Source organism: Lathyrus oleraceus, chromosome 6, assembly GCF_024323335.1.
Source record: "Lathyrus oleraceus cultivar Zhongwan6 chromosome 6, CAAS_Psat_ZW6_1.0, whole genome shotgun sequence".
In the NCBI taxonomy this organism is placed as follows: domain Eukaryota; kingdom Viridiplantae; phylum Streptophyta; class Magnoliopsida; order Fabales; family Fabaceae; genus Lathyrus; species Lathyrus oleraceus.
Window position 1 is genome coordinate 499,997,540 of NC_066584.1, and position 144,179 is coordinate 500,141,718.

General features: G+C 39.0%; 3 protein-coding genes across 10 annotated transcripts; all 3 read left to right on the plus strand.

Moving 5' to 3' along the window:
• Positions 1 to 45,027: 45,027 nt before the first annotated feature.
• On the plus strand, positions 45,028 to 87,532 carry LOC127091085 (uncharacterized). Of its 8 annotated transcripts, none has more exons than XM_051029622.1 (4): positions 45,028 to 45,183; positions 45,474 to 45,648; positions 45,826 to 45,890; positions 46,293 to 46,439. In XM_051029622.1, exons 2-4 carry the CDS (start codon positions 45,487 to 45,489, stop codon positions 46,318 to 46,320), a joined length of 255 nt encoding a protein of 84 aa, XP_050885579.1. In that variant the 5' UTR covers positions 45,028 to 45,183; positions 45,474 to 45,486; the 3' UTR covers positions 46,321 to 46,439. The 8 variants fall into 8 exon arrangements, 7 of the variants coding, with proteins under 7 accessions (XP_050885579.1, XP_050885577.1, XP_050885578.1 ...); XM_051029620.1 differs by lacking the exon at positions 45,826 to 45,890 and adding an exon at positions 46,703 to 46,943 and having other exon boundaries at positions 45,052 to 45,183; positions 46,293 to 46,447; XM_051029621.1 differs by lacking the exon at positions 45,826 to 45,890 and adding an exon at positions 82,020 to 82,088 and having other exon boundaries at positions 45,053 to 45,183; positions 46,293 to 46,447.
• On the plus strand, positions 80,604 to 82,353 carry LOC127091083 (40S ribosomal protein S10-1). The gene is made up of 3 exons (XM_051029614.1): positions 80,604 to 81,142; positions 81,229 to 81,370; positions 82,020 to 82,353. The coding sequence occupies exons 1-3, from the start codon at positions 80,958 to 80,960 to the stop codon at positions 82,092 to 82,094; spliced, it is 402 nt and encodes a 133-aa protein (XP_050885571.1). The 5' UTR covers positions 80,604 to 80,957; the 3' UTR covers positions 82,095 to 82,353.
• LOC127091086 (uncharacterized) lies at positions 83,113 to 84,316 on the plus strand. The gene is made up of 2 exons (XM_051029623.1): positions 83,113 to 83,295; positions 84,019 to 84,316. Exons 1-2 carry the CDS (start codon positions 83,134 to 83,136, stop codon positions 84,160 to 84,162), a joined length of 306 nt encoding a protein of 101 aa, XP_050885580.1. The 5' UTR covers positions 83,113 to 83,133; the 3' UTR covers positions 84,163 to 84,316.
• Positions 87,533 to 144,179: the final 56,647 nt, after the last annotated feature.

A 144,179-nucleotide genomic window follows, 5' to 3' on the forward strand; every position in this document is an offset into this window, starting at 1 on the left:
CAGAGATGAAAAATACCAAACAATTTGAAAATGCAATGTAAAATTCCACAAAAATTCATATAGCATCTCAACATGTTAATCAACCATCATGCAAAATTTCACATTATTCTACCAAGCCTAGGTCACACAATTAAATCCAGCAAATTGACATAATGAGGTGTGACACAAATTGTCACACCTAAGTTCCAAAATTCATAACTCAATGATCAGGTATCAAAAACTCATGAAATTTACATATAAATGAACATCAGCCAGTCAACAATCATCACAAAAATTGTCAAGAATTTATTTTACATTATGAGCATTTCATGAACTAAATGGTAAAATGTATCAAATGTGAACACATGTGAAACAAACCTAAATCAATCCAAAAATATACCATGCACAACTTTGACCAATAGGTCAAACAAATTCTACACTCAACAACAAAGTCAACACAAAAATTTCCACATTTTTCTGAATTTTCTATGATTTTTTATGAATTTTTTAACACTTGTATGATTTTTAATGAATTATTTGAATTAAATTAATATCCAATGGCACAATTGTAAATAAATCGCGCGGGGGAGGGAAACACGGTATTTGAATTTTCAAATGGAAAACTGGATCTAACACCTAAAATTTCCAGAATTCGTTCTCTTCTTCCCCAGTATTGCTCAAGAACACATAAACACGAAACCTCACCAAAACGGACAGATGGACCACCATTCGAACCGTCTTCTAACCTAGAATCCAAATGTGAACCTAATTTCTCCTAATTATTCCTCTATTTTCCAAATCGTGTGAGTTAGGGTTTGGACACGAAAATTCAATTCCAGATTTCTTCTCCTATAATTAACCATTTGCTAAACCACAAGCATCATTGTAATCTACAATCAATGGACTACAAAACTCCTATAAGTATTCAGAGAATCGTGACGATCGAAACTCGAAGTACCTGTTATGGCAGCGAGGAAATTGGACGAATTGGCGCGTGTTAGCTCCAAACAGATGCAGCCTGACCTTGAGGAAGTTGATTAATGCGCCCAGGTTCAATTGTAGTGGTCCCTAATGCTTGCAATTCGAATTCACCATTGAAGATGCAATGTTGGACAGTCACGAATCCAAGCCTTTTCCACTCCAAATTCCACAAACAGTTTGAGAAGATGGTGAGAGGAGTTGAATGCAAAAAGAAATTCGAAGTTTGATCCAAGATTGAGGAAGATTGATGAGTTTGAAGGTTTTTGTGTTCTTGAGATTTTGAGAGAATTTGATGAGTTTTCAGATCTGGTTTTGGTGAATGTGAAATTCTCTTAGGATTAGAATGAGATTAAGATTATATACCAATGCTTAATCATCCCTTAATCATGCAATTAGCCAAATTGGACATGTTAATGAAATGCTAAATTTTCCAAGTGAGGGCAAAATGGGAATTTCACTTGCCAGCTCAATGCCACCTATTTGACAGCTCACACAACTTCCAAATGCCATGTGTGAGCTGTTGAAACTTGTCTCACTCTCATTGGTTGTGTAATTTGCAAAATCACATGTGAATGCCACTTTGTCCATTTTTGCCATTTCATTTTTCAAGCCAAATCTCAAATTACAAGCCTTTGCCATGAAATGATGATTCCAACACATTTCAAATACCATTCATGAGGTGTTGCAAAAATCCCCACTCAAAAATTCCAATTATTTTGAAAGTTGGACAATTTTGCCCTTGGTCCATTTTAACTGTCCAGTTGAAAATTGACTTTTTGCATTGACCACTTTTGGAAAAATCTAATTATGCACCATTAAAGTACATGTCAAATGGAGTTTGTGCATATAAAGAACTTGCAGTTTGGACAAACCATGTGGAAGTTATGGCCTCCTGATTATGGGTCATTTTTGAAATTCACTGAGCCATAATTTCCCAACCATACATGGGATTTTCAAGTTCTTGGACTTTTTGGAAAGGTGAGAACAAGATCTATAACTTTCACGTTGAACAATTTTTCATTTGAAGCTTCCTTGGACACGTGGCTCTGAGGTCCAAAACTTTCCATTTTTGGAAACTTCAATTACAAATCACTTTCTATTTTTGGCAGTTTTTGTCCTGACTTGATTTTCTTCATTCTTAAGCCTTGAGATGTCAAATAACACTTGTTCCAACATGAATGAAGTGTATCCAACTCATTTCCACCTCCAAATCCACCATATCATGTACAGTTGACCACAGTTGACTTTTTCATCTGATAGATGAATTTGGCCATGCATAGATCAAATTAAGCCCCAATCTTCAACTGAAATGGCTCAAGGGTGAAACCCTAGCCCCAATTAGCTCAATATAATCATAGAATGAACCCCATAACCATCATAGACCCCATCTCCTGATTATGCCCTGACTGGCCCAATACAACTGATTAGGGTTGACTAGTGGTCAAAACCCTAATCTCAAGGAATCTGCCTCAATCTTCTGATGACATCCAACCATGATGATGATGATATATCACTTCAATCAAGATGGAGACCAACATCCATTGAGAATCATAAAACCCTAATTCACAGCCCAATCCTCAGATGGCCATGATCAGTCAATAAAACCCTAGGCTTGCACTTTCACTTCCTCATCCTCTGATCAAGACTTGGGGAGGATGACTTGCACAATGTAACCACATGATATGCAATATGCAATGCCTAATGACCTAAAAATGTATGCAATATGTTATGCTAGTCCCAAGAGAGGAGGGCAAATTTTGAGGTGTTACACTATCATGTCATCAACATAGCATTCGATCTCATGATGAATCATATCATGAAACAAAGTCACCATAGCTCTTTGATATGTGGCACCGGCGTTCTTGAGACCGAATGGCATCACCTTATAAAAAAAAGTGCCCCATGGTGTGATGAACGTTGTTTTCTCCATATCATCTGGCGACATTTTAATTTGATTATAGCCAGAAAAGCCATCCATGAAGGAAAACACCGAGAATTGAGCTGTATTATCTACCAACACATCGATGTTAGGTAATGGGAAATCATCTTTCGGGCTAGTTCTGTTCAAATCCCAGTAGTCCACACACATTCTCACCTTTCCATCCTTCTTCGGTACCGACACAATGTTCGCGACCCAAGGCGGATAATTAGTAACAGCTAGAAAACCAGCATCCAACTGTTTCTGCACCTCTTCTTTGATTTTCATGGCCATCTCAGGTCGATTTCTGCGCAACTTCTGCTTTACTGGAGGACAATCTTCTCTCAATGGCAGTCTGTGTACAACAATATTGGTATCCAACCCTGGCATATCTTGATAAGACCAGGCGAAGATATCAACATATTCTTTCAACAGTGCTACCATTCTACTCTTGACATTCACCTCCAAAGCAGCCCCAATTTTCACTTCCTTTCGGACCTTCTCGGTACCCAGATTAACAACCTCAACTTGCTCCTCATGTGGTTGAATCACCTTCTCCTCTTGTTTCAACAACCTGGATAATTCTTCTGGAAGTTCACAATCTTCTTCGCCTTCTCCTTCGGCATGATATATAGGATTTTCGAATTCATATGAGGGTGTAACAGGATTGTTATCAATGAGATCCGGAGAATGATCGCATCTGCATGAATGTTGATTCATGCATTGCTTTAGAGTCGAGACGGGACAAGTTAAAAGAAAAATGAAAATAAACATTGCCATTTTATTTTTTTTATTTTTTAAACTGCAAAAATAAATGAAAAACAGAGAACACCGCTTTTAATGTGAAAACTTCCGTTTATTAGTGATGCAAATATTGTAAAATGAAACACATTAGGTGGCCCTTACAATGAACCATTACGTTTCGGGCAAAACGTATGACGTTCATGCAAACAGAATTGAAAAACAGAAATATTACTCTTCACGCAGAGTGACAGTGATGATCTTTTCGGCATTCCAGTTCTGGATCTCCATCCCTGGTACGCACGGTTTTATCCACGAGTCGAGCTCGCAGTCACTGTCAGCTTCTTCACCCACCGCACAAACGCGATCTGGATCTAGCATTCCCGCACTGGTGAACGTGAACGATTGACGACGTCCTCTATTCTGTCCAGACGAGCCTTGGCCCAATTGATAGCCAATCCCAAACATGTCTTCCTTTGCCGCAATATCTATCATTCTTCCCCAACCCGAGGCCTCTCCATTTCTCACCACTCCTACAGCCTGTTTGTATGAAGCAATAGACGGATTTTTCTCTCTCTCTCAGGAAAAATGGCATTCTCCATCTTAACGGTTTCAAACGCATGACTTGGTGTTTCAAATATTTCACCGTCCATTTCTACATATTTAAACGATGACAATTGGCTGACGAAAATGTCCTCCTCACCACAAACCGTTACGACCTGCCCGTCCCAGATATACTTTAACTTCTGGTGCAAAGTCGAAGTTACTGCCCCTGCAGCATGTATCCATGGTCGACCCAACAAGCAACTGTATGTCGGCTGAATATCCATGACATAGAATACTGACTTAAACACCTCGGGACCAATCTTCACAGGGAGCTCAACTTCCCCAAACACAGCCCTCTTAGAGCCGTCAAACGCTCTCACCACCAAATCAGTCGGCCTCAAAACCAATCCTTCGCAATCCAGCTTAGCCAAGGCCTTCTTAGGGAACACATTGAGTGACGAGCCTGTATCAACCAAAACGTGCGAAATCACTGCTCCTTTACACTCCATCGAAATGTGTAATGCCTTATTGTGATTACGTCCATCCACAGTAAGATCGAGATCAGTGAAACCTAACCTATGGCTGGCATTGACATTTGACACCATTGTCTCCAACTGATTGACCGTTATCTCCTGCGGGACATAGGCCCTGTTCAAAATTTTCAACAAAGCGTTTATGTGGCCTTCTGAGCTCAACAGCAAAGATAAGATTGAAATTTTGGACGGAGTCTGCTGCAAATGATCAACAAGTTTGTACTCCGACTTCTTAATAATTCTTAAGAACTCCTCGGCTTCGTCGTCAAGCTCATTCTCCGACCCAACAGGCGCCGGTGCCGCTCCAGGAATACCCTCATTCACCACCTGTTTACCTTTTTCCCTGGCTAAAGCCTCGGCCTTATCTCTCTTTTCTTTTTCTTCATCCCCACTTCTCAATGTTCCAGGCGCAAACAACCTCCCGCTACGAGTGAAACCGCTAAGTCCGGCATTATCCACCTTTGAAACGGTGGTCTCACTTGCAGCCTGATCTTCCTGCTTCTCTCCATTGCAATATACCTCCCCACCATAGTGCCACGACACATCATCATCATTTTCATACGGAATCGGCCCAGGTACCGTGATGGTAATTGGAGCCGCATCTGCCGGCACTGACAAGTGGACAGGATCAAAGTAAATAGTTATTGTTGAAACATCCTCCTTTTCCAAGGCAGCTTTTTCAAAACGGAGACTCCCCTCATCCATCATCTTCTGAACCGTCTCCCTCAACCTTACGCACCCATCTGCAGTCTCATTGCAAGCAGCACAACAGTTATCACAACCAGGGAAAACTCCACTTTTCATCAGATGTCTCTTGATCATAGACATTTGAGTCCTCAGCTGGTCCACATTCATCACCCCTATTTTCCTCTTATCCTCGGAAATTGCATTCACCCCCATCTGACCATGCATCAGCATGGGATTGGCATTCACATTCGGCGATGGCGCAAAATTAATGGCCTTGGAATCCACCAGATCTTGGACAACATGCTTAAAAGCTTTGCATCCTTCAACATTATGCCCAGGAGCACCAGAATGGAATTCACATTTGGCATTCTCATCATAATTGGCAGGCCTCTGATCTGGTCTGATCGGAGCCAACGTCCTTAACTGAACTAACCCAAGTTCTTTCAATTTTTTAAACAGAAGGGCATACGTTATGGGTGGCCTGTCGAACTGACGATCAGTCATTCTTCCTCTCACTTGATACCCGGCCCTCCGGGTCCTCTGCTGAAATGGCTGTCGTTGCTGTTGTTGTTGTACGGGTTGATCAACAGGAATTGTTACTGCAGCAGTATGCTGGTAGTAACGATCCCTATCATGTCCTCTCTGGGCATACACAACACTTGAATCACCCTCTTTCTTACGCTGACCATTCCCAAAGGGCTTCTTCAATCCAGACGACGAAGCATTTCCCTGTATCTTCCCTATTTTCAGCCAACTTTCAATTCTTTCACCAGCCACGACTATATCTGCAAAGCTGGTAACCGGACACCCCACCATCCTTTCAGCAAAGGTCCCCTGGAGAGTACCCATGAACAAGTCAGACATCTCCCGATCTACCAACGGTGGTTGAACCCTGGCAGCTAGCTCTCTCCACCTTTGTGCATATTCTTTAAACCCTTCATTCGGCTTCTGAGACATACCCTGCAATTGAGTACGGCTAGGTGCCATGTCAGCATTGAATTGGTACTGTTTAAAGAAAGCATCCCCCAGATCCTGCCAGCTCTTAATATCTGAAGATCTCAACTTGGTGTACCACTCAAGAGACCCACCAGACAAGCTATCCTGGAAGAAGTACATCCAGAGCTTCTGATCCATAGTATAGGCAGATATCTTCCGGACAAAGGCCTGAAGATGAGTCTTCAGGCAAGAACTCCCGTTATATTTATCAAACGAGGGCACCTTGAACTTTTGTGGGATCACAATCCCCTCAACCAGCCCCATGTTTGTCATGTTGATAGTCCCCGGAGAGGCATGGCTTTCTAGAGCCCTGATCTTTTCAGTTAGCAACTGAATCTCTTTGTTAGGCGGTTGAACCCCATATTGACCAAATTGCTCATTCAGTACAGAGAACTGGTCCTCTTCTTTATCTTCCAAGGCCCCAAAGAAAGGAGGAAACTGATTTTCCTTCAGAGTGTGGTTAACATGCCCCGGACCACCGCTTGCAGCTAACCCGAAACCACCACCGTTGTTGATGACTACACCACCAGTAGTTGTCTTCTTCCTGAGATCAACACCACCCCTAGAATCACCAGGACCATGGATGGAGTTACCCTCATGACTATTGCCATTATTGGCAATCGAAGCCCGCTCGAGCTTCTCCACTTTATCGGTAATTGCTTTCTGCTCCAGGGCGAACCCCTGCATGGCATTGATCAGCTCACTCATTTTTTTCTTCAGCTCGAGGATGTCAGCGTTGGATGGATCCATCAGTCTGGATTTGTTGCATATGGTAGGGTATCTGTGCGGACGAGCTACGTGCAGAGGAATGATTCTGCGTGCGCGAGCAATGATTCCTGAAACAATCAAATACGTTAGAAACCGATACCTGCAAAATAGAAGACAAGTTATTATGATTCATGCATGAATGCAATGTCTATCCATATGAGGAACATTCTGTCTTTCGATCCTGGTTTCATCGAGACGGATAATAATCTGACAGCAATATTTTGACATCAATCATCTGATTTCGTCGTACAGAACAGAGAGTTATGCTTTAGCAAAGATATCACCCGACCATGTGTGTGTTGTGTTAGTGTAGCACGGAAAAGCAAATAAAGCTTCGAGATCAATCAATGAATGATACTAACCACTGCAAAGCAAAAATGCGCACCACATGCAAGAGTCGTACATCATATCTGATACAAATCAACTTTACAATTCTCCAGAATCATAAAGAAATACAAGTAAATGAATTCCGTCAACAGGCCTGACGGTAACCCAACACATGATAACAACTGCAACAAAATTCTAATCTGAAGAAGGTCCCCCGGAAGGCTTTGCATCATCAACCATCCTGGTAAACTTCATGGCGAACCTGAGCTCAGTATTCTCCTTCTGAAGTCTTACCACTTCTTTTTGATGAATCTTCATCTGGCGGAAATAATGGTCCCTCTCAGCAAGATAATGATCTCTCTCTGCCACAATCTTTGCTTTCTCTTCTTCCTTAACCCTCAGCTTCGCTTCCCACTATGTGGTAAGGGCTTTAGCTCTAGCTTTCCTCTGAGTCTTCACAAGGACCTGTCTCTTCTTCTCATCTTCAATGATCCTCAAAGCTCTAGCCAACTGCTCCTTGGTGATGTCGTGCTCCTTCGTAGATGACTCTAAAGCTTGGTTGATCTTACAGTAATAAGCGGTGTCTTTCTCGAAGCGCTTCACCTCCCGAGTCTGTATCCTAGCCTGGTCTTCTGCTTGCCTCTTGACTTCCTGATTAGCCAGTAGAATTCCAGCAACACTCATCTCTATCTCAGTCTTCTCTACTTGCAGTTGATCTCTTGCCTTCCGCATCTCAAGAAATTCTTCCATACTGACAGAAGAACGTGGCTCCTCAATCAACGGATACCAAAGATCACCTACCAGAAATGGAAAACGAGTGAGCTCAACCCTCCTTCTAAGCCAATCATCAAATGGAGGAAAAGACCTGTTATTAGCTTTGCCAAAAGGAATCTTGCCTTTCCTTTGAATGTTGCGCCATGCATCAGACACTTGCCTCAACAATGACTGATTACCCTCAACCGAGAAGTAAAAAGACTCCTAAATCTCACACTCAAGAGGAGGAACCTCCATAGAAAATCCCATTTGTCTCTTAAGAAGCGTCAAGTTATAATTAATATACCCTCGAACTCTTATAAGAGGCACATTGGGAAGACTTCCGCAACTGTAAATAAAATCTCGCCCAGCCTCATCAATGTGAGTCCAAGCTATGTCCTTGGCTCGCAAACTCATCAACTTGGTAGCCCAACTTACAGTATGGTCAAGAAAGACAAAGGCACCCTTGGAAGGCAAATATCCCATGACCACTTATATAACAATTGAGCACAACATCTAACCAATCCTACACGCCGCTTCTCATTCCGATTATGGACTGAATAATAAACATCCCCAATCAAGGTAGGAATAGGATTCTTCTGAACAAACACCCGGATGGCATTAATGTCCACAAAATTCTCTTGATTAGGGAACAAAATAATTCCATAAATGCTTACGACAAGAAAAGCACAAACAGTCTTCCAATTACCCAAAACAACATGTTCCTTGGCTGTGGCCTCCAAGAAACTCAAATGAAAACCGGGCAACTTTCCTTTCTCCTTCAAACCTCTCTTAATCACGTCCGGGCTCAAATAAAGAGCACGAGAAATCTCAACAACATCAGGTTCTTCCTTAGTAGCATAAAAAGGAATCTGGTTCCTGATCTAAATACCCAGAATACCGGCGTAATTCTCCATCAGAGGCCCTAACAAATAGTCTGGGAAGACAAAGCATCTCAAACTCGGATCATAAAACTGGAGAAGAGTAAGGACGACACTCCTATCCTCATCTGTGAGCCTGAAAACCATCTTCAGAATACCGCCATAAGCCTCACGGAACAACCCCACATGGTCAGGCGTAATCAATGCTATCATACTCTTCAGCACACTAATCTCTGGATTAAAGAAACTGTAGACAACATCATCTTTTAGGCCGGTCCTCATAGCTGGAACAAGGATGTCTCTCAACCAGAATCTCAATCAAGAATGTACCCTGCATATGGATAAATATGAGTTAGATGCAGATGAATGCAAAATGGGAATGATGTAGATGCATGCAATTTATAGTGCCATCCTCCAAACCATCTGAACATCAACTGTACTGGATTCCGGTCTCAAAACTGATCATACCCATCCAAGGAACCACAAATTCCACTCGGGATTTCCGAAATAACCGGAACTAGAGGATATATCACCATCATCACGAGAAATTCACTGAACGGATAGCAATAAAATCATCTGTACACCCAAATCCAACCCAGGGAATCCGAAATAAACGGACCCCCACTGATAAATACCACAGACAGAATTCCGGCGTGTCAGAAATAAATATCCATAGATCCAACTGTACCAAAGTCACCAACACAGAGTCACCAACATAATATGTACCTGTAGTAATCAAACCCTCCCATCACAGGTGAATTCTAACAAGGTCATCCTAAGACGGATAATCGGTCTCGACAATCGGATGAGATACTCAGCGGGTTTGCCCTTTCGGGTGTGCCGTGTGTAGCACCTCAAATTTGCACCTATCATTGTACATACATTCTCATATTAGGTCATAACATAACATGGTTCACTGCATAGCATTGCATTGTCCCTTTGCCTCAAGTGCAAGCCAGTCAGAAGAATTAGGTCAAACTGATCAGGAGATCAGTCAATCAAGCAAGCAAGTGAGTTTTTCATTGAGCCAAGGCCCTAGGGTTGGTCCAACATGTTCACATGACTTGGGGATCCATTTGAAGTGTTTAGGTCAAGGATTGGATGCTCAGAAGCCATCAGTCAATGCACAATCAGTCAGAAACCCTAAAAAGTCAAACTTGGTCAACTGTGATTGATTTTATGGTTCTGATGGATGGATTTGGTTTGAGAGAGCTTATTCATGTCCAAATAGGCCTCATATATCATGGCAAACATCAACATTGAAGAATTTGAAGCCAAATCAGAAATTTCCAAAAATAGAAACTGGACCTGTAATTTTAACTGCCAAAAATGGAAACTTCTTGATCCCAAACTTACATCATGATACAAGCTTCAAATGAATTTTTGCCCAACATGAAAGTTGAAGATATTGTTCTCCCATTTCCAAAAAGTCCAAGAACTCTCAATTCCCATGTATGGTTGGCAAGATATGATCAATTCATTTTCAAAAATTCTTGAACTTCAAAAGGCCATATCTCTCAAACCATTTGGCCAAATTTGGTGAGGTTTTTTCCAACAAGTCATATTTAACCTCCTCTTCCAAAAATGTGACCTTCATGTACCAAAACCTTATGGATCAAAATGGCATTTTTTGACTTACTTGAATTATTTTTAAGTGAGGCATAAAAGTGAACTTTTGATTTATGCATTTCCAATCATTTTGGCTATTCAAAATAGTTCTGAAATCATGTTTTGGTCATGTTTGCAAGCCCAATTCGTGCACTAGCTATCACACCTCACCATAAGAACCAAATTGGCCAATTAGCAATTTGATTCATTAAACAAAATGGTGCTTAGCTCTCACTAATCCAAACTTAAACAGCAAATATATATCATTTTTCTGACATTTTGAGAACCCTAGCTGCCTCCTAACATCACAGAAAAAACTCTTTGCTCTCAAAAAACCATTTTCTTCATCTTTCAAAATTCTTCAAAAATCACAAAAGAGCTTGCACACTTCTTGTTGGTATCATCACATACTTATCATTTGAAGTTGATTTCAAGCCTAAAGCACCAACTGGAAGGCCATTTCGTGGACTGTTTTTGCTAAGCTCCATCAATGGCAAAGTGTGACTGAAGCCATTTCAAGCTATCTCGAGCCAAGCCAACTTCATCATTCAACTTGGGGGAGCTGTTAGAGTATCTGTTTCGAGCCAAAACCACAAAATAACAACTGCATCATCACTGCACTCCAAACTTGGTGAGTTTTCGATTTTCATTATTCTCTAAACCATGCCATGCTTTAGGTAGGCCTTGTTTTGCTGATTCTATTGAGCCTTGAATCCATGAAAATGATTTAGTGATGTGTGAGAAATCGGGTTTTTAAGTTTCACATTCAAACTTGTTTTTGCTTATTTCTCATTGGATAGCTTAATTTATAGAAAATGGCTTTTGGAATGTTGATGTTTGTTGTTTGCTGATCACGATGATGTTTCCAATTCGAATTTCTGGAAAAATAATTTTTTCGAATTTGATTGATGAAGATGAAGCTTATTGTTGCCTGAAAACCCTAGAAACACGTTTCGCCTTTACATTGCATGTTCCTCCAAACTTCTGGGCCATGTCACCAATCAGCGTGTGACACGCAGGCTATCCGATGCACACCGTTTCATTTAAATTCCCCAATAATTACCACAATGCCATTTCCGGTTTTAAATTCAATTAAATCATTTATTTTCTCAATTTTTATTTCATTTGATATGCTCAACTTGCAAAATTCATAGATCATTCATTTGTGATCCAAATTTCATGGGAATTTTTGCTAAATGCTCAGCATGGTCTCTAGTATTTTATCATGATTTTTCCTGAATTTTTGGATGGTTGGATTTTAATTGGTGCTAGGGTTTTGTTCATGTGTCCATATTTTGTACCTTTTGCCAAAACAATTGTGAAATGATGATGCTTTATCCAATGGCTCCCAAATTTTTTGTGCTTAAACTAGACACATTCATGGTGATTTTGGTATAAAGATCATGAATTTATCTTATCTGGATTTTGAGTTGTGATTTTTTGAAGTAGGGTGTGACAATTTATGTCACACCATTGATGTGCAACTTGTTGATTTCTATAGCCATGCCTATTGACCTCCAAATGGATTGATTTTTTGTATGATTGAGCTTGAATATGTCTAATTTGCATATGATTTTTTGTGGATTTGTTTATGGCATTTTCCATTTGTTTGAGATTTTCTCCCCTGTTTGACTAAAATGTTGACCTTATGTGATGCATGTGCCCATTTGTTTTGTGAAATGCTCATACTTTATTAGATGGACATGAAATTTTACATGAGATAACTAGACATCCTAAGCTTTGCCATGGTTTTAGTCCCATTCATTTATCATATTCCATCCCTGATTTATTAATTTTTCAAGTTGATGCATGATTGGTTGACTTCTTTGAGCATGTTCAAAATTGCTTTGACTTTCTGATTTTCATTGACTGCCTTCCACTTGTCCAAATTAGATGAAATTTGACATGCTTACCATGCTATGTGTTATAATTGATCATGATTTATTTGGTGATTTTTGGAAATGTTTGAGATTGTTTTTAATTCAAGTCGTGCTGTTGACTCCTATGAGCTTCTGTTTGCTATACTTTGACCTAAATTGTTCATGAAATGATGATGATGATTGATATGAATGTGAACCCAATTGGTTTTGTTTCTTGATTGTTTGAACATGATATTGGATGCTTGCCTTTTCCTGTTTTGATCTTTTTCATACCTTTTTGACCCTAGGCTAGCCCTAGTGGTCCTGTTACTCACCTTTGAGCTCGTGTTTTCAGGTTGATCACCAAATGACCAATGAGACCAATTCTTTTTGATTGAGCTTGCTTGAATATCATTGATTAACTTGTTTTTTTTGTAGGTGGCTTGGCTCACATGCCTTGAGCCTTGTGCCTTGCATTCACTTGCTTATGATTAACTGTTGATGTATGTTTCCTTTTGCTTTGTTTTGAAGTTGTATACTAATGTCTGCTTGACTATTTCAGGTGCTTTTAGTTGCTCAGTTCCTTTGTGAACTTTTGCTTTGCTTTGCTTATTAAGCAATTTGCATTGAGGTATATTTCTGATCTTCATGTAGTCTGGAAGACCTGGCCTGTTACTTGGCCAGGCAACTGTCTGAAGTCCTCCTTAAGAGGCAATGTTTGTGTATGTTTACAATTTTGTCCCTGTACATATGCAAAGTCCTCCTAAGTGAAGAGGCAATTGGCATAACCCAAGGGATAAGTAATCTATCCCCTGCTATTCTGTGTGTCATCTGCTTTGCTCACACCACTGTGTTGATGCATTGCAGATACAAACCCAAGATCTTGTACAATTGTACAGTTGAGTTAGTTTCAAATGTGTAGAAGGGTTCCCACTTTCTGAACCCACACATTCTTGTCAAATGCTCTCCCTGACCAGGGATAAGAGCAATGAGGCACACCCCTCATCTCCTTTCATCTGCTTCACCTTAGCCCCTCAATGGCAAGGTTAAGAGCACCATTCACCCCGTTCCAGAGGTTTGTTTGTTGAGGTTGATATGACCCCTCAACTAAAACCTAGCCTTGATGTTTGAGCCCCTTGTTGGTGTGTTTATTTCATGTTGTATGTGCTTGTGTGGTGTGATTGTATCCCCTAGGTTTGCTAGACTCCGCGTAGTCTCGTTTGCATGTCAATTAAGGTAGCACGGTTCCTTCGTATAGGACTTCCTTTCTTGCTTGAGCTTTCCTAAAACACAAACAAACATTATCCCCTCTTAAGGATACGTTAACTCCTTCTACTACAGGTGAGTAAGTCTCCAAAGGTCGAGCATCAGGTAGATTGTGCAGTGACGTTGTCCACTTAAAAGACACAAACCAACAGAAATAGTTTAGCCGAACTACGGCAACTCTGATTCTCATGTCCAGATGAGATACGTAGGCACGAGATGCGATGTCTTGTCGAGTTTGACTAACAACTAACACTAATTCTTTTCTCTCGCCCTCGTTGCGATTGAGACCTCCCCCTTCTCTTGCCCTAGTTGCAATCGAGACCCTTGCTTCCTGTGCAAGTTAGGTTTGGTGTGGCTTGCTTCCTGTGCAAGTCATGATTAGGATAGGCTTGCTTCCTGTGCAAGTTAGCTAGAAACCTTAACTTAGGGACGACTTTGCATGACAACATCTAGGCTCGAGTCGTAGTCTCCCTAGTGTTGTGTCTCCCTCTGTTATCTGGTTAGGCTAGGTCCTTTTTCCCTGCGTAGGGGAACTACATCGCCCTGATCTTCATACCAGATGAAGTATGTAGGCAGGTGATTGAGCTGATCTCTCCGGGCGCCCTTTTGTTTTGTTTGTGTGAGTTTGTTTCTCCTTTTCTGGTTGGAGCCCGACGTAAGTCCAGCGATTGGCAGTTGGTTTCCTGTGTGTGTTTTTTGGTTCGGATGCTGATGTAAGCCCAGTGATTGGCATTCAGGCTCCACGTTTGCCTTTGCCTGTGTTTGTTTGTGTGCGTGTCAGCCGAGCTACGAATGCTCTGATTCTCCTTCGTCCAAGGAGATACGTATGCATAGGATGCGATATCCTAGCGAGCATGTGTCGTTTCCCCATTCCGAACTACTTCGACTCTGATGTCTATGTCTGATAGACTAAGTAGGCCCAGGATGCGGTATCCTGCCGAGTCAGTTTCAGTCTGTTTCTTGTGTCTCTTTCAGCCAGTGTGTGTGTGTGTATGAGCAGCGTTTTAGCAACCATTTTTCCTTCCTATTGTGCGTGGATCCCGTCGAGTACGACGGATGCGTAGGGGTGCTAATACCTTCCCTTCGCATAACCGACTCCCGATCCCATTCTCTTTGGTCGCGAGACCATGTTCTTTCCTAGGTTTACTCTGAGCGTTTCCTTTCCCTCTTTTGGGATAAATAACGCACGGTGGCGGCTCTGTTGTTCTTCTTTTCCCGCCGGTTTTTCGCGTAATGCAACAGCTGGCGACTCTGCTGGGGATGTAGAGAAGTTGACCTATGCTGGTCCATCTTCCCTGAGCGAGTCTCTCCTAGCGCTCTCTAGGTTAGGGCTTTGGTTGCTTTGTGTTGTTATTTATTGCATTCATTGTATATATGTGCATTTATTATTTGCATTTATTGTTTGCATCAATGTTTGCATTCATTCATTATCATCTGCTGTGCTGTCTGTGTTTCTCTGTTTGGGGGTGGGAGTCACTTGAGGTAAAAGGTCCAATACCCAGACCATGAGTGAAATCTAGGATGCTTAGGAATAGAGTGATTCGTGGGAAGCGGGTGGTATTGCGCCACTCAGCGGAACATTGATATCACGAACAGTTCAGACCCTGGTGGGATATTGTCGTTGCATACTTCAGGTGTGTATATGATGATATTCTGCGAAAGGTTATTTATGCTGTATTTCTCTCGACCTTACCCTGGCCTAGACTACACCTGTGAGTGGGGAAGGGTTGATCATTCTAACAGGTACAGTTGGTGACTCCTGGTACTGATGGTGACTACGAGTTATATTTCTGGACGCCGGAGGTTTGACCCTGGTATTGATCAGAGGGTTCCGTTTATTTCGGATCCCTGGGCTGAACTTGAGGGTACTCGCTCAGATGGTGACTCAGTTCTCCAGATTTGGGTTCAAATGCCAGCTCTTCAGATGACTTTGGGGTTTCAGATGGTTCCTCAGATGCCAGTTCCTGCCAGTCTTGGCTCCATCATTTGCATCATAGCATGTTTATTTTCCAAAAAAATAGTAATGCATGAAAATGAAAAAAAAAGTTAACTCGCATACGCATATCCTTTTCAGGATTATTCATGATGAAATAGCATTCACATCATATGCATATCATACACATATCATCCTTGCATTACAGACATGTTTGGGGACGTGACTTCTCACTTTGGGTTTTGACTGAGACAGGATTGTTGATCACTGTCCGCACCGCAACCAGACTAAATCAACAGAAGAGTATGGACCAGGTTCAAGCTGAGCTAGCTGAGATGAGGGCGAACATGGCCCAGTTCATGAACATGATGCAAGGGGTCGTTCAGGGGCAAGAGGAGCTGCGTGCCTTAACCCAGAGACAGGAAGTTGTGATCCCAACTGCCAACCGTGCTTCACCAGTGGGTGTTCCTGTGGATGATAATGTTGCTGTTGCCGCTCCTGCCAGTAACTTTGATGGGGTTGATGAGTTGGGGGGCATCAGAATCAATGGACAACCTCTTGCTACAGAGGTTAATGCCAGAGCTACCCGGGCTCCGTTTCGTCATCCTGCTCCAATTATTGACAGACAAGAGGACATGTTTACTCTCCTCAGTGAGGATGATGACATTGTGAGAACCGAAGAGAGGGATAAAAAAGTGGATGCTCTTGCTGAGAAAATCCGAGCCATGGAATGTCAGAACTCCCTTGGGTTTGATGTGACCGACATGGGTCTGGTGGAAGGGTTGAAGATCCCCTACAAGTTCAAGGCACCCTCATTCGAAAAGTACAACGGTACCTCCTGTCCTCGCACCCACGTGCAGGCTTACTTCAGGAAGATCTCTGCTTACACTGACGATGAGAAGATGTGGATGTACTTTTTCCAAGATAGTCTATCTGGGGCATCTTTGGACTGGTACATGGAATTGAAGCGAGAATCAGTCAGAAGCTGGAAAGATTTGGGTGAGGCCTTTCTGAGGCAATACAAACACAACATGGACATGGCGCCGAGCCGAACCCAATTGCAGAGTTTGTGTCAAAAATCCAAGGAAAGCTTCAAAGAGTATGCCCAGAGGTGGCGTGAGCTAGCCGCTAGAGTGCAACCTCCGATGCTGGAGAGAGAGCTGACTGACATGTTCATTGGGACCTTGCAAGGAGTGTTCATGGATCGCATGGGAAGCTGCCCGTTCAGTAGTTTTTCAGATGTTGTTGTCTGTGGGGAGAGAACTGAAAGCCTTATTAAAGCAGGAAGGATACAAGATCCTGGCTCTGCAAATTCTTCAAGTTCTAAGAAACCATCCTCTGGGGCACCCAGAAGAGGAGAGAATGAAACAAATGATATGCACCGCCGAAGGAGTGCAAACAGAGGATCATATCATCAGGTCGCTGCTGTGACTATCCCAGCAACTCAAACTCCACAGCAACAGAGAAGACCAGCTCAGCAGCATCAGCATCAACAACATCGTCCTCAGCAGCAGGCTTACCAGCCTCCCATTGATAATCAAGCTGGTACAAGTAATGAGAGGAAGAAGATCATTTTTGATCCAATCCCCATGTCCTACGCCGAACTGTATCCCTCTCTGTTAGAGCGGAACTTGATTACTCCCAGAAACCCGCCGCCCATACCCGTCAACCCTCGGTGGTGGTATAGGCCTGAACAGCATTGTGTGTATCATTCGGGTGCTCCTGGTCATGATGTGGACAGTTGTTTCCAGCTGAAGATGAAGGTTCAAGACCTTGTGAGGTCAGGTATTCTGATCTTGGAGGATTTAGGTCCCCGTGTTAATCAAGCTTGAAGATAACAGGTCCTGGGCTGGCGCCGACTTTTTCTTCAGAAGGGTTGTTCAGAAAACAGAAGTTGCTGATGCAAGAGATACTGACAGTTGTCATCCCCGGTGGGATCTATCACAATTGGGTCACTGTGGGCTTTCCTACAGTTGTTCATAAGTCAGAGCAATAATCACTTTGTTTAAAAACCCTTCTCCCGTGCCAAAAGGAGAAGTGATGACATTGTTGGCAACATTTTATGCAATGATATTTTCATTCAAATAAATTCATGTTTGAACATTTGTTTTTCCATTTGTTTTCCCTTTTCGCTTGTTGCATGAAATTGGTGATCACAAAAAACCCTAAAAAAAAGAATAAAAGCAATCTTTTCATCTGCATAACGATTGTCTTGTTTGATTTTCAAAGTGCTTTTCATATCAAAATCTTTATGCAGGTTGTTTCTTAAACCCATTAAACATAATGATCGGACGTCATCTCCCAATTTTGAATTCCCTGTATTCGAAGCGGACGAAGATGATGTTGAAGGGATTCCTGACGAGATTTCCCGACTACTTGAGCAAGAAAAGAAGATCACTCAGCTGCATCTCGAGAATCAGCAGAACAGCCAACTGGGGCAAAAAAAAAAAAAAAACAATAAAAAAAAAAGGAAAAAAAGAAAGAGGAGGGTGCAAAATCAAAAGAAATCCAAATCAAAAGAAATCTAAATCAAAATAAAGAAAAAGAAAGAAAGAAACAAAAGAAAAATAGCACCCTCAAAGTCCCAAGTTGACTGATGCTGAATGGATCCAGAGTCACTACGACCAAGTGAATCCGATCGAAAGGAAGAGATCAACTGCCATGTGTCATGGTCAATCATATCAGCAGAGAGTGAAAAAGCATTCGACAAGAAAGTCAAGCCTCGTGTGTTCCGAGAAGGTGACCTCATGCTCAAGAAAGTCTTGTCTTTCGTGCCCAATTCCAGGGGCAAGTGAACCCCCAAGCTATGAATGGCCATATGTCGTCAAAAGAGCCTCTTCAGGCAGTGTTCTGACACTTACTACAATGGTTGAAGAAGTTCACTCGTCCTGTGAATTCCGATGCAGTCAAGAAATACTTCGCCTAAAAGCAAAAAAAAAGGGCAAAACAGCTCGCTAAGTCGAACACCCCAAAGGGCGACTTAGGCAAAAAGGAGCGTCTCGATGGATTGAAAACCCGAAAGGGCGATCCAGGCAAAAGTTAGAGACATTGAAAAAAGAATTTGCATCCCGCTAGATTGAACACCTCACACTGGGGCAATCTAGGCAAAAATTAGGGATTTGGCAAGTAACTGCATCTTGACAAGACTGTGCTCTATATCTGTCATCCGTCAGGGATTCTCGATCCGTCGTCGACTGAAGCTCCGAATACATTGAAAATTCGGAATGGTAGAGGAAAGGTCATTATGTTCAATGTAACCCTCTCCAATATATATCACCGATTTCAAACTTGTACAGATCTATGGAGTCTCGCCCTTTGCAGACTATCATTCCATCACATCAATTTGAGCTTTTATCCAATTATTTGCACTCTTATTTGTTTCAACTCAACAAATGTTTTGCATGTTTTAATTGATAAAGTATCATTGTTTTTCAAAATAAACAAATTTTTCAAAAAATTGTTCTTAAACAAAGTGAACGTTCACAATGATGGAAGGATACTTAGGAGATCCGCAGTGCTCTCCCGAGGGTGGTATGATTACCAACAGGTAAGACATTTGTTCGTATCTCGAGCATAACTTTATCTTTCTCCTGTCGAACCTCTTTTGATTTCTCCTCAGCAAGATTGCTCAGTGCAGTGTTGGTTGAAGTTGTTTATCTTCTCGTTCCCGGCAGTACCCTCCAGGTCCCTGTGAGCCCTATTGTGGGGCATCTCCAGTAGGTTTGTTTGAGCCCTATTGTGGGGCATCCCAAGCAAGTTTGCAAATTTGTGGGGCAGCTCCCCTAGCAGAGCGTTTACTGAAGACTTTAACTTTCCTCTCTCCAGCAGAGCAGTCTTCCTCTCTCCCCCAGCATGGTTGTTTTTCTTTGAAGGGTTCAGTATTTGGTGGATCGACGTCCCCATAATCCGGCATTCCCTCAGATAGATCCCTCAGTGGAGTTGTTAGCATAAGGAGCTTCATCAATGCTTACACATCCTCATCAGAGATCTGGTTGCTTCTTGGTATCTCTGATTTTCAGCACAAGTTGTTGTGGTGCGTCCACCTGTATGTTGAATTATGTTCTTCGGTTGTGACCGATGATCCCTCTGAAAGCCTCTTGTGGCTCTTCCTCCCCTGCAGGATGATGACTTTGGTTTTCCCTCTGAAGAGTGGTGCCGGATGGTTGATTCCCGGATCTGTGTATTGAGCATGTCTGTTTGTCAGCATTCATCATACATTTTTTAGGTAGAATGTATACATGCATAATCATAGCATTCGGATACTCACGCTGCAGTTGTTGCCGTGTATCTGTTGATGGTTGTCTCCTGCTAATTTGTTGATACAGATCTCTCCAGTAGTTTTTCCTAGCAGAGTTGGGTGTGTCTGATCTCTCCATGTAGAGCCAACCCCTTAAGCAGAAAAGTGTTTGTCATTTCCTTCTCCATTTCCCCACTGAGATACATCCTCGTGGATGATGGTTGTTTCCGTTCCCTCCCTACACGGGATGGGTTTTCCCTATTGAGTTCTTTCCTCATTAGGATGAGTCTTATTTCAGTCTGCCTTTTTGGATCGATCTTAAACTGGCTTCCTGTTGGCTGTCTCCTGTACTTCCCTGGGGCATAAATGAATAGTCGCTCACTAACCGGCACTCATTCATCTTATCCTCAGCGGAATTTGTGGCCTCTACCTACAAACCGGTAGTTGTAAGTCCTATCTTTGTGGTTTTCTACCTACTAGCTGGTAGTTGTAAAATCCCACTTTCACACCCTAGCAGAGGTAACCTTTGTGGTTCATTCTGTTTGTTGGCTTCTACCTACAAACCGGTAGTTGTAAGTCCTATCTTGGTGGTTTTCTACCTACTAGCTGGTAGTTGTAAAATCCCACTTTCATCCCCTTGTTGGAGTTAACCCTTTGTGCTCATCCTATCGATGACTGGTTACTTTTCCATGGTTTTCTGCCTACTAACCGGTAGATGTAATCCCCTCTTTGCAGTTATTAGTATCCGGTTTGTGATATTGATATTCTTTCCCCTCTGGATACTTGCCTTGATCAAGCAGTATTGTCCCCATTGGGTCTTCCCTTTCTTTTTGGATACTTGCTCCGAGTAAGCAACTTTATCCTCTTTTGATTGGTCATCTTTTGCATACCTAGTCTGGTACCCCGATGCCTTTCTTTCCGGTCGCTTATCCATTTAACAACCTGCAACCCGGTTATGGATAATCTTCCATGCGAGGTTATTATCTACGTTCTGACGGCTATAGATAATATGTCTCATGCGCTCTTGGGTCGAAGTCGTCCTCTCCAGCAGAGTAAGATTCGTATTCCTTGTGGAATCGAATGTTCATCCTTTAACAAGTTTGCTTTCGCTCTCTTCAGGATGTTTTCGGTCGTTTATCCATTTAACAACCTGCAACCCGGTTATGGATAATCTTCCATGCGAGGTTATTATCTACGTTCTGACGGCTATAGATAATATGTCTCATGCGCTCTTGGGTCGAAGTCGTCCTCCCCAGTCGAGTAAGATTCGTATTCCTGGTGGAATCGAATTTCCATCCTTTAACAAGTTTGCTTTTCTAGCCCTCTTCAGGATGTTGAGTGTTTTGGAACACAAACCAATTCACGCTTTGGTACTCAGGCCAATTTTTCCGGTATTCAGACCGAAGAAGTTTCCGACGATCAGGTCGATGTACTTATGTTTTTCCGGTATTCAGACCGAAGAAGTTTCCGACGGTCAGGTCGATGTACTTATGTTTTTCCGGTATTCAGACCGAAGAAGTTTCCGACGATCAGGTCGATGTACTTATGTTTTTTCCGGTATTCAGACCGAAGAAGTTTCCGACGATCAGGTCGATGTACTTATGTTTTTTCCGGTATTCAGACCGAAGAAGTTTCCGACGATCAGGTCGATGTACTTATGGCACTCAGGCCAATTTTCCGGTATTCAGACCGAGGTGGCGTTCAGGCCAATTTCCGATGTTTCAGATCGACATCAAATCTCTCATACACCGATGCTCAGTATTCAGACTGACGAACGGCGCTCAGGCCATGGTTATCCCAGTGTTACCATTTATTTTGGTATCTAGGTCAACTTTTCTGTTTCGGTATTTAGGCCGATTTCTTTTTTCCGTTCCAGACGGATTTTTCTTTCAAGACTGTTTCTTTGCCGATCCTGACAGGCGTTGTTATTTATTTCCCCAGCAGGGTGCAAATTTCTACGGTTCTTTGGTATTCAATCCCTGTTTACCCTGAAAGTCTGACAGCCGTTGCTATCATCCGTTCGGGTTCCCAGATGATTGAATAGGGGCAGCTGTAGCACCTCAAATTTGCACCTATCATTGTACATACATTCTCATATTAGGTCATAACATAACATGGTTCACTGCTGTCATACGGTGAACTGGACTTTTTGTGGTTTTAATCGCAATGTCGCGGTTAGCAAGAGTCGCCACCGACTTTTCTTTTATCCAATAAGGAAAGGTGGAAAAGAACAGGAAAGACCTTAATTTAGATTTTGGGTTCTGGAGGTACATTATACAAAGGGAAGGTGTTAGCACCCTTTGTATCCATGGTTATCCATGGGCTCTTAATTGCTCGATCACTTATATTATTTTTGTCTAAAAAAAGTGTTTGTGAATTGTTTGGAAAATTGTTTTGAAAAGAGAATTTAACTTTGTAATGATTCTTGTATGAATGTATACAAAGTGGTTATCTCGTTTAGTTTTGAAAATTGTTTAGAAAAATATAACTCGGTAATGATTCTAGTATGAATGTATACCAAGTGGTGATTTTCTAAAGGTATTTTGAAAGGTGTGAGGTGCGAAAAAGTGTTTTAAGTTGTGAGCCAGCAATTAAGAGTTATACCGACCCAAGGTCTTTACGGGCATTTCCTATCCTTATGAGGGTAAAACTGTCCTTATTATTGAGAAATAAGTAGTTTTATCCTTCGGATGTAAAAGGGTCATCGTAGGGTCATCGATTGGTCATTGAAGGCAACAGTTATGAGGATACCTTAGCATTCGAAGGGACTATCATCATTTAATCGTAGGCAACATCGGAGGGTCATCGAGGGACAAAGTTGTATATTCGAAGGCAACATCCGAGGGACTATAATTTATTTTATGATGATTTAACCGAAGGGTCTTTGCTAAGGGTATCCCCACATTCGCGGGACATGACCGTAATATCGTAATCGTAAGGCAACAAAGAGAGGTCCAAGATCACTTATTCAAAGGCAAAGTTTTACAATTAATTATATAATTAGGATGAAACTCCACATTAAAATTATTAAAAATAATATATTAAAAATTAATACATTAGAAATTAATACATTAAAAATTAATTTAGGGTGAAACTCCACAAGGGTATCCCACAAATAAAGTGGAATACCTAGCCAATAACCTTTTCCTGGGATATGTGAACCTTTACGAAACTCAAAAAAAGAGACATGTCAGAACACCAAATCAGGGTGCAATCGAAGATTACACCGGAGAAATATCACAACAATAAATAGGATAGGATGAATAATGCATGGCTATGATAAAACATAAAAAAAAACAGAATAGAAAAGAATCAGGTACTGTCTCGTTCGCCTCTGCCTCGCCTAGCGAAGGCCACGGATTTTGAATTTGAAAACAGCCCCATGTTAGGAACCTTGAATTTTTATGGCATTTAATCACAGGAACAGCATGGTCAAACATTCAGGGTATTCAGGCATATTTAAATTCACATACGAAAGCAAATTATATATCAACATTTAATCATGATGCATTATATATGCAAATATGGCCAATTGAAAGTATAAACAATAGAGATACGCAAACCTGTTTGCCAATTCAAGGTTGAAGGGGTTGATCACTTGTGGTATCGGAATGAGTTAGGCGGCGGGAATTGGGCGGCGGTGGCTTCGGTGCGGATGGGCTGCTTTCCGGATTTCTTTACTCTGAATTCTCCGGGTTGGCAGGGTTCCTATGCCAAAGTTTCTATCCGTCCTTCTCTGTTCTCTCTCTTTCTTTTTCCTCAAGGTTTTGTTCCAAGGAAACCTCAGAGTGTTTTGCTTCTCTTCCTTCTTTCTCCAGTGAATCTCCCAGTGTAAACTCCAAGTCTAACTCCCCCGTCCTTTCCTCTACTGAAACTTCAGTATTTATAGACTAATTTCGTGGGTAATGGGCTTGAAATGAGGGAGACCCAAGTCCAAAATAATTTGTTATATTTTATTTATATATTTATTTTTAATTATTTAATTAATTAATTAATTAATTAATTAATTAATTAATTGATTAATTATTTGTTTTTTCGTTTTTTTTTTTTTTTTTCTTCAGGAAAAATGATGGGTAAATTTTGGGGTATGACAACTGCATAGCATTGCATTGTCCCTTTGCCTCAAGTGCAAGCCAGTTAGAAGAATTAGGTCAAACTGATCAGGAGATCAGTCAATCAAGCAAGCAAGTGAGTTTTTCATTGAGCCAAGGCCCTAGGGTTGGTCCAACATGTTCACATGACTTGGGGATCCATTTGAAGTGTTTAGGTCAAGGATTGGATACTCAAAAGCCATCAGTCAATGCACAATCAGTCAGAAACCCTAAAAAGTCAAACTTGGTCAACTGTGATTGATTTTATGGTTCTGATGGATCGATTTGGTTTGAGAGAGCTTATTCATGTCCAAATAGGCCTCATATATCATGGCAAACATCAACATTGAAGAATTTGAAGCCAAATCAGAAATTTCCAAAAATAGAAACTGGACCTGTAATTTTAACTGCCAAAAATGGAAACTTCTTGATCCCAAACTTACATCATGATACAAGCTTCAAATGAATTTTTGCCCAACATGAAAGTTGAAGATATTGTTCTCCCATTTCCAAAAAGTCCAAGAACTCTCAATTCCCATGTATGGTTGGCAAGATATGATCAATTCATTTTCAAAAATTCTTGAACTTCAAAAGGCCATATCTCTCAAACCATTTGGCCAAATTTGGTGAGGTTTTTTCCAACAAGTCATATTTAACCTCCTCTTTCCAAAAATGTGACCTTCATGTACCAAAACCTTATGGATCAAAATGGCATTTTTTGACTTACTTGAATTATTTTTAAGTGAGGCATAAAAGTGAACTTTTGATTTATGCATTTCCAATCATTTTGGCTATTCAAAATAGTTCTGAAATCATGTTTTGGTCATGTTTGCAAGCCCAATTCGTGCACTAGCTATCACACCTCACCATAAGAACCAAATTGGCCAATTAGCAATTTGATTCATTAAACAAAATGGTGCTTAGCTCTCACTAATCCAAACTTAAACAGCAAATATATATCATTTTTCTGACATTTTGAGAACCCTAGCTGCCTCCTAACATCACAGAAAAAACTCTTTGCTCTCAAAAAACCATTTTCTTCATCTTTCAAAATTCTTCAAAAATCACAAAAGAGCTTGCACACTTCTTGTTGGTATCATCACATACTTATCATTTGAAGTTGATTTCAAGCCTAAAGCACCAACTGGAAGGCCATTTCGTGGACTGTTTTTGCTAAGCTCCATCAATGGCAAAGTGTGACTGAAGCCATTTCAAGCTATCTCGAGCCAAGCCAACTTCATCATTCAACTTGGGGGAGCTGTTAGAGTATCTGTTTCGAGCCAAAACCACAAAATAACAACTGCATCATCACTGCACTCCAAACTTGGTGAGTTTTCGATTTTCATTATTCTCTAAACCATGCCATGCTTTAGGTAGGCCTTGTTTTGCTGATTCTATTGAGCCTTGAATCCATGAAAATGATTGAGTGATGTGTGAGAAATCGGGTTTTTAAGTTTCACATTCAAACTTGTTTTTGCTTATTTCTCATTGGATAGCTTAATTTATAGAAAATGGCTTTTGGAATGTTGATGTTTGTTGTTTGCTGATCACGATGATGTTTCCAATTCGAATTTCTGGAAAAATAATTTTTTCGAATTTGATTGATGAAGATGAAGCTTATTGTTGCCTGAAAACCCTAGAAACACGTTTCGCCTTTACATTGCATGTTCCTCCAAACTTCTGGGCCATGTCACCAATCAGCGTGTGACACGCAGGCTATCCGATGCACACCGTTTCATTTAAATTCCCCAATAATTACCACAATGCCATTTCCGGTTTTAAATTCAATTAAATCATTTATTTTCTCAATTTTTATTACATTTGATATGCTCAACTTGCAAAATTCATAGATCATTCATTTGTGATCCAAATTTCATGGGAACTTTTGCTAAATGCTCAGCATGGTCTCTAGTATTTTATCATGATTTTTCCTGAATTTTTGGATGGTTGGATTTTAATTGGTGCTAGGGTTTTGTTCATGTGTCCATATTTTGTACCTTTTGCCAAAACAATTGTGAAATGATGATGCTTTATCCAATGGCTCCCAAATTTTTTGTGCTTAAACTAGACACATTCATGGTGATTTTGGTATAAAGATCATGAATTTATCTTATCTGGATTTTGAGTTGTGATTTTTTGAAGTAGGGTGTGACAATTTGTGTCACACCATTGATGTGCAACTTGTTGATTTTTATAGCCATGCCTATTGACCTCCAAATGGATTGATTTTTTGTATGATTGAGCTTGAATATGTCTAATTTGCATATGATTTTTTGTGGATTTGTTTATGGCATTTTCCATTTGTTTGAGATTTTCTCCCCTGTTTGACTAAAATGTTGACCTTATGTGATGCATGTGCCCATTTGTTTTGTGAAATGCTCATACTTTATTAGATGGACATGAAATTTTACATGAGATAACTAGACATCCTAAGCTTTGCCATGGTTTTAGTCCCATTCATTTATCATATGCCATCCCTGATTTATGAATTTTTCAAGTTGATGCATGATTGGTTGACTTCTTTGAGCATGTTCAAAATTGCTTTGACTTTCTGATTTTCATTGACTGCCTTCCACTTGTCCAAATTAGATGAAATTTGACATGCTTACCATGCTATGTGTTATAATTGATCATGATTTATTTGGTGATTTTTGGAAATGTTTGAGATTGTTTTTAATTCAAGTCTTGCTGTTGACTCCTATGAGCTTCTGTTTGCTATACTTTGACCTAAATTGTTCATGAAATGATGATGATGATTGATATGAATGTGAACCCAATTGGTTTTGTTTCTTGATTGTTTGAACATGATTTTGGATGCTTGCCTTTTGCTGTTTTGATCTTTTTCATACCTTTTTGACCCTAGGCTAGCCCTAGTGGTCCTGTTACTCACCTTTGAGCTCGTGTTTTCAGGTTGATCAACAAATGACCAATGAGACCAATTCTTTTTGATTGAGCTTGCTCGAATATCATTGATTAACTTGTTTGTTTTGTAGGTGGCTTGGCTCACATGCCTTGAGCCTTGTGCCTTGCATTCACTTGCTTATGATTAACTGTTGATGTCTGTTTCCTTTTGCTTTGTTTTGAAGTTGTATACTAATGTCTGCTTGACTATTTCAGGTGCTTTTAGTTGCTCAGTTCCTTTGTGAACTTTTGCTTTGCTTTGCTTATTAAGCAATTTGCATTGAGGTATATTTCTGATCTTCATGTAGTCTGGAAGACCTGGCCTGTTACTTGGCCAGGCAACTGTCTGAAGTCCTCCTTAAGAGGCAATGTTTGTGTATGTTTACAATTTTGTCCCTGTACATATGCAAAGTCCTCCTAAGTGAAGAGGCAATTGGCAGAACCCAAGGGATAAGTAATCTATCCCCTGCTATTCTGTGTGTCATCTGTTTTGCTCACACCACTGTGTTGATGCATTGCAGATACAAACCCAAGATCTTGTACAATTGTACAGTTGAGTCAGTTTCAAATGTGTAGAAGGGTTCCCACTTTCTGAACCCACACATTCTTGTCAAATGCTCTCCCTGACCAGGGATAAGAGCAATGAGGCACACCCCTCATCTCCTTTCATCTGCTTCACCTTAGCCCCTCAATGGCAAGGTTAAGAGCACCATTCACCCCGTTCCAGAGGTTTGTTTGTTGAGGTTGATATGACCCCTCAACTAAATCCTAGCCTTGATGTTTGAGCCCCTTGTTGGTGTGTTTATTTCATGTTGTATGTGCTTGTGTGGTGTGATTGTATCCCCTAGGTTTGCTAGACTCCGCGTAGTCTCGTTTGCATATCAATTAAGGTAGCACGGTTCCTTCGTATAGGACTTCCTTTCTTGCTTGAGCTTTCCTAAAACACAAACAAACATTATCCCCTCTTAAGGATACGTTAACTCCTTCTACTACAGGTGAGTAAGTCTCTAAAGGTCGAGCATCAGGTAGATTGTGCAGTGACGTTGTCCACTTAAAAGACACAAACCAACAGAAATAGTTTAGCCGAACTACGACAACTCTGATTCTCATGTCCAGATGAGATACGTAGGCACGAGATGCGATGTCTTGTCGAGTTTGACTAACAACTAACACTAATTCTTTTCTCTCGCCCTCGTTGCGATTGAGACCTCCCCCTTCTCTTGCCCTAGTTGCAATCGAGACCCTTGCTTCCTGTGCAAGTTAGGTTTGGTGTGGCTTGCTTCCTGTGCAAGTCATGATTAGGATAGGCTTGCTTCCTGTGCAAGTTAGCTAGAAACCTTAACTTAGGGACGACTTTGCATGACAACATCTAGGCTCGAGTCGTAGTCTCCCTAGTGTTGTGTCTCCCTCTGTTATCTGGTTAGGCTAGGTCCTTTTTCCCTGCGTAGGGGAACTACATCGCCCTGATCTTCATACCAGATGAAGTATGTAGGCAGGTGATTGAGCTGATCTCTCCGGGCGCCCTTTTGTTTTGTTTGTGTGAGTTTGTTTCTCCTTTTCTGGTTGGAGCCCGACGTAAGTCCAGCGATTGGCAGTTGGTTTCCTGTGTGTGTTTGTTGGTTCGGATGCTGATGTAAGCCCAGTGATTGGCATTCAGGCTCCACGTTTGCCTTTGCCTGTGTTTGTTTGTGTGCGTGTCAGCCGAGCTACGAATGCTCTGATTCTCCTTCGTCCAAGGAGATACGTATGCATAGGATGCGATATCCTAGCGAGCATGTGTCGTTTCCCCAGTCCGAACTACTTCGACTCTGATGTTTATGTCTGATAGACTAAGTAGGCCCAGGATGCGGTATCCTGCCGAGTCAGTTTCAGTTTGTTTCTTGTGTCTCTTTCAGCCAGTGTGTGTGTGTGTATGAGCAGCGTTTTAGCAACCATTTTTCCTTCTTATTGTGCGTGGATCCCGTCGAGTACGACGGATGCGTAGGGGTGCTAATACCTTCCCTTCGTATAACCGACTCCCGATCCCATTCTCTTTGGTTGCGAGACCATGTTCTTTCCTAGGTTTACTCTGAGCGTTTCCTTTCCCTCTTTTGGGATAAATAACGCACGGTGGCGGCTCTGTTGTTCTTCTTTTCCCGCCGGTTTTTCGCGTAATGCGACACCGTGCAACTCTCATAAGATTATCTAAACCAAAGATTCGGGAAAGAACGGTCACCGAAGTCAACAGCTCAAAAGAGATAACCCAACCATTGTGGAAACTCCACAAGGAAGAGCTCTCTAGAAGAACCTCGTCCGGCTGTGGTATGTCATGTCTCAACATCATGTTGATCCAACATAAGCAGAGACATGATACCACGCTAATCCTAGGTGTATACTCGGGCCTGGGTTTTAGCCCCACTCAAAACACCCACCCCAAATTAGAGGAATCACACCTGTCCAGAATCCAGCACAGTGATAACATGATGCATGCAAACATATATGCAAATAATCACGGTATAATAATAATCATAAATGCAATAAATAAAGCAATAAAAGCAACCCGAACTACCCTAAAAACTATGCTAGAGAGCGCTAGGATTGACTCGCTTAGGGAAGATGGACCAGCAAGAGGTCAACTTATGTCCCCAATGAAGTCGCCAGCTGTCGCAACGCGAAAAACAACCGGCGGAAAAAAAAGAAAAGAAACAGAGCCGCCACCGACGCTATTCATCCTAGGACGGAAAGGAAGCGCTGGACTAACCTAAGAAAGGGAAAGGAACGGTCATACGACCAGAGATTACAAGGTACGGGAGTCGGTTACGCAAGGGGAAGGTATTAGCACCCCTCACGTCCGTCGTACTCGACGAGATCCACGCTCAAAAGATAGCTCAAAGAATAGGAAAAGGTTGCTAATAAACTGCTCAACAAAACTGCACAAACTAGAGTAATAAAACAGGTGAAAGAGATAAAGGATATGAAGGAAGCGGAGGAAGTGGACTCGGCAGGATGTTGCATCCTGGTCCTACGTAGTTTGTCAGAAACAAACATCAGAGTCAACGTAGTTCGGGAAAGGGACACATGCTCTCTAAGACATCGCGTCTTATGCCTACGTATCTTCTCTATCCAGAGAAGAATCAGAGCACTCGTAGCTCGGCTAACGCACGCCGAAACAAGACAACAAAAAGAGACGCTGAGACGTCTGTAACACCTCAAAATTTGCCCTCCTCTCTTGGGACTAGCTTTGCATATTGCATTTCATTTTGTAGGTCATTATTCATTGCATCTTTTCATATCATGTGGCAACTCAGGCAAGCCATCCTCTTAGGTCTTGATCAGAAGATGAAGAGGTTGAAAGATTCAAGTTAAGGGTCTCATTGAATTGATCACTAGCCATCTGAGGGTTTGTGATTCAAATTAGGGTCTCATGGTTCCTTAAGGAGATTGATCATCATCTTGGTTGAAATGGTACATCATCATCATCATGGTTTTGTCATCACCAAGAGATTTATTATGCTTGATCAGATGCCTTAGGATTAGGGTTTTGACCTCTGGTCAACCCTAATCAGTTGCATTGTGCCAATCAAGGTTTTGCAAGGAGATGAGGGTTTCAATGGATATGGGGATCATCAAATGGTTATATTGAGCTTATGGAAGCTAGGGTTTCATCATTGAGCCATTTCATCAGGAGTTTGAAGCTCAAGTTCATCAATGCATGGCCAATTCATCTATCAGTCAGAAAAAGTCAACTGAGGTCAACTGGTGGATTTGGAGGTGGGAGAGGGTTAGAGACACTTCATTCATGTCTAAACAAGTTTCATTTGACATTTCAAACATCAAGGATGAAGAAAATAAAGTCAGATGAAAACTTTCCAAAAATAGAAAGTGACTTGTAATTCAAAATTGCCAAAAATGGAAAGGTTTTCTCCTTGAAATTACATGTCCAAAACTGCTTCAAATGAAATTTTGTCCAACATGAAAGTTTAATATCTTGCTCTCACCTTTCCAAAAAGTCCAAGAACATGAATTTCTCATTTGTGGTTGGCAAGTTATGGATTGATCTTTGTCAAGAAATGTTGAATTTCAAAGGTGCATAACTTTTGTATCACAAGGCCAAATGGAGTGAGACTTTTTGGAGCAAATTTCTTTTGATGTCATCTATCATATTCAAGAATTACATTTCATGAATTTTGCTCACACAAAAAGTTCATTTTTCAAGTGAACCAATTTTAAAAAGTGGAGGGAAAAAGGTCATTTTGCAAAATATTCATTGTTTTCACATATTTCCACTTGCATTAGCTCACAAACATCATTTGAAACTTGCTCAAAACCAGAAATTCTACTGTTACATTGTTTTTGCACAAGTGAGGGTGGATTGGTCAATTTGCCATTTAGCATGAAAACTTGATTTGGCTTAATCCATTGCATTAACACTAATTAGGATTAACAACATGTTTAACATCACATATATAAACATAATCCTAACTGTTTTCTGATTAACCATAACAGAATTGAAATCTAGATCTAGAAATCCAAAAACTCTTCATCTTTTTCTCTCACTTTTTCTTCAAAAATCTGCAAAAACCTTGCCAAGATCTTCATCAATCCTTCATCCATGTGCATTATGGAAGCTTATTGAAGCAGGATCTCATCATTTCCAAGCCAATTCAAGGACTATTAAAGTGAGCTTCAACAATGGCAATTTGGATTTTCATCAAGATCGTGCTCAATTAGCATCCAAACTTTGCTCCATTCAATCATTCAAGCATCAAGGAGCATCTGTTTTGCATTGCCATAGCCTAAAACACGCGGATTCATAACTACAATTCCAACAAGGTTAGGCTTCGACTTTAATGATTCATGAAATTGATGTATGCTTTAGATAGATCTTTAAGAGTAGGTCATGCTGCAAGTTGAATCATCGAATTTGGTTGAGAAACAAGGAAGTTATCATAATTAGAAGTTTCACATGTGATTATGTTTTGCTTCGATTCTCTTAAATTAGGAGGAATTAGGCTTAAAGGATGTTAGATTGTTGATGTGCATTGAGAGACCTTTCCATTGATATAAGATTTGTCAAATTTGGTGAACATTTGTTCTTGAGTGATGAACTTGTGATGAACACGGTTGAAGGTTTGAAAATATTTCCAGAAATCTTCGTTTGATCTTCGCCTGGTCGTGTTTTGCATGGATTCCGTGTTTGCGTACCATGAAACCAATAGGAGCGTGCCATCTGTATTAGTGGAACGCAGCGCTTCACTGTAGCGCGCGTTCATTTGAATTTGGAGCGAGTTCGATACTCCGCTCAGGCACATTCACACATTTGCTTTGGCATTTAATCCATATGCTTCATGTTTCACACGCCATTCCACCTGCATTTTTTAATTTTTCTCCACATTCAAAATTCCATAACTCCTAAACCACAAATCCAAATCACATGAGGTTTTTTCCACCATGATCCTTGCCCTGTCTGGTATTTTTTGGTGATTTTTATTAAAATTGTGTACGTGTGAGTTTTTGAATAGGGTTTGTTTAGATGTGTTCTTTCATGCATCTTGCTTGATGTTTTGATCATGAAATGATGATGCTTAACTGGATGGAGCTGAAATTTTGCATGTGTAATCTAGACACCTTAAGGAGCATTTTGGTATATAGTTTGTGATTTTTGTATTCCTGGATTATGAGATATGCTATGATCATTGAAGGTGTGACAATTTGTGTCACACCATTTCTTGTCTAACTTCCTGATTTTATTTGCCATGCCATATGAACTTGAATTGAGCTGAATTTTTGTATGATGATACTTAGGGATGTTAAGTTCACTTGAGAATTTTTCTGGAATTTTTGAATGCATTTCCTATTTGTTTGAGAATTTCTCCCCTGTTTGACCAATTGTGAACCTTTTGTGAGTCATGATATTATATGTTTTGTGAAATTCTGGATATGTATTGGATGGACTTGAAATTTGGCATTTGTATTATAGACATCTTGAAGTTTTCCATGGTTTTGGTTTCACTCATTTATCATGTTTGGTCTCTGTTTTATGATTGCTTGAAGTTGATGCATGATTTAATGCCTTGTATAAGCTTGTTTGAGTATGCTTTGGCTTGATGAATTTAATTGACTTGCTTCCCTTTGTCCAAATGGCCTGAAATTTGGTGTGATGATCCTTTAATGAGTGTTGTTTAGCCATGAATTTTTTGGGAATTTATTGAATTGTTTGTGAGCTGATTGGAATTGGATCTTTCTGTTTGGTCCTATGAGGTTCTAAATTGCATGCTTTGTACTCTTTGCCTCATGAAATGATAATGGTTGATGATATGAATGTGAGACCACTTGGATTTGATTCTTATTTGATTGATCTTGATTTTTGATAAGTTTCATGTTCTGTTTTGGTTTATTGCTCTCATTTTGACCCTAGTCTTGTACTAGTGGTTTGTGTTCTCACATTTGAGCTTTGTTTCAGGTCAAAGAGCACAATTGCTTATGCTTGATGATGTGCACTTAATTGGGATTGGTTTATTGCTTGTTTATGACTAACCTTGAGTTTGTTTTGTAGGCATTGAGATTTATGCTTAGGCCTTGTGGCTTGCACCTATGTGCATTGATGCTTGTTATCTGTTTGTGCTGTGGACTTGTAATTTTCTGTTTGACTTTTGTTTGTCTGGTATACTGATTATGTTGGATTGATTTCAGGTACCTTAGTTGCTATAGTTCATTGTGAACTTGCTTGTGCTGTTGCTTGGTTGTATAAACCAATTGAGGTATAGCATCACTTTCTCCATGTAGTCTGGAAGACCTGGCCTGTTACTTGGCCAGGCACCTGTCTGAAGTCCTCCTTAAGAGGCAATGCTTGTGCTTGTTTATTTTTGTCCCCAAGTAGGAAAAGACCTTGATTAAGGCAATTGGCAGATACAAGAGATGTGCAATCCATCTCCTGCTATTCTCGTTGAGTCATCCCTTTGCTCACACAACTGGTGTTGATGCATCGTGGATCCTAACCCAAGATCCTTGTACAGTTGTACAGTTGAGTTAGTGTCATAAGTGTAGAAGGGTTTCCACTTTCTGAACCCACACTTCTTTGTCTGAAGCTCTCCCTGGCCAGGGATAAGAGCTGTGAGGCACACTCCTCACTCCCATTTCATCTGGCTTCACCCTAACTCTCAATGTTAGGGTTAAGAGCTAACATCACCTGATACAGTTGGTTTGCTTTTGCAGCCTAACCCTTTGTTTGAGCCCACTTTGTCTGGATATAGTGTGTGCTAATTGTGAATGTTTGCTTTGTTTGGATTATGCTTGCATGCTTTGCTTTGCCTGTTTAGGATTAGCTTGCTGCCTGAGCAAGATAGATAGCCAACCTTAACTTAGGGATGATATGCATGATAACATTTAGGCTTGAGTCATAGTCTCCCTAGTTGTGTCTCCCTCTGTATCTGGTTAGGCTAGTCTTTCTCCCCTGTTAAGGGCAACTACGTTGCCCTGATCCTCATACCAGATGAGGTACGTAGGCAGGAGATCGTACGAGATCTCTCCGAGCACCCTTTTTTCTTTTTGTGTATGTTTGCTTGATAGTTGCTAGGCTCGAGTTCCCGACTCCTTAGTAACTTGTTGCTTGTTTCTTCTTGAGTGTGTTAGGAGATGGACATAAGCCCAGCGATTGGTAGTCCGTATCCTATTGTTGTGTGCTTGGAGTCCGGTATAAGTCCATCAAGTGGCATCTGGTTTCCAGTGTGGGTTTGTTTGGTTCGGAAGCTGATGTAAGTCCAGCGATTGGCGTTCGGGTTCCATGTTTGCCTGTTTGTGTGTTTGTTTTGACGTCTCAGCGTCTGTGCGTGTGTTTTGTTTGGTGTGCGTGAGCCGAACTACGGCAACTCTGATTCTCATTCCAGATGAGATACGTAGGCATAGGATGCGATATCCTAGCAAGCCCTCTCCCCTCTTCCTCCACATGTGTTGTCTTCAGTGTGTGTGTATGATGTTTGTTTTAGCAACCTTTTCTTTCTTTTAGAGCGTGGATCCCGTCGAGTACGACGGATGCGTAGGGGTGCTAATACCTTCCCTTCGCATAACCGACTCCCGATCCCATTCTCTTTGGTCGCGAGACCATGTCTTTTCCAGGTTTACTTCGAGCGTTTCCTTTCCCTCTTTTGGGATAAATAACGCACGGTGGCGGCTCTGTGTTGTTTTGTTTTAGCTCGCCGGTTGTTTTTCACGGATGCGACAACGTCCAAAGAAAACACCCAGAATGAAACAGAATGCCAATACATGGACTTACACCCGACTCCTAACAATAACACACGCTAACCAGCGTACACCAAAGGAAACAGAATGCCAATACATGGACTTACACCCGACTCCTAACAATAACACACGCTAAATGGCGTACACCAAAGGAAACAGAATGTCAATACATGGACTTACACCCGACTCCTAACAATAACACACGCTAAACAGCGAAAATGAACCCCAAAGATGAACCCCAAAGATGATAACAATCATCACAAATGAACCCCAAAGATGAACCCCAAAGATGATAACAATCATCACGAATGAACCCCAAAGATGAACCCCAAAGAGAATAACCATTCTCACAAATGAACCCCAAAGATGATAACAATCATCACAAATGAACCCCAAAGATGAACCCCAAGGTGAATATACAACACCCACACACGCTGAGCAAACGGGTATTTACACCAAAGAAGATACATGCCAGAAGCACAAACACACAATGGTAAACACCAGTTGAGAATAAAGGTGAACACACGCAAAACAAAGAAAAAGGGTGGACAAACAGAGACCCCACACACACAAAAAACAAAAAGGTTGAACAAACACACACAAAAAAGAAAAAGGGTGCCCGGAGAGATTTCGCTCAATCTCCTGCCTACGTATCTCATCTGGTATGAGAATCAGGGCGACGTAGTTCCCCTTAACAGGGGTAAAACACTCTCCTAACCAGAGACCAGGGAAGCAACAAACTAATAGGGAGACTAAGACTCGAGTCTAATAGTTGTCATGCCATCAATATCCCTAAGTTGAAGTCTCTAACCTAACTCATCCGAGAAGGGAGATAAACACATCAACACAAGTACACAAACATCACACACTATATCCATACAAGAGGCTCAAACAATGTGTGGGCTTTAGTCAAGAGGGGTCATATCAACCTCGACAAACAAGCCAAACTGTAATGGGTAATCTGTAGCTCTTAACCACTAACATTGAACGTTAGGGTGAAGCTGATCAAAGTCTGAATGAGGATGAGACCTCATGCTCTTAACCCTGGACTGGGTGAGCTCATGACATAGAAAGCGTGGGGATCCAGAAAGTGGGATCCTATTCCACTTGATAGACACTGGACAAATGATCTTAGGTACATGTTCAAAAGCATCAGCACGTAGTGCGAGCATAATGAACGACACACTGAATAACGGGGGATTGACTACTAATCCCTTTTATCCGTCAATTGCCTCTTCTCTTAGGAGGTCTTATCAAGTAACACATGCCTCATTTGGAGGTCTTTGGCACTATTGTAAACAAACACAAACAGAGCCTCTGAAGAAGGACTTGCCAGCAAAATGCCTGCCAAAAAGGTGACAGGACTTCCAGACTACATGAAGTAAGAGGATAACTACCTAAGTGGTGTGTCAACCATAATCCAAAGCTCAAGCAAGAGCTAAAAGCAAGCAAGCAACTAAGGTACTTGAAATGGAGGTTGCTGTACACGAGTCCTCACAAGCTCTAGAGCTTCAGATCTTCTCTTACGATCTTCTTATGAAGCTTTAAGCAAAAAGAAATGGATGAAACTCCTTGAATCTCCTTCAATTTTCAACTTCCATTAACATGAGATTGCACATGAACTGCTCGAATTCTTGCTCAATTGTTCAAAACAATAGGTGATTCTTGCTCAATGAAGCATGATGATCCAGAATATGCAAAGATATTTGATGTTTATATGGAGGAAAAGTGAAATTCTAAGAGAGAGAAATTTGAGAGGGTTCTTGAATTTTGATCTAGAAAAATTTGTTATGGCAGTTACAATTAGGGTTTGACTATTTATACTTCATGTTAATGATGCTGAAAACCAATTTAACCATTTACTAATCATGCTTAGTGAGTTTTTAATCCATTTGCAAAAAATGATAAGTGAACCATTATGGCCATGTTCCACGTGGGAATTCCCATGCAAGGCCTCCAAATCACTTATGAATAACCAAAGGCTAGGCTTGAAGTGTTATTTTACTTGTACCATAAGCCAAAAATGGATGATGGAAATTTGCTTCAAAATGAACATGGGTGAAATAATGGGCATAAACACTTTTCCCATGCATGGCAAGGCTCATTTTGGGATGTCTTGAACAAGAGAAACATTTTGCAAAAAGAATGAGCCAAATTGGAGCTTTGTATCAAAAGTTATGCCATTTTGAATTTCCATGCACACCTTGTAATCATTTGGCCATAACTCCTCAACCATTCATCATATGGACATGAAATAGGACTTTTTGGAAAGGGGAGACAAGTATCTACAACTTTCATATTCACCAAAAATCCATTTGAAGCTTATTTGATGTTGCAAAGTCAAGTTGAATGTGGACCAAAAACTTGCCATTTTTGGAAACTTTGAATTACAAGTCACTTTCCATTTTTAGTAACTTTTGCCTTGACCTCTAAATCTTCAAGAGGGATGTTTATAATGACAAATAGACCTCTTTTGAACATGATTGAGGTGTCTCAACTCATTTCCCCACCTCAAAGCCCTCAGTTGACTGCACAGTTGACTTTTTGGTCCTCAGATGACCTTGAAATGCCTTGATCAATTTGAGCCTCTACCACTTGGTGAAATTGCTCCAAAATGAAACCCTAGCTCATGTAAGCTCCTTAGAATAATCAAATGATCCTCCTCCCAAGAAATAACCTCATCTCTTTGAGAAACCCTGATTGGAAGAAAGCATTGATTAGGGTTGACTAGAGGTCACAACCCTAATCCACAGAAACTTGAGAATGAACAATGAAACCCTTAATGATGATAAAATCATGATGATGGTGATATATCCTTGTAGACAAGATGATGCTTAAGACCTTTGAAGAATCAAGAATCCCTTGTGAGATGCAAAACCCTCAGATGGTTGATGATCAATTCATAGAGACCCTTAAGCTTGAATCATGTAACTTCTCCATCTTTTGCAAAGATTTTGGAGGATGACTTTCTTATTTTCATATGGGATGCACAATGCAATGCCTAATGCTCTAAAATATGAAATGCAATGTGTCAAACTAGTCTCAAGAAGAAAAGGGCAAATTTTGAGGTGTTACAATCACAACAAGATATATAACAAGAATATATAACAGGAATGGATAAATAAAAAAATGATAACAGAAATAAACATCCAAGGAAAAGGATACAAGAAAGATAGGCTTAACTCGCTTTAGGAAACCCCAATATCTCCACCAGTGTCACCGGCTGTCACGCCGCGAAAAATACAGAGTCGCCACTGGATTTTATTTATTCCAAAGGAAAGGAAAAATAGCAATAAAACCCAAAATGAAAGAATGGTCTCGCAACCAAGAGAGGATTTGGAAGTCGGTTATGCAGGGGGGTATTAGCACCCCTCACATCCATGGTACTCCATGGGAACCACTTGCTTGTATCAAATGCGTATGGATGTTGTTTATCTGTATGTTGCTTACTATCAAGAATGAGATTAAAGAATAAAATGGGAAGAGAAAATAAGTTTTAAATTAGTGTGCTCGCCAAGGATTTGGGACCTTGTGCTTACGTATCCTCATACGTGCAATAAGGAAGTCAGAGCTCCGTAGTTCGGCTCACAAATGGAACATTTGTTTGGTTGTTTTTACTGAACAATATTGACATTCGCGTGCTACTATTCACTTGCTTGTATACTCTGTCATGGGAGCAGTAAGTATTTGCTTGTTTGCGATAAAGTGGATACGCTTGGATCATACTCTAGCAGTTAAATATTACTTGCTCGCACATGGAGGCCTAACGTCGTTCACGGTAGAACGGAAGTAACACGTCCTTTTTGAAAGGTTTGAAGAGAATGCACTGAGGCAAAATATGATTTGATTTATTGGGGTTGATTTTATGTAAGGATACAAGCATCAGACCCCTGGCTAGATACAGTCGACAGTCCAAGAACTCGGGAGTTAATAGGACAACATTATCCTAACCATTCTTTTTCATCCAAAAAGAAATTTGAATTGTGAATAGAGTTTGGCAAGTATAATCATTGGAACTTAGAGGGAGACAAGTATCTAACCCTTGACTAAGTACGACCAACAATCAGAATACTTGGGAGTCGAGAGGACAATGGAGTTCTAACTACCCTTTTTCTCCCTCATAGCACCTAGATCTAACTTGTTTGAATCGTTATATGTTTTAAGGGGGAAGTCAGTTGTAGGGTCCTCAAGCTAGGTACGACCGACAACCCAAGTACTTGAATGTTGTGTACAAGCATATACACCCCATTTTTTCATTCTAGTTTGTTATGAAAAGGTTTTGAAAAAGACACTTGACGTTGGATCAAGTGTTTGATTTTAGTATGAAAAATGCGTGTGAAGAATGGAGGTGAGAGATAGAATGAGGTTGAGAAGAGAATGGAGAAGAGATGTGGATCATGGATCATGGAATGGATGTGAAATACTTCATGTTGAATCAAGTATTCGCATTGCAATGGTGGTAGTTTTATTTGGAAAAAACAACTTGACGTTGGATCAAGTACCTTTTGTTTCTTTTGAAATGCTTTATTTACCGCTTTGTTTTTATCTTCTTTGTTTGCATGCATGATGAGTTGACTAAAACAATAAACCTAAGTTATTACATGTTCATGGGGTGGAGGGACATTTGATCCACAATGGTGGGATGGATCCACATAATACAACACAAGGCAAACAAATGGAAATGAACCATATAAATTACAAACCATGTGCCATGCCTAAAACATACAAGTGGCATGTCACTTCAAACAATACAAGCTAATTGAATGGGTTAGAGGCATGGCTAGTTAGTATTGGTGTAAGCCCTAGAGGCTAATGCTTTTGGTACTTGTATTAAATTATTTATTAATATTAAAAGGCGTTTTCTTTATTATGTTTGTTTAATAAAGTCTCTAGAATAGTTAGTCCGTTTAATGTATCAAGTGTGACTTAATCATGAGATCCCATAAAACATAAGAACAATATTCTTAAAGTATTTGTAGTCGAGCTTTGTTGTGAAATGGCATAACATTAAAGCATTAAGACTATTATGTATATAGACTGATAATCACATCTCATGGATCATGGATAAGGAGTTATCAAGTCTTAAACATAAGTATGAATATTATGAGTAATATTTATACTGGATTACCCGCTATGAGAATACTACATAGAATGTTATGCAAAGTTTCATAAGTTATTCTCATTGTGATAGTGGTGTATACCAACCTTCGACCTGAAACCATTATGGACCCTAGATATAGAGTCGAGTTCTTTATTGTTGATCAAACATTATCCGTAACTGGATGGCCATAAAGACAGTTGATGGGTACTCCACGAAGCATGTTGAGGGACATGAGTGACCTAGACGGAATTTGCCCATCCTGTATAACAGGATAAATGTTTAAGGGTCCAATATTGAGCTGGACAAGGATGACACGGTCTATGCCTTATGTTCAATGTAGACATAAAGCCAAAAAGGGTAATTGTACAAATAAGTATTATCACAAAAAGGATTTGTCAGATCACATGACATTTTCGTCTCTTGGATAACAGTGATGCGTTACTAGAAACTGTTCACTGTTTATTATGTTAAATACATGATTTAATATAATTGTCGTTGTCGCGAAAACCTACAGGGTCACACACAAAAGGACGGATTGATGAGAGATAAAGTAAATAAGGAACACCGTAAGGTACAACACACTTAAATGAATTATAGAACATCGTAAGGTACGGTGCACTTAAGTAGAATACGAAATATGGTAAGGTACCATACGCTTAAGTGATTTTCGGTATACCATAAGATATGGGCCACATACACTTAAGTAGACTTTTTAGCTTACAGCCCACACGAGTGGTTCTATAAATAGAATCCTTGTGCAAAAGCATTTCATTAGATTAAATTTTTCTTCTCTCTATCTCTCACTCAAAGCCTTCATTCGTAGTAGCTAGCACTAAGACTGAAGGAATCCATTCGTGTGAACTGAGTAAAGGTGTTGTCACCATTCAACGCTCGTGATCACTCCTTAGATCTGCATCAAAAGTTTCAATCGCCACAAGAGGTAATTGTTTCTATCCCTGATCATGCCCATTCGTAAGGATCACTAAAGGAAAAAGTTTAATTCTCGATGTGTTTTGGATCGCAATTTTCCTTTAGTTAGGAGTGAGCTTGAATCTCAAAGTCACATGTGTAAACACAAAGCAACAAACCGGATTAGCATGAGATTAAGTCAAATGGATGAAAATGATGCAATAGATGTAAACATGTTCAAAGATTTAAATCAATTCAAATGGTAATAGATTAATCAATGAAAAGTAATCAAAGATCTATCATGTGATCATGGCAAATGAAATCAAGGCATATAAGACATTCATCATCTAAATTGAAATGGGATTTTCAATTTATCAATATGATCACAAACCAAGTGAATCAATTAAAATTCAAATAAAAATGAATATTAATTCTAAATATCTAAATCTACCCAAGCATGAATTAGGATCACAATCAAAATGGGAGATTCATAATTCAAATTACAACTTGAATTCTAAACTACATGATCATAACAATCATAATGTGATATACAAATCGAATAGAAAAATTAACCTAAAATATAATCATGGTAGAAATCTACAATTAAACATACTAATCAAAATATGAATAAAATCAACAAAGTGGATTAACCAAAATCTAATGACAAGTTATGTTAAATCATGGCAAGATTAACAATGGAATTAATTCTAAAAAATTAGGATCAAAATCAACATGATTAACCTAATTTTCTAATCAAACTAAATCACATTAATCCCTAACTAAACCTAATTAATAAAATAATGCTATGTTAATTCCTAATTAATAAAAAAATCAAGAAATCCCTATTTCATACCAAGATCTAAAATTATGTAAATTCTAACAATATTAAAAAAACAGAAAATAAAGTTAATCAACAAAAATTAACTAAGATTAATGAATAAATTAAGATAAGTTAAAGTAATTAATGATGAACATGAGCATTGGGCCAGGGTAAAACATTGAGGAGGGAGTATAAGATAATGGCCTTGCTTGGGCTAGGCATGGAGAAATGATCATATGAAATGTTAGGGATGAAAGGAATTAAGTGGATGTCATGCCATCAAAATGGGCTTGAATCAATGATTATAGACAAGCTAAAGATGAATTGTAAGACCATGGAGTGAATGTTAATCAAACCAAGAAAACCTCCATAGTAGGCCATGAACAAGTGGGTCTTGAAGGGATCCTTACCAAACAAGTGAAACATACACACCATAGAATGATGATGGGACAATGAAATGGGGTTAGGAGCACACCTAATAGGTGGTAGCCATGAATTAGGGCTTGGGGACACCATGATTAAATGAGGATCCAAATATTAGGGTTTTGCTTCACCATTTAGCCAAAGTTGAGTCACCAATGATAAGAACATATACAAGCCTCAAAAGCTACCTCCAATTAGGATTTGATTGATTGAGCCACCTTTAATTGCAGAGAAACCCTAGCTCCCACTAAGTGCAAGCACAAAGATTTGAATTCATGATACCTGTCCTCTTGTATTGGAACATGGTTATGCAGGTGAAATGAATGATCACAGTGATATGCAGATGATTAAGGTTAGTGACCTAGATGAACTTTGTGAAGGGTAGGGTGAATTTTGGGGTATGACAAGTGTTTAAACCAGAAAAGTGGTATTTAAACCAAAGAGACCGTGTTTAAGCCAAATTCAAGCTTAGAGACTTCCATACGAACTCATTGAAGCATTTGATCACGAGATTCAAACTCTTGCTCGTTTTTAAATCGGTTCCCAACATCTATTGCATTTGCAATAACACCTTAGACATTCGAAGAAACAATTTGTTTTGGGAAAATATCGGGGTGCACCATATCTAATGAAAACAATTATCACAAAATAGTAAATAAGCACTACTGCTGAAAACAGAACTGAAAAAATGAACATATACTAGTTCTGGAAATGCATCTCCGAAAAAGTTTATACTCGTTCCGGAGATACATTTCCGGACACAACGCTAGTTTTTTCCAGACAATATGCATGATTAATATGAGCAATAAAGTGTAAAATAAATGATCTTTACTTGAAATTCTATCTTACTTTTCTCCCTTCGATGTGATGAACCATAATTTTTTAATGCTCCATATATATTATTTAGGCACCACATGAAAATATTAAAATGTTTATAAATTTTGAAAATGCATCTCCGAACATATCTCATACACACAATTCATTCGGTTTTGAGTCACGTCCTAATTTTATGACTTAAATTATTCCGGAAATGTATTTCATGTCTTTGGAAATATAATTCTAGAACTCAAAAACATTTCCAAACATTACTTGTATAATCCATAAGTAACTTCAAGTATTTTTTTTTATAAAATTCCTCGTCTCTGTTCTTTAAGGATTCAAGTTATACTTTTGATTGATGTATTTTTCATCACATTTAACTACATGCATCTAACCTACGATATTTTCAACAAAACATTGTCCAAACAACCTTTTTTATTGACAATTATTTCATTCACAACCGATACTATATTTTAGTTTGCCTTTTCTTGTGAGTTTAGGAAATGTATTTTCAGAGACATTCTCAGAATGCTATTCCGGATAAAGTAAGTTATAAAATTGGGGAGTGGTTCAAAAACGAATGAGTTGTGTGTGCATGTGATACGTTCGGAGATGCATTCTTAAAATTTGAGGCGCATTTTTGGTTTTTTATAGGATGTTTTTCTACCCCATAGGATAGGATAAGAAATTCCTGGAAAAAAATAGTTAAAATGTATTTTTTATCACTTTACTTCAAAGTCAATTTTAAATTAAAATATATTTTCTATAACCATTTAAATGTGACTTTAACCACTATGGTTATAACAGTTTTGATTTTTAGTTTCGATAAGTTTTGTTGTTTTAATCTCTACAAAATAAAATTTAAAAAATATATATTATTTTTATTTTTTGATATCAAAATTATTAGATCACGTATGATATCTCTGAAATTACAAAAATTATTTTTGAATTAGTATACATTGAATTTAAACATTTTTTTGTTGTAAATTATTAATCATTATAGTAATAATTTTGAGTGTGTTTTAAAATAACAAGAAAATATTCAAGTGAAGATTAACTTTTGAATTCAGAAATAGACAATACTTATGAAGTGTTGCAGTATGTTTAAATTCAGATATAAATAACATTTTTGAAGTGTTGCAGCAGATTTGAAATTTATAATTTCTTATCTCATATTATATGTGCATGCTAATATGAAAAAAAAATTATTTCTTGATCATTTTGATATTAAAAGTAATTTATATTTCTTTTTACTATCCAAAGTTGACAAATATTTATGAAAAAAGTTATAGAAAATATTAATGATTTTGGTTCATAATTTATTTTCTAATGTGATTCTTATATGGATATAAAATAGAACATTATTAAACATGAAGTTAAGAAATATAATTCATTATACAAATGTTAGTTATGCAACAAAATATTTATTTTAAGAGAATATAAATAAATGGGTATTAGTTAATATGGAATGATTTTTATGTTTTAAACCTCTTTATAAAATAAAAGTTATGATCATGAATGTCTATTGCTATAAATATTTAATACATTGAATATATTTTGGATATATTAAAGTATAAGTTTACTATTTTCAAAAATTATGATACATTTTACTATTTTCCTGTGAGGAGAAATCCTCAAATACCAATACCAAGCCCAATCCATTTCCTTTCCAACAGGCCCATCCAGTCAGTTCCATCAAACAATCCATTTCCTTTCCAACAGGCCCATCCAGTTCCAACAGGCCCATCCAGTCAGTTCCATCAAACAAGAAAAAATGAATCCAGCCGCAGCCGCTTAGGTGTATCAGAAACAAGTTGGAGTCGCCGAACTGAATCGACTCATCGGAAATGCAGCCAAAAACCGCCACAAACAGTGACAAATCCTTTCAGGTTTTTATTGTTTGTTCGCTTTTTCGTTTTTTCTTCACGCCGCATCGAGATTTCGCATTAAACAGGCACAAATTGACAAAATAGTTCCGTATGTAAAACCTTCACAATCTAAATTTTTGTACCGTTACGATTATTTGATTTTTAGGAGAATAGTAGTTAAACCTGGTAACAATTATTTGTGATTAATATATTTTCTCTTGGAAATTCACTTGTGATAGTGTGAGATTTAATTTGCTACTAGTTTGTTTTACTTATACGAATGAATCTGAATTAGAGTTTGTTGGGATTAGGAGATAAGAGAAAATGAAGCAAGTAGTAGGAATGGTGGTTTCGAATAAAATGCAGAAGTCGGTTGTGGTGGCAGTGGATAGATTATTTCACCACACGGTGTTCAACAGATATGTTAAGCGCACTTCAAAGTTCATGGCTCACGACGAGAATAATCTTTGTAATATCGGTGACAGGGTTAGTATTTGTAAAGTTATGTCTATTGATTTGATTGTATAGTGTTGTTGAATAGCCGCTATTACGGAATATAGACAAACCGCTTTTTTTTGTGATCCAGGATTGATAATATTTTCTTGTACTACAAAGTGTCAAGAAGTATATGTTTCAAAAGGATGTCATGGTTTTAAATTGCAGTTTCGGGTGTTGCGATTGCGGCTGTTGCATTGTGAATTTTTATTGAAAGATGTTCGAAATACATGGTGAAAAAGCACTTAAGTTAAGACTTTTTATTTCATCATAAGTAAATTGAGTCATAGGGTTTTGAAATTTTGATTTTTGAACTTTTGATGAAAATACTTGAAGAAATATTGGGGAAATTGTCTGATGTGGTTTCTTATATGATTGGACATTTGATTTTAGATCACATTGCAATTGCGGTCCTATGCGGTTGCAGAAGCTACCGCATCAACAATATTGCAACCACATGCGGTTGCGGAAGTTACCGCATCAGCAATATTGCAGCCCCAATTGTGGTTGCGGACTACAATTTAAAACCACGGGTGTTATAATTTGAGACAGATGGAGTTCAATTTTGGATTGGCTGTGTTCTTGGTTTTGCAAGAAAACTAAACAAGTGTATGTTTTGATGGTTCTTATTTCAGGTTCGATTGGATTCTTCTAGGCCTTTGAGCAAGCGTAAACATTGGGTGGTTGCTGAAATTCTCAAGAAAGCACGCATATATGTTCCTCCTTCTGCACCGGTGTCTGAGAATGTGAGCTCCGGAGGACCTACATCTACATCATGAATTGGTTAAAGGTATTAATAAGTTTATCTCGGCTGCTAGATTTATGCAGTTTCTAAATGTTGGTGTGTGGAAGTGGAGTGTGTAATGAAGTTTAGGTGAGTGAAACCACTTTAGTCTAGTACATATAATTGACAATATGATATATGATACTGTGTTTTCAGTAGTAACTTATAACTATAAGTTTGCATGCTTTTGCTACTTGAATTTTCCCATGCTATTGTGCTGGCAAAATAACTCAATAATGGAAATGCTAATTTTTATGGCAGGAGGAATTTTAATGTGACATGTTCCAAGGTTGATTAGCTTGTTTGTTGATGGGTTAGAACTTAGAATCAGTCTTCTACAATTTCACGTGATTTTTGAATTCTTATTAGACGTCGAGATGCTATGTGTGATCTTTATTGCCATATGTGCAAATGAATTATAGTGTAGGATGATTACAAAAGGGTTTGTATGTCTGCAGATTTCAAATTTTCATTATAATTGATAAGATGTTTACATGCGTTATCGTATTGCATTTTCTTTTAATTTCTCAACAAGGATGAAAAGGCCTTAACTTTTGAATTTTGCTATGCTTTAGCGCCTCTATTTGATAACACTAATAGGCATAGTTCAGATAACGGACAATTGTAGTTTTCCTAAATTCCACCATAGCTGCTATTTGTTATTTGACAATACTTATCACAACTAAAGAAATCACAAATTGGAAGAAGCAAATTGAGATGAATAACGAATTCTGTATAGTGATGAATGCTAACCTTAGTCAACTAATGTTACAGATGTAGATAGAATCGGACTGTTCATGGTTCAGTTATGTAAGAATAAGAAAACTGAACCGAATCATAAGAGTTCAGAAGAACCAAACCAAACTGTTATAGTTTTTTTTCCTGAATCAAACCAAACCGAGTTAATATTTCGGTGAACCAATTCTTAGTTTTGAACCAAACTGAACTGCTATTAAACCCTTTTTCCTGAATTGTATTGTTTTAATGGTAAACCAAATTGTTATATCTTTTTTCTAAATTCTTTTAATAACTACCGAGTTCATGTTGTTTGAACTACTTGTTGCTAGTGAATGAATTTGTGGAGAGTATTTTTCACTTTCATTGTTTCAATTGTTTCAATTTTTATTGCCTACATGATAATGAAACCAATCTTTGATTTCAAAAATAAAGGTAATGATTAAAGTGAAACTGATTGGGAAAATAGTCAAGAAGAATTACATTGAAGAATTCAGCAAAACTCTTTACTCTCACATTACCCTTTTATTTGTATACACGGCTCTCTAAAGTTCATTTGTCGCTTTAAAAACTGAGTCTGAGAGGTTATTTGCAGTTCAGTTCTTACAGTTTGGTTGAGTTATTTCCAGTTTGGTTTTGGTCAGTAAAGTATGAGAAATAATAGTTTGGTTGGCAAATTATCTAAATTGGTTCGATTAATTTCAAGACAGGTTGGTTAAGTTTGGCAGTTTAGTTAGCTTAGTTTTGTTCTTCTTTGAGGTTATTTTGACCCAGCCTAGATGTAGATATCTAGGGCTTGTTTGAAAGACTTTTAATTTTTAGTTCTAAAAATGTGTTTTGTATATCTGTTTTATTATTTTAAAAATGAGAATGAGAAAAAAAGTTGCTTGATAATCAATTCTTTGAAATCTGTTTTTAGGAGTGAGAAAATATATTTGATTATTTAATTTTTTTAAACTGTTTTAAAAATAATAAGATGATAAAATTCTTTGATAATTTAATTTTTAAATTTGATTATATTAAATAACAAAAAATAAGAAATAATTTTATGATCATTTAGTTCCTAATGAATTATTTTTTGTTTATAAAGTAGAGTTAAAGAAAAATTTATATCTAATCAAACATGTTTATTATATAATTAAATATTTTTAATAATGTAGACTGATTGATAATATAAAAAATATATACATTAAACTTATTTATAAATTTAATCAATTATAAAATATTTAATATAATGAGTTAACTTGTAATATATTATACAATAAAAAGAAGTTAAAAAATATACAATCTTATAAATCAATAAATAATTAAGTTAATCTATAATATATATATATATATATATATATATATATATATATATATATATATATATATATAATATATATATATATATATATATATAAACTTATGATTGATAGTAAAGAGAATGTAGAACAGAACTTATACAAAAGTTTTATATAATTATTGTGCCATTAATAAAAAATGACGTGTTTTTTTATCATTTTTGAAAACAAAATTGAAAAATGAAAAGAAAAACATATTGTTTTGGTTTTTTAGTTTTGAAAACTGAAAAATTAAAAATAATTTTGCAAAAGTATTTTTTAAAACAAATCATTCAAACAAATTTTTTGTTTTTAAGTTTTTAAAAACTAATTCAAACAAGTCCCTAGTAGTTCTACGTAGGGGTGTGAAAAAAATGAATTTTTAATGCTCCATATATATTATTTAGGCACCACATGAAAATATTAAAATGTTTATAAATTTCGAAAATGCATCTCCGAACATATCTCATACACACAATTCATTCGGTTTTGAGTCACGTCCTAATTTTATGACTTAAATTATTCCGGAAATGTATTTCATGTCTTTGGAAATATAATTCTAGAACTCAAAAACATTTCCAAACATTACTTGTATAATCCATAAGTAACTTCAAGTATTTTTTTTTTAAAATTCCTCGTCTCTGTTCTTTAAGGATTCAAGTTATACTTTTGATTGATGTATTTTTCATCACATTTAGCTACATGCATCTAACCTGCGATATTTTCAACAAAACATTGTCCAGACAACCTTTTTTATTGACAATTATTTCATTCACAACCGATACTATATTTCAGTTTGCCTTTTCTTGTGAGTTTAGGAAATGTATTTTCGGAGATGCATTCTTGAAATTTGAGGGGCATTTTTGGTTTTTTATAAGGTATTTTTCCACCCCATAGGATAGGATAAGAAATTCCTGAAAAAAAATAGTTAAAATGTATTTTTTATCACTTTACTTCAAAGTCAATTTAAATTAAAATGTATTTTTTATAACCATTTAAATGTGACTTTAATCACTATGGTTATAATATTTTTGATTTTTAGTTTCGATAAATTTGGTTGTTTTAATCTCTACAAAATAAAATTAAAAAAATATATATTATTTTTATTTTTTGATATCAAAATTATTAGATCACGTATGATATCTCTGAAATTACAAAAGTTATTTTTGAATTAGTATACATTGAATTTAAACATTTTTTTGTTGTAAATTATTAATTATTATAGTAATAATTTTGAGTGTGTTTTAAAATAACAAGAAAATATTTAAGTGAAGATTAATTTTAAATAGACAATACTTATGAAGTGTTGCAGTATGTTTAAATTCAGATATAAACAACATTTCTGAAGTGTTGCAACAGATTTGAAATTTATAATTTCTTATCTCATATTATATGTGCATGCTAATATGAAAAAAAATTATTTCTGGATCATTTTGATATTAAAAGTAATTTATATTTCTTTTTACTATTCAAAGTTGACAAATATTTATGAAAAAAGTTATAGAAAATATTAATGATTTTGGTTCATAATTTATTTTCTAATGTGATTCTTATATGGATATAAAATAGAACATTATTAAATATGAAGTTAAGAAATATAATTCATTATGCACATGTTAGTTATGCAACAAAATATTTATTTTAAGAGAATATAAATAAATGGGTATTAGTTAATATGGAATGATTTTTATATTTTAAACCTCTTTATAAAATAAAAGTTATGATCATGATTGTCTATTGCTATAAATATTTAATACATTGAATATATTTTGGATATATTAAAGTATAAGTTTACTATTTTCAAAAATTATGATACATTTTATTTTTTTCCTTTTTAAAATAATGTTCGCGATCCTTGTAAATATATTAATTTTTTTTAATTAAAAAAAAAATCTTTTTAGTGAATGGTGTTATAATATTTTTTATCCACAAATCTTTTGTAAGCAATTTGTATTTAGTATGATTCAAACATGAGATCTTGAAAAAAATATATTCTCAAGATTCAAAACTTCATCACGAGGCCGCACTCACGCACACTTTTCATTCATAATTTTTATCCTTTATTAAAAATGTGATTAAAATGAGAGAATTAAAAATATCCAAATTCTTTAAATGAGGCCCACTCAAATTTTTATATTATATTACACTTCATACTTTTTTTAACAATTCAATTACATTTTCTAAAGATCAATATAATCTATCCCAAATACCTTGCAATTTATCCCATTGCTTCTAATTGGTACTATTGGTAGTGAAAATAGTTAAAGAACATTCTCAAATGTGAGAACTTGGTCATATGTAAACACGCCTTGCTTTCTCAAAAATCTAAATACACTGCCATGATGCCTTTAATTACTGTGTAGACACACTAATCTGGCCAACTATATTCATGCTCTATGAAAGAGAGATACATGAAAGAGAAAAGTTAAAAAAAAAGGCATGGACTCCGATAAACTTTTAACGGGTGAGGGTCCTGTGGAGCACATCACCATTCATTTATCTTTGAATTAATTTTTTAATATGTATTTGAGAAAAATTATTGAGATTTCACTAATTTATTTTGAACCGAGACAATCTATTCCCATTTTGAAAATGAACGGCGATATGTTCTAGAGCATCCTCTCCCAGACTGATATAAAATTATTTCTCTCTTATCTAGTGAAGAAAACATCTAATTTTTCTCAAGTATATATTAAAAAATTAATTAAAAGATAAATAAATGGTGATGTGCTCCACTGGACCCTCTCTTATCTAGTGAAGAAAACATCTAAAAGCTGAATACTAATTTTGTTTCCTTTAATACCTCTTACTATCTAATATATTTATGTGATGACCATACTTTTTCTTTTATCTTATACTAGCGTCCAGACGGGCACTCTGTTCGCTTTTTAAATAAATATACGTGAAAATATATACGATATTGTTTTATTCAATGTTAATTTTAATTGGAAGTAATATAAGAAGTTAATAGTATGAAGTTATGTGAAAGAAGATAATAGTGGTTTCAATAGAAGTTATTTAGTAAGTTATCTAAGGATAAAATTGGTAGAAAAACAGGCTACACCAAAACTAAGTTTTCCCTTTATATATTGTTATAGATAACAAACCTCCTTACCTTTGTTTAATTTTCTTTTTTTAATTAAAATTAGAAATTAATTAAATGTAATAATCTTAATTAACTTAAAATAAACTAAATTCCATTAAATTACTAGAATAGAAATTTGAGTTTAGTTATTTAATACATGATTTTTATTAAGAATTTTTAATTAAGGGTATTTTGGAACTTTTAAAAATAATCAACATTTCAATCTTCTCTATTTCACATATATATTTTTCTTATACCATTCGATACATCAAATCAACTATATTTCTCTCTTCTCTCACACCCTCTCACATATTTCCCTCTTTTCAGTTTCTTCTCATTATCAATCAAATCTTAAGCGTGTCTTACGAAAATTGATGTGACTTGACAACAAACTAATTTTTGGCACTTTGTCAGTTTTAGGATGCGTTTGATTCAATAAAAAATGAGGGGCTAGACATAACAACTGTTTTTGTACCATGTTTGATGCACAAACTAATTATAAGATTGCACAAAACAAATGACAAGAGACTAAACAAAAACTTAAATTCTTGCATTTCACTAAACCATGAGACAATTTTTTGTCCCAAACAGAAATTACCAAAAAATATCAAAATATCATTTTTTAAATCTCTCTCTCTCTCTCTCTCTCACACACACACACACACGCACTCACCCACATCCCTTAAAGCCATCCTGAGGCGTGATTGCCAAAGGGACCAAAAGGCAGGCTGAAAGCTAGCCTCTTAACTCACCAAGGACCAAAGTCCAGAAACATGAGGGGGATGAGTTGTTTTTCCTACCTCAAAGGAGGTGGATGTCAAGAATTCTCCTAGCAGCGAGGTTCCTCCTTCCTAATTTTCTTTGTGGGGTGACTCATTATGATGCAATCAAGATTACCAGCTTCACCTAGGGCAAAGTATTTGTCCCAAGAAATTGCCTCCACCATCTTTCAACAGAACACTGAGGGCAAACACCCCAAAAACAAAGAACTTCATCAGAATCTCCGTGTTTGGCTGAAGATCATCCTGGGCACTATCCATCACCACCCTACATCAAACTCTTCTGACCATATCAACACGGATCAGAAGTGCATCCTTTATTGCATCCACAAAGGGCTGAAATTGAATCTGCCAGCGTTTCTCTTCAAGTATCTTAGAGATTCTGTCAAAGATACCAGAAATAACTTGAAGACCAGAAACTACATTCCTTTGGGAAGACTTATCTCGAATGTTCTGATTGAGAGTGGATTGATGGATCATCTGATCCGTCACAATCTGATGGAAGATGTCACGTTTGACACTGGAAGACCTCTGAATGCTCCAAATATGATGAGTATGAGGATGATTGAGCAGGTCAGACTTAAACCAACTCTAGACACTTCCTGGGAAGCACTGAAGGACCAAAAGAAGATCCCCAACGATCTTTATTTGTTCTCCAAGATTGACCCTCCAGAAGTGGTAGCTCACTATCTACAAGATCTTGTAAACCAAGGGATGGACATTTTTGAGTTCTAAGTGGACTGGCTACCTGAGCATCCACTAAACTTTATGAAGAGGATGCGAGAGCCCTCTGATAAGCCCAAGAAGGCAAAAAAGGCAAAGTTGGGAGAAACCTTTGGGTCAAGACCTCTAGTCCCTCTAGCTAATTCTCCAAGTAAGTCCATGCCTCCTTATCGCTTTGTTAAATTAAAGCCTATTGCTTCTTCTCTCCCCTAAAACACTCCCATTTACACCCCATCAAAAACACCTCCCTCAACCACCAGAACTTCTAACCCACCATCCCTCAAAGTAAATCTTGCAACCACTACCTGTAACACCTCAAAATTTTCCCTCCTCTTCTTGGGACTAGCTTAGCATATTGCATTTCATGTTTTAGGGCATTAGTCATTGCATATTGCATATCATGAGAAATGAGCAAGTCATCCTCCTAGGTCTTTCTCAGAAGATGGAAAGGTTAAGAGATGCAAGCCTGAGGGTCTCATAAATTGATCACTAATCATCTGAGGTTTGTGCTTCAATTAGGGTTTCTTGGTTCCTCAAGGAGGTTGAGTATTATCTTGGTTTAAATGGTACACCATCATCATCATGGTTCATTATTCCTGATCAGATTCCTTGGGATTAGGGTTTTGACCTCTGGTCAACCCTAATCAGTTGCATTCTACCAGTCAGGGTTTCTGCAAGGATATGAGGTCTTTAATGAGATGAAGATCATCATTTGATTTTATGGAGCTTGTATAATCTAGGGTTTCATGGTGGAGCCATTTCATCAAGTAGTTGAGGCTCAGAATCATCAGTGCATGACCAAGTCAACAGAAGTCAGCTGCAAAGTCAACTGTGGATTTGGAGGTGGGAAGTGATTAGAAATACTTCATTCATGTTCAAACAAGTCTCATTTTACATTTCAAACATCAACATTGAAGAATTTAAAGTCAGGTCAAAACTTTCCAAAAATAGAAAGTGACCTATAATTTGAATTTGCCAAAAATGGAAAGGTTTTAACCTAGCTTCAACTTCAAATTACATCATCAATAAAGCTTCAAATGAAATTTTATTGAACATGAAAGTTGTATATCTTTCTCTCCCATTTCCAAAAAGTCCAAGATCATGTATTTCTCATATGTGGTTAAGGAGATATGATCAAATCATTGCCAAGTTCGCATGGGATTTCAAATGGCCATATCTTTTAATTCAAAGCTCCAAAATGAGTGTTTCTTTTTGCAATATTCTCCTCTTGACCTCTAATTTCCAAATCATGCATCACATTGCATAAAATCTCATCATATGATCATGTGATTTTTCAAGTCAATTTTGGAGGGAAATTGCAAAATTCAAAAAAATAGTGCATACACCATGCATTTTCAAAATTTGCAAAACACCTTATTTCACTTAGCCAAGTTAATTATGGATTAGCAAGGTGATTAAGGAAGCATATAAATACTCTAATCTAACATAATTTGAAGGAGGTTAATCATTTTTCACCATTTTTAGATCTAAAGCTTTTTCCCTCCAAATTTTTCTCTCAATCAAAACTTGAAAAATCTCCACATATCATAGCATTTTTCTTCCATATTCTGGTTTATTGAGTGTAGTGGATGAAGAATCAAGCATTGGATCATCAAATTCGAGCAAAATTTGTGTACATTTCAAGCAAACTCATGAAGATGGAAGTGGAAAATTAATCAAGATCTAGTTCGTTTCAAGCTTCAATTCACACATAAAGCTTCAAGTTATCATCTCAGGAGTTGATTTGGATCATTTAAAGCCTTGGATCGTGCACTTTTAGGGACTGCTCTTCAAGAGGTTCAGTTTTCGAATCTCTCAATTCTTAATTCCATTAACATGTTTAGATAGAGTTTTTCATGCTGATTAATCTGATATAAAATTCGTGTGAAATGGATAAAAAATGAATGAGTTATGCTTGTTTAAAGTTTGACATGTCAAAATGTTTTTGCTCCGATCTCTTAATCCATGGATGGTTAGGCTTAGATATTGATTGATCTGTAATCTCCATTGGAAGAGCTTTCTGTTGATATCATTTTTTGCGAAATTCTGGAAAATTTTATGAACACATGCACTGTAGCTCCGCCGTCTTCGCGAAGAAGATGGTGGAAACCACCACGCACCATACGCGTATCACTGTGCACCATACGCGTATCACTGTGCACCATACGCGTATCACTTGCTGCATATTTTCAAACTTAAATCCATTTAATCTTTCCCTCCAATTTCCATATGCATTGTCCATTTTATTTCAACATTGTTTTCCAAACTTCAAAAATTCATATTAAATTGAAAATTGATCCAAAAAATACCCAATTTTTTGCCACTTGTTCCTCTGTTTGTCTATTATTTTTTCATCATAATTTCCAAAATTATGCGCGGCTGGATTTTATTTGGTGCTAGGTTATGTGACCATATGTCTACTTGTGACCTTGCCTTGGTTATCATGTTGTGGAATGCTGGTCTTTGATCCAATTAACGTGAAAATTTGCATGCTATAACTAGACATATTGCTTGACATTTTGGTGTTGATTTGGTATTTTATCAATTGTCATTTCTGTTTTATGATTTTTCTAAGTTGGTGTGACAATTTGTGTCACACCTTGTGATGTTCAACTTGAATGATGTGTTTGCCATGCCAAATGATCACCAATTGCCCTGATTTTTTATGTGATGCATGATATGGATGTTGTGATTGATCATGAATTTTGTTGGAATTTTTTGAATCATTTCCGATTTAATTGAGATTTTTCATTCTGGTTGGTCACATTTGAGCTTTAAAATTGCCTTGAACTTCAATTGATCATGAAATGCTTTTGGTTAATGATATGGATATGGGACCTTTTGGATTGTGTTCTTGATTGAATGAAGTTGATTCATGTTAAATTTCATGTTCTGTTTTGAATGTTTGACCTGCTTTTGACCCTAGGCTTTGACCTAGTGGTTTGGACTCACTGTTTGGATTGTGGATTTCAGGTTAAGAAGCACATTTCCATGATTGGAGTTGCTCACTCATTTGAGTTAATTAGTTGACTGATGTTGGCTAATATTGAGTTGTTTTGTAGGCTTTGAGACCAAGTGGCTTATAGCTTGTGCCTTGCACAATGATGCTTGATTGCTTTGTCTGATTGTGTACTATTGCATGATGACTGTTGTCTGTCTGATTGTTTGGATTGTAAGCTGATTGGTTTAGATTTTTTCAGGTACCTAAGTTGCTTTGAGTTCTTTTGAACTTGCATTGCTAGCTTGTGGGTTGCTTAACCTAGGTATAACTCTCTGACTTCATGTAGTCTGGAAGACCTGTCTTGTTATGTGGGCAGGCACCTGTCTGAAGTCCTCCTTAAGAGGCAATGCTTGTGAATGTTTACTTTTGTGCCAAGCAGGAAAAGACCTCTTAAGAGGCAATTGGCAGATACAAGAGGTGTGCAATCCACCCCCTGCTATTCAGTTGTGTCATTCATCTTGCTCACACCATGTGTTGATGCACTTTGAATAAAAACCCAAAATCTTGTTGTGTCAAGTCATGTGGAATAGAGTCCCACATTCTGGACTCCCACACCTTCATTGATTCAAGCTCTCCCAGGCCAGGGATAAGAGCTATGAGGCATAACCCTCATCTCCATTTCATATGCTCACCCTAACTCTCAATGTTAGAGGTTAAGAGCCTAAACACCCCTTGTACATTTGGCTAATGCCTAACCTTGCTTGAGCCCCCTTGGTTGGATATAGTGTGTGCTAATTGCTTTTGATGTTTATCTGTTTAGCTTCTCATCTCCTTTCTGTAGGAGTCGTATGATCAACTTTTGAGGAAGTTGACGTACGTAGAGATAGACTTGAGTTGACTCACTGCCTGTGTGAGTCAAACTCTTGTTAGAAACCTCAACCTAGGACTATTGGATTACATGATAACTATTAGGCTCGAGTCAGTCTCCCTTCTAGTTTGTCATTTCCCAGTCTCTGGTTAGGATAGAAATTTCTCCCCTGTTCAGGGGAACTACGTCGCCCTGATCCTCATACCAGATGAGGTACGTAGGCAGGAGATCATGAGAGAGATCTCCGGGCGCCCTTTTTCTTTTTCGCGTGTGTTTTGCTTGACAGTTATTAGACTCGAGTGCCAGACTCTCTATTAACTTGTCTGTTTGATAACCTTTTTGTGTGTGTTAGGAGATGAATGTAAGACCAGCGATTGGCAATCCATATCCTATTTGCGTTTGTGTGTTTGGAGGCTGATGTAAGTCCAGCTATTGGCCTTCGGCTTCCTTGTGTTTCTTTTGTTTGGAGTCGGACGTAAGCCCAACCATTGGCAGTCAGTTTCCAGTTGTGTGTTTGCTCTGATGTTTCAGCGTCTTGGTGTGTGTTCGTTTCGGCGTGTGTTAGCCGAACTACGGTAGCTCTGACTCTCATTCCTGATGAGATACGTAGGCATAGGATGCGATATCCTAGCGAGCCCGTTCCCCGTTTCCCCGAACTACGTCGACTTTGATGTTTGTTTCTGACAAACTACGTAGGCCCAGGATGCGACATCCTGCCGAGTCCGCTTCTGTCTCCTTCCACCTGTGTTTTATTCCAGTGTGCGTGCATTCTTTTGAGCAGTGTTTAGCAACCTTTCTTCTATCCTTTTGAGCGTGGATCCCGTCGAGTACGACGGATGCGTAGGGGTGCTAATACCTTCCCTTCGCATAACCGACTCCCGATCCCATCTCTCTCTGGTCACGAGACCATGTCTTTTCCAGGTTTACTTCGAGCGTTTCCTTTCCCTCGTTTGAGATAAATAACGCACGGTGGCGGCTCTATTTGTTTTGCTTTTTCCCGCCGGTTGTTTTTCGCGGATGCGTCAGCTGGTGACTCTGCTGGGGACTACATAGAAGTTGACCTCTTGCTGGTCCATCTTTCCTGAGCGAGTCTCTCCTAGCGTTCTCTAGGATAGTTTAGGTTGCTTGTGCTGCTCTGTTTATTGCATTTATGATAATTATGGTATGTATATATTTGCATAAATGTTTGCATGCATCATACTATCATTGTGCTGTCTTCTGTACAGGTGGTTCCTCTGATTTTGGGATGGGTGTTCTGAGTGGGGCTAAAACCCAGGCCCGAGTATACACCTAGGACTAGTGTGGTCTCATGTTGCCTCTCATGTTAGGTCAACATGTTTTTGGCGACGTGACATACCACAAGCTGGACGAGGTTCTTTTGAGGGAGCTCTTCCTTTGTGGAGTATCCACTTTGGTTGAGTCACTTCATCTGAGCTATTGACTTCGGTGACCGTTTATTCCCGGATCTTTGGTTTAGACGATCTTAAGAGAGCTGCAGCGGCAGACCCGAAAGGGCAAACACGTTGAGTATCTTTGCCCGATTGTCGAGACTATTATCCGCCTTAGGATGACCTGATTAGAATTTACCTGTGAGGGGAGGATCGATTATTACAGCACAGATTCTGATGGTGATGTTCTGTTGGTGACTATTGGTTCAGTTATTGATCAGAGTCCTATTTATAGGTCGGATTTATGGATTTATTTCTGAGACGCCGGAGTTCTGTCCGTAGTATTTATCAGTGGGGATCCGTTTATTTTAGGATTCCCTGGGATGATTCAGATGTTTTTGTGGTTATCAGATCAGTGGTTCTCCAGTGATGATGGTGATATATCTGTTCCGCTTATTTCGGAACCTCCCGAGTTGGATTTAGGGTTACTCGTTCCCTCAGATGGTTGTGATCAGTTCAGAGACCGGAACTCAGTGCAGTTGATTTTCAGAGGACTTGGAGGATGGCACAGTGCATTGCATCCATACATCAGCATCATTCCCATTTTGCATTCATCTGCATCTAACCCATGTCTATCCATACTCAGGGTACATTCTCAATTGAGATTCTGGTTGAGAGACATCCTGATGTCAGAATGTTATGGTCGAAATTTTTATCCGTCTCGATGAAGCTAGGATCGAAAGACAGAATGTTCCTCATATGGATAGACATTGCATGCGTGAGTCATATTAACCTGTTTTCTGTTTTGTAGGTGTCAGTATCTAATCAAGTGTACATAGCTCTTCCGCTCAGATATCCTACTAGACTCAACAAGTCCAAGCTGGTGGATCCACCCAACGCCGACATTCCCGAATTGAAAGAGATGATGAGGGAGTTGTTCAATGTCGTGCAAGGGCTCGCCTTGGGGCAGAAAGCAATCGCTGAGAGGGTGGAAAGGATTGAAAAATGGCTGATAACGGAGAAAACTCAGAGAAAGGCTTCGTCGTCTGGATCGAAGAAACCATCTGGTAATGGTCAGCACAAGAAGGAGGTTGAATCAAGTGATGTGCATGCCAAGAGGGGTAGGGATCGTTATCACCCGTATGCTGCTGCGGTAACCATTCCTACTGGTAATCAATCTGTACTACAACAACAACAGCCACCTCAACAGAGAGTACAGAAAACCGGGTGCCAAGTGAGAAAAGGGAAGATAGATCGGCATTTTGATAAGCCACCCATGACGTATGCTCTTCTGTTGAAGAGGTTGAAGGATCTTGGATTGGTGCGGCCAAGGATGTTGGATCCGTTGAGACCTGACCAGAGGCCTGCTAACTATGATGAGAACGCCAAGTGCGAATTCCATTCTGGTGCCCCTGGACACAATATGGAGAATTGTAAAGCTTTTAAGCATGTTGTCCAGGACCTGGTGGATTCCAAGGCCATCAATTTTGCACAATCTCCAAACGTTAATACTAATCCCATGCCCGCACATGGTCAGATGGGGGTGAATGCAATTTCTGAGGACAGGAGGACGATTGGGCTGATGAATGGGGATCAGTTAAAAACTCCAATGTCTGTGGTCCAGAGACATCTGATGAAGAGTGGAGCTTTCCCTGGTTGTGATAATTGTTGTGCGGCTGTAGCCACAAACGAGTGTGTAATGATGAGGGAAACGACTCAGAGAATGATGGAGGTGGAAATGGATGGTGAAAAATTTGAAACACCATGTCAGGCAGTTGAAACCGTCAAGGTGGAGAATGCCATTATCGCTGAGAAAGAGAAAAAGCCGTCCATTTCTTCTTACAAACAAGCCATGGAGGTGGTGAAGAATGGAGGAATCCCAGGTTGGGGAAGAATGATGGACATTGTGGTAAAAGCTGATAGGTTTGGGGTTGGCTATCAGGAAGGCCAAGACTCGTCTGGGCAAAATAGAGGACATCGTCAACCGTTCATGTTCATCAGTGCTGGGATGCTGGATCCAGGTCACGCTGGTGCGGTGGGTGAAGAGATTGATAGTGACTGCGAACTTGACTCGTGGATAAAATCGTGCGTACCAGGGAGCTGGAAGGCCTCAAAGATCATCACTGTCACTCATCGTGAATAGTAATATTTCTGTTTTCAATTCTGTTTGCATGAAAGCCATACGTTTTGCCCGAAACATAATGGCTCATTGTAAGGGCCACCTCATGTTTCATTTTTGCAATATTTGCATCATAAATAAAAGGATGTTTTTTCAATTAAAAGCGGTGTTCCCTGTTTTTCACTTATTTTTACAGTTTAATAAAAACAAATAAAAATGACAATGTTTTCATTTTCCTTTTTCAATTTATTTCACTCCGGTTCTAAAGCAATGCATGAATCAACATTCATGCAGATGCGATATTTCTCCGGATCTCCTTGATAACAATCCTGTTACACCCTCATATGACTTCGACAATCCGATCTATCATGCCGAAGAAGAAGGCGAAGAAGATTGTGAACTACCGGAGGAATTAGCCAGTTTGTTGAAACAAGAGGAGAAGGTGATTCAACCACACGAGGAGCAAGTCGAGGTTGTGAATCTGGGTACCGACGAGGTCAGAAAGGAAGTGAAAATTGGGGCTGCTTTGGAGGGAAGTGTTAAGAGCAGAATGGTAGCTTTGTTGAAAGAGTATGTTGATATCTTCGTCTGGTCTTATCAAGATATGCCAGGGTTGGATACCGATATCGTTGTGCATAAGCTACCGTTGAGAGCAGATTGTCCTCCAGTGAAGCAGAAGTTGCGCAGAACTCGACCTGAGATGGCCATGAAAATTAAAGAAGAGGTACAAAAGCAGTTGGATGCTGGTTTCCTAGCTGTCACTAATTATCCGCCTTGGGTCGCGAATATTGTGCCAGTGCCGAAGAAGGATGGGAAGGTGAAAATGTGTGAGGACTACCGGGATCTGAATAGAACTAGCCTGAAGGATGATTTCCCACTACCTCACATTGATGTGTTGGTAGATAATACAGCTCAGTTATCGATGTTTTCCTTCATGGATGGCTTTTCTGGCTATAATCAAATTAAAATGTCGCTAGATGATATGGAGAAAACAACGTTCATCACACCGTGGGGCACTTTTTGTTATAAGGTGATGCCATTTGGTCTCAAGAACGCCGATGCTACTTATCAGGGGGCTATGGTGACTTTGTTTCATGATATGATTCATCATGAAATCGAATGCTATGTTGATGACATGATAGCAAAGTACCAAATAGAAGAGGGGCATTTGGTAGATCTGGCCAAGTTGTTTGACCGGCTGAGACAGTTCAGACTGAGGTTGAATCCGAATAAGTGCACTTTCGGAGTACGGTCCGGTAAATTGTTGGGGTTTATTATAAGCGAAAGAGGAATCGAGGTTGATCCTGCTAAAGTAAAAGCAATACAGGAAATGCCTGAACCGAGAACAGAGAAGGAGGTTCGTGGTTTCTTAGGTAGATTGAACTACATTTCACGGTTCATATCTCACCTAACAGCCATGTGTGAACCTATATTCAAGTTATTGAGAAAAGATCAAACGGTCAGGTGGAATAATGATTGCCAAACGACATTTGAAAAGATAAAAGAGTATTTGCAGGAGCCTCCGATTCTGATGCCTCCTGTGGAGGGACGACCGTTGATTCTGTACTTGACGGTCATCGAGGGGTCTATGGGGTGTGTATTGGGGCAGCATGACGAGTCTGGTCGAAAAGAGCATGCTATATATTACCTTAGCAAAAAGTTTACCGACTGTGAAACAAGATATTCACTGCTCAAGAAAACTTGTTGTGCTTTGGTCTGGGCTGCTCGCCGACTGAGGCAGTATATGTTGGTTCATACCACTTTGTTGATTTCCAAGATGGATCCAATCAAGTACACTTTTAAGAAGCCAGCATTGACCGGACGGGTTGCGAGGTGGCAAATGATTTTGACTGAATATGATATACAGTATACCTCTCAGAAAGCAATCAAGGGGAGTGTATTGTCTGATTACCTCGCTCAGCAACCCATTGAGGATTATCAACCAATGAAGTTTGAATTCCCTGATGAGGACATCATGTTTCTCAAATCGAAAGATTGTGAGGAACCAATCCCGGAGGAGGGGCCTGACCCTGAATCCGAATGGATTTTGATGTTTGATGGGGCCGTTAACGTGAATGGTAGTGGTGTTGGTGCTGTTTTGGTTACGCCGAAAGGATCCCACATTCCTTTTGCTGCCCGACTAACATTTGAGTGCACCAACAACGTGGCTGAATACGAAGCTTGTATCTTGGGGATTGAAGAGGCGATTGATTTAAGGATCAAGAACCTTGTCATATATGGAGATTCAGCTTTGGTTGTGAACCAGGTTAACGGGAAATGGTATACGCATCAGTCTCATTTAGTTCCATACCGGGATTATACGAGGAGATTGTTAACGTTTTTCACCAAGGTGGAATTGCATCATGTGCCTAGAGAAGAGAATCCATTGGCAGATACTTTGGCTACTCTGGCTGCCTTGATTAAGGTGCAGTGGTGGAATCAGTTCCCCAGTGTTGAGGTGGGACGTCTGGATAGACCGGCTTATGTGTTTGCTTTTGACATAGTGCCTGACGATGAGAAGCCGTGGTATTAAGATATCAAGCGCTATCTGGAGACCCAAGAATATCCTGAGGGAGCATCCAAGAAGGACCGAAAGACTCTAAGGAGGTTGTCCATGGTGTTCTATCTGAACAAGGATGGGGTGTTGTACAAGAGAAATTTCGATTGGGTTTTGCTCAGATGTGTTGATGACAAAGAAGCAAGCCAATTGATGAAAGAGGTTCACGAGGGGTCGTTCGATACCCATGCCAGTGGGAATGCAATGGTGAAGAAGTTGCTGAGGGCAGGTTATTATTGGATGACAATGGAGGCTCGGTGTTTTAATTTCGTGCGGAAGTGTCATAAATGCCAGATTTATGCTGACAAGGTGCACGTGCCTCCAAATCCGTTGAGCCTAATGTCCTCTCCGTGGCCGTTTGCTATGTGGGGCATTGATATGATTGGGAAGATTGAGCCTACGGCTTCAAATGGGCATCGGTTCATATTGGTGGCTATTGATTACTTCACCAAGTGGGTGGAAGCAGCCTCTTATACAAACGTGACGAAGCAGGTTGTCGCCAGATTCCTGAAGAGAGACATCATTTACAGATATGGGGTTCCCGAAAGAATCATTACTGATAATGGTTCTAATTTGAACAACAAGATGATGGCAGAACTGTGCCGGGAATTCAAGACCGAGCATCACAATTCTTCTCCTTATCGTCCAAAGATGAATGGGGCGGTTGAGGCAGCTAATAAGAATATGAAGAAGATTGTGCAGAAAATGGTCGTGACTTATAAAGATTGGCATGAGATGTTGCCGTTTGCATTGCATGGGTACCGAACTTCGGTGCGTACATCTACTGGGGCAACGCCTTTCTCGCTTGTGTATGGGATGGAAGCGGTGCTACCGTTGAGGTTCAAATTCCCTCTTTGAGAGTCCCGATGGATGTGAAGTTGCAAGAGGCTGAATGGGTAAAGACCCGGTATGAAGAGTTGAGCCTGATTGAGGAAAAGAGGCTGGCGGCCATTTGTCATGGGCAGTTATACCAGCAGCGGATGAAGCGTGCTTTTGACCGAAAGGTGCGACCTCGTGTGTATCACGTAGGAGATCTGGTGCTGAAGAGGATCCTTCCTCCTCAAAACGATCGTAGGGGCAAATGGACACCCAATTATGAAGGTCCATTCGTGGTCAAGAAGGTTTTCTCTGGCGGAGCCTTGTTGTTAACGACCATGGATGGCGAGGATTTTCCATCCCCTGTGAATGCGGACGCAGTTAAAAAATACTTCGTATAAAGAGACCCGCTGGACGAAAAGAATAAAATAGTCCAGGCAAAAATGGGCATCCCGGCGAACCAAAAAAAAAAAGAAAAAAGGTTCGGGCAAAAATTAGGGATAAAAAGAAAAAAACTGTACACCCTGCAAGTCGAAAACCCCACAAGGGCGGCTTGGGCAAAAAAGGGTATCTCGGTGGACTGAAAACCCGAAAGGGCAGTCCAGGAAAAAGAGGGATTGAAACGAACAACTGCGTCTAGCATGATCGTTTGTGCTTTGGATATGACATGGATAATCCCCGATGGGGATCGATCGGAACCGTCTTGTTCAGAAGGCAGAAAGTACGGAGAGTCTGAGGACATATGAGGTGTAACCGAGTTGGAACTCGATGAGATCACGGGTTCACATTGCCATTAGGATAGATTTTCCTTATGTGCGCAATTACCTCTTTTCAGGAATTGCTTCCTTTGTATTGCTCATTCATGAGCCACACCTTTTCAATCAATAAAATGCATATTCAGTCAAATAATTTTGTTTTTGTTTTCATTACCGCTTTGATTGCAAAAACATCTAATTGTTTGTGGTAAAGAATCTTTGCATTTTAAGACATACGGGTCCCTTCCAATGCATGTTTATAAAATTGAAAACTTGAAATCTTATTTGGAAGGCTGAGTGACTCAGGTGTTGAAATCTTGGCGCCTGGGGTACGTTTTTGTCTAACGATCTCTTTTGCAGGTGCTGTCAGATATTTTCACTCACTTGCAGGTTGTGATAAGAAGTTTTGGGCAAAAGGATCCCCACGGAGTCCAATCGGGGACCGAGGAATGATGGAGAGATGGCGAGGGACAACGATGATCCTGGATATTAATCAAGAAGACTCTTCAAAGTCGGAGGATTGGAAAGTTTGTATAAATCTAAGGAGTTCGATCGTCGTCGAGTACGGAGGAGTCGGGAATACAAGGTGATGAATCAGAAAAGTCCAGACGAGTCTGGGAGCTCTCAAAAGTGGAAAGCTGACATTGGATTTGGATGTTGAATACCAGGGTTCGACGAGTCGACGGGTGTTATGTGCCAGAATTTCCTGGTTTCCCCAAGTAGAGGCGGAATTGTTATCTGCCCCAACAGATTCAAGGTCTGAGTCCTCCCTAGCAGGGTCGGGATGGTTATCTCCACAGCAGGTTTTAGATCGTTGTTTCCTCAGCAGCCAGGCCTGAAGGTCGCTATTTCCCAGCGGAGGTGTCTATTGGTGGTTGTTTCTCCAAGCAGAGTCGGGATTGTTATATCCCCATCAAATCAGAGACTCTTATTTTCCCCGCAAGGTGCAGTGGTGGTTTCTTCCCCAGCAAAATCCCCAGGCGGGTCGGATGCAGATGAGGTTATCCCTAGTGAGGGTGGCCTATTTCCCAGCAGCAATGCTATTCCCCAGCAGGGTGGAGGTTGGAGTGTTAGTGGGTTCCTCAGCAGAGTGCCTCGAGCTCCCCAAAAGAGTCCCTTGAGGGGGACACTTTTTATGCATTCATCATTTAGATAAGCATAGCATATTGCATAGCTAATTGCGTAGCATTTCCATGATTATGGAGCATTACGCTAAAAAATCATCATGCATAAGCATTGCAAGCATAAGCTAGTCTCAAACCACGGTTATTGTTTGAGAGGTGGTTTCGCCAGAAGGTGAAGATGTTACTCCGAGGAGTTTGGCATTGTGATTTTGAATCAACAGTATTCCCCAGTAGTGCGATATTGGAGGAAGGGTTTCTGTCGTGCGGAGATGGAAATGCTAATCAAAGGAGTTTCGGGGTCCAAGAAAAGAACAAAAAAAAAGAGTAAGAGAAGAATAATCCCCAGCTGAGCGCAAATTGATCGTTTACAGTGGATTAAGTAAGGATAGCATGCTCATGGTTTGTTATCTCCAGCATGGGTCGGTGGCACACGTGCAGTTTCATTTATCACTGTTCCTCATTTCTGCTGATGTTGACGGGCATGACGAATTTCCTGGTGGTCAGACCGAAGTGGCATTCAGGCTAGTTCCCGGTATTCAGACCGATGTGGCGGTCATGCCAATTTCTCGGTGGTCAGACCGAAGTGGCATTCAGGCTAGTTTCCGGTATTCAGACCGAAGTGGCATTCAGGCCAGTTTCCGATTTTCAGATCGAAGAAGTTTCCGACGATCAGGTCGAAGCACTTGTGGCACTCAGGCCAGTTTCCGATTTTCAGATCGAAGAAGTTTCCGACGATCAGGTCGAAGCACTTGTGGCACTCAGGCCAGTTTCCGATTTTCAGATCGAAGAAGTTTCCGAAGATCAGGTCGAAGCACTTGTGGCACTCAGACCAGTTTCCGATTTTCAGATCAAAGAAACTTCCGAAGTTCAGATCAATGTAGCTTGCGGCATTCAGGCCAATTCCCCAATATTCAGACCGATATCACTACTCTCATATTCTGATGCTCAGTATTTAGACTGATGAGCAGCGTTCAGGCCATGGGTATCCCTGTGTTACCATTTATTTTGGTATCCAGGTCAACGTTTCTTTTCGGTATTCAGGCTGACTTTCTCCGTACCAGACGAATTCTTCTTTTAAGATCACTTCTTTGCCGATTCTGACAGGCATTGTTAATTATTTCCCATCAGAGTGCAAATTGTTCGTCTGTTCTTGGTATTCAATCACTATTCATCCTGATTATCTGAAAGCCAAGGCTATTCATATCGACAGGTTCACAGTGGATTGAATAGGGGCAGCTGTAACACCTCAAAATTTGCCCTCCTCTTCTTGGGACTAGCTTAGCATATTGCATTTCATGTTTTAGGGCATTAGTCATTGCATATTGCATATCATGAGAAATGAGCAAGTCATCCTCCTAGGTTTTTCTCAGAAGATGGAAAGGTTAAGAGATGCAAGCCTGAGGGTCTCATAAACTGATCACTAATCATCTGAGGTTTGTGCTTCAATTAGGGTTTCTTGGTTCCTCAAGGAGGTTGAGTATTATCTTTGTTGAAATGGTACACCATCATCATCATGGTTCATTATTCCTGATCAGATTCCTTGGGATTAGGGTTTTGACCTCTGGTCAACCCTAATCAGTTGCATTCTACCAGTCAGGGTTTCTGCAAGGATATGAGGTCTTTAATGAGATGGAGATCATCATTTGATTTTATGGAGCTTGTATAAGCTAGGGTTTCATGGTGGAGCCATTTCATTAAGTAGTTAAGGCTCAAAATCATCAGTGCATGACCAAGTCAACAGAAGTCAACTGCAAAGTCAACTATGGATTTGGAGGTGGGAAGTGATTAGAAATACTTCATTCATGTTCAAACAAGTCTCATTTTACATTTCAAACATCAACATTGAAGAATTTAAAGTCAAGTCAAAACTTTCCAAAAATAGAAAGTGACCTATAATTTGAATTTGCCAAAAATGGAAAGGTTTTAACCTAGCTTCAACTTCAAATTACATCATCAATAAAGCTTCAAATGAAATTTTGTTGAACATGAAAGTTGTAGATCTTTCTCTCCCATTTCTAAAAAGTCCAAGATCATGGATTTCTCATGTGTGGTTAAGGAGATATGATCAAATCATTGCCAAGTTCCCATGGGATTTCAAATGGCCATATCTTTTAATTCAAAACACCAAAATGAGTGTTTCTTTTTGCAATATTCTCCTCTTGACCTCTAATTTCCAAATCATGCATCACATTGCATAAAATCTCATCATATGATCATGTGATTTTTCAAGTCAATTTTGGAGGGAAATTGCAAAATTCAAAAAAATAGTGCATACACCATGCATTTTCAAAATTTGTAAAACACCTTATTTCACTTAGCCAAGTTAATTATGGATTATCAAGGTGATTAAGGAAGCATATAAATACTCTAATCTAACAGAATTTGAAGGAGGTTAATCATTTTTCACCATTTTTAGATCTAAAGCTTTTTCCCTCCAAATTTTTCTCTCAATCAAAACTTGAAAAATCTCCACATATCATAGCATTTTTCTTCCATATTCTGGTTTATTGAGTGTAGTGGATGAAGAATCAAGCATTGGATCATCAAATTCGAGCAAAATTTGTGTACATTTCAAGCAAACTCATGAAGATGGAAGTGGAAAATTAATCAAGATCTAGTTCGTTTCAAGCTTCAATTCACACATAAAGATTCAAGTTATCATCTCAGGAGTTGATTTGGATCATTTAAAGCCTTGGATCGTGCAGTTTTAGGGACTGCTCTTCAAGAGGTTCATTTTTCGAATCTCTCAATTCTTAATTCCATTAACATGTTTAGATAGAGTTTTTCATGCTGATTAATCTGATATAAAATTCGTGTGAAATGGATAAAAAATGAATGAGTTATGCTTGTTTAAAGTTTGACATGTCAAAATGTTTTTGCTCGGATCTCTTAATCCATGGATTGTTAGGCTTAGATATTGATTGATCTGTAATCTCCATTGGAAGAGCTTTCTGTTGATATCATTTTTTGCGAAATTCTGGAAAATTTTATGAACACATGCACTGTAGCTCCGCCGTCTTCGCGAAGAAGATGGTGGAAACCACCACGCACCATACGCGTATCACTGTGCACCATACGCGTATCACTGTGCACCATACGCGTATCACTTGCTGCATATTTTCAAACTTAAATCCATTTAATCTTTCCCTCCAATTCCATATGCATTGTCCATTTTATTTCAACATTGTTTTCCAAACTTCAAAAATTCATATTAAATTGAAAATTGATCCAAAAAATACCCAATTTTTTGCCACTTGTTCCTCTGTTTGTCTATTATTTTTTCATTATAATTTCCAAAATTATACGTAGCTGGATTTTATTTGGTGCTAGGTTATGTGACCATTTGTCTACTTGTGACCTTGCCTTGGTTATCATGTTGTGGAATGCTGGTCTTTGATCTAATTAACGTGAAATTTTTCATGCTATAACTAGACATATTGCTTGACATTTTGGTGTTGATTTGGTATTTTTATCAATTGTCATTTCTGTTTTATGATTTTTCTAAGTTGGTGTGACAATTTGTGTCACACCTTGTGATGTTCAACTTGAATGATGTGTTTGCCATGCCTAATGATCACCAATTGCCCTGATTTTTTATGTGATGCATGATATGGATGTTGTGATTGATCATGAATTTTGTTGGAGTTGTTTGAATCATTTCCTATTTAATTGAGATTTTTCATTCTGGTTGGTCACATTTGAGCTTTAAAATTGCCTTGAACTTCAATTGATCATGAAATGCTTTTGGTTAATGATATGGATATGGGACCTTTTGGATTGTGTTCTTGATTGAATGAAGTTGATTCATGTTAAATTTCATGTTCTGTTTTGAATGTTTGACCTGCTTTTGACCCTAGGCTTTGACCTAGTGGTTTGGACTCACTGTTTGGATTGTGGATTTCAGGTTAAGAAGCACATTGCCATGATTGGAGTTGCTCACTCATTTGAGTTGATTAGTTGACTGATGTTGGCTAATATTGAGTTGTTTTGTAGGCTTTGAGACCAAGTGGCTTATAGCTTGTGCCTTGCACAATGATGCTTGATTGCTTTGTCTGATTGTGTACTATTGCATGATGATTGTTGTCTGTCTGATTGTTTGGATTGTAAGCTGATTGGTTTAGATTTTTTCAGGTACCTAAGTTGCTTTGAGTTCTTTTGAACTTGCATTTCTAGCTTGTGGGTTGCTTAACCTAGGTATAACTCTCTGACTTCATGTAGTCTGGAAGACCTGTCCTGTTATGTGGGCAGGCACGTGTCTGAAGTCCTCCTTAAGAGGCAATGCTTGTGAATATTTACTTTTGTGCCAAGCAGGAAAAGACCTCTTAAGAGGCAATTGGCAGATACAAGAGGTGTGCAATCCACCCCCTGCTATTCAGTTGTGTCATTCATCTTGCTCACACCATGTGTTGATGCACTTTGAATAAAAACCCAAAATCTTGTTGTGTCAAGTCATGTGGAATAGAGTCCCACATTCTGGACTCCCACACCTTCATTGATTCAAGCTCTCCCAGGCCAGGGATAAGAGCTATGAGGCATAATCCCCATCTCCATTTCATCTTCTCACCCTAACTCTCAATGTTAGAGGTTAAGAGCCTAAACACCCCTTGTACATTTGGCTAATGCCTAACCTTGCTTGAGCCCCCTTGGTTGCATATAGTGTGTGCTAATTGCTTTTGATGTTTATCTGCTTAGCTTCTCATCTCCTTTCTGTAGGAGTCGTATGATCAACTTTTGAGGAAGTTGACGTACATAGAGATAGACTTGAGTTGACTCACTGCCTGTGTGAGTCAAACTCTTGTTAGAAACCTCAACCTAGGACTATTGGATTACAGGATAACTATTAGGCTCGAGTCAGTCTCCCTTCTAGTTTGTCATTTCCCAGTCTCTGGTTAGGATAGAAATTTCTCCCCTGTTCAGGGGAACTACGTCACCCTGATCCTCATACCAGATGAGGTACGTAAGCAGGAGATCGTGCGAGATCTCTCCGGGCGCCCTTTTTCTTTTTCGCGTGTGTTTTGCTTGACAGTTATTAGACTCGAGTGCCAGACTCTCTAATAACTTGTCTGTTTGATAACCTTTTTATGTGTGTTAGGAGATGAATGTAAGACCAGCGATTGGCAATCCATATCCTATTTGCGTTTGTGTGTTTGGAGGCTGATGTAAGTCCAGCGATTGGCCTTCGGCTTCCTTGTGTTTCTTTTGTTTGGAGTCGGACGTAAGCCCAGCCATTGGCAGTCAGTTTCCAGTTGTGTGTTTGCTCTGATGTTTCAGCGTCTTGGTGTGTGTTCGTTTCGGCGTGTGTTAGCCGAACTACGGTAGCTCTGATTCTCATTCCTGATGAGATACGTAGGCATAGGATGCGATATCCTAGCGAGCCCGTTCCCCGTTTCCCCGAACTACATCGACTCTGATGTTTGTTTCTGACAAACTACGTAGGCCCAGGACGTGACATCCTGCCGAGTCCGCTTCCGTCTCCTTCCACCTGTGTTTTATTCCAGTGTGCGTGCATTCTTTTGAGCAGTGTTTAGCAACCTTTCTTCTATCCTTTTGAGCGTGGATCCCGTCGAGTACGACGGATGCGTAGGGGTGCTAATACCTTCCCTTCGCATAACCGACTCCCGATCCCATCTCTCTCTGGTCGCGAGACCATGTCTTTTCCAGGTTTACTTCGAGCGTTTCCTTTCCCTCGTTTGGGATAAATAACGCACGGTGGCGGATCTGTTTGTTTTGCTTTTTCCCGCCGGTTGTTTTTCGCGGATGCGTCACTACCCTACCCGTTTCTGAAGCAGAAATGCTGAACGAAACCACCTCACCATCATCTTCCTCACCTTCATCCCCACCATACTATATTCTCTCATCAGACAACGAACCATCTGACCCTTAATCCCCCACTATAGCCCAACTTCAGGCACGTGCTCTGGCCTCACAGCAGCCATCATAACTTGAACCTCAACCTGAAGTCACCTCTCCACCCCCTGAACAACAAAATCCATCTCCATCTCATCAACCTCAAACACCAACCCCTGAACAACAAAATCCACCTCCATCTCATCAACCTCAAACACCAACCCCTGAACAACAAACTAATCCACCTCCTGAACAACCAGTACCTTCAATTCCCTCACCATCTGAACATTAACCAAATCCACAACCTGAACAAACAACGTCACCTCCCTCTGATATTCCCCCGCCACTAACCTCTGATGCCATCATCACTCCTACTCATGACCCCGTTGACACCAATCCAACTCCATCATCCTCCCCATCCTCTAACTCTGAACCAAAAGCTACCTTTCCCATATTAGAAGAAGCAATAACTTTATTTGTAGAGTCTTTAGTGTAGAAGATCAAGTCTTTGTCTGTCAACTCTGGCATCACTGATGATCCTTCTGCAGTGAGAATCCAATGGAATAGAGTGATCAGATGGATGACCTCTGAAGCCTTCAAACTGAAAGGCATCTTTGAACAAGTCCGTAACGACTTCATCAGAGATGCTGGAATAAGGCTACATGCTCGCTTGGGAAGAGAGGTTGAGGAAAAGGTGTAATACCCCAAAATTTACCCTTCATTTTTCTTGGAAGCATGGGATTGTGTTTCACATTGCACTAGCATCATACTAGGTCATACTCATTGCATACTACATCAGTGACTTGGGAAATCAGGGTTTGATTGATCACTCCTTACCAGAAGGAGCCCACACAAGGAAAGACTGAGAATTAAACTTCATTCTCCAAATATACAAGTCTCAAGGGGTTCCATATGTCTTATTATGGTCCTCAGTTCATTAGTGGAAGATTCAAAACTCTCAGAGTGTGCATCTGGATTTAATCAGAAATCGGGGTTTCATGGCTATCTGCAACAGGCAAGATTTGGTTGGAAGTAAATGGGGCTCATTCATGTCATGATTATAGAGGCATCTTGGCCTAGAAGATTCATAATCATCTCACAAAGATCCATTGGCAATCAGTGCAATCAGTTCCTAGTCATTTTTACCCTAAAACTAGGGTTTGGTATAAAATCGGTTTATTTCTGATTCCTTGGGTGAAACTCATTTCCATGGCCCTCCATATGTCCACAAGGATCTACATATAAAAAATCAGCTCTTTATTTGAGCCAGAGGTGCTTCAATTGACCAATGGAATCGGGAATCAGACATTTTGGGAAAAGTCAACTGTGGGGGCCAGAAAAGTCAACTCCTGACATTTTGAAAGTGGAATCTCAAAATTAATGCCTAAGGGAGCCTATATGTGAAATTTTATCAAGGTTGGATCATGGATTCATCATTTAATCAGGAGTTGGAAAAGTTACCAAATTGGGAAATAGTTGACTTTCCATTTAAGGCAAGTTTTTATGGTTTTTGCACCCACTTTAAGCCAATTTTCCATCAAGATGCAAGCTCCATTGGAAAATTCCTCCAACATAAAAGTTGTTCCTCTTGTTTCAAGCTTTCTAGAGATACAAATTTTGTTTCATTTGGATTAAAATTGAGAAAGTTAGGCTTGGTCAAAGTAAGATATTATTTTAGAACACTTAGAAATTTTTTTAAGTCCAAACTTTGAAAAATTTGTCAAGACTTATGGGACAGATTTCTTGCACTTCAAGGAATCTTTTGAAAACACTTTCTTCATGACAGTTGTACCTTGATATGTGCTCTTTCACACCTTTTTGGAACCACCCCATTTGGATTATTGGTTTGGAAGATACACTTATCTAAAGTTAGTATCATAGGCTGAATTTTTTGACAGCATTTAGGCCAAACTGGCCCAACCATTTTGCAGCCATGAAACCTAAACTTTATGGCCATTTCCACCCCTTTCCACTCACCATTTCAAGATGTGTTCAACATGAAAAATATTAAGTTCCATGCCCTCTTTCTACTGTTTGCATTGCCTTGCCATTTGGACATGTTCTCATCAAGTTACAAGGTCATAAAGTCACCCTCTTGAATTTATTTCAAAACAGAAAAACCATGTCATGTTGCACAAACCAACCAACACACTCTTTTCCTCATTTGGTCATTTGTTTTATGATCACTCACTTAAGTTTTTCTACTTTTAGAACTTGCTCATACCACCCCACTTTTTGCATCATTTTGCATGAATAAAAAAAACAAACATTCCAAGCCTATTAGCCATCATTGAATCCAACATATATAAACATCATAAAACCCTAATCTGACATGGAGGCTGCCACTATTTTCAAGCAAGCAAGGCAAGAGGAAAAGACCAAGTTTCACTCCATTCTATTTCACAAGCATTGAAGCACCATTGAAGAGCATCTCATTTCCTTCCATTCCTCCACTATCAAGAAGCAGCGAACATTCTTCCACTAGGTAAGTTTGCTACTCTCTTCCATGGCCTTGCTCATTTCATGAATATTATACTTGTTCACCACTTGTTTCTTCCATGCCTACCATCTATACTTCATGCTATTTTTCATTTATACCATGCCATGCCATGCTTAATTTCCATGTTAACAATATACCATGCTTGTTTATGAAGCCCTCACCACGAGGCATTGCTTTAAATTGGAGTTTTATAACTTTGAATTTTCACTCATATGCCATTTTTCCTGAATTGTCCTGTTTTAATGGTAAACCAAACTGTTATATCTTTTTTCTAAATTCTTTTAATAACTACCGAGTTCATGTTGTTTGAACTACTTGTTTAGTGGCCAGTGAATGAATTTGTGGAGAGTATTTTTCAGTTTCATTGTTTCAATTGTTTCAATTTTCATTGCCTACATGATAATGAAACCAATCTTTGATTTCAAAAATAAAGGTAATGATTAAAGTGAAACTGATTGGGAAAATGGTCAAGAAGAATTACATTGAAGAATTCAGCAAAATTCTTTACTCTCACATTACCCTTTTATTTGTATACACGGCTCTCTAAAGTTCATTTGTCGCTTTAAAAACTGAGTCTGAGAGGTTATTTGCAGTTCAGTTCTTACAGTTTGGTTGAGTTATTTCCAGTTTGGTTCTGGTCAGTAAAGTATGGGAACTAATAGTTTGGTTGGCAAATTATCTAAATTGGTTCGATTAATTTCAAGACAGATTGGTTCAGTTTGGCAGTTTAGTTAGCTTAGTTTTGTTCTTCTTTGAGGTTATTTTGACCCAGCCTAGATGTAGATATCTAGGGCTTGTTTGAAAGACTTTTAATTTTTAGTTCTAAAAATGTGTTTTGTATATCTGTTTTAAACAATTATTTTAACAATGAGAATGAGAAAAAAAGTTGCTTGATAATCAATTCTTTGAAATCTGTTTTTAGGAGTGAGAAAATATATTTGAATATTTAATTTTTTTAAACTGTTTTAAAAATAATAAGATGATAAAATTCTTTGATAATTTAATTTTTAAATTTGATTATATTAAATAACAAAAAATCAGAAATAGTTTTATGATCATTTAGTTCCTAACGAATTATTTTTTGTTTATAAAATAGAGTTAAAGAAAAATTTATATCTAATCAAACATGTTTATTATATAGTTAAATATTTTTAATAATGTAGACTGATTGATAATATAAAAAATATATACATTAAACTTATTTATAAATTTAATCAATTATAAAATATTTAATATAATGAGTTAATTTGTAATATATTATACAACAAAAAGAAGTTAAAAAATATACAATCTTATAGATCAATAAATAATTAAGTTAATCTATAATATATATATATATATTATATATATTATATATAATATATTATATATTATATATATATATATATATTATATATATATATATATATATATATATATATATAAACTGATGGTTTATAGTAAAGAGAATGTACAACAAAATTTTACAAAAGTTTTATATAATTATTGTGCCATTAATAAAAAATGACGTGTTTTTTTTTATCATTTTTGAAAACAAAACTGAAAAATGAAAAGAAAAACATATTTATATTGTTTTGGTTTTTTAGTTTTGAAAACTGAAAAATTAAAAATAGTTTTGCAAAAGTATTTTTTAAAACAAATCATTCAAACAAATTTTTGTTTTTAAGTTTTTAAAACTAATTCAAACAAGTCCCTAGTAGTTCTACGTAGGGGTGTGAAAAAAATGAATTTTTTAATGTTCCATATATATTATTTAGGCACCACATGAAAATATTAAAATGTTTATAAATTTCGAAAATGCATCTCCGAACATATCTCATACACACATTTCATTCGGTTTTGAGTCACGTCCTAATTTTATGACTTAAATTATTCCGGAAATGTATTTCATGTCTTTGGAAATATAATTCTAGAACTCAAAAACATTTCCAAACATTACTTGTATAATCCATAAGTAACTTCAAGTATTTTTTTTTAAAAATTCCTCGTCTCTGTTGTTTAAGGATTCAAGTTATACTTTTGATTGATGTATTTTTCATCACATTTAGCTACATGCATCTAACCTACGATATTTTCAACAAAACATTGTCCAAACAACCTTTTTTATTGACAATTATTTCATTCACAACCGATACTATATTTCAGTTTGTCTTTTCTTGTGAGTTTAGGAAATGTATTTTCGGAGACATTCTCAGAATGCTATTCCGGATAAAGTAAGTTATAAAATTGGGGAGTAGTTCAAAAACGAATGAGTTGTGTGTGCATGTGATACGTTCGGAGATGCATTCTTGAAATTTGATGGGCATTTTTGGTTTTTTATAGGGTGTTTTTCCATCCCATAGGATAGGATAAGAAATTTCTGGAAAAAAATAGTTAAAATGTATTTTTTATCACTTTACTTCAAAGTCAATTTTAAATTAAAATGTATTTTTTATAACCATTTAAATGTGACTTTAATCACTATGGTTATAACAGTTTTGATTTTTAGTTTCGATAAGTTTTGTTATTTTAATCTCTACAAAATAAAATTAAAAAAATATATATTATTTTTATTTTTTGATATCAAAATTATTAGATCACGTATGATATCTCTGAAATTACAAAAATTATTTTTGAATTAGTATACATTGAATTTAAACATTTTTTTGTTGTAAATTATTAATCATTATAGTAGTAATTTTGAGTGTGTTTTAAAATAAAAAGAAAATATTCAAGTGAAGATTAATTTTTGAATTCAGAAATAGACAATACTTATGAAGTGTTGGAGTATGTTTAAATTCAAATATAAACAACATTTCTGAAGTGTTGCAACAGATTTGAAATTTATAATTTTTTATCTCATATTATATGTGCATGCTAATATGAAAAAAAATTATTTCTTGATCATTTTGATATTAAAAGTAATTTATATTTCTTTTTACTATTCAAAGTTGACAAATGTTTATGAAAAAAGTTATAGAAAATATTAATGATTTTGGTTCATAATTTATTTTCTAATGTGTTTCTTATATGGATATAAATAAAATAGAACATTATTAAACATGAAATTAAGAAATATAATTCATTATGCATATATTAGTTATGCAACAAAATATTTATTTTAAGAGAATATAAATAAATGGGTATTAGTTAATATGGAATGATTTTTATGTTTTAAACCTCTTTATAAAATAAAAGTTATGATCATGAATGTCTATTGCTATAAATATTTAATACATTGAATATATTTTGGATATATTAAAATATAAGTTTACTATTTTCAAAAATTATGATACATTTTACTATTTTCATGTGAGGAAAAATCCTCAAATACCAATACCAAGCCCAACCCATTTCCTTTCCAACAGGCCCATCATCAAAAAATCCATTTCCTTTCCAACAGCCCATCCAGTCGGTTCCATCAAACCAGAGAAAATGAATCCAGCCGCAGCCGCAGCCGCTTAGGTGTAGCATCAACTCATCGGAAACTAGCCGAACTGAATCAACTCATCGGAAACGCAGCCAAAAATCGCCACAAACAGTGACAAATCCTTTCAGGTTTTTATTGTTTGTTCGCTTTTTCGTTTTTTCTTCACGCCGCATCGAGATTTCGCATTAAACAAGCGCAAATTGATTCCGTATGTAAAACCTTCACAATCTAAATTTTTGTACCGTTGCGATTATTTGATTTTTAGGAGAATAGTAGTTAAACCTGGTAACAATTATTTGTGATTAATATATTTTTTCTTGGAAATTCACTTGTGATAGTGTGAGGTTTTAATTGCTACTAGTTTGTTTTACTGATACGAATGAATCTGAATTAGGGTTTGTTGGGATTAGGAGATAGGAGAAAATGAAGCAAGTAGTAGGAATGGTGGTTTCGAATAAAATGCAGAAGTCGGTTGTGGTGGCAGTGGATAGATTATTTCACCACACGGTGTTCAACAGATATGTTAAACGCACTTCAAAGTTCATGGCTCACGACGGGAACAATCTTTGTAATATCGGTGACAGGGTTAGTATTTGTAAAGTTATGTCTATTGATTTGATTGTATAGTGTTGTTGAATAGCCGCTATTACGGAATATAGACAAACCGCTTTTTTTTGTGATCCAGGATTGATAATATTTTCTTGTACTACAAAGTTTCAACAAGTATATGTTTCAAAACGATGTCATGGTTTTAAATTGCAGTTTCGGGTGTTGCGATTGCGGCTGTTGCATTGTGAATTTTTATTGAAAGATGTTCGAAATACATGGTGAAAAAGCACTTAAGTTGAGACTTTTTATTTCATCATAAGTAAATTGAGTCATAGGGTTTTGAAATTTTGATTTTTGAACTTTTGATGAAAATACTTGAAGAAATATTGGGGAAATTGTTTGATGTGGTTTCTTATATGATTGGACATTTGATTTTAGATCACATTGCAATTGCGGTCCTATGCGGTTGCAGAAGCTACCGCATCAACAATATTGCAACCACATGCGGTTGCGGAAGTTACCGCTCAGCAATATTGCAGCCCCAATTGTGGTTGCGGACTACAATTTAAAACCACGGGTGTTATAATTTGAGACAGATGGAGTTCAATTTTGGATTGGCTGTGTTCTTGGTTTTGCAAGAAAACTAAACAAGTGTATGTTTTGATGGTTCTTATTTCAGGTTCGATTGGATTCTTCTAGGCCTTTGAGCAAGCGTAAACATTGGGTGGTTGCTGAAGTTCTCAAGAAAGCACGCATATATGTTCCTCCTTCTGCACCGGTGTCTGAGAATGTGAGCTCCGGAGGACCTACATCTACATCATGAATTGGTTAAAGGTAATAATAAGTTTATCTCGGCTGCTAGATTTATGCAGTTTCTAAATGTTGGTGTGTGGAAGTGGAGTGTGTAATGAAGTTTAGGTGAGTGAAACCACTTTAGTCTAGTACATATAATTGACAATATGGTATATGATACTGTGTTTTCAGTAGTAACTTATAACTATAAGTTTGCATGCTTTTGCTACTTGAATTTTCCCATGCTATTGTGCTGGCAAAATAACTCAATAATGGAAATGCTAATTTTTATGGCAGGAGGAATTTTAATGTGACATGTTCCAAGGTTGATTAGCTTGTTTGTTGATGGGTTAGAACTTAGAATCAGTCTTCTGCAATTTCACGTGATTTTTGAATTCTTATTAGACGTCGAGATGCTATGTGTGATCTTTATTGCCATCTGTGCAAATGAATTATAGTGTAGGATGATTACAAAAGGGTTTGTATGTCTGCAGATTTCAAATTTTCATAATAATTGATAAGATGTTTACCTGCGTTATCGTATTGCATTTTCTTTTAATTTCTCAACAAGGATGAAAATGCCTTAACTTTTGAATTTTGCTATGCTTTAGCGCCTCTATTTGAAAACACTAATAGGCATAGTTCAGATAACGGACAATTGTAGTTTGCCTAAATTCCACCATAGCTGCTATTTGTTATTTGACAATACTTATCACAACTAAAGAAATCACAAATTGGAAGAAGCAAATTGAGATGAATAACGAATTCTATATAGTGATGAATGCTAACCTTAGTCAACTAATGTTACAGATGTAGATAGAATCGGACTGTTCATGGTTCAGTTATGTAAGAATAAGAAAACTGAACCGAATCATAAGAGTTCAGAAGAACCAAACCAAACTGTTATAGTTTTTTTTTCCTGAATCAAACCAAACCGAGTTAATAGTTCGGTGAACCAATTCTTAGTTTTGAACCAAACTGAACTGCTATTAAACCCTTTTTCCTGAATTGTACTGTTTTTCTAATTTCCTGAATCAAACCAAACCGAGTTAATAGTTCGGTGAACCAATTCTTAGTTTTGAACCAAACTGAACTGCTATTAAACCCTTTTCCCGAGTTAAGTGTTCAGAAGATTTCTTATGTGACACAATGACTTGTCATGAATGTTCTTCTAATTTCAAATGATGATGAACAAGGTTAGTGGTATATTGGTGCAAAATAAAAGCTATTGTTTTAATATTTTTTTGACTAGTTAAGTGAAGATGCACTAGTTTGTTCTACCTTCCGAACTTCTATCTTTCTACAGATAAAGTATTTTTTTGTATTTTTAGTGGAATATTGTTTAACTATGAACTTCTGTTTCCGTGTAATTCAAATTCTATTCTTTCTTTCATCATTTGTTGAGTTTTATAGTCATAGTATGAAATTTATTCTTCCCATTATTGTAGGGTCCTGGTGGAAGACCTGGCTTTGGTCGTGGTTCTGGTGGCTTTGGAGCACCAACAAGTTCAAACCATGCTTAAATGTTATGATTTCTGATCCAGTTCATGTAGTTTTGGCTGTCTTTAGATCCTATAGTATTTCCCCCTCCTCTCAAAGTTGTTTAATCCCTCTGACATTTTAATTTATAGTTATTCATGCAATGAAGATTTTGAACTGAATGTTTTTGTTTAGTATTATGTTGATTTGTTTATGTTTGGATAATAGATCGTGATGGTGTTGGTTAAAATGAATGTTTTATAGATCGAGGGTTGTTGAGGTAGGATTGGAAAGTGCATTTTATAAAAATCTCAAAAAAAACTTTGAAAAACAATTCTGATTTAGAGATTGGTTATGTTAAAGAAGTTTTTAAAATAAACTAGTTTGTGTTTATTTCTGTATTTGGGAATTGCTCCACTATGCAGTGAATATAGTGGTAAACTAGTTTTCTTGTCAGACATGTTTTCGTAGACAAAATTCCAGCGCTTCCATGATGTTGGAATAAGCGTTTTATAGGACTAATATTTAAACTAATGAATATATTATGTTTTAGGTCGGATTTTATTCTAAATTCTAAATTATTTGACGTATGTTGTCTTAAATTTTTAAAACTTCAAAATCATACTTAAGCATCATGTTTATTTTATGCTGGATTTGGTTGACATTATAAAAATTCAAAGAGCAATTTGATATTTGGAACTTATTTGTTCAAAAATGACCATTTCAATATGCGAAAGGAATATGTGAGGGAGACTTTTGCTTGGATGCATTATTACTGGTTTTTGACTAATGATGGAATCGAGTTTCTCAGGACTTATCTCAATCTTCCATCTGAGATTGTGCCAGCTACTTTGAAGAAGCAGGCTAAGCCAGCTGGTAGACCATTCGGTGGTCCACCTGGTGATCGCCCTAGGTAATTTTGGGGTGTTGTTTTTGGTTTGGTTAATTCGATTGCTCTGAGTTTTTGTGTGTTAATCTTGTTTATTTGTCTTTGAACAGAGGCCCACCTCGATTCGAGGGAGAAAGGAGATTTGGCGGTGACCGTGATGGGTACCGTGGTGGTCCAGGTCCCAGAGGGCCTGGTGGTGAGTTTGGTGGAGACAAGGGTGGAGCTCCTGCTGACTACAGACCTTCTTTCGGGGTAATCTTCTTGCATCAGTAGTTAATTTGAATAAGTTTGAAAGTTGTGTTCCTATTGATTTGTCTATTCATTTATTTTCAAAGATGATTTTGTTTTCATTTTATTATGTGGTTAAGGGTGGGTTAATTTTGGTAGCTTAATATCTGCTTCAGTAATATATTTGACACCTATGGTTTTGGATGCTCCTCTTGCTGTTTACATTGCTTTTTGTTTAGTTTCCATTTTCAAGACTGCTTCTCTAAATATAGATTAACATCTCAGTCTTATAAATTTGATTCTGTTAGCATTTAGTTACAGCCATGTTTTATTTTTTTCCAAATTATGCTGTTTTCTTGACTTCTCAATATACCTTAGATCTTGGTTGTGATTCCTATGATCAAATTATGTTAGCCTGTACTTGCAAGATTTCTTATGTGACACAATGACTTGTCATGAATGCTCTTCTAATTTCAAATGATGATGCACTAGTTTGTTCTACCTTCCGAACTTCTATCGTTCTACAAATAAAGTATTTTTTGTATTTTTAGTGGAATATTGTTTAACTATGAAGTTCTCTTTCTGTGTAATTCAAATTCTATTCATTCTTTCATCATTTGTTGAGTTTTATAGTCATAGTATTGATCGAAATTTATTCTTCCCATTATTGTAGGGTCCTGGTGGAAGGCCTGGCTTTGGTCGTGGTTCTGGTGGCTTTGGAGCACCAACAAGTTCAAATCATGCTTAAATGTTATGATTTCGGATCCAGTTCTTGCAGTTTTGGCTGTCTTTAGATCCTATAGTATTTCCAGACAATATGCATGATTAATATGAGCAATGAAGTGTAAAATAAATGATTTTTACTTGAAATTCTATCTTACTTTTCTCCCTTCGATGTGATGAACCACAATATTGGAGATTTTGAGTGAAAAAATTGGATTGGGAATGAAGAGCTTTTAGGTGAGGGTTTGTGTTGGAAAACAATAATGACAATGGTTGTGTGATCATGCAGTTGTTTCTTTCATCAGATTATTTCGAAGATGCATCTTCGGAAACATCTAACATGCAAATGTGACATAATATTTCAAAATTTCGTCCAAACTTTTGGAAATGTGGCTTCAAAATTTCTACTAAATTGATCCAACTTATACAAATGTGACATAATATTACAAATAATCCAACTTATATTGCGTCATTCATAACGGTCTATTTTGTGTGTATTAAAGTGCATTCAGAGATGCATTTTCAAAAAATATGATACATTTTACTATTTTCCGTGACGAGAAATCCTCACATACCAATACCAAGCCCAATCCATTTCCTTTCCAACTGGCCCATCAAGTCAGTTCCATCAAACAAGAAAAAAAAGAATCCAGCACCAGCCGCTTAGGTGTATCAGAAACAAGTTGGAGTCGCCGAACTGAATCAACTCATCGGAAAACGCAGCCAAAACCCGCCACAAACAGTGACAAATCCTTTCAAGTTTTTATTGTTTTTTCGCTTTTTCGTTTTTTCTTCACGCCGCATCGAGATTTCACATTAAAGAAGCGCGCATTGACAAAATAGTTCAGTATGTAAAACCTTCACAATCTAAATTTTTGCGCCGTTACGATTATTTGATTTTTAGGAGAATAGTAGTTAAACGTGGTAACAATTATTTGTGATTAATATATTTTTCACTTGGAAATTCACTTGTGATAGTGTGAGATTTTATTTGCTACTAGTTTGTTTTTACTGATACGAATGAATCTGAATTAGGGTTTGTTGGGATTAGGAGATAAGGGAAAATGAAGCAAGTAGTAGGAATGGTGGTTTCGAATAAAATGCAGAAGTCGGTTGTGGTGGCAGTGGATAGATTATTTCACCACCCGGTGTTCAACAGATATGTTAAGCGCACTTCAAAGTTCATGGCTCACGACGAGAACAATCTTTGTAATATCGGTGACCGGGTTAGTATTTGTAAAGTTATGTCTATTGATTTGATTGTATAGTGTTGTTGAATAATGGCTATAACGATGTTATCGATTTTAAAAATTACTATTGTTTGTAATAGGGATATGTAGTACAAAATGTTTTCTGATAGCCGCTATTACGGAATATAGACAAACCACTTTTTTGTTGTGATCCAGGATTGATAACATTTTCTTGTACTACAAAGTGTCAACAAGTATATGTTTCAAATGGATGTCATGGTTTTAAATTGCAGTTTCGGGTGTTGCGATTGCGGTTGTTGCATTGTGAAGTTTTATTGAAAGATGTTCGAAATACATGGTGAAAAAGCACTTAAATTAAGACTTTTTATTTCATCATAAGTAAATTGAGTCAAAGGGTTTTGAAATTTTGATTTTTGAACTTTTGATGAAAATACTTAAGAAATATTTGAGAAATTGTCTGATGTGGTTTCTTATATGATTGGACATTTGATTTTAGATCACATTGCAATTACGGTCCTATGCGGTTGCAGAAGCTACCGCATCAACAATATTGCAACCACATGCGGTTTTGGATGTTACCGCATCAGCAATATTGCAGCCCCAATTGTGGTTGCGGACTACAATTTAAAACCACGGGTGTTATAATTTGAGACTGATGGAGTTAAACTTTGGATTGGCTGTGTTCTTGGTTTTGCAAGAAAACTAAACAAGTGTATGTTTTGATGGTTCTTATTTCAGGTTCGATTGCATTCTTCTAGGCCTTTGAGCAAGCGTAAACATTGGGTGGTTGCTGAAATTCTCAAGAAAGCACGCATATATGTTCCTCCTTCTGCACCGGTGTCTGGGAATGTGAGCTCCGGAGGACCTGCATCTACATCATGAATTGGTTAAAGGTATTAATAAGTTTATCTCGGCTGCTAGATTTATGCAGTTTCTAAATGTTGGTGTGTGGAAGTGGAGTGTGTAATGAAGTTTAGGTGAGTGAAACCACTTTAGTCTAGTACATATAATTGACAATATGGTATATGATACTGTGTTTTCAGTAGTAACTTATAATTATAAGTTTGCATGCTTTTGCTACTTGAATTTCCCCATGCTATTGTACTGGCAAAATAACTCAATAATGGAAATGCTAATTTTTATGGCAGGAGGAATTTTAATGTGACATGTTCCAAGGTTGATTAGCTTGTTTGTTGATGGGTTAGAACTTAGAATTAGTCTTCTGCAATTTCACGTGATTTTTGAATTCTTATTAGACGTCGAGATGCTATGTGTGATCTTTATTGCCATTTGTGCAAATGAATTATAGTGTAGGATGATTACAAAAGGGTTTGTATGTCTGCAGATTTCAAATTTTCATAATAATTGATAAGACGTTTACATGCGTTATCGTATTGCATTTTCTTTTAATTTCTCAACAAGGATGAAAAGGCCTTAACTTTTGAATTTTGCTATGCTTTAGCGCCTCTATTTGAAAACACTAATAGGCATAGTTCAGATAACGGACAATTGTAGTTTGCCTAAATTCCAACATAGCTGCTATTTGTTATTTGACAACACTTATCACAACTAAAGAAATCACAAATTGGAAGAAGCAAATTGAGATGAATAACGAATTCTATATAGTGATGAATGCTAACCTTAGTCAACTAATGTTATAGATGTAGATAGAATCGGACTGTTCATGGTTCAGTTATGTAAGAATAAGAAAACTGAACCGAATCATAAGAGTTCAAAAGAACCAAACCAAACTGTTATAGTTTTTTTTCCTGAATCAAACCAAACCGAGTTAATAGTTCGGTGAACCAATTCTTAGTTTTGAACCAAACTGAACTGCTATTAAGCCATTTTTCCTGAATTGTACTGTTTTAATGGTAAACCAAACTGTTATATCTTTTTTCTAAATTCTTTTAATAACTACCGAGTTCATGTTGTTTGAACTACTTGTTTAGTGGCCAGTGAATGAATTTGTGGAGAGTATTTTTCAGTTTCATTGTTTCAATTGTTTCAATTTTCATTGCCTACATGATAATGAAACCAATCTTGGATTTCAAAAATAAAGGTAATGATTAAAGTGAAACTGATTGGGAAAATGGTCAAGAAGAATTCAGCAAAACTCTTTACTCTCACATTACCCTTTTATTTGTATACACGGCTCTCTAAAGTTCATTTGTCGCTTTAAAAATTGAGTCTGAGAGGTTATTTGCAGTTCAGTTCTTACCGTTTGGTTGAGTTATTTCCAGTTTGGTTCTGGTCAGTAAAGTATGGGAAATAATAGTTTGGCAGTTTAGTTAACTTAGTTTTGTTCTTCTTTGAGGTTATTTTGACCCAACCTAGATGTAGATATCTAGTGCTTGTTTGAAAGATTTTTAATTTTTAGTTCTAAAAATGTGTTTTGTATATCTGTTTTAAAAAATTATTTTAAAAATGAGAATGAAAAAAAAAGTTTCTTGATAATCAATTCTTTGAAATCTGTTTTTAGGAGTGAGAAAATATATTTGATTATTTAATTTTTTTAAACTGTTTTAAAAATAATAAGATGATAAAATTCTTTGATAATTTAATTTTTAAATTTGATTATATTAAATAACAAAGAATTAGAAATAATTTTATGATTATTTAGTTCCTAACGAATTATTTTTTGTTTATAAAGTAGAGTTAATGAAAAATTTATATCTAATCAAACATGTTTATTATATAGTTAAATATTTTTAATAATGTAGACTGATTGATAATATAAAAAATATATACATTAAACTTATTTATAAATTTAATCAATTATAAAATATTTAATATAATGAGTTAATTTGTAATATATTATACAACAAAAAGAAGTTAAAAAATATACAATCTTATAAATCAATAAATAATTAAGTTAATCTAATATATATATATATAATATATTATATATATATATTATATATATATATATATATATATATATATATATATATATATTATATATATTATATAATATATATATGAACTGATGGTTGATAGTAAAGAGAATGTACAACAGAATTTATACAAAAGTTTTATATAATTATTGTGCCATTAATAAAAAATGACGTGTTTTTTTTATTATTTTTGAAAACAAAACTGAAAAAAGAAAAGAAAAACATATTTATATTGTTTTGATTTTTTAGTTTTGAAAACTGAAAAATTAAAAATAGTTTTGCAAAAGTATTTTTTAAAACAAATCATTCAAATAAATTTTTTGTTTTTAAGTTTTTAAAAATTAAAAAACAGTTATGCATTTTCCGAATAAAAATAACGGTCTATTTTGTGTGTATTAAAGTGCGTTATGCATTTTCAAAAATTAGGATACATTTTACTATTTTCCTATGAGGAGAAATCCTCAAATACCAATACCAAGCCCAATCCATTTTCTTTCCAACAGGCCCATCAAGTCAGTTCCATCAAACAAGTAAAAATGAATCCAGCCGCAGTCGCTTAGGTGTATCAGAAACAAGTTGGAGTCGCCGAACTGAATCAACTCATCGGAAAACGCAGCCAAAAACCGCCACAAACAGTGAAAAATCCTTTCAGGTTTTTATTGTTTGTTCGCTTTTTCGTTTTTTCTTCACGCCGCATCGAGATTTCGCATTAAAGAAGCGCAAATTGACAAAATAGTTTAGTATGTAAAACCTTCACAATCTAAATTTTCGTACCGTTAAGATTATTTGATTTTTAGGAGAATAGTAGTTAAACCTGGTAACAATTATTTGTGATTAATATATTTTTTTCTTGGAAATTCACTTGTGATAGTGTGAGATTTTATTTGCTACTAGTTTGTTTTTACTGATACGAATGAATCTGAATTAGGGTTTGTTGGGATTAGGAGATAGGAGAAAATGAAGGAAGTATTAGGAATGGTGGTTTCGAATAAAATGCAGAAGTCGATTGTGGTGGCCGTGGATAGATTATTTCACCACACGGTATTCAACAGATATGTTAAGCGCACTTCAAAGTTCATGGCTCACGACGAGAACAATCTTTGTAATATCGGTGACACGGTTAATATTTATAAAGTTATGTCTATTGATTTGATTGTATAGTGTTGTTGAATAGTGGCTATAACGATGTTATCGATTTTAAAAATTACTATTGTTTGTAATAGGGATATGTAGTACAAAATGTTTTCTGATAGCCGCTATTACGAAATATAGACAAACCGCTTTTTTTTTGTGATCCAGGATTGATAACATTTTCTTGTACTACAAAGTGTCAACAAGTATATGTTTCAAAAGGATGTCATGGTTTAAAATTGCAGTTGCGGGTGTTGCGATTGCGGCTGAAGGCAAAATTACTCTGACGAGCAGACTGGATTAACCTAGTTAAAGGTGAACCAGTATAAAAATCATTGTTTATTTTTATCTTTTGTTGTTCATGTCATTAGTTTGTAATTAGTTTGGTAAAAAGTTTCATATTTGAAATTCAATTCAAACTCCCCCTTTTTTTTATGTTTTTTTGTATCTTCAAAAAAGACTCATATATTAATTGTCTTAAAATTTTGGATAAAGATCTCATATGTCAAGGTCTCTTACATACAATTCAGTTGAGAGTAAATAGGTGAATGGGACGGAATATTTAATATCATGTGTATTTGGTTCAATTTTTAGGAGGTGAAAGAGAGGTATATGGACGGGAGCAAAATCCCTCCTGCACTACTTTTTGCTTTTTTCGATTTTGGAGAATTTAGACTAGAGAGGAGATGTTTCATATTAATTATAATTATTTTTATATATTTAAATAATTAAAATGATTAAAAATATTATTCTAGATAAAATTTTATCTTCCTTTCATAATTTTTATATTTTTATATCTTCATCTTATTATTTATTAAATTTGTTTAAATTTATTTTATTTTTAAAATTTGATGTTCATTTTTGAATTATCTTAAAGTTTTCAATAATCTTTTTAAATTATATATTATTATTATTACGTTTTTATAAAATATTTTATGATTTTTTTTAATTGAATATTTATATTTTGTTAATGAATTTGTATTTGAATTATGAATGTAAATATACGAGTATTAGGATAAAATTACATGAATAAAAAAATAAATTAATTTTAAATTACATCTCCACTTATGAACTGAATCTGTATGTAATTAAAATTGTTTTCCTCTCTCAATTAAACATATATATAATTAAAATTTCTCATCTTTCTTCTTCTACCTCCACTCCCTTTGATAAAAATACCTCCCTTACCCCCTCCTCTCAAGAACCAAATGGTAAAAATACCTCCCTTACCCTCCTCTCGAGAACCAAATGGACCCTTATGGTTCTGAATCCATTATAACTCTCACATTCCCATGTCTTTCAAGTAAGATGGTATTCCCATATCTTTCAAGTAAGATGATTTCAAAGGCTATCCAAAATCCAAATCCGTTGAATCATATGTTATTAGGTTGAATCATATGTTATTAGGTTTTCGCTATCAGACCATATGTTATTAATACCCTAAATTAATATAAAGGATATTGGAATATATTTATAATATTATCAAGATCATTGATAGTACGTGTCTAGTGATAAATCATTTCATTTCACACGAATGCATGTATTTACATATTCATCCCTCAAAACATCTGCAAAATTTGATATTCGTGATTGCAGAAGTAAAGTAGACGACACTTGTATCATTATCACTGCTATTGAATCGTGATTACACATTACAAAAAATACACGTAAGATATATACAGGTAAGCATATATCTAAATTATCAACTCATCGGAAAACGCAGCCAAAAACCGCCACAAACAGTGACAAATCCTTTCAGGTTTTTATTGTTTGTTCGCTTTTTCGTTTTTTCTTCACGCCGCATCGAGATTTCGCATTAAAGAAGCGCAAATTGACAAAATAGTTCAGTATGTAAAACCTTCACAATCTAAATTTTTGTACCGTTATGATTATTTGATTTTTAGGAGAATAGTAGTTAAACTTGGTAACAATTATTTGTGATTAATATATTTTTTTCTTGGAGATTCACTTGTGATAGTGTGAGATTTTATTTGCTACTAGTTTGTTTTTACTGATACGAATGAATCTGAATTAGGGTTTGTGGGGATTCGGGTTTGGGTTTAGGGCGGGGAACGGGGATTGTTTGGGGATTCGGGTTTGGGTTTGGGGGAGGTAAAAATCGTCCCCAACCCGCCCTACTGCCATGCCTAGTCTAAGGTCCGTGGAGTCATGGACTCTCTTTAGAAGAATGGATGTTAGCGCGAACATGACTCATGTGCCAACAAAACTCCAAAAAGAATATATTCCAAGCGGGATATCCTTGTCTCCCCCTCAAGACAACTACGCCCGACAGGTTAACACGAAGTCCCTCTTATATTATGTATACTCTCCAAGCTTGGGTATTGGGATTTTCACTCAAGCAATAGATCCAACCCATAAGATCATTGTCGCAACGCGAAAAACAACCGGCGGAAAAAAAAAGAAAAGAAACAAAGCCGCCACCGACGCTATTCATCCTATGACGGAAAGGAAGCGCTGGACTAACCTAAGAAAGGGAAAGGAACGGTCATACGACTAGAGATTACAAGGTACGGGAGTCGGTTATGCAAGGGGAAGGTATTAGCACCCCTCACGTCCGTCGTACTCGACGGGATCCACGCTCAAAAGATATCTCAAAGAATAGGAAAAGGTTGCTAATAAACTGCTCAACAAAACTGCACAAACTGGAGTAATAAAACAGGTGAAAGAGATAAAGGATATGAAGGAAGCGGAGGAAGTGGACTCGGTAGGATGTTGCATCCTGGTCCTACGTAGTTTGTCAGAAACAAACATCAGAGTCAACGTAGTTCGGGAAAGGGAGACATGCTCGCTAAGACATCGCGTCTTATGCCTACGTATCTTCTCTATCCAGAGAAGAATCAGAGCACTCGTAGCTCGACTAACGCACGCCGAAACAAGACAACAAAAAGAGACGCTGAGGCGTCCAAAGAAAACACCCAGAAGGAAACAGAATGCCAATACATGGACTTACACCCGACTCTTAACAAAAACACACGCTAACCAGCATACACCAAAGGAAACAGAATGCCAATACATGGACTTAAACCCGACTCCTAACAATAACACACGCTAACCAGCGTACACCAAAGGAAACAGAATGCCAATACATGGATTTACACCCGACTCCTAACAATGACACACGCTAAACAGTGAAAATGAACCCCAGAGATGAACCCCAAAGATGAATCCTCAAAGATGATAACAATCATCACAAATGAACCCCAAAGATGAACCCCAAAGATGATAACAATCATCACGAATGAACCCCAAAGATGAACCCCAAAGAGAATAACCATTCTCACAAATGAACCCCAAAGATGATAACAATCATCACAAATGAACCCCAAAGATGAACCCCAAGGTGAATATACAACACCCACACACGCTGAGCAAACGGGTATTTACACCAAAGAAGACACATGCCAGAAGCACAAACACACAATGGTAAACACCAGTTGAGAATAAAGGTGAACACACGCAAAACAAAGAAAAAGGGTGGACAAACAGAGACCCCCCACACACAAAAAAAACAAAAAGGTTGAACAAACACACACAAAAAAGAAAAAGGGTGCCCGGAGAGATTTCGCTCAATCTCCTGCCTACGTATCTCATCTGGTATGAGAATCAGGGCGACGTAGTTCCCCTTAACATGGGTAAAACACTCTCCTAACCAGAGACCAGGGAAGCAACAAACTAATAGGGAGACTAAGACTCGAGCCTAATAGTTGTCATGCCATCAATATCCCTAAGTCGAAGTCTCTAACCTAACTCATCCGAGAAGGGAGATAAACACATCAACACAAGTACACAAACATCACACACTATATCCATACAAGAGGCTTAAACAATGTGTGGGCTTTAGTCAAGAGGGGTCATATCAACCTCGACAAACAAGCCAAAGTGTAATGGGTAATCTATAGCTCTTAACCACTAACATTGAACGTTAGGGTGAAGCTGATCAAAGTCTGAATGAGGATGAGACCTCATGCTCTTAACCCTGGACTGGGTGAGCTCATGACATAGAAAGCGTGGGGATCCAGAAAGTGGGATCCTATTCCACTTGACAAACACTGGACAAATGATCTTGGGTACATGTTCAAAAGCATCAGCATGTAGTGTGAGCATAATGAACGACACACTGAATAACGGGGGATTGGCTACTAATCCCTTTTATCCGTCAATTGTCTCTTCTCTTAGGAGGTATTATCAAGTAACACATGCCTCATTTGGAGGTCTTTGGCACAATTATAAACAAACACAAACAGAGCCTCTAAAGGAGGACTTGCCAGCAAAATGCCTGCCAAAAAGGTGACAGGACTTCCAGACTACATGAAGTAAGAGGATAACTACCTAAGTGGTGTGTCAACCACAATCTAAAGCTCAAGCAAGAGCTAAAAGCAAGCAAGCAACTAAGGTACTTGAAATGGAGGTTGTTGTACACGAGTCCTCACAAGCTCTAGAGCTCTAGATCTTCTCTTATGATCTTTTTATGAAGCTTTAACCAAAAAGAAATGGATGAAACTCCTTGAATCTCCTTCAATTTTCAACTTCCATTAACATGAGATTGCACATGAACTGCTCGAATTCTTGCTCAATTGTTCAAAACAATAGGTGATTCTTGCTCAATGAAGCATGATGATCCAGAATATGCAAAGATCTTTGATGTTTATGTGGAGGAAAAGTGAAATTCAAAGAGAGAGAAAGTTGAGAGGATTCTTGAATTTTGATCTAGAAAAGTTTTTTATGGCAGTTACAATTAGGGTTTGGCTATTTATACTTCATGTTAATGATGCTGAAAACCAATTTAACCATTTACTAATCATGCTTAGTGAGTTTTTAATCCATTTGCAAAAAATGATAAGTGAACCATTATGGCCATGTTCCACGCGGGAATTCCCATGCAAGGCCTCCAAATCACTTATGAATAACCAAAGGCTAGGCTTGAAGTGTTATTTTGCTTGTACCATAAGCCAAAAATGGATGATGGAAATTTGCTTCAAAATGAACATGGGTGAAATAATGGGCATACACACTTTTCCCATGCATGGAAAGGCTCATTTTGGGATGTCTTGAACAAGAGAAACATTTTGCAAAAAGAATGAGCCAAATTGGAGCTTTGTATCAAAAGTTGTGCCATTTTGAATTTCCATGCACACCTTGTAATCATTTGGCCATAACTCCTCAACCATTCATAATATAGACAGGAAATAGGACTTTTTTGAAAGGGGAGACAAAGATCTAAAACTTGCATGTTCACCAAAAATCCATTTGAAGCTTATTTGGTGTTGCAAATTCAAGTTGAATATGGACCAAAAACTTGCCATTTTTGGAAACTTTGAATTACTGGTCACTTTCCATTTTTAGTAACTTTTGCCTTGACCTCTAAATCTTCAAGAGGGGTGTTTATAATGAAAAATAGACCTCTTTTGAACATGATTGAGGTGTCTCAACTCATTTCCCCACCTCAAAGCCCTCAGTTGACTGCACAGTTAACTTTTTGGTCCTCAGATGACCTTGAAATGCCTTGATCAATTTGAGCCTCTACCACTTGGTGAAATTGCTCCAAAATGAAACCCTAGCTCATGTAAGCTCCTTAGAATAATCAAATGATCCTCCTCCCAAGAAATAACCTCATCTCTTTGAGAAACCCTGATTGGAAGAAAGCATTGATTAGGGTTGACCAGAGGTCACAACCCTAATCCACAGGAACTTGAGAATGAACAATGAAACCCTTGATGATGATAAAACCATGATGATGGTGATATATCCTTGTAGACAAGATGATTCTCAAGACCTTTGAAGAATCAAGAATTCCTTGTGAGATGCAAAACCCTCAGATGGTTGATGATCAATTCATAGAGACCCTCAGGCTTGAATCATGTAACTTCTCCATCTTTTGCAAAGATTTTGGAGGATGACTTTCTTATTTTCATATGGGATGCATAATGCAATGCCTAATGCTCTAAAATATGAAATGCAATGTGTCAAACTAGTCTCAAGAAGAAAAGGGCAAACTTTAAGGTGTTACAGCTGCCCCTATTCAATCCACTATGAACTTGTTGATATGAACAACCTCGGCTTTCAGATGATCAGGGTGAAGAGTGGTTGAATACCAAGAACAACCGAACAATTTGCACACCACTGGAAATTTCCCTCTAGTTATTATTTTTCTTTTTCTTGAACCCCAAAAATTTCACTGAAGTGAAGTAATAATGCCTGTCAGAATTGGCAAAGAGATGATCTTGAAAGAAGAACCCGTCTGGTACGGTGAGAGTCGGCCTGAATACCGAAAAAGAATGTTAACCTGGACACCAAAATAAATGGTAGCACAGGAAAACCCATGGCCTGAATGCCACACGTCGCATCGACCTGAATGTCGGAAAATTGGCCTGAATGCCACTTCGGTCTGAATACCGGAAAACTGGCCAGAATGCCACAAGTTGCATCGACCTGAATGTCGGAAACTTCTTCGATCTGAACATCGGAAAACTGGCCTGAATGCCACTTCGGTCTGAATACCGGAAAATTGGCCTGAATGCCACAAGTTGCATCGACCTGAATGTCAGAAACTTCTTCGATATGAACATCGGGAAATTGGCCTGAATGCCACTTCGGTCTAAATACCGGAAAATTGGCCTGAATGCCACAATTTGAATCGACCTGAATGTCAGAAACTTCTTTGATCTGAACATCGGGAAATTGGCCTGAATGCCACTTCGGTCTGAATACCGGAAAACTGGCCTGAATGCCACAAGTTGCATCGACCTGAATGTCGGAAACTTCTTCGATCTGAATATCGGAAAAATTGGCCTGAATGCCACTTCGGTCTGAATACCGGAAAATTTCATGACTGTCAGTGTCGGCAGAAATAGGGAAAGTGATAATTGAGGCGGCGCATGGGCCAACGACACTCGCTGGGGATAATAAATGGTAAGTTATGAACAAACTTCTATCTCAGTACTGGAAATAAACTTCTGGCTTTTCACTCGGGATACTGCGAATGTTTTATGCTTTTCTATCCACTGTGAACCTGTCGATATGAACAACCCCGGTTGTCAGATGATCAGGGTGAAGAGTGGTAGAATATCAAAAACAAACGAACAATTTGCACTCCGCTGGGGATTTTCTCCTCATCTTCATTTCCATCTCCGAACGACGGAATTTCTTCCTCCAATATCGCACTACTGGGGGAAATTGTTGGTTTCAAAATCATGATGCCAAACTCCTCAGAGTAACATCTTCACCAACCAGCTAAACCACCTCTCAAACGGTAACCACGGCTCGAGACTAGTTTATGCTTGCAATGCCAATGCATGAACCTTACATCGTAATGCTCCATAACCATGGAAATGCTACGCGATTAACTATGAAATATACTATGCTTCTCTAAATGATGAATGCATAAAAAGTATCCCCCTCAGGGGACGACACGAGCAACTCTATTGAGGAACTCGATATTGCTCCAATCTCCAACCCTGCTCGGGATAACACGTATGTTGAGGAAAGAGCAACCCTCACTGGGGATAGCCTCCACTAAACTCGATCCGCTTGGGGAAAAACTACCAACGCACACCCCTGCCGGGGAAACAGCAACCTCCAGACCTGCTGGGGAAATAACAATCTCTACCCTGCTGGGGAAATACGGAACACCTGACACGGAACACCTGTCGACTCGTCGAACCCTGGTATTCACCATCTAACCATAGTGTCAGCTTTCCACTTTTGAGAGCTCCCAGACTCATCCGGTCTTTTCTGATTCATCACCTAGTATTCTCAACTTCGTCGTACTTTACAGAGATCGACCTCCTTAGATTCGTATCAACTCTCCAATTCTTCAGACTTTGAAGAGTCTTCTTGATTAACCCTCCAGGATTGTCGCGATTCTTTCGCCGTCTCCACACCATTTTCAACGCCTTGTCTCTGATCGGACCTCAAAGGAATCTTTCATCGGAATGCTTCGTATCACCACCTGGAAGTGAGTGAATATAACCAACAGCACCTGCAAAAGAGATCGCTAGATAAAAACATGCCCCAAGCGTGCCAAAATTTCAACACCTAGGTCACTCAACCTTCCGAATAAGATTTCAAGTTTCAATCCTCCAAACATGCATTGGAAGGGACCCATATATCTTAAAATGAAAAGATTCTTTATCAAAATAAACGGATGTTTTTGCAATCAAAGCGGTAATGAAAACAAAAACAAAATTATTTGACTGAATATGCATTTTATTGATTGAAAAAGGTGGCTCGTAACTGAGCAATACACAGGAAGCAATCCCTGAAAAGAGGTAATTGCGCACAAAAGGAAAATCTATCCTAATGGCAATGTGAACCCGTGATCTCATCGAGTTCCAACTCGGTTACAACCCATATGTCCTCAAGACTCCCCTTGCTTTCTGCCTTTCGAAACAAGACGTTTCCGACCGATCTCCGCTTTCAGATTATCCATGTGTCTTAACTAGAGTACAAAAGATCATGCTAGACGCAATTGTTTGTTTCATCCCCTCTTTTGCCTGGACCGCCCTTTCGGGTTTTCAGTCCACCGGGATACCCTTTTTTGTCCAAGCCGCCTTTTCAGGTTTTCGACTTGCCGGGTGTACATTTTTCCTTTTTATCCCTAATTTTTGCCCGAACCTTTTTTCATTTTTTTCTCAGTTCGCCGGGATGCCCATTTTTGCCTGGACTATTTTATTCTTTTCGTCCAGCGGGTCTCTTACACGAAGTATTTTTTAACTGCGTCCGCATTCACAGGGGATGGAAAATCCTCACCATTCATGGTCCTCAACAACAAGGCTCCGCCAGAGAAAACCTTCTTTACCACGAATGGACCTTCATAATTGGGTGTCCACTTTCCCCGACGATCGTTCTGAGGAGGAAGGATCCTTTTCAACACCATATCTCCCACATGATACACACGAGGTCGCACCTTTCGGTCAAAAGCACGCTTCATTCGCTGTTGGTACAACTACCCATGACAAATGGCCGCCAGCCTCTTTTCCTCAATCAGGCTCAACTCTTCATACCGAGTCCTTACCCATTCAGCCTCTTGCAATTTCACGTCCATCAGGACTCTCAACGACGGAATCTGGACCTCAACTGGTAGCACAACTTCCATTCCATACACAAGCGAGAAAGGCGTTGCCCCAGTAGATGTACGCATCGAGGTTCGATACCCATGCAATGCAAACGACAACATCTCGTGCCAATCCTTATAGGTCACGACCATTTTCTGCACAATCTTCTTAATATTCTTATTAGCTGCCTCGACCACCCCATTCATCTTTGGACGATAAGGAGAAGAATTGTGATGCTCGATCTTGAACTCCCGACACAGTTCTGCCATTATCTTGTTGTTGAGATTAGAACCATTATCAGTAATAATTCTTTCGGGAACCCCATATCTGCAAATGATGTCTCTTTTCAAGAACCTGGCAACAACCTGCTTCGTCACGTTTGCATAAGACGCCGCTTCCACCCTGTAGCGGTGTATTCGTCGCCTCATGGTCTATTGATTAAACCATAGGTTAAGAGATACAAAGATAGAGTCGCCACCGCACTTTTATTTATCCAAAGGATTGGCTAAAAAGCGAACAAAAGCCTAAGAAGTTTTACACGTAGAAAACTAATGAAAAAGTTCAGAGATTCTGGATAAGGGGTTAATTACGCAATGGGAAGGTGTTAGGCACCCATCACGTCCTAGGTATTCCTAGGGAGCCCTTTTCACACTTCTTGTATAAAAATGTTTATTTTGTTTATGACATATTGATTGTGCAAACATCGATTGAAGGGATGAGAAAAGAATATGCAAATTAGTTATTTTTGTGTTCGAACGGATGAACCCGTTGCCTACATACCTTTCCATGGAAGGTAAGGATCAAAACGCCGTAGTTCGGCTAAAAGATTTCCAAAAGATAAGTGGATTGATTTTAAACAAAAGCCCTAAGGTCTTTCATTATCCACGGGAGAAAACTCAACTTGAAATAAGTAACAAGTCCACCATGTGAGAAAAGCTTCAACTTGCTAGTGAGGGGTTAACCCTATAATAAGCAAGGAAGTCTTACAATTCAATCACTAAGGACATAGTCGAGATTAACATCAACCAACTAGGATAATTGAAACCTAAGGCTAATGTGAAAACTTAAGTGAGAAGTGGGCTTGGGCCACAAAAACAATTGAATGAGTTAGATTAATTGATTTGAGTATTCATGAAAGTATGGTCAAAGTATGATTAAATTTGATTCAGAAGAAGTGTTATGAAATGAGGTTTGAAAATCATAGGCTTAGGGCCTAAGTTTCTAATTTGAAAAGAGGTGTCAAAATGTTTGCACAATAATAGTCAAGTTTGAATTATCATGTGAAAATGGAGTTTTGAAAACACACACAAAGGGTGGAAGGGTGAGGGAAGTAAAACTTCTTAGGTGTTCACCTCTTGAAATCATATGTAGATGATTCAAGTGATTCCTTTGGAATAAGGAAATAAAATGCAAATAAGCAAGCAATGAGGAATGATGATACCAGATGCCACTTAATGGACTTAGTCTAGTCTCACACAATGCAACCAAACAACGATATCAGAAGCCAATTGATGGACTTACACTAATCTCAAACAAAGCAAAATGAAAACAACACATGATATCAGATGCCAAATGATGGACTTACACCAATCTCAAAGAAAGAAATGAAATGAAACAAAAGATACGGATATCAGATGCCAAATGATGGTCTTACACTAATCTCACAGAAGAAAATGAAATAGGGATACCAGATGCCAATCAATGGTCTTAATCTAGTCTCCCACCACGTCATAGGATTCAACTGCCAATAAATGGTCTTATGCTTGACTCCTCAATGGAAACAAAGAAATTGAAATGAAACATGGATATCAGATGCCAATCAATGGGCTTACACCAATCTCCTACCATGTCATAGGATTCAACTGCCAATAAATGGTCTTATGGTTGACTCCTCAATGGTCAATACAAAAGTAACACAAGTTGAATGTACAAATGATATGAAATGATGTACAATTGATGAAGATAGATGCACATAAGCAAGTAAGCATGCACAAATGAATCAACCAAGTAAGCAAGCAATTCAGTTAGCACTCACTATATACAAGCATTTGGGCTCAAGCAATGGTTAAGCTTTAGTTAAGGGGTCATATCAACCTTGACAAACAAGCCATCTGGAAATGTGTATTTGAGCTCTTAACCTTAACATTGAGAGTTAAGGTGAAGCAGATGAATGGAGATGAGGGGTGTGCCTCATAGCTCTTATCTCTAGTCAGAGAGAGCATTGAATAATGGAAGGTGTGGGAGTTAAGAAGGTTGGAACTCTTCTCCACAAAGATTAGACTCTATAGATCTTGGGCTTTTACTCACTATGCATCAACACAAGTGGTGTGAGCAAGGTGAGTGACACACTGATTAGCAGGAGATAGATTACATATCTCTTGTGTTCTGCCAATTGCCTTTAAGAAGGTCTTTTCCTGCTTAGCACAAAGATAAACACACAAAGACATTGCCTCTTAAGGAGGACTTCAGACAGTTTCCCACCAAGTAACAGTGGGTCTTCCAGACTACATGAAGAAGAGATGTTATACCTAATTGGTTAAGCAACCAAGCAAAAGCAAGTTCAAAGTGAACTTAAGCAACTTAATGTACCTGTAGAAAAAGCTAGACAATCAGTATAGAATTCAAGCAGACAGATAACCAAGCAAGGCAAAAGATAACCAATGTTAAATTATGAACCAAAGTCAAACTCAAAACAATTATTTGACACATATAAAAAAGTCTCACATTCATATCATACACCAAATTCATTTTATGATCATTCTAAGTTCAATGCAAATTCAAAGTCCACATGTGATCAACCAGCAATATAATTCTCAATTAAATCAGAAATGAATCACAAAAATCTGGAAAAATTCATACATGTTCAAGACATCTCATATGATCAGCATGCAAAAAATCAGAACATTTGAGCATCATTTGATAGGGTAAACACATGGCATAAGATGAACATGCAAAGGTGTGACACAATTTGTCACACCTACTTAGAAAATTCACAAACCAGAAACCACATATGATAAAATTGCAAACTCAACACCAAAATATCAAGGAATAAATCTAGTTTCATCATGAAAATTTTTAGAAGCATTGGATCAACCATCATTATTTCACAAAGGAAATGGCAAGCAAGGTTCAAAATGCACACACATGCAAGAACACTAGGCAAAAATAAATCCAGGCCAGGCACAACTTTTATTTTCATATTGATAAAAAAGTAGAGAGAAAAAGGAAATCAATGCAAAAAATCCCATGTCAATTGGATCATTTTTTGATTTAATATGAATTTTAGAAGAAACAAAATAAAAAATTGAAATGAAATGAAGTAATTAAATGAAATAGTATGAATTAATTTGAAATGAGGATTTGGCGCGCTGGGGCGCTAAACGCATCGTTCTGACTGGAACCTTCGCTAAGCGAACAGGAAGCTTCGTTGAGCGAGCACTCATCTCCTTCACCTTCGCTAGGCGAAACAGATCATTCGCTACGCGAATACGCGATTTCTTCGTGAAGAAGACGACGATCAGTGAGAAACAACATCACTCAAGAACAAATTTCTCAGATCTTAAAACTAAGCACATCATCGTGTTGCACATTCAACATAGATCAAAGATCAACGCATGGCTAAGCATATAACATCACACATCATAAGAATCAAGCAAAACAAAATCTATCATGAAACTTTAAACAGTCGAATCTTAATGAATATGGCATGGATTTCAGTGATTCAAAGCTCAGATTAACCACAACAAAGAGATCTACAAGTATATCATAATAGAATTGCGAAATAAGAGGATCGATTTGGAACCTCTTGAAGAGCAGCTTTGTGATTCCACGTGTTCCAGGCCTTGTAGTGCTTAGATCTTCTTCTAGCAAGCTTGTGGAGTGGATTGGAGGAGTTCTTGATGTCCAATTGAGCATGATTCAACAGATTGAAGAATCCACCATTGTTGATGTTCTTGCTTTGAGCAGCTTGAATTTGCACGAATTCAACTTGAATCTAGCTTGAATTTTGCTCAGTGATGATGCTAGATGATGAACTAAGCAAGGATTTGTGAATTGATATGAAGAAATGAGAGAAATTTGAGAGAAAAATTTTGAGATCGGAATTTGTGAATTGCGCTTAGTGTTTTCTGTTAGGGTTTGAGGTTATATACTCCTAATTAGTCATGCTTAATCATGTTTAACAAAAATGCTAATGAATGATTAATTTTGGAGGTGTTATGACAAAATGTGGTTTTTCACCCTTGCATGAAAATGGTGCATGAACAGTGCACGTGAATCACTTAATTTCACTTAAAAATCATTTTTGGAACTATTGGCAATTGTAAACATATTCAAATGAATTACCAATTTTAAACTTTGAAAATTCCCTCCAAAAATCAAGATTTTTGCAAATGATTATGAGATGAGAAATGATGCAATGTTATGCAAGATTATGAAATTATAGGTCAAAACATGAATTTAGCAAAAAGAGCCACATGATTTGGAGCAATGGTTTGAAAGTTATGCACTTTTGAAGTTCAATCCACACTTGGCCATGTTTTGATCATATCTCTCCAACCACAAATGAGAAATTGATGTTCTTGGACATTTTGGAAATGGGAGAGAAATATCTACAACTTTAATGTTCAACAAAATTTCATTTGAAGCATTTTTGGTCATGTAATTTGAAGTTGAAGTTGGATGAAAATCTTTCCATTTTTGGAAAGTTCAAATTATAGGTCACTTTCTATTTTTGGAAAATTTTGACTGGACCTCAAATCCTTCAAAGAGAGTGTTTGAAATGTCAAATGAGACTTGTTTGAACATGAATGAAGTGTTTCCCATCACTTCCCACCTCCAAAATCACAGTTGACTTTGCAGTTGACTGGCTAGGGCTTCAGTTGACTGATGAATGCCTTGATGAATTGCAAGCCTCTACCACTTAAGATTTTGATTCCAAATGATGTCACAACTCATATGAACTCTTGATTAATGATCATGGGGTCCAAATTCTCAAGAATGGCCACCATCTATTGCTCAATGAATGCATTAACTGCCTTGACCTGTGGTTGCTTCATCTGCAAGTAACAAGGTTAGATGACATATTTTTGTACTTTTTGGTTAGTGATTAAAATAAAAACAATGATATACGAATGCAAGGAATGCTTGGTGATCAAGAACCACTCTCAAAAGATGACCCACCCACTAGGAAGGCAAGCAAAGTGCACAATGATCCTTGAGGCAATGCAATGGTATGATATGATGCCATGAGGGATCTTAGGGATAAAATTGGGGTCTTACAGATGCCCCTATTTAAGGTCATTCTAGCCGGAGAAGTGAAGTTTAGAAATCTTCATCTCGACACGGTAGAATGGGCTTAAATAACCAATATGAGACAAATTTTGGTCCCTAAGAGACCTCATGATGCATATGTCTGAATGCAAAACAAACAAAAACTCTGTGGGGGATATGGATCCACAAAGAAGAAAAGACGATCCGTCGGAGTAACACACTCACCAGGAACAGAGACTCTAACAAGACTCTCATGGGGATAAGAAAAAGAAATGCGTAATAAAGACACGACTTTGATTTGGGAGAAACTGACATTGCGTGAGCAGGGCACGACTTAAAAAATGGAGACTAAACTGGGGAAAAGAGACTCAAGCTGGGAAAGAGAAGTTCCAAAGGAAGACACATCCATTGGAAAGACTCAAGCTGACTCAAAGAATGCATGTATTGGGGATAACGCCAACACAGCAAGAAGAGAAATAACCACAATTCCGCTGGGGAAATCTAGTTGAAGATTATCCAGGGGAAGCCAAAGGAATGAGATGTTATCGGTATAAGGGTAACAAACTCAGGAAGAATGAATATCTGAGACCGGTATAAGGGTGAGAGATATCCATCAACCAACCATCTGAGAAAGACCTGAAAAAGGTACATCAACTCAGGGAAATCTGGCTCCACAGGGGACCAAGGTCATAATAGGGAGCAGAAAGGAAGGAACACCAGGGATACCGGTTACTGGGTATATAATAGGTGACCGACCGAAGCGTGAATTGGTATATATGCCAAGACACTCATCATCCGAAAGGAGGGCTTGAAAAAGCAAATCGACTTACAGGGTGGACATTCGGCTCCACAACGGGAAAACGAATCTTACTCAGTTGGGGAAACAAACCCAAAGAGCGCATGAGATATAATATCCATTACCTTCAGAACGTGGATAACATACTCGCATGAGATACATTATCTATTACCGTCAGAACGTAGATAATATACTTGCATGGAAGGAAACACCAAGGATACCGGTTACTGGGTATATAATAGGTGACCTACCGAAACGTGAATTGGTATATATGCCAAGACACTCATCATCCTGAAGAGAGCAAAACGCAAACTTATCAAAGGATGGATATTCGATTCTACAAAGAATACGAATCTTACTCCGATGGGGAAAATCAACAAAGGATTTCAACCAAAGAGCGAAAGAGATATATCATTCATTACCGTCATAACGTGAATAATACACTCGAAAAGGAAGAGACACCAGAGATACCGGTTACTGGGTATATAATAGGTGACCAACCAAAAAAGAGAAACAAACGTTACCACAACAACAGGGTAAACGAAAGATAACTCAAAGGGGATAAATTGCAAGCATCCGGTAATTATTCAAGAAACAAAGAATATTCGATTCCGTAAGAGGAACACGAATCTTACTCGACTGAGGAATCAACACAGGTTTCGACTGAAGAGTGCATGAGATATATTATCCATTACCATCAGAATGTGGATAACATACTCGCATGGAAGATTATCCACAACCGGTTACTGGGTTAATAAAGGATAAATCGACCGAAAAGAAAGGCATCGGGATACCAAAAAAATTAGGTATATAATGATGACCAATCAAAGGGAGCAACAACATTACCACGAAAGGGTAAATGAAAGAAGACTCGCAGGGAATGCATTGATAAACATCAATGATCCGGGGAATACAATCACTGGCAAACGGTGAAAGGATTCGCTGGGGATAAAATTGCTAGCATACGACAATTATCCACAAAAGATTTGCTGGGGATAGAAGTGCTTACTCAAAGCAACTACCCAGACAAAGGGAATATCAACATCGAATATTGAATGAAGATAACCACAAAGAGGGGATTACATCTACCAAAGATTGGATAGAAAACCACAGAAGAGATTGTCATCGGTTGGGATGAACAACAAAGTTAACTCCGTTAGGGGAGAAAACGGGTTTATAACTACCGGGTTGTAGGTAGAAAAAACCACAAAGATAGGACTTACAACTGCTGGTTTGTAGGCAGAGGCCCTAAAAAAATCCACTGAGGATAAGATGAATGAGTGCCGGTTAGTAAGCAACTATTCATTTATACCACAGAGAAGCACAAGAGACAGTTGAAAAAAGGCCAATTTGGGATTGAACCAAAAGGCAGACTGAATCAAGACTCGTCCTAATGAGGATAAAACTCAATAGGAAAATCCATCCCAATATATGTGTTGGGAGGGAACGGAAATAGCCGTCATCCACGAGGAAGTATCTCAGTGGGGAAATGGCAGGAAAGGGTAGACACTTTCTGCTTAAGGGACTGACTCTAATTGAGAGATTAAACACCCGACATCTGCTTGTGGAGATCTATAGGAGAGATCTGTATCCATATTTGCAGGAAACAACAAACAAAAAGATATATGGCAAGAAATGCAACATGAATATCTGTATGTTTATGATTATGCATGAATATGCGTGATGTATGTTTGATGAATTCTGACAAAACAGACATTGCTAACACAAACAGGCCCAGGGAACAAACGCCCGGTACTAAACTTCCAGAGGAAAAATCCAAGGGATCCAACTGGAAAGCCAATCTGCCGGAGATCCAAATCCTGAAAAGCAAAGATCTGCAAGGAGCAAAAGATCAGAGATATCAAGGGAAACACCAAATCTCTGAGTGATGGATCAATAGTCGACCCAACTGGGGAACAAAAGTTCACAGCATGCAGAATTTGCCACTGAAGCAAATCTGTTGGGGATGCAGGGAAAATCATGAGATTTCCGCTAGGGGATCCTCGGTATCGACTGGGGAACAAAGAGTTCACTGCACAGGCAAGAACTGCTGAAGAGAACAGACCACACGAGTAGAATCTGGCTGCACAAGCAACTCTACTGAGGATGCTGTCAACGATTCTGATGGGGAATCATCCACTGAGGGGGAAAAAGATCACACAAGTAGATTCTGCCATACAAGCCACTCTACTGGGATCAAAACAACGATTCCACTAAGGAACAACCCACTGAAGGAGAGAGGATCACACAAGTAGATTCTGCCATACAAGCCACTCTACTGGGGATCACAACGTCGGGAAATCAACCGAACTCTGCAGGGGAAGATCATCTGCCATGCAACCAAACTACTGGAGATTTGCCTGAGAAAAAGAAGGATAGCTGGGGACTGTCCACCAAACACTGAACCTTCACAACAATACCACAACTGCTGAGGAAGAGAGAATCCACTGCTCTGCTAAAGGGTAAGAAGGTGAAAACCTCAACAAGCACTCCGAGGGGAGATATCACAAATTCCACTAGCAATCTTGCCGGGGAAGAGGATAAGCAACGAGGTGTCAACCCACCAAACTAATCTTCCAAAAGGAAATCAACCGTGCTGGGGAGAGACTACTGCTGGAGAAGAAAACAAAGTCTTCAACAAGCGCTCTGCTCTGGGGATATATATCACAAATTCCACTAGCAACTGTGTTGAGGAAAGTGATGAGATACCGGGATGTCAACCCATCCACCACTGAATCTCTGATTGGGGAGAAATCCCAACAATAAATCTGCTTGGGGGAGAAACCCCCAAAAACAGTCTGAAAGAAGAATGCAACCAAATGCCAGGAGTAATGAACGAATGTCTTACCCTGATGGAAATCATACCACCCTCGGGAGAGCACTGAGAAATTCTTAAGTATCCTTTCATCATTGTGAATGTTCACTTTGTTTGAAAATAATTGTTTTTTTGAAAAAATTTGTTTTGTTTAAAACAATGACATTTTATCAATTAAAACATGCAAAACATTTGTTGATTTGAAACAAGTAAGAGTGCAAATAATTGGATAAAGGCTCAAATTGATTTGATAGAATGGTAGTCTGCAAAGGGCAAGACTCCATAGATCTGTACAAATTTGAAATCAGTTATATATATTGGAAGAGGGCTACATTGAACATAATGATCCTTTCTCTACCAATTTGAATCTCGATGTATGTGAAGCTTCAGTCGGCGACGAATCGAGAACTTCTGACGAAAAGACAGCTGCGGAACAGAAAGTCTTGTCAGGACGCAGTTACTTGCCAAATCCCTAATTTTTGCCTAGATTGCCCCAGGGTGAGGTACTCAATCTAGCGGGATGCAAAATTCTGTTTTTTCAATGTCTCTAATTTTTGCCTGGATCGCCCTTTCGGGTTTTCAATCCACCGAGACGCTCAATTTTGCCTAAGTCGCCCTTTAGGGTTTTCAACTTAGCGAGCTATTCTGTTTTTATTTTGCATATACTTTTTTTTAGGCAAAGTATTTCTTGACTGCATCTGAATTCACAGGACGAGTGAAATCCTCCCCATCCATAGTTGTAAGAATCAGTGCACCGCCTGAAAAGACTCTCTTGACAACATATGGATCCTCATAGTTTGGAGTCCACTTGCCCCTGGAATCGGGCACGAAAGACAAGACTTTCTTGAGCACGGGGTCCCCTTCTCGGAACACACGAGGCTTGACCTTCTTATTGAATGCTTTCTTCATTCTCTGCTGATATAACTGACCATGGCACATGACAGTCAATCGCTTCTCTTCAATCAAATTCAGTTGGTCGTAGCGACTCTGAATCCATTCAGCATCAGTCAACTTGGCTTCCATCAAGACTCGCATTGATGGGATCTCCACCTCTACTGGGAGAACAACTTCCATGCCGTAAACAAGAGAGAAAGGGGTTGCCCCTGTTGAAGTGCGGACAGATGTGCGATAACCGTGCAAAGCAAATGGCAGCATCTCATGCCAATCTTTGTACGTAACTGTCATCTTCTGGATAATCTTCTTGATATTCTTGTTAGCAGACTCAACAGCCCCATTCATCTTGGGTTTGTAGGGAGAGGAGTTATGGTGTGCAATCTTGAATTCAGTGCACAACTCTTCCATCATCTTATTATTCAGATTAGATCCATTATCAGTAATGATCTTATCTGGCACACCATAATGGCAAATCAGTTGATTCTTGATAAACTTCACGACCACCTGCCTGGTCACATTCGCATACGATGCGGCTTCAACCCATTTGGTGAAGTAATCAATTGCTACGAGAATAAACCGGTGCCCGTTGGACGCTTTCGGTTCAATCATGTCGATCATGTCAATTCCCCACATAGAGAAAGGCCATGGTGATGAAATCACATTCAGAAGTGTCGGAGGAATATGAATCTTGTCCGCGTAAATCTGACATTTGTGGCATCTCTTCACATATTTGCAGCAGTCAGACTCCATTGTCAGCCAATAGTAGCCTGCTCTCAGCATCTTTCTAGCCATGGCATGTCCATTGGAATGAGTACTAAATGAACCTTCATGGACCTCAGTCATCAACAGGTTTGCTTCGTGTCTATCCACGCATCTGAGCAAAACCATGTCAAAATTTATCTTATACAACACTTCACCACTGAGGTAGAAACTGCCTAACAACCTTCTCAGAGTTTTCCTATCTTTCACAGATGCCCCAGGCGGGTAGACCTGGTTCTGGAGGAAATTCTTGATATCAAAATACCAAGGCTTGTCATCATTGACTTCCTCAACTGCAAATACATGAGCTGGTCGGTCCAAGCGCATCACAGTGATATTGGGTACTTCGTTCCAATACTTCACCGCAATCATAGATGCAAGCGTAGCAAGCGCATCTGCCATCCGATTGTCTTCTTGAGGAATATGATGAAAGTCAACTTCTGTAAAGAACGTTGAAATCCTCCTCGCATAATCTCTGTATGGGATGAGACCTGGCTGATTCGTATCCCATTCACCCTTGATCTGATTGACAACCAGGGCCGAATCACCATACATATCGAGATGCTTGATTCTTAGATCAATACATTCTTCCAGTCCCATGATACAGGCTTCGTACTCATCCATATTATTCGTGCATTTGAAAGTTAGCCTTGCTGTAAAAGGAATATGTGTGCCATGAGGAGTAATGATTACTGCCCCAATTCCATTTCCATACTGATTTACAGCGCCATCAAATACCATCGTCCATCTGGAACCAGGTTCCGGACCTTCATCAAGTGTAGGCTCATGACAATCTTTCATCTTCAAATACAGAATCTCCTCGTCAGGGAAGTCGTACTGAACAGACTGATGATCTTCAATCGGCTGATGCGCTAAATGGTCAGCCAAGATACTACCCTTGATAGCTTTCTGAGCTCGATACTCGATATCATACTCAGACAACAGCATCTGCCAACGAGCAATTCTCCCAGTTAAAGCAGGCTTCTCGAAGATGTAATTGATCGGATCCATTCGGGATATCAACCAAGTAGTATGATTTATCATGTACTGGCGCAAACGCTTAGCAGCCCAAGCCAAAGCACAACACGTCTTCTCAAGCATTGAGTATCGAGACTCACAATCATTAAACTTCTTACTGAGATAGTAGATAGCAGATTCTTTCTTCCTTGATTCGTCTTGCTGACCGAGTACACAACCCATTGAGTCTTCAAGAACAGTCAGATACATGATCAGAGGTCTTCCTTCTACAGGCGGAGACAAGATCGGAGGTTCAGACAGATACTCTTTGATACTGTCGAAAGCAATCTGGCAATCCTCGGTCCAATCAAGAGACTGATCTTTCTGAAGGAGCTTGAATATCGGCGCACATGTGGCAGTCATGTGGGATATAAATCTGGAAATATAGTTCAAGCGGCCAAGAAAACCTCGGACTTGCTTCTCAGTTTTGGGCGCAGGCATCTCTTGTATTGCTTTGACCTTTGCAGGATCAACCTCAATACCTCTTTCACTAACGATAAAGCCCAACAACTTTCCAGAACGGACTCCAAATGTACATTTGTTCGGATTCAGACGAAGCTTGTATTTCCTCAAACGCTGAAAAAGCTTCAACAAATGCTCAACATGTTCAACTTCCATTCTTGACTTAGCAATCATGTTGTCGACATAGACCTCTATCTCCTTGTGCATCATGTCATGAAACAAGGTAGTCATAGCTCGTTGATACGTGGCTCCGGCGTTCTTCAAACCGAAGGGCATCACTCGATAACAGAATGTTCCCCAAGGTGTGATGAATGTTGTCTTCTCCATATCTTCGGGTGCCATTTTGATCTGGTTATAACCGGAAAATACGTCCATAAAGGAAAATACTTTGAATTTAGCTGTATTGTCTACCAACATGTCAATGTGTGGTAGAGAAAAATCATCTTTAGGACTAGCTTTATTCAAATCACGGTAATCAACGCACATACGGACTTTTCCGTCTTTCTTAGGCACAGGCACAATGTTGGCCACCCATAGAGGATATGTAGAAGTCACCAGAAACCCCGCATCAATTTGCTTCTGAACTTCCTCTTTGATCTTCACTGCCATATCTGGATGAGTTCTTCTGAGCTTCTGCTTCACAGGCACGCACTCAGGCTTCAAAGGCAGGAAATGTTGCACAATATTTGTATCTAGACCAGGCATGTCTTCATACGACCAGGCGAAGATATCGGAATATTCTCGTAGCAACTCAATCAACCCCTTCTTGACAGACTCTTCAAGGAGTGCCCCAATCTTGATCATACGAACACAATCTTCAGACCCCAAGTTGACTGTTTCCAGATTCTCGAGATGCGGATGAATGATCTTCTCTTCGTGCTCAAGGAGACGGGTAATCTCATCAGGAATCTCTTCAACGTCATCTTCCTCTGCCTAGAATACAGGGAATTCAAAATTGGGAGATGGCGTTTGATCATTATGTTCAATGGGTTTTAGAATTAACCTGCATAATGATTTTGGTTAATGAAAAACTTTAGAATTTAAACAAGCAAATCATTATGCAGATGAAAAGATTGCTTTTATTCTTATTTTTATGGTTTTTTTTGTGATCACTGATTTCATGCAAAAAGCAAAAAGTGAAAACAAAGGGAAAAACAAATGTTTGACAATGCATTAATTGAATGAAAACATCATTGTATATATGCTGCCAACAATGTCATCACTTCTCCTTTTGGCATGGGAGAAGGGTTTTTGCACAAAGTGAACAAATTACGCTGACTTATGAATGACCATAGGAACATCCACAACGACCCAGTTGTGACAGACACCACCAGGGATGACAAAGTTGTTCAGGTCCTCTGCATCTTCTTCCAGAATAGCAGCAGCCTCTTCAGCACGATCGGCGTGGATGAAACCTCCACTCTTGAATAACCCATGCTCGTTGAATGCCCCAGAAGAAAAGCCGATGCCAGCCCGGGACTTGTTGTCTTCGAGTTCGATCATTTTTCCTAGACCAGCAACTGCACCACATTCGATGGCCAGTTTCGCATCACGGTAGGAAGCAAATGAAGGAGACTTCTTCTCAATTGGCTCCGCAATAGACAAAGCTTGGAAAGGCGTTCCAACTTCATTCTCAGCATCAATATAAGAGAAAGAAGACAAATGGCTAACCAGGAGAGCCTTTTCTCCCCCTACCACGACCAGTTTCTTGTTCTTCACGAACTTCAGCTTCTGGTGTAGGGTGGATGTCACGGCGCCAGCCTCGTGAATCCATGGTCTACCAAGGAGACAGCTATATGATGGGTGAATATCCATTACCTGGAAGGTGACCTGGAAATCACTAGGTCCAATCTTGATTGGGAGATCAACTTCCCCAATCACGGTCTTGCACGACCCATCAAAAGCTTTCACAACAACCCCACTCTGCCTCATGGGAGGCCCTTGATATGACAATCGAGAGAGTGTGGTTTTTGGCAATACGTTAAGAGATGACCCAGTGTCAACCAGCACGTTGGACATGGCGTCATTCTTGCAGTTCATGGAAATGTGTAAAGCCAAGTTGTGGTCTCTTCCCTCCTCAGGGAGATCAGCGTCACAGAAACTCAAAGTGTTGCAAGCAGTGATGTTTGCAACAATACTGTCAAATTGTTCTATAGTGACGTCGTGATCGACATATGGCAGGTCAAAAACTTTCTGCAGAGCCTCCCTATGAGGTTCTGAATTCAGAAGCAAAGAAAGCACGGAGATTTTGGACGGCGTTTGTAGAAGTTGATCTACAACGTTGTACTCACTCTTCTTGATGAGCTTCAGCATCTCATCACATTCTTCGTTCACAGTGCCACTCAGGCCAACAGAAGAAGCAGGAGTCTTTAGTACAAAGGAGGGTTTGGCAACAGGTGCCAGATTCGGAATATTCACAGCGGTCCCAACCGGGCGCTCAGCAGAATCCGAAACAACAAGAGGTTTAGTGGGTGCAGAGAACACACGACCGCTTCGGGTCAAACCGCTCACATCAGCAATATTAACAACGGAAGTTGAAGGCAACGACACTTCCTTCCCATCTTCAACAGCAACGGGATTATACCTGAAAGGGATTGCTCTATCCGAAGAATAAGGCACAGGGCCTGCAGGCTTGATTATCAGAGAAGGAGAAACCTTCGGCTTGCTACCATCATAACGGATGACAACAGGCTCGGGCAACTTGAACACAGGAGAAATAACATTGACTTCTTGTTCATCTTCATCAACATTTCGATTCTGAAGAATCTCAATGGTACCTTCATCTAACAGCTCTTGAAGCTCTCTTCGCACTTGGCGATAACCCAGTCTATTAACAGAGCAAATGCGGCATTTGTCATGGTCGTGCTCTAGGTGACTGTAATCACACAGCAAACGGTGCAACTCGACCAATGACTGTCGAATATGACTCACATATTTGACTTTATATTTCCCAGGGCAACCCTGGACCATGTTCACTGATTTCCCATGCTCGGGCAATGGGTTCTTTGTAACATTGGGGCCTGAGTCTTCGAAGCTCAGGATGCCGCACCGCATAAGGTCTTGAACCTTAGTCTTCAACGGATAGCAGTTTTCAATATTGTGACCCGGAGCACCGGAATGATAAACACAATATTGATCGGGCTTGTACCACCACTGCGGGTTAGCAGGCACAGCCGAAGGCTCTCTGGGAGTAACCAGTTTCCGCTCCAATAAGGAGGGATATAGCTCAGCATATGACATAGGAATTGGATCGAAACTGATCTTTTTCCTATCATAATTCAAATTAGCCTGATTACTGGCGCTACCACGAGGCTGGTAAGCCTGTTGTTGTGGACGATGTTGCTGATGATACTGAGGTTGTTGCTGATTATGCTGATGTTGATAATTGTCTCTGAAGACAGGTGCTACACTAGCCACCTGGTGCTGGCTGCTGGCACGACGCACAAGCCTCCTCCTATCAGAGGGTCTTCTCGGTTTAGCATGGGACTGCACAACATGTGCCTCCCCATCTTTCTTCTTAAACGCCCCATATCGTTTAGAAGAGCTCTCATCCTTAGACAACCGTCCTTCACGGACACCTTCCTCCAAACGCATCCCCATGTTCACCATCTCGGTGAAATCAGAGGGAGCACTCGCTACCATCCGCTCATAATAAAATGAACCAAGAGTCTTCAGAAAGATCTTAGTCATTTCCTTCTCTTCCAGCGGCGGAGTAATCTGAGCTGCCAGCTCTCGCCACCTCTGGGCGTACTCCTTGAATGTCTCTTTATCCTTCTGAGACATGGCCTTGAGCTGATCACGATCAGGAGCCATATCTACATTATACTTGTACTGCTTGACGAAGGCCTCGCCAAGATCATTGAAGGATCGTATGTTTGCACTATCAAGGCTCATATACCAACGAAGAGCCGCACCTGACAAACTATCCTGAAAGTAATGAATCAACAATTGATCATTATCTGTCTGAGTAGACATCTTCCTGGCATACATCACCAGGTGAGCGAGTGGACAGGTGTTCCCCTTATACTTCTCAAAGTCAGGAACTTTGAATTTAAGAGGTATCTTTACACCGGGAACTAGGCAAAGTTCAGCAGCAGATTTGCCAAATAGATCCTTCCCTCGGAGGGTCTTCAATTCCTTTCGGAGCTCGAGGAATTGATCATTCATAGCTTCCATCTTATCATGAACATCAGAACCCTCAGACGGCTCTGAATGATAGATGGTGTCGTCTACCCTGGGAGCGGTATGCACGACAGGAGGAGGCATTGCAAGGACCGGGCTAGATGTCGGCATAGAAGCAAAGGTTGGTGCAGGAAGATCAGGCATGAAACTTGGAGGCATACCCCACGGAAACCCGGACGACATGGCATTCTGACCAAAGTGAGCATGGGCTGCTGGCATAGTTGAAGTAGCAACCTCTGAAATAACAGTCCTCTGGGGAGGAGTTGCAGGCGGAAGAGACGGTTGATTCTGAGCAGCAAGGAATTGCTCCATCAAAGCGCCAAGTCTGGCGACCTCTTCTTTCAGCTCTCTGTTCTCTTGCTCTAACTGATCCATCACTCTTGCAGAATTGGCTCTGGTGAAGTACCGGTGAGTCAGCTTGTCTTCAAAATAAATGAAGAGCACAGAGTTAGGCCACAGATAAGAAGACCAGAAGGAAGACCTGCTTATGCAAAATGATGCATGCAATGTTTGTGCATATGCTTTGTTTTTATTTCAAGGAACTTTTAGGGTTCAATTTGCAAAATTTTGAAATTTAAAGCATTTAGTTGCATATGGAAAACATCTGATAAAATATATATATTCGAGACAAAGAAGTACAGCATAGTTTGATTATTACAAAGGGAAAAGGAAAATAGACATCATATGGATCCCTAGAAGCTCGAGATTCTGGAAGATGAAGCCTCTTGATCTCTCTCTCATAGGCTGCTTCCATATCTGCTTTCTCCTTTGCAAGTCGATCATACTTCCTCTTCCAGAATTTGGAAGACTGAGGAAGCAGAGAAGTCCAAGTATCATTCGGATCGTCGATCACCTGATGCTCGAGAAACTCGATCAGAGCGTCCTTCTCCTTCAGCTGTTGAAGCAACTCTTCTCTTTCACGGATCCAGGCACGTGAAAGGTCTTCGTCTCTTAACTCTTCTACACCTTGGTTAGGGAGGGTTGAAGGCCCAGCCACAACTATAGGTGTAGGCCTCGGATAGTCGTAGGGCATGAGATACTCTGAAGCTCTCTGTCTTGACCCAAGAGGTGTACGGCTCCAAAGCTATGCAATTCTTTGGACCCAACTCATTCCTGCCCTTCCTGCGGATCTTGCGCCAGGCGCGAACAAATATGGCTTTCAGGCCTTGGGGATCTTTACCCTCCTGAAAGAATACACCTTCTAACATAATGTTATGGGGTTTATCCTTTAAGGGGAACCCAAGCTGACGGCGTGCTAAAATAGGATTGTAGTTGATCCCACCACATGTACCAAGAAGAGGCACATTAGGGAATTCACCACAATAATCAATAATCTGAACTGTATCATACACGCGATCATACCAAGAGATATCATCATTAGTGAGAGACATGAGTCTCGTGGACCACCGTAGACATCCCTTGTTCTCCTTGAAAGCAACCGTCTTCGGTAAGTGAGAAATAAACCACTTATACAGCAGAGGCAAACAACACACAATAGCGCCTCCACCCTTTGCATTCCTCAGGTGCAAAGAGAAATAGGTATCACCCAACAGAGTCGGAACGGGATTAAGAACTGAAAAGATCCTAATGGCGTTCACATCCACAAATTTGTCGATGTTGGGGAACAATACCAACCCATAGATGAGCAGCACAAATATGGCCTCAAAGGCATCCTCACTCATGGACTTCCCAAAAACGATAGCTTGAGCAACGAGGAAATCGGAAGGAAGACCCTGAATTCCACCTTTGGTGGTCATATGTGCACTAATCAGAGACTCATCTATGTGCAACAAGTCTGCAATCTCTTGAGAAGTCAGAATACTCTCCATGGCACTGAACGACACCTGATCCAGAATAGGAATCCCAATAAGATGAGCATACTCCTCAAGCGTAGGCAACAACTGGAAGTCCGGAAAAGAGAAGCAGTGATACAGAGGATCATAGAACTGAGCCAAAGTACTCATCAACCTGAGTAGTCAGCAGAGGTAGAAGCTTCCCATAGCGAGCTTTGAAACCCAAAGGATCTAATACATAAGATGTCAGATTCCTTAACTCTTTCAGATCAGGTTGTCTAAAGTTGTACTTCTTTGTATGCCTTTTTTGTCTTTCCATGTCTGAAAATTTTGCAAACAAACCCCTTTAAGTTCCTTGAAAATTTTCTGATTTTTCTATGACATGGGTGCAGATGAATGCATGAATGTATGAATGCAACAATCACACTCAAGGATCAAGCAAAGCACACCAGACAAAGGTCATGGGAAAGCTCGAAGTATCCCTAATATCAATCATCCATTTTGGCGGATTAGGGTTTGCTCCTTATCGAACGCCCAAGTTCCATTGATATTAACAATACTTGAACCGGCTCAACCTCCTTAATATCAATCATCCGTTTTGGCGGATTATGGTTTACACCTTATCGACGCCCAAGTTCCATTGATATTAAGGATGTGTGAACGACTCAACCACGAATCACGGGTTTGTTGAGAGTCACAAGCATGGAGTCCTGGTTAAGAACCACCCAAAGGGAGTGTACTAGGGTTTAAACCTGCCAGACATGTTCTACCAGAGGTTCCCATAGTCATCATCCCATCTTTCGGATATTATCGGATAAACGAATACTCGTATTCCAAAAATATTCTCAAGAGAGACTCTTATGAGTGTAGTATCGCGTAACAATCGCATCAGAACTTACATCTGAACGACCTCCGCACTACGTCCTAGAATAGGCCAAGATGGGTTTGGTAAACTATGGTCCTTGGCTTCTAAGGCACATGATTGAAAGAATAATGCCTAACCACAAATGACTTGTGTGACATTATTAGTCCAACATGACCTCCACCAAGTGAATGGGCTCGCAAGTCAACTTGTTAAGGAATACTCCACACAAGTCGACAAGACTATGCCATTCTCCTATCCTAGAGTGCACTCGAGTTCGGGTATAGAACTCATCTCACAGAAATCACCAAGCAAACAAGCAATTGTATATCAAGCAACTCAAACATTACAATCAATACAGTGATCCCAAATTGTACAAAAATATGTCATATAACAGATAAGCGAATATTATACAACAAGGGTGAAAAGTTGGCAAAACCACCGAGGAAGGTCTAATGTTGTCCCTAGCAGAGTCGCCATTTTTCTGTAGCGGTGTATTCGTCGCCTCATGGTCTATTGATTAAACCATAGGTTAAGAGATACAAAGATAGAGTCGCCACCGCACTTTTATTTATCCAAAGGATTGGCTAAAAAGCGAACAAAAGCCTAAGAAGTTTTACACGTAGAAAACTAATGAAAAAGTTCAGAGATTCTGGATAAGGGGTTAATTATGCAATGGGAAGGTGTTAGGCACCCATCACGTCCTAGGTATTCCTAGGGAGCCCTTTTCACACTTGTTGTATAAAAATGTTTATTTTGTTTATGACATATTGATTGTGCAAACATCGATTGAAGGGATGAGAAAAGAATATGCAAATTAGTTATTTTTGTGTTTGAACGGATGAACCCTTTGCCTACGTACCTTTCCATGGAAGGTAAGGATCAAAACCCCGTAGTTCGGCTAAAAGATTTCCAAAAGATAAGTGGATTGATTTTAAACAAAAGCCCTAAGGTCTTTCATTATCCACGGGAGAAAACTCAACTTGAAATAAGTAACAAGTCCACCATGTGAGAAAAGCTTCAACTTGCTAGTGAGGGGTTAACCTTATAATAAGCAAGGAAGTCTTACAATTCAATCACTAAGGACATAGTCGAGATTAACATCAACCAACTAGGATAATTGAAACCTAAGGCTAATGTGAAAACTTAAGTGAGAAGTGGGCTTGGGCCACAAAAACAATTGAATGAGTTAGATTAATTGATTTGAGTATTCATGAAAGTATGGTCAAAGTATGATTAAATTTGATTCAGAAGAAGTGTTATGAAATGAGGTTTGAAAATCATAGGCTTAGGGCCTAAGTTTCTAATTTGAAGAGGTGTCAAAATGTTTGCACAACAATAGTCAAGTTTGAATTATCATGTGAAAATGGAGTTTTGAAAACACACACAAAGGGTGGAAGGGTGAGGGAAGTAAAACTTCTTAGGTGTTCACCTCTTGAAATCATATGTAGATGATTCAAGTGATTCCATTGGAATAAGGCAATAAAATGCAAATAAGCAAGCAATGAGGAATGATGATACCAGCTGCCACTTAATGGACTTAGTCTAGTCTCACATAATGCAACCAAACAACGATATCAGAAGCCAATTGATGGACTTACACTAATCTCAAACAAAGCAAAATGAAAACAACACATGATATCAGATGCCAAATGATGGACTTACACCAATCTCAAAGAAAGAAATGAAATGAAACAAAAGATATGGATATCAGATGCCAAATGATGGTCTTACACTAATCTCACAGAAGAAAATGAAATAGGGATACCAGATGCCAATCAATGGTCTTAATCTAGTCTCCCACCACGTCATAGGATTCAACTGCCAATAAATGGTCTTATGCTTGACTCCTCAATGGAAACAAAGAAATTGAAATGAAACATGGATATCAGATGCCAATCAATGGGCTTACACCAATCTCCTACCATGTCATAGGATTCAACTGCCAATAAATGGTCTTATGGTTGACTCCTCAATGATCAATACAAAAGTAACACAAGTTGAATGTACAAATGATATGAAATGATGTACAATTGATGAAGATAGATGCACATAAGCAAGTAAGCATGCACAGATGAATCAACCAAGTAAGCAAGCAATTCAGTTAGCACTCACTATATACAAGCATTTGGGCTCAAGCAATGGTTAAGCTTTAGTCAAGGGGTCATATCAACCTCGACAAACAAGCCATATGGAAATGTGTATTTGAGCTCTTAACCTTAACATTGAGAGTTAAGGTGAAGCAGATGAATGGAGATGAGGGGTGTGCCTCATAGCTCTTATCTCTAGTCAGAGAGAGCATTGAATAATGGAAGGTGTGGGAGTTCAGAAAGTTGGAACTCTTCTCCACAAAGATTAGACTCTATAGATCTTGGGCTTTTACTCACTATGCATCAACACAAGTGGTGTGAGCAAGGTGAGTGACACACTGATTAGCAGGAGATAGATTACATATCTCTTGTGTTCTGCCAATTGCCTTTAAGAAGGTCTTTTCCTGCTTAGAACAAAGATAAACACAAAAGACATTGCCTCTTAAGGAGGACTTCAGACAGTTGCCCACCAAGTAACAGTGGGTCTTCCAGACTACATGAAGAAGAGATTTTATACCTAATTGGTTAAGCAACCAAGCAAAAGCAAGTTCAAAGTGAACTTAAGAAACTTAATGTACCTGTAGAAAAAGCTAGACAATCAGTATAGAATTCAAGCAGACAGATAACCAAGCAAGGAAAAAGATAACCAATGTTAAATTATGAACCAAAGTCAAACTCAAACTCAAATGAGTCAACAACCTACAAAACACACATTAGTGAACAAAAGCAAATATCAAATGCTCTCAAGATGAGGCATCATCAATTGTGTAACTTGCATGTGTAACCTGAAACAAAACTTCAAATATGCGAGGCAAACCACTAGGTCAAAGCCTAGGGTCAAAGATGGGGAAAAAATTTGAAACAGAAGCTCATATTTGACATGATGAAACTTAAAACAATTATTGACACATATAAAAAAGTCTCACATTCATATCATACACCAAATTCATTTTATGATCATTCTAAGTTCAATGCAAATTCAAAGTCCACATGTGATCAACCAGCAATATAATTCTCAATTAAATCAGAAATGAATCACAAAAATCTGGAAAAATTCATACATGTTCAAGACATCTCATATGATCAGCATGCAAAAAATCAGAACATTTGAGCATCATTTGATAGGGTAAACACATGGCATAAGATGAACATGCAAAGGTGTGACACAATTTGTCACACCTACTTAGAAAATTCACAAACCAGAAACCACACATGATAAAATTGCAAACTCAACACCAAAATATCAAGGAATGAATCTAGTTTCATCATGAAATTTTTTAGAAGCATTGGATCAACCATCATTATTTCACAAAGGAAATGGCAAGCAAGGTTCAAAATGCACACACATGCAAGAACACTAGGCAAAAATAAATCCAGGCCAGGCACAACTTTTATTTTCATATTGATAAAAAAGTAGAGAGAAAAAGGAAATCAATGCAAAAAATCCCATGTCAATTGGATCATTTTTTGATTTAATATGAATTTTAGAAGAAACAAAATAAAAAATTGAAATGAAATGAAGTAATTAAATGAAATAGTATGAATTAATTTGAAATGAGGCTTTGGCGCGCTGGGGCGCTAAACGCACCGTTCTGACTGGAACCTTCGCTAAGCGAACAGGAAGCTTCGCTGAGCGAGCACTCATCTCCTTCACCTTCGCTAGGCGAAACAGATCATTCGCTAGGCGAATACGCGATTTCTTCGTGAAGAAGACGACGATCAGTGAGAAACAACATCACTCAAGAACAAATTTCTCAGATCTTAAAACTAAGCACATCATCGTGTTGCACATTCAACATAGATCAAAGATCAACGCATGGCTAAGCATATAACATCACACATCATAAGAATCAAGCAAAACAAAATCTATCATGAAACTTTAAACAGTCGAATCTTAATGAATATGGCATGGATTTCAGTGATTCAAAGCTCAGATTAACCACAACAAAGAGATCTACAAGTATATCATAATAGAATTGCGAAATAAGAGGATCGATTTGGAACCTCTTGAAGAGCAGCTTTGTGATTCCACGTGTTCCAGGCCTTGTAGTGCTTAGATCTTCTTCTAGCAAGCTTGTGGAGTGGATTGCAGGAGTTCTTGATGTCCAATTGAGCATGATTCAACAGATTGAAGAATCCACCATTGTTGATGTTCTTGCTTTGAGCAGCTTGAATTTGCACGAATTTAACTTGAATCTAGCTTGAATTTTGCTCAGTGATGATGCTAGATGATGAACTAAGCAAGGATTTGTGAATTGATATGAAGAAATGAGAGAAAAATTTGAGAGAAATTTGAGAGAAAAATTTTGAGATCTGAATTTGTGAATTGCGCTTAGTGTTTTCTGTTAGGGTTTGAGGTTATATACTCCTAAGTAGTCATGCTTAATCATGTTTAACAAAAATGCTAATGAATGATTAATTTTTGAGGTGTTATGACAAAATGTGGTTTTTCACCCTTGCTTGAAAATGGTGCATGAACAGTGCACGTGAATCACTTAATTTCACTTAAAAATCATTTTTGGAACTATTGGCAATTGTAAAAATATTCAAATGAATTACCAATTTTAAACTTTGAAAATTCCCTCCAAAAATCAAGATTTTTGCAAATGATTATGAGATGAGAAATGATGCAATGTTATGCAAGATTATGAAATTATAGGTCAAAACATGAATTTAGCAAAAAGAGCCACATGATTTGGAGCAATGGTTTGAAAGTTATGCACTTTTGAAGTTCAATCCACACTTGGCCATGTTTTGATCATATCTCTCCAACCACAAATGAGAAATTTATGTTCTTGGACATTTTGGAAATGGGAGAGAAAGATCTACAACTTTCATGTTCAACAAAATTTCATTTGAAGCATTTTTTGTCATGTAATTTGAAGTTGAAGTTGGATGAAAACCTTTCCATTTTTGGAAAGTTCAAATTATATGTCACTTTCTATTTTTGGCAAATTTTGACTGGACCTCAAATCCTTCAAAGAGAGTGTTTGAAATGTCAAATGAGACTTGTTTGAACATGAATGAAGTGTTTCCCATCACTTCCCACCTCCAAAATCACAGTTGACTTTGTAGTTGACTGGCTAGGGCTTCAGTTGACTGATGAATGCCTTGATGAAGTGCAAGCCTCTACCACTTGAGATTTTGATTCCAAATGATGTCACAACTCATATGAACTCTTGATTAATGATCATGGGGTCCAAATTCTCAAGAATGGCCACCATCTATTGCTCAATAAATGCATTGACTGCCTTGACCTGTGGTTGCTTCATCTGCAAGTAACAAGGTTAGATGACATATTTTTGTACTTTTTGGTTAGTGATTAAAATAAAAGCAATGATATATGAATGCAAGGAATGCTTGGTGATCAAGAACCACTCTCAAAAGATGACCCACCCACTAGGAAGGCAAGCAAAGTGCACAATGATCCTTGAGGCAATGCAATGGTATGATATGATGCCATGAGGGATCTTAGGGACAAAATTGGGGTCTTACACACCCACTTGGTGAAATAATCAATGGCCGCTAATATGAACCGGTGCCCATTTGAAGCCGTAGGCTCGATCTTTCGGATCATATCAATGCCCCACATAGCAAACGGCCACGGAGACGACATCAGACTCAACGGATTTGGAGGCACATGCACCTTGTCAGCATAAATCTGGCATTTATGACATTTCCGCACGAAATTGAAACACTGGGCCTCCATTGTCATCCAGTAATATTCAGCCCTTAACAACTTTTTCACCATCGCATTCCCACTGGCATGGGTACCAAACGACCCCTCGTGCACCTCTTTCATCAATTGGCTTGCTTCTTTGTCATCAACACACCTGAGCAAAACCCAATCAAAATTTCTCTTGTACAAAACCCCATCCTTATTCAGATAGAACGCCATGGCCAACCTCCTCAGAGTCTTTCGGTCCTTCTTAGACGCTCCCTCAGGATACTCTTGGGTTTCTGGATAATGCTTGATGTCATAATACCACGGCTTTTCATCATCAGGCACTATTTCAACAGCAAACACATAAGTCGGTCTATCCAACCGTCCCACCTCAACACTAGGAAACTGATTCCACCATTGCACTTTAATCAAAGCGGCCAGAGTAGCCAAAGCATCTGCTAGAGGATTCTCTTCCCTCGGCACATGGTGTAATTCCACCTTGGTGAAAAACGTCAACAACCTTCTCGTATAATCCCGGTATGGAATTAAGTGAGATTGATGCGTATGCCATTTCCTGTTAACCTGGTTCACAACCAAAGCTGAATCTCCATAAATGACAAGGTTCTTGATTCGCAAATCAATCGCCTCTTCGACACCCAAGATACAAGCTTCGTATTCAGCCACATTGTTGGTGCTTTCAAATGTTAGTCGGGCAGCAAAAGGAATGTGGGATCCCTTCGGCGTAACCAAAACAGCACCAACTCCACTACCATTCACGTTAACGGCCCCATTAAACATCAGAATCCATTCGGACTCAGGGTCAGGCCCCTCCTCCGGGATAGGTTCCTCACAATCTTTCGATTTGAGAAACATGATGTCCTCATCAGGGAACTCAAATTTCATCGGTTGATAATCCTCAATGGGTTGTTGGGCGAGGTAATCAGACAATACACTCCCCTTAAATTCCCTTCTGAGAAGTGTACAGTATATCATTTTCAGTCAAAATCATTTGCCATCTTGCAACCCGTCCGGTCAATACTGGCTTCTCAAATATATACTTGATCGGATCCATCTTGGAAATCAACAAAGTGGTATGAACCAGCATATACTGTCTCAGTCGGCGAGCAGCCCATGCCAAAGCACATCAAGTTTTCTCGAGCAGTGAATATCTTGTTTTACAGTCGGTAAACTTTTTGCTAAGGTAGTAAATTGCATGCTCTTTTCGACCAGACTCGTCATGCTGCCCCAGTGTAAGACCCCAATTTTGTCCCTAAGATCCCTCATGGCATCATATCATACCATATCATTGCCTCAAGGATCTTTGTGCACCTTTGCTTCCCTCCTAGTGGGCGGGTTATCTTGCGAGTGTGGTTCTTAATCACCAAGCATGTATTGCATTTGTATATCATTGCTTTTCATTTGTTTACTAACCAAAAGTACAAAAATATTGTCATCTAACCATGTTACTTGCAGATGAAGCAAGCTAGGGCAAAACAGTCAAATCATTCATTGAGCAATAGATGGTGACCATTCTTGAAGAATTTGGGCACCATGATCATTCATTAGGAGTTCATATGAGTTGTGACATCATTTTGAATCAAGATCTCAAGTGGTAGGGGCTTGGAATTCATCAGAACATGTTTCAGTCAACCAAAACCCTAGCAAAGTCAATTGTGGTCAACTGTGCATTTAATCAGTGATTTGATGGTGGGAATTGGTTTGAGAGGTCTCATTCATGTCCATACAAGCCTCATATAACATGTCAAACATCATCATTGAAGAATTTGAGGTCAGACAAAAAGTTTCCAAAAATAGTAAGTTGACCTGTAATTAGAATTTGCCAAAAATGGAAAGTTCTTCTCCTCAAAATTACTTCATCATACAAGCTTCAAATGAATTTTTGTCCAATATGAAAGTTGAAGATATTGTTCTCCCATTTCCAAAAAGTCCAAGAACACGCATTTCTCATGTGTGGTTGGCAAGTTATGATCAAATCATTCTCAAGAATTTTTGAACTTCAAAGTGAGATAACTTCCAAACCATTTGGCCAAATTGAGTGAGGTTTTTTGCTACAAGTCACATTTGACATGCTCTATCCAAATCCTTCATCACATTTCACCAAAAATCATCCAATCAAAATGGCCTTTTTCAAGTGCATTGAATTAAAAAGGGAGAGGTGAAAAATTGACTTTCAAATTAAGCCTTGCCTACACTTTCTACCAATTGCAAATGATCAAAAACCAAATTTGGGATGTGTTTAGGCCCATTTTCGCACTGTAGCATGTCATGCACATGCAACTTGAGTGTTTTTACAAATTGGCCAAAACACCTCCATTGAGCTAATCTCATTTACCATTCCACTAACCAAGCTTAGGCATTGTTAATCAAGAGTATATATTGCACATTTCAGACTGAAAACCCTAGCCACAATACACAAAACTCAGATCAAAATTTTTTCTCTCAAAAATTTCTCTCATTTTCTCTAACTTTTTTCTCATTTTTCTCTTCAATTCTTGAATCAATTTGCGTTGTTCTTACTCTGGTCTTCATCAATCATCATCACTGAGCAACTTTTGAGCAACAATCCACTGGAATTCGTGAAAACTCGAGCTCTCCAAAGAAGCATGTCAACAATGGTGAAGTTTTGAAACTGCAAGGTCGTGCGCGTTTGATCTTCGATCTTCCTTCTAAACCTCTCCATAAGCATTGTAGAAGACTCTCCAAGCATTGCAAGGCTCATTTCCAACTGGATTCGCTTCTGTTGCTACAAGAGGTCATAAACTAATTCTCATAATCTTGTCTTTTCTTGTGTTAGAACGATAGATCTTTGCTTGCTGATTATCATGAACTTTAAATCGATTGAAACCATGCTATAACGAGAGAGAACAGTGGATTTGAAATTTGATGAATGATCTTAGATTCTTCATTTCATGCTGGATTTGTTGTTTTTAGATGTGTTAATTGTTGTTTATTCATGCTTAATGATGGATTTATGAAATGCCATGCGTGATTTATGTTTCTGGAACCATTAAGATTTTCTGGAAATTTTGTGCGTGAAGATCATGAAGATCTTCATGCTGTTCTTGAAACTGGAAATTTTCCTGCGGATTTAGCCGCAACCTTCATGCTGTTTCCTGCGCTTTTTCCTGCGGATCCTGGACATTACCTGCGGATTATGGTTGCATGCGGTTAGGGTTCAGCGGCGCGCGTTTCAAATGTTCAAAATATTTACAAGTTTGCCATTCGTTCCATTATTTCATTTATTTTCTCAAATTTTTATTTCATTTCATGCTACAACTTCAAAAAATCATAAATAATTCATGGAGCATCCAAATTGTGTGGGAATTTTTGTATTCATCTCCATTTTTTATCTAGTTTTTTATAGGTATGATAACACAAGTTGTGCACGGTTGAGTTTTAATTTGGTCCAATAGTTTTGATCATGTACGCTTTGTGCCTATGTTTTACCTTTTTGCTTATGAAATGATGATACTTAATCCAATGCCTCTGAAATTGTTTGTGCTTAAACTAGACATGTTCATGGTCATTTTGGTGTAGAGTTTGTGATTTTATCATTGTTGGTTGATGAGATATGATTTTTTGAATAGAGGTGTGACAATTTGTGTCACACCATTCATGTCCAACTTCATGATTTTAATTACCATGCTTATTGAACTCAAAATGGTCCGGATTCTTGCATGAATATACTTATGGATGTTGAGAATACATGTGAATTTTTCTGGAATTATTTATGGCATTTCCTATTTGATTGGAATTTTCTCCTCTGTTTGGTCATTTGTTGATTTTTTGTGATACATGTTTGTATTTGGTTTGTGAAATTCTGGTTATTAATTGGATGGGTGTGAAATTTGGCATGTGAATCGTAGACATATTAAAGTTTGTCATGGTTTTAGTCCCATTCATTTATCATGTTTTGTTTCTGTTTTATGATTAATTGAAGTTGGTGCATGTTTTGATGCTTTGTATGAGTTTGTTTGAACTTGCTTTGACTTTCTGATTTTCATTGACCTACTTCCCTTGATCCAAATGAGCTGAAATTTGGTATGCTTATCATGTTATGGATGATGTTTGATCATGAATTATTTGAGGATTTATTGAAATGTTTGTGATTGGATTTGAGTGGAGTCTATCTGTTGACTTCTTTGAGGTTCTATATGACATGCTTTGACCTAATTTGTTTGTGAAATGATAATGATGAATGATATGAATGTGAAACCACTTGGGTTTGTTTCTTAATTGTTTGAACTTGATTTTGGATATCTTTCACTTGCTGTTTTGGATGTTTTATCTCCTTTTGACCCTAGGCTTGTCCTAGTGGTCTTGTTGCTCATGTTTGAGTTTGGTTTTTCAGGTTAAGAAGCAAATGCCTTAAGGAGATTAATGCAAGTTGATTGAGTTTGATTGATTGTCATGAACTAACTTGTTTGTTTTGTAGGATGCTTATCTCATATGCTTTGAGCTTTGTGCTTTGCACATGGGATTGATTGTGTTGACTGTTGATCTTTATTTTATATTGGTTTTGAATTTGAGTTGTATACTGATTTTATTTGACTGGTTTCAGGTACCATTAGTTGCTAATAGTTCTTTGAGAACTTGAATTGATTTGCTTGATAGCATTTTCATTGAGGTATAACACCTTCTTCTTCATGTAGTCTGGAAGACCTGGCCTGTTACTTGGCCAGGAAACTGTCTGAAGTCCTCCTTAAGAGGCGATGTCTGTGCTTGTTTACTTTTGTCCCAAGCAGGAAAAGTCCTTTGAATAAGGCAATTGGTAGACAAAAGAGATATGTAGCCTATCTCCTACTATTCTGTGAGTCACTCACCTTGCTCACACCACATGTTTTGATGCATAATGAGTAAAAGCCCAAGATCTATCGAGTCTAACTTGTGGAGAGAGTTCCTACTTTCTGAACCACCACACCTTCTATCATTTGAAGCTCTCCCTAACCAGGGATAAGAGCATGAGGCACACCCCTCATATCCTTTCATCTGCTTCACCTTGGCTCTCAATGTCAAGGTTAAGAGCATCATTAACCCTATTCCAGTTGGCTTCAATGCCTACCCTTTTTTGTATGAGCCTAATTGTTTGGTTATAAAGTGTGCTGAATGACTTTGGTTGATTGATTACTTAGTTCATATGCACATGTTTGCTTGTATGATTTGTGCATTTATTATCATTAATTTCTCATTAGTGCATGATCATGTCATTTGTCTTTGTGACATACCCTTGTTGATTGCCCATTGAGGACAATTGTAAGACCATTCATTGGCCATTGTTCCTATGATATGGAAGTGAGTATAAGACCATTTAATTGGCCACTCATCTTCTCTTTGCTTGATGCACTTGTTTGTTGTATGTGAGGATGCAATTGTAAGTCCTTGTAATTTGGCATTTGTTTTCCTATGATCAATATGATGGAGGTTAGAGTAAGCCCAGATAGATTGGCATCTGACATCCATGTTTTGTTTTGCTTTGTTGGAAATTGGTATAAGTCCATAGAGTGGCCTCTGATATCCAGTTTTGTTTTAGGAGATTGGTATAAGTCCAGTGATTGGCATCCGGTATCCGCTTTTGTTGACTTTCTTCTTTTGCTTGGCTTGTTTATTATTGCTCATTGCCCATTCCAAAGGACACACTTGAGTCATCTTCCATATGATTTCAAGAGGTGAAATTTCTAGGAAGTTTTACACTCCATCTTTATCCGTTCATCCCTCTTTGTCCTAAACCTTTTCACACATTGCTTTTAAAACTTGAGATAAATATTATGCAAACATCTTCATGCTTTCAAATTAGAAACCTGGACCCTAAGTCCTTGACTTTTCAAACTCCATTTCATAAATACTTTCTTTTGAATCAATCTTAATCATACTTTAACCCTCCTTTTGTGAATAATCATAATCAATTAACTTCACTCATTCAATTGTTTTGTGGCTTTGTCCATTCTTGTTAAGTTTTCATACATTAGCCATAGGTTTGATTTATCCTAGTTGGTTGATGTTAATCTCACCTATTCGTCCTTAGTTGATTGAATTGTAAGTCTTCCTTGCTTATTATAGGGTTAACCCCTCACTAGCAAGTTGAAGCTTTTTCTCACATGGTGGACTCGTTGTTTGTATAAGGTTGAGTTTTCTCCCGTGGATAACGTAAGACCTTAAGGCTTGTGTTTAAAATTGAATCCACTAACTTTTGGAAATCTTTTAGCCGAACTACAGCGTTTTGATCCTTACCTTTCATGGAAGGTACGTAGGCAACGGGTTCATCCGTTCAAACACAAAAACAATAAAAATTGTATATTCTTTTCTCGTCATCCCAATCATGTTTGCACAATAAATATTTCATAACAAATAACAATTTTGTACAACAAGTGTGAAAAGGGCTCCCTAGGACGTTTTGGGTGCCTAACACCTTCCCATTGCGTAATTTACCGCTTACCCAGACTCTCTGATCTTTTAATTAGTTTTCTATGTGTAAAACTTCTTAGGCTTTTTGTTCGCTTTTTAGCCAGTCCTTTGGATAAATAAAAGTGCGGTGGCGACTCGATTCATTGTATGCTTTGCTTTTGATTTAATCAATAAATCATAAAGTGGCGAATACACCGCTACAAAAAAGTGGCGACTCTGCTGGGGAAACTATCCTTGGTGGTATTGCCTACTTTTCACCCTTGTTGTGTGCTATATTGTTATTTGTTATATGACATATTTTTGTACCATTTGGGATAACTGTATTGATTGTAATGTTTGAATTGTTTGATATACAATTGTTGTTTGCTTTGGTGATCTCTGTGAGATGAGTTCTATACCCGAACTCGAGTGCACTCTAGGATAGGAGAATGGCATAGTCTTGTTGATTGGTGTGGAGTATTGCTTAGCCAGTTGACTTGCGAGTCCATTCACTTGGTGGAGGTCATGTTGGATTAATAATGTCACACAAGTTATTTGTGGTTAGGCATTATTCTTTCAATCATGTGCCTTAGAAGCCAAGGACCGTAGTTTACCAAACCCATCTTGGCCTTTTTCTTAGGACGTAGTGCGGAGGTCGTTCAGATGTAAGTTCTGATGCGATTGTTACGCGATACTACACTCATAAGAGTTTCTCTTGAGAATATTTTTGGAATACGAGTATTCGTTCCTCCGATAATATTCGAAAGATGGAACGATGATTATGGGAACCTATGGTAGAACATGTCTGGCAGGTTTAAACCCTAGTACACTCCCTTTGGGTGGTTCTTAACCGAGACTCCATGCTCGTGACTCTAATCAAACCCGTGATTCGTGGTTGAGTCGTTCAGACAACCTTAATATCAATGGAACCTGGGCGTTGATCAGGTATAAAACCTAAATCCCCCAAAACGGATGGTTGATATTAAGGATGTTCGAGCCGGTTCATGTACCGTTAATATCAATGGAACTTGGGTGTCGATAAGGTGAAAACCTAAATCCACCAAAATGGATGATTGATATTAGGGATACAATGAGCTTTCCCATGACCTTTGTTTGGTGTGACTTGTTTGATCCTTGAGTGTGATTGTTGCATTCATGCATTCATGCATTCATCTGCACTTCATGTCATCAGAGAAAAAGAAAATTTTCACGGAACTTAAAAGGGTTTATTTGCAAAATTTTCAGACATGGAAAGACCAAAAAGGCATACAAAGAAGTACAGCTTTAGACAGCCCGATGTGAAAGAGTTAAGGAATCTGACATCTTATGTATTAGATCCCTTGGGTTTCAAAGCTCGCTATGGGAAGCTTCTGCCTCTGTTGACTACTCAGGTCGATGAAGGACTGATGAGTACTCTAGCCCAGTTTTATGATCCTCTGTATCACTGCTTCTCATTTCCGGATTTCCAGTTGCTGCCTACTTTGGAGGAGTATTCTCATCTCATTGGGATCCCGATTCTGGATCAAGTGCCGTTCAGTGGCCTAGAGAGTATTCCGACTGCTCGAGAGATTGCCAGTTTGTTGCACATAGATGAAGATTTGATTAGGGCTAATCTGACTACCAAAGGCGGAATTCAGGGTTTTCCTTCCGAGTTCCTCATTGCCCAAGCTACCTTTTATGGGAAGGCCATGAGTGAGGATGCCTTTGAGGCTTTGTTTGTGCTGCTCATCTAGGGATTGGTGTTGTTTCCCAACTTCGACAAGTTCGTGGACATGAACGCCATTAGGATCTTCTCAGTTCTTAATCCCGTTTCGACTTTGTTGGGCGATGCCTATGTCTCTTTGCATCTGAGGAATGCGAAGGGTGGAGGAGTTATTGTCTGCTGTCTACCCCTGCTGTACAAGTGGTTTATTTCGCACTTGCCGCAGACAGTTGCTTTCAAGGAGAACAAGGGATTTCTACGGTGGTCTCAGAGACTTATGTCTCTCACTAATGATGATATCTCTTGGTATGATCGTGTGTATGATACCGTCCAGATCATTGACTATTGTGGTGAATTCCCTAATGTGCCTCTTCTTGGCACATGTGGTGGGATCAGCTACAATCCCATTCTCGCACGACGTCAGCTTGGGTTCCCCCTGAAGGATAAACCTCATAACATTCTGTTAGAAGGTGTGTTCTTCCAGGAGGGTAAAGATCCCCAAGGCCTGAAAGCCAGATTTGTCCGTGCTTGGCGCAGTATTCACAAGAAGAGTAGGAACGAGTTGGGTCCAAAGAACTGCATTGCTTTGGAACCATACACCTCTTGGGTCAGACAGAGAGCTGCCGTGTACTTGATGCCATATGATCATTCAAGACCTACACCATTGGATGTGGCTGGGCCTTCAACCCTCCCTACCCAACGTGTAGAGGAGTTGAGAGAAGAAGACCTTTCACGTGCTTGAATCCGTGAAAGAGAAGAATTGCTTCAGCAGCTTAAGGAGAAGGATGCTATGATTGAGTTCCTCGAGCATCGAGTGATCGACGATCCGAACGACACTTGGACCTCTCTGCTTCCTCAGTCTTCCAAATTCCGGAAGAGGAGGTATGATCGACTTGCAAAGGAGAAAGCAGACATGGAAGCGGCCTATGAGAGAGAGATCAAGAAGCTGTGTACTTCTCGTCTTCCAGCATCCCGAGCTTCTAGGGATCCATAGGATGTTTATTTCCCTTTTCTCTTTGTAATGATCAAAAATGCTGTACTTCTTTGTCTCGATATATTGAATGAGATATTTTCCATGAGAAATTAAAATGCTTTAACTATTCAAAATATTGCAAATAATACCCTAAGGGTTCCTTGGAAATCAATAAAGCATCTGCACAAGCATTTCATGCATCATTTTCGCATAAGCAGGTACCCTTTGTTTCTGGTCTTCTTGTCCTAACTCTGTGTTCTTCATTTATTTTGAAGACAAGCTGACTCACCGGTATTATACTCGAGTCAATTCTGCAAGAGTCATGGAGTAGCTAGAACAAGAGAACAGAGAACTGAAAGAAGAGGTCGCCAGACTTGGCGCTTTGATGGAGCAACTCCTCGCTGCTCAAAATCAACCTGCTCAATCGCCTGCAACTCCTGCCCAGAGGACGGTCATCTCAGAGGTCGTCGCTTCGACTGTGCCAGTCAGTGCTCATCATGTGCCCGATGCTATGCCAGCCGGGTTCCCTTGGGGAATGCCTCCAGGTTTTATGCCTGATCGACCTGCTCCAACTTTTGCTCATATGCCGGCATCTAGCCCGGTCCCTGTTGCCGCTCCTCCTGTCGTGCATACCATGCCAAGGGTAGACGACACCATCTATCACTCCGAGCCATCTGAGGGCTCGGACGTTCATGAAAAGATGGACGCCATGAACGACCAATTCCTTGAGCTGAGAAAGGAATTGAGGACTGTTCGAGGTAAAGATTTGTTCGGCAAGTCTGCTGCTGAGTTGTGTCTTGTTCCCGGTGTGAAGATACCGATTAAATTCAAAGTACCTGACTTTGAAAAGTATAAAGGGAACACCTGTCCACTCGCTCACCTGGTCATGTACGGCAGGAAGATGTCTACCCAGACTGATAATGATCAGCTTCTGATTCATTATTTCCAAGACAGTCTGTCCGGTGCTGCGCTCAGATGGTACATGAGCTTAGACAGTGCCAATATCAGATCCTTCAACGACCTTGGCGAAGCCTTCGTCAAGCAGTATAAGTATAACGTCGATATGGCGCCTGACCGAGATCAAGGTCCATGTCGCAGAAGGACAAGGAAACTTTCAAGGAGTACGCCCAGAGGTGGCGAGAGCTGGCAGCTCAGATTACTCCACCACTGGAGGAGAAAGAAATGACCAAGATCTTTTTGAAGACCCTTGGCTCATTCTATTATGAGCGGATGGTAGCAAGTGCTCCCTCTGATTTCACCGAGATGGTGAACATGGGGATGTGTCTTAAGGAGGGTGTCCGTGAAGGACGATTGGCGAAGGATGAGAGCTCTTCTTCTAAACGATATGGAGCGTTTAAGAGGAAGGATGGGGAAGCACATGCTGTGCAATCCCATCCCAAGCACAGAAGACCCTCTGCTCAGAGGAAGCCTGTACGTCGTGCCGGTCGTCAGCACCAGGTGGCTCATATAGCACCTGTCTTTAAAGACAATGCTCAGTGTCGCATCCTGCGAAAAATCAACCGGCGAGCCTAAAAATAAAAACACACAGAGCCGCCACTGCGCGTTATTTATCCCAAGATAGGGAAAGGAAACGCTCAGAGAAACCTGGAAAGAACATGGTCTCGCGACCAGAGAGAAAAGGTTCGGGAGTCGGTTACGCAAGGGGAAGGTATTAGCACCCCTCACGTCCTAGGTACTCCTAGGGATCCACGTTCTAAGAAAAGAAAAGGTTGCTAAACATCACACACACACACGGGGAACGCAGGTGGGGTTAAGAGGAACGAGCTCGATAAGGCATCGCACCTTATGCCTACATATCTTGTCTGGAACAAGAATCAGAGCCACTGTAGTTCGGCTTACGCACGCCAAACAACACAAAACATACAAACAAGCAAGAGTGGCAAACATGGAGCTCGACAACCACTTGATGGAATTATGTCGGCATCCGAACCAAAACACAAACAAAACGGCAAACGTGGAGCCCGACAGCCAATCACTAGGCTTACGTCGGCATCCGAACCAAAACACAATCAGATAGCAAGTAAACACACGCAAAAAAGAAAAAGGTTGCCCGGAGTGGTCTCGCACGACCACCTGCCTACATACCTCGTCTGGAACGAGGATCAGGGCGATGTAGTTCCCCTGAAAGGGACTAAATTGCTAACCAGAAACCGGGGAAAGACACACGATTAGGGAGCTGAGACTCGAGCCTAATGTTGTCATGCATCGTTTACCCTAAGTTCAGGTTTTCTATCCTACTTGCATAAGCAAACTATTCCTATCCAGGAAAGAAGCTAACACACAAGCATACAATCATATATCAAAGGAGAACAGGCATCTCAATCAAGCATGTCAATCAGAGATTCACAGAGCACACGCTATAACCAAACAAGAGGCTCAATCAAAGGGGTTTGACCGCCGAAGCAAGTCGTCTGTACGGGCTGTGTTTGCTCTTAACCTTGCCATTACGAGGCTAAGGTGAAGCAGATGAAGAGGTGAAGTGAGGATCAGACCTCACAGCTCATATCCCTAACCAGGGAGAGCGTCTGACAAATGAGCATGGGTCCAGAATGGGGGGACCCTTCTATACTCGGAGACTCTGACTCAATGTGCACTGCACAGATCTTGGGCTTTTGATCTCAATGCTACAACCATGTAATGGGAGCAAGGAGAAGACTCAACTGAATAGTGGGGGGTAGGCTGCATACCCCTACCTTCCACCAATTGCCTTACTTGAAGGACTTTTCCTGCTTGGGCTTGAAAATAAACAACCACAATCATTGCCTCTTAAGGAGGACTTCAGACAATTTGCCCGGCCCGGTAACAGCCGGGTCTCCAGACTACATGAAGTTAGGAAATTATACCTCTATACAAGTTGCTTAAGCAAAGCAAAGCGAAAGTTCACAAGGAACTGAGCAACTAAAGTACCTGGAAACAATCAAACACAGTTAGTACTCAGACAGACAAAACCAAACAGCAAGTTCAATCAATCAAACTATACAAGCTATTGCACAAACAAAGCGAGCCAAAGCTCAAGCCTATGCTTCACAACCTACAAAACACAATTATGTTAGTGTACAAACATCAACAACATCAATTAAAGTTGATTTGAATCATTCTCCATGTGCATTGCTTTTTAATCCTGAAAAATCAAGCAAACATTAGCAACTAGACCACTAGGCCAAGCCTAGGGTCCAAAAGCAAGAAAAAACTTAAAACAGCAAGGTATTCATCAACCCAAAGTCAAATTAACATCAAACAAGAGCAAACATCATTGGTCTCATGTTTATATCATCCACCATATCCAATTCATGCACAAAACAATCCATATTGGTTCAAAGGAAGCATCAAATATACCAACAGAAGTATTGCATTCAAATCCATACCAAAACACATCCAAAAATTCTCAAATTAAATACACCTAAACAGGGGTCAATCAAGGTCTACCATGTCAAATTTGAGCTTAATTGGGCAAATGGAACCATGTCAATGAAAATCAACAAAAACAGACACAATTTCATGCTTCCATTCACAACATCAATGCATACATCCACTTCAAAAATTCATATCTCATTGAAAACAAAAAAGAAATGGATGGGACCAAAACAGGGAGGTCCTAACATGTGTCTACTACATTCATACCAAATTTCATGGCCATACAGTACAACATGAGCATTTCCCAATCAATCTACCAAACTATGTCATATGAACTTGCACATTCAATCACCAGAAATGAAAAATTATGATCAATTAGAAAAGGCAGTGAAAAATTCTACAAAAATTCACCAAGCATCCTAACATGTCAACAATTCACCACGCAAAATTTCATTCAATTCTAACATGTATAGGTCATCCAATTAAATCCAACAAGTTGACATTAAGAGGTGTGACACAAATTGTCACACCTATGTTCCAAAAATCATATCTCAAAGGTCAGGAATCAAAAATGCACAAAATTTACATATAAATGAACCTCACTGAATCATGAATCACCACAAAAATTGTCAGCCATTTATTTTACAATGTGAGCATTTCACAAGTCAATTAGCAAAACATAGCAAAAATGAACATACATTAGAAAACCCTAGGTCAACTAAAATATTTGCCATGCACAACTTTGACCAATAGGTCAAAAAAAATCCTATGGTCAACAAGGAAGTCAACAAAATTTTCCTCCCAATTTTCTGATTTTTTTTCTATTTTTTATGCATTTTTTAATGTCCTAAACAATTTCTAATAATTAATTAAAATAGCAGTGGTATTCTTGTAATTATATTTGGCGGGAGCGGTAAACAACAAATTTGAAAATTCAAATGCATTTTTTGGATCTACAGCACATTCAGTCATCATCTTCAAGTAACAATTTCCAGAAATTGAAAAAAACGAAGAACATCAAAAGTTAACGAAAATGGACATGGCCATATCCGTTGGACTCGTCTCAATGTCTACAATCCAAATATCCACTTATCCAAACCTAATTGTTCCTAAATCAACCAAATCGAAGCACCTAGGGTTCGTGTTCATACTTTCAAACTCAGATTTCTCTCCCTAGGGTTCACTATTCTCAAAACCAAACACATACTCATAACCTACGTTCATCACTCTTTCTAACGCATATAAGCATTAAGCAAATGGTGAAAGTCGAATTTTCGAGTTACCTGGAAATGGCAGTGCAATTTGATGCTCCTCACGTGCTTTTCTCCACAAACAGAAGTAGAAATATGATGAGGAAGGTGATATGTGTGTCCAGTTCCAATTGATGTTGATCCTAGAGCTCTTAATTCGAATTTGCCATGGATGATGAAATTTTGAACAGTCGCGATTGGCCTTCTTTCCCTTCCAAATTATCCAAACAGATGTTGTTGAGGATGATGTGAGTTCAATGCAACAAAAATCGTGAAGATTGGTTGAGGAATGATGAAGAAACTTGAGATTGAAGGTTGGTGTTCTTGAGAGAAACTTGAGAGAATGAGAGGTTTTCAGATCTGAATTCTTGGTGATTGTGATTCTGTTATGATTAGGAGAGGTTTAGGAATATATATATGGATGCTTAATCTTCCACTAATCCACTTAATTAACAATTTGACATGTTAAGTGAAATTGTAATTTTGCAAATGAGGGCAAATTGGTAAATGCACTATGCCAGCTCATGCCAGCTGTTTTGACAGCTCATGCAATCCCCAAATGACACATGTGAACCATAGAAACTTGTCCCATGCTTATTGGTTGCTCCATTCTCAAATTCACATGTGAATGCAAAATGTCCATTTTTAGCACTTTCACTTTCCAAGCCAAAATCCAATTTACATGCCTTAGACATGAAATGAATATTCAAACATACTTAAAATGCCATTCCTGAGGTGTTGGAAAAAGTCCCATTCAAAAATTCCAATTATTTTGACATTTGGACAATTTTGCCCCTGATCCAATTCAGCTGTCCAGTTGAAAAGTGACTTTTTGCCTTGGCCATTTTTGAACAATTCCAATGATGCACCCTCAAAGTACATGTCAAATGGATTTTGTGCATATAAAGAACTTGCAATTTGGACAAAGTATGTGGAAATTATGGCCTCCTGATTACGGGTCATTTTTGAAATTCACTGAGCCATAACTCCCAAACCATACATTGGATTTTCAAGTTCTTGGACTTTTTGGAAAGGTGAGAACAAGATCTACAACTTTCATGTTGAACAAATTTTCATTTGAAGCTTCCTTGGACACGTGGCTTTGAGGTCCAAAACTTTCCATTTTTGGAAACTTCAATTACAAGTCACTTTCTATTTTTGGCAGTTTTTGTCCTGACTTGATTTTCTTCATTCTTAAGCTTTGAGATGCCATTTAACACTTGTTCCAACATGAATGAAGTAGGTCTAACCCATTTTCACCTCCACATCCATCAGATCATGTACAATTGACCACAGTTGACTTTTTCAACTGACAGATGAATCAGGCAATGCATTGATCAATTTAAGCTCCATTCTTCAATTGAAATGGCTCAAGGGTGAAACCCTAGCCTCAATAAGCACCATATAATCACACAATGAACCCCATAACCATCATAAACCTCATCTCCTGATCCAGCCCTGATTGGCCCAATACAACTGATTAGGGTTGACCAGTGGTCAGAACCCTAATCTCAAGGAATCTTCTTCAATCTTCTGATGACATCCAACCATGATGATGATGATGTATCACTTCAATCAAGATGAAGACCAATATCCATGGAGAATCCTGAAACCCTAATTCACAGCCCAATCCTCAGATGGCCAGTGATCAATCAGTAAAACCCTAGGCTTGCACTTTCTGACTTCCTCATCTTCTGATCAAGACTTGGGAAGATGGCTTGCACAATGTAACCACATGGTATGCAATATGAAATGCCTAATGACCTAAAAATGTATGCAATATGTTAATGCTTAGTCCCAAGAGAGGAGGGCAAATTTTGAGGTGTTACAGCTGCCCCTATTCAATCCACTGTGAACCTGTCGATACGAAATAGCCTCGGCTTTCGGATGATCAGGATGAAGAGTGATTGAATACCAAGAACAGACGAACAATTTGCACTCTGATAGGATATAATTAACGCCTGTCAGCATCGGCGAAGAAACAAACTCTGAACAACGTCGACCTGGATACCAAAATAAATGGTAACGCAGGGATAACCATGGCCTAAACACCACTCATCCGCTCGGGATTACTTCTCTCTCTTTTTTATGCTTTTCTTGAACCCCGAAATTTCTGCTTGTGCAAACGATCCTCAGACCTCTGCATTTGAATCCCAACATCTTCTTTCTTTGCTCTTTTTCTTGGACCCCGAAAATTTTCTTATCTCTTTTTCATTTTCTTGAACCCCGAAATTTTTCCCGCGCAAACGACCCTCGGACCTCTGCATTTGAACCCCGGAAAATGCCTCAGCACTCCTTCTTTGCCAAAATAATGAACCCCATCTCCAGTTTGAACCCCAGTCGCCTGACGATAACTCTCGATCGCCAGAATGAACCCCATTCTCCAGAAAATGTCGCAACATCTCCCTTTCTCCATTTGAACCCCGTCTCCAGAAAATGTATCCACATTTCCTTTTCTCCATTTGAACCCCAGAAAATGCCTCAACATCTCCTTTTCTCCGTGATAATTCCGCTGGCAACGCCGGAAATAACACCAAACCACTCTGAGGGCGACATGTCAGAGGGTAAACCTTCATAAAGAAGGTAACATGTGTAACTCTTCCTCAGAAGACACCTATAACGACCTCCATTGGCATCCGCCAAAGCCTAAGGTGACACATGAACAGAAGACGCTCCTAAGGACCTCATCCCGGATACAATCTTCAACTCCAATCTCCATTTGAACCCCAGAAAATACCTCAGCATTTCTTTTCTCCGATTGAACCCCGATCTCCAGAAAATGTATCCACATTTCCTTTTCTCCACTTGAACCCCGGAATCGCGCTGATCGCGTAACATCGTCTGATATCATTCCCATCTCTGTCCGACAGAAACATTTCCTCCAATATCGCACTACTGGGGAACACTGCTGATCTGACGTCCTGGTACCACACTCCTCAGAGTAACATTTTCAACCAGACACTGACTGATGACTGGGAGAAAACTCGACGTTTACAGGACATCGAACAATGATGTTTACAGGACATCGAACAATGATGTTGACAGGACATCGAACAAGGATGTTGACAGGACATCAAACAAGGATGTTGACAGGACATCAATCAAGGATGTTGACAGGACATCAAACAAGGATGTTGACAGGACATCAAACAAGGATGTTGACAGGACATCAAACAAGGATGTTGACAGGACATCAAACAATGATGTTGACAGGACATCAAACAAGGATGTTGACAGGACATCAAACAAGGATGTTGACAGGACATCAAACAAGGATGTTGACAGGACATCAAACAACGATGTTGACAGGACATCAAACAATGATGTTGACAGGACATCAAATAATGATGTTGACAGGACATCAAACAAGGATGTTGACAGGACATCAAACAACGATGTTGACAGGACATCAAACAATGATGTTGACAGGACATCAAACAATGATGTTGACAGGACATCAAACAATGACTGGGAAATAACTCGACGTTTACTGGACATCGAATGATGATGTGTACAGGACACCAAAGAAAGCTCGACCAGACACTTACTGATGACTGGGAAATACTATTGCTCACAATGCTGAACTCCTCGGAGTATCGTCTTCACTATCCGGCAAACCAATCCCAAGCGGTAACCACGGCTTGAATCGCGCTGATCGCGTAACGTCCTCTGATTTTATTTCCATCTCTGTCCGACGGAAACATTTCCTCCAATATCGCACTACTGGGGAACATTGTTGATCTGACGTCGTGATGCTAAACTCCTCGGAGTAACACCTTCGCTTTCTGGCACAACCACCTCTCAAACGGTAACCACGGCTTGAGACTAGCTCTATGCTTGCAACATGATGCATGATCTTTTTCTGCGTAATGTTCCATACTTATGGAAATGCTACGCGATTTATTATTTTTTCTATGCAATATGCTATGCTTTATTTACATGATGAATGCATAAAAAATATCCCCCTCAAGGGACTCTTCTGGGAAGCACGAGACACTCTGTTGAGGAACTCGACATTGCTCCAACTCCACCCTGCTGGGGAATAGCATTGCTGCTGGGAAAAGGCAACCCTTGCTGAGGAAGAACCTCCTTTGCACCCAATCCACTCGGGAAACTGCTGGGGATAGGAACCACCAACACTCGGTGGGGATACACCAATCTTTGACTTGCTGAGGATATCAATCCTGACTCCGCTTCGGGAAAACCCTCACAGATACCCGTGGACTTCGCTGGGGAAATTCTCACAGAGACCCTGCTAGGGGAAACAGCAACCTCCAGGATTGTCGACTGGGGAAGCCTCGATCTGACACCTGTTGGGGAATAACCATCCTGACCCTACTAGGGAATGCTATTCCGCAGGGGATTACCCATGCAATGCATAGGATCAACTCGGCTGGGGATGCCGATATCTGTCCACTACGGGAACTTGTTCAATCCTCTGGTAGGATGAACACTGTTGGAGATATATTTCTTTGAAAAAGACCCGCTCCACTCGGGGAGTAGCAACCTTCAGACCAGGCTGCTGAGGAAACACCGTTGTAAACCGGCCGGGGACAATCATCCTGACTCGGCTGGAGAAGTCACAGATCTGGAATCTGCTGGGGAGTTTGGTCCTCGTCACTCTGCTTGGGGACCTAGCTGGAAAAATGAGAATAGTTGGTACCACACCCATCGACTCGTCGAACCACGGTATCCACCTCCCAAACTCGTATCAGCTTTCCACTTTTAAGAACTCCCAGACTCATCTGGACCTTTTCTGCTCCATCATCTTGTATTCCCAATCGCTCCGCGCTCGACGAGAAACGTACTCCTGGGATTTATACAGAAATTTCAATTTTCCGACTTTGAAGAGTCTTCTTGGTTAATTCCAAAGGTCGTCGGACGTCTCGTCGTCTCTCCGTCCTTTCTTCATGCACTCGTTCCTGATCGAACTCTGCGGGGAATTACATACTTTCCAATCTTCCGATTTTGAAGAGTCTTCTTGATTATCATCAAGGATCATCGTACGCCGCAACGTCACTTCGTCATTCTTTCACTGATTCGTCCCCGAGCGAACTCTCTGGGGATTTATTACAATGCTTCCACATCACAACCTGCAAGTGAGTGAAAATATCTAACAGTTCCTGCAAAACAGATCATCAGATAAAACCGTGCCCCAGGCGTGTCAAGATCTCAACACTTGGGTCACTCATCCTTCCAAATAAGATTTCAAGCTTTCAATCTTATAAACATGCATTGGAAGGAACCTGTATGTCTTAAAATGCAAGATTCTTTATCAAAAATATCTGGATGTTTTTGCAATCAAAGCGGTAATGAAAAACAAAAACGAAATTATTTGACTGAATATGCATTTTATTGATTGGAAAAGTGTGGCTCAAAGGAGCAATACAAAGGAAGCAATTCCTGAAAAGAGGTAATTGCGCTCAAAAGGAAAAATCTATCCTAATGGCAATGTGAAACCGCGATCTCATCGAGTTCCAACTCGGTTACACCCCATATGTCCTCAGACTCTCCATGCTTTCTGCCTTCTGAACAAGACGATTCCAACTGATCCCTACCGGGTATTATCCATGATGCTTTAACCAAAGCGCAAACGATCATGCTAGACGCAGTTGTTCGTTTCAATCCCTCTTTTGCCTGGACCGCCCTTTCGGGTTTTCAGTCCACCGGGATACCCTTTTTTGCCCAAGTCGCCTTTTCAGGTTTTCGACTTGCCGGGTGTACATTTTTCATTTTTATCCCTAATTTTTGCCCGAACCTTTCTTCTGTTTTTGGTTCGCCAGGATGCCCATTTTTGCCTGGACTATTTTATTCTTTTCGTCTAGCGGGTCTCTTTATACGAAGTATTTTTTAACTGCGTCCGCATTCACAGGGGATGGAAAATCCTCGCCATCCATGGTCGTTAGCAACAAGGCTCCGCCAGAGAAAACCTTCTTGACCACGAATGGACCTTCATAATTCGGCGTCCATTTGCCCCTTCGATCGTCTTGAGGAGGAAGGATCCTTTTCAGCACCATATCACCTACGTGATATACCCGAGGTCGCACCTTCTTGTCAAAAGCACGCTTCATCCGCTGCTGATACAACTGCCCATGACAGATGGCTGCTAGCCTCTTTTCCTCTATCAAGCTCAACTCTTCATACCGGGTCCTTACCCATTCAGCCTCTTGCAATTTCACGTCCATCAGGACTCTCAAAGAGGGAATCTGAACCTCAACGGGTAACACCGCTTCCATCCCATATACCAATGAGAAAGGAGTTGCCCCAGTAGACGCACCGAAGATCAATACCCAGGATACCAGTTTCCTACTCAATCACACCGTCGTTGGTGTATTCAAACGTCATCCTGGCAGCAAAAGCTTATTCACCTTAACTTCCCCATCAGACATCAGAATCCGTTCGGATTCGGGGTCAGGCCCCTCCTCCGGGATCGGTCACTCTCAATCTTTCGATTGGAGCACCTCGAGATGTCCTCATCAGGGAATTCAAACTTCATCGGTTGATCATCCTCCACGGGTTGCTGGGCGATGTAATCAGACAATACACCCCTTGATGGCTTTCTGAGAGTATACTGATCAGTCAATATTCTTTTGCCTTTTCACAACCCGTCCGGTCGATGCTGGCTTCTCAAACACATATTCGATCGGATCCATCTCGGAAATCCACAAAGTGGCATGAATCAGCATATACTGTCTCAGTCGGCGAGCAGCCTATGCCAAAGTACATCAAGTTTTCTCGAACAGTGAATGTACTGTTTCACAGTCGATAAACTTTTTGCTAAGGTAAATTGCATGCTCTTTTCGACAAGACGCGTCATGCTGACCCAATACACCTCGTAAACCCCTCGAAGGCTGTCAAGTACCAGATTAACAATTGTTCCTTCCACAGGAGACATTGGAATCAGAGGTTCCTGCAACTCATTCTTTTATTTTTCACTGCCCCTTGGCAATCATTATTTCACCTGACCGTTTGATCTCTTTTTTTTTCAACCTCTTGAATACAGGTTCACACATGGCTGTTAGATGAGATGTGAACCATGACAGGTAGTTCAATCTATCTATGAAACCACGAACCTATCTCTGTTTATTCTCGGTTCAGGCATTTCTCTTATTGTTTTTTTTTTTTTTTTTTTTTTTTTTTTGCAGGATGAACCTCGATTCCTCCCTTACAATGAACCCCAACAGCTTACCGGATCGCACTCTGATAGTGCACTTGCTTGAATTCAACCTCAGTTTGAATTGTCTTAACTGGTTAACCGACTTGCCCCCGTCTGCCAGATGCCCCTCTCCTGTCTGGGACTTTGCTATCATGTCATAGCATTCGATATCATGATGAGTCACATCATGAAACAAAGTCACCATGGCTCTCTGATACAGGCACTGGCGTTCTGCTTCTCTAGAGGACAGTCTCCTTTCCATGGTAGCTTGTGTACAACGACATCGGTATCCGACCCTGGCATATCCTGACATAACCAAGTGAAGGCATCCACGTGCTTCCTTCAACAGGACTACCATTTTGCTCTTGACTAGCCTCTGAAGCGGCTCCAATTTTCATTTCCTTTCTGACCTCGGCGGTGCTCGGAATAACAACCTCAACCCGCTTCTCGTGCGGCTGAATCACCTTCTCCTCTTGTTTTAACAACCTGGCTAATTCCAGCAGATCACAATCTTCTTCGTCTTCTTCTTCAGCAAGATAGATCGGTTCGTCGAAGTCATATGAGGGGTAACCAAATTGTTATCAACGAGATCCGGAGAATTATTTTTGAAGTTGGGACGAGACAAATCAAAAAGAAAAAATGAAAATAAACATTGCCATTTTTATTTGTTTTTAAACTGTAAAAATAAATGAAAAACAGGGAACACCGCTTTTTGACTGAAAAACATCCATTTATTAATGATGCAGAAAATGCAAATTTAAACATGAGGTGGCCCTTACAATGAACCATTACGTGTCGGGCAACACGTATGGCTTTCATGCAAATAAGATTGAAACAAGAAACATTACTCTTCAGACTGAGTAACAGTGTTGATCTTGTTTAGGCCTTCCAACTTCCTGGTACGCACGGCTTTATCCAACCACTGAACTTGCAGTCACTGTCAGTCTCTCCACCTACTGCACAGGCGCGATCTGAATCTTCAGCAATTGCATTCACCATCGCCTGACCATGCGCCGGCATGGGATTAGCATTAACATCTGACAATAGTAAAAAATGGAGGGCCTTGGACTCCACCAGGTCTTGGACTACGTGCTTAAAAGCTTTGCAGTCCTCTACACTGTGCCCAGGAGCACCCGAATGGAATTCACATTTGACACTTTCATCAAAATTGGCTGGCCTCTGATCAGGTCTCATAGGTGCCAAAGTCCTCAACTGTACCAGCCCCATATCTTTCAGCTTTTTCAATAGGAAAGAATATGTCACAGGCGGCCTGTCAAAATGCCGATCACTCATCCTCCTCCTGACTGGATATCCTACCCTCTGAGACCTCTGCTGGAATGGCTGACGCTGCTGTTGCTGTTGTGCAGGCTGTTTGTCAGCAGGAATAGTTACCGCAGCGGTGTGCTGGTAGTAACGACCCCTACCGTATCCTCTCTGGGCGTACACAGCACTCGATCCACCCTCATCCTTGCGCTGGTCATTACCAAAGGATTTCTTCGGTCCAGACAACGAAGCGTTTCCTTGCACGTTCCCCATCTCCAGCCAGTCTTCAATCCTCCTCACCTTTTCGGCAAGTACTTTCTGCTCTAAGGCAAACTCTTGCATGACACTGATCAGTTCTCCCATCTTCTCTTTCAGCTCGAGAATGTCAGCGTTGGACGGATCCATCAGTTTGGATTTGTGCCGGGTGAAGTATCTGTGAGGACGGGTCGAGTGCAAAGATACAGTTCTGCGAGCACGAGCAATGATTCCTGCAAAACAGCAAACAGGTTAATATGCATGGATGCAACGTCTATCCATATGAGGAAGATTCTGTCCTGGATTCTGGTTTCATCGAGACAGATAACATTTTAACATCCACATTCTGAAATTCATGATGTCTCTCAACCAGATTCTCAATCCATAATACTCCCCATATGGCCAGACATAGGTTAGGTGCAGATGAATGCAAAATGAGAATGATGCAGATGTATGCAATGCATTGGGCCATCCTCCAAGTCATCTGATCATCAACTGTACAGAAGCCTCTGATCTCTGAACTGATCATACCCATCTGAGGAAACTGTAACCACAAATCCACCTCAAGGGTTCCGAAATAAACGGAAGACAGATACACCATCATCATCATCAAACCATCTCTGAATAGATACCGACAATCATCTGAATCGGCTCGGGGAATCCTGAAATAAACGGATCCCCACTGATAAATATCTCGGCCCGGGGAATCCTGAAATAAACGGATCCCCACTGATAAATCTCGGACAGCACTCCGGCGTCTCGGCAATAAATGATCATAAATCCGACTTATAAATATGACCCACGGAACAAATAGTC

What these genes read in the sequence shown, in the direction of transcription:
- LOC127091085 (XM_051029620.1), top strand. Translation starts at nt 45,487, where the DNA reads ATGAAGCAAGTAGTAGGAATGGTGGTTTCGAATAAAATGCAGAAGTCG. An exon ending in TTTGTAATATCGGTGACAGG is followed by an intron (nt 45,649 to 46,292) that starts GTTAGTATTTGT and finishes TTCTTATTTCAG; the next exon opens with GTTCGATTGGATTCTTCTAG.
- LOC127091083 (XM_051029614.1), top strand. Translation starts at nt 80,958, where the DNA reads ATGCGAAAGGAATATGTGAGGGAGACTTTTGCTTGGATGCATTATTAC. An exon ending in CCACCTGGTGATCGCCCTAG is followed by an intron (nt 81,143 to 81,228) that starts GTAATTTTGGGG and finishes GTCTTTGAACAG; the next exon opens with AGGCCCACCTCGATTCGAGG. An exon ending in ACTACAGACCTTCTTTCGGG is followed by an intron (nt 81,371 to 82,019) that starts GTAATCTTCTTG and finishes CCATTATTGTAG; the next exon opens with GGTCCTGGTGGAAGGCCTGG.
- LOC127091086 (XM_051029623.1), top strand. Translation starts at nt 83,134, where the DNA reads ATGAAGCAAGTAGTAGGAATGGTGGTTTCGAATAAAATGCAGAAGTCG. An exon ending in TTTGTAATATCGGTGACCGG is followed by an intron (nt 83,296 to 84,018) that starts GTTAGTATTTGT and finishes TTCTTATTTCAG; the next exon opens with GTTCGATTGCATTCTTCTAG.